Raw genomic sequence first — 139,666 nt, 5'->3', positions numbered from 1 at the left:
CTGGCAGGCGGGAGAGAAGAGGAGAGGAGTGCAGAGAAGAGAAGGAAGTTAAGAGAAGATTAGCAGTTGAGAGGTTAGTAAAGTAGGAAAATGAGGGGGGGACCCCCGCGGTTTTGGCTGGCCCCTGTGTTGGGGCTGCAGGGATTAAGCAGCCTGTTCTGCTGCTGGACCCACAGAATCCAGCCTCCTTCTTTCTGCTCCTTCTCTGGCTCCGATAAACATCCAACAAACACATTTAAGGCTGAAAGAACAACACGGAGGAGTTCTGAGGGCCAGGCCCTGAGGGGACTCCCTTCAGGATTAACCTAGCTGCTATCCTCTTCCCATCATTTCCCCTGGCATTCACTTGGCCTGTGCTGAAACCTATTCAGCCTTACTTAACTGTTGCATAACAATACAGCCTGCCTTTTGCTGCAGCACTGGAGCTATTGGTAAAACAAGGCACCCTTGGGCCCCCAGAACCTCTGAGCTCAGGGCCCAGTTTACTTGTGTTGTGAGGGACCTTTGGAGGCCAGCGCAGTTGTGGGAGCGACTGAACATTTAGGGCACACGTCATAGAAGAGGCAGGAATGAATGAGAGGCATAAGACTTGTGTAGCTTGAATAAAATGTTTGGTAATTATGTGAACAAGCTTATTATATTTTGTGCCAAGAGTTACTTGAGGTCAATATACTGTGCTCATATTTCACCACGTAAAAGTCAACAGCCAGTTAGTCCAGTAAAATAGGAGTTAACCAGTAACTTAGTTCATGTTAATTATGGTTCAGTAAACGTTAGTTATAGTTAATGAAGGTCTATAGTTAGCATAGGTCAGTGAACTAGTTTAGCTGAGTAAAATGTTAGTTTGTTCGGAGAAATGTTAGTTGTCTTAGTTTAGTGAATTTTTGTTACCTTAGTTTTACTTAGCACAGATCAGTAAACATTACCAAGCTTGGTTTAGTAAAATTTCAGTTAGCTTAACTTCAGCAAAATGTTAATTAGCTATATAGCTTAGCTCATATTAGTTAGCATGTTTCATTGCATTTTACAAAGACTGATTAGGCAGTTAAATGTTTTTAGTTAAGTTCAGTTTGTTTGTTTGCTAGGTGGATAGTTGTCATTAAATTCAGTTAAATATTTTAGTGAAGCTAGAAGCTAAGCTAAACCAAAATGTTACTTCAGTCAGTTGTGTTAGCTTAGTGGTAAGCTAAGGAGATAGGTTCAGTGAAATGTTTTTTGTGACCAACTTGTATTCATTTTAGATAAAGTATATGGTACATCATCATGTATCAGCACATTGCATGAATTCACACCATTATAATTAACAGTGAGACACAAAATCATTGCAAATCTGAAACCTCCCATTATATCCCTGCAGGTCCTTCTCTGTAATATATCACTTTAAAACATTACAATAAAGGAAGACAATGTATATTTAAATACATTAATAAATGCATACTTCAATAGAAAAGCAAAGAAAAAACACTAGTACACACAGTGATATAACAGTAACATCATAGATACTGCAGCATGCAATTCCCCAACTCTGTTTTCAGTCATAACAATTTGTGCCACATTTACTCTAGCATCTGAAAACTCTATTTTCACGATATCTATTAAGGTGAGAGTGTGTGATGACTTGTTTGAAAGAGATTCTAACCAGATCATCATTCAAAAGCATGAATTCAAGAGAACAAGTGATGGCCATCAACCTCCTCTCAGCAACATTTGCAACTGCCATAACCGGGCCAGCATTCATTAGAATCATGATAAAGCTTTAATAGGCAAATTTTAAAGCTGCTAATCAACAGATTTAAAGAACCAGGGAAGCTTTTGTTCTCTTTTTTTAGTTTTTCTGCAAAGTGAGGCTTAGCTAGCTACCCAATGGTTTTAGCTGCATATCCAGCACATATTGATCTTCTTAACCCTCTGAGCCCTATAAGCTGTTTCTTAACCATTGTGTCTCATCTGGAATTTTTGTCTTTCAAAGTTTGTAAAATATCCACCCTGTGGTGCACAGTCAAGCTCTAAACATCTGTTTTTGGCTGCAGTAATGGCATTTGAATTTTAAAAAGTTATGGGACTATAAAGAAAGAAAAACAATTGGAAATTAAAACTCAAAGATTTTTATGTGTGACACAGTAAACTATAATGACTCAGGGTTTTTGCACAAGCTTGTTCTCCCATCTCTTGGGGACAAAAAAAATGGACAGATAATTATTCTCTTAGAATAACTCTTCAAAAAAATATTCACATATTTATGATAAAAGTCCTTGTGCTTAGCTTTATTCAAGCCATTATGCAAAGCAGTGAATATCTGCAGTAAAACAGAGGGCCACATCACAGATAAGATCCAAACGTTTATTAAAAAATGATTTAAAAAAGGCAGAGTATCAGAGAATATCAGAGTTACCAGTGTAGATTGAATCTTTAAAGACATTGGAAAGTCACCCAATTTCCAGACTTACTAAAGAAGCCTCACCAACAAGGCATGGATAGCGCCATTAGAATGGCAAAATGGAGGGCTTCCAGAGGAAAAAGAAAGCATCTACAAGTTATGAATTAAGAGTTACATAACTTTTTTAACCTGTGTCTCTTCTTGTCGTATACAATGTTGGTCTCAGACGGTTAAGGATGAATTGATTGCATTGTGATAGTCAAGAGTCAGCGGTCACTGGGCCTCATCTGTTGCCTGTGAATGCAATATCTCATCAATGCTTCGAGGGAATTGTCTTATATCTTATCTTATCTTATCTTTTTGATTAGAATTAGAATTTGAACTTCATAAGCTAAAAGTCAAAGTCAAAGAGCATCACGTTCATCCCTTGCTTGTAAACCCAATATCTTATGACTGCTATGAGGGATTTTTTTCCAAACTATTTGCAAATATCCAGCCTGACTCAAGGATGAACTGATGCCATTTTCAAGGTGAAAGATCCAGGTCAAGGCCTCATGTTTATACCTTGCATACACATATCCGCTATGACTTAAAGATAAACTGTTTAGATATTTGAAGTACGGGGTCATATGCCCTCATGGTCATCCCCTGGCCTGTATGATTTCTATAACTCACACCATCACACAAATCACTATTACCCTTCCTCTTGACCCAAAAACTTTTTTAAAAGTGTGAGGATACACGCTAGAGTAGGAGTTTGGGCAACAAAGCATGAAGCAAAAATTCTATATACCTTTAATAGGACCACTTGACTGGGATTACAATGTAAAAAGATCTTTGTATAATTTCTCCTCTAAATTATGACTTATTTTATGGGGTTTTGACATTGTGACCATTTCTATTTGCAAACCAGTCAGAACAACACAAGGGATTATTAGGAGTGGGATTTGTTCTTAGTATGACTTGTGTGTTTTGGTGTGTGATGCTTTTCTAAGGTCAGAGTGGCTTTTATATTGACAGCCTGCTTTAACCTGAGTGTTGACAAAAATCTGAACTTTAATAAGCAAAGAAAGGACACAAACATTCAATGTAAACTTAAGGTCAAGACATAAGTGCCAGTAAAGACGTTGTGCATTTCCAGATATTACCTCCATTGTAAATTTCCAAGAACATTGTTTTTTTCCACCACAACTTACAATTCTCTCCCTCTCTCTCACTCTCTCTTGCTTTCTCTCTGTCTCTCTCTGCCTCTCTCTCTGCCCCCTTTGAACAGGTTAAGTACTTAATGAAGGCTAGAGGAGAGTGACAGGAGGTAATAGAGGCTAATAGTACTAATTGGTGATGATTGCAGTACTTCTAAAGTGATATATCTGTGTGAGTAAACAGGGGTCTGCTTCTCTTCAATGAGCTCAGCCAGAGTTTTCTCTCTTTCTCACAGCACAGCCTAGCAACAGCCCATCCATCCATTTTGCTGGGTTTTGACCAAATAACTCAGCTGGCTATCGCAACTCCACACTGGTCACTCATCCTTTTGTTTTCCCTCTTTTCTGCCTCTGCCAAAACATGCCAGATCTCCCAGTGTCAGGGAGAGAGGAAGGAAGGGAGAGAGGCTTTGCACGTGATTTCCAGAGATCTGAATAGACCCCATGCTGTCTTCTCATTTATTTGACCCACATTAAGTCATTTCTCCCGCTTTATGTCCATCTCCATTAGGGCTTTTGAGATCATCTGGCCGTTTTGAATGTGGCACTTACTGCTGTTGCCACTCACTGTTATTGTCACATTAAGAAGACTGTAGGCCCTTGTGTGTAAAAACATCACTGCCTAAACCATCATGTAAGCAACACTTAAGAGAAAATTTGACTTTTGGAGAATTGCAATCAATTTTAGGGTAAAGTCAGAGTTAATATTTGTGAAAAGTTTGAAAAAAACAATCTTAAGATTTTGCATTCAAAAGCACTGGATGAACATGAGGCCCTTTACCCTGACCTTTGACCCATGACCTAAGATCTTATCAGTCCGTTCTTGAGTCAGAGTGACATTTTAACAGAGTTTATCGAATTAAGTCTCTCTAATAATTCATGCAATATTGCATTCAGAAGAAAGGGATAAACATGAGGCCCAATGGCCTTTACCTTTGACCCTTGACTTTCAAAGTGTAATCAGAGAGTGGACAGTGTTAAAAGCTTGAAGAAAATTCCTCAAAGTTTTATAAACTTATCTACTGTTGACAGGACTTCCTTGGAGCGCTAGAGGTGAGCATGAGGTGCAATTATCTTGATATTTGACCTTTGCTTTTCAAAATGTTATCAATTAATATTCAAGTCAGAGTGGACATTGTAAAAGGCTGGAGGAAAATCCCTCAAAGTTTTCTAAACACATCATTGATAACAAAAGGCCCTGGCAGGATGGAAAGTAGCATGAGGCCCAATTAGATTGACCTCTGACCTTTGATTTTCAATATGTAATCAGTAAATATTTAAGTCAGAGTAGATGTTGTAAAACGCTGGAAGAGAATCTCTCAAAGTTTTCTAGACATATCATTGTTAAAAAGACTGCTCTGGGAGCTGGAGAAGAGCATGAGGCCCAATTATCTTGACCGCTCACCTTTGACTTTCAAAATGTCATCAGTTAATATTTAAGTCAGAATGGGCATTGTAAAGCTGAAAGAAAAACCCTCAAAGTTTTCCTAACATATCACTGAGGATGCAGGTGATGAGCATTAGGCCCAATTATCTTGACATCTGACCTTTGACTTTCAAAATGTAAACAGTAAATGTTTAAGTCAGAGTTCACATTGTAAAATGCTAGAGGAAAATCCCTCAAACGTATCATTAACATATCATTGTTAACAAGACTGCCCTGGAAAGCTGGAGAAGAGCATTGGGTGCAATTATCTTCACTGCTGACCAAAAACATTAAGCCAGCAGCCTTGGCTGTCACTGCTGCAGAGTAAAGAGTTTCTAGAATGTATTTAAGTGTTGGGCCCAACCTTTTCAGTTACCTTTAAGAGGACTAACTCAAAATTTTCTGTGATGATTTTTCAGCTGTCATGACCTAGAAAATGAGCCAGGGCGTGTACTTTTTCTGCCTTTTGAAAAGAATTTTAAATGTTCATACACTTTTAATATATGAACTTTCAAAATAATTTATGTTTGTTTGACAGCAGAGATAAACAGAAATTTTACATCCCCAGGTACTACAAGCCCTGACTCATTCTTGGTTTTGTTATTTTTATGACTTTTATTAGGGAATCAGACTATTACAAGCCCTATATTTAGTTATTTCGAAACCACATTCTTAATGAGAACAATTGATTCAGTGTCTCCTAAGAGTTAAGAATCAAGACGATCCTGAATATCAGCTGCATTAAATACACTTCTGTGTACACAGGAGAGGAATCGCCCAGCCCCGCAAAGCCTAGATAAACAAATCTCAGCAATGCTGTTTGCTCATCACGTGCACACTGCAGAGTTTCTGTGTCGTGAAAAGTCGGGATGGGCTCTTAAGGAAACAGACTCATAAGATTATCTCATGCCCACCCCAAACAGAAACCAGAGGGAGGCAGCAGAACAAGATAGAAGAGTAAAAGAGAAGAAAGCAAAACAGAGAAACCCATTAAGTTATATGTGTCGAATCCCCAGAGGCTGATGTCTTGTTTGAAGGGCCCTGAGGTTAAAGTCAAAGGTCTGAGGTCAGTCTCAGGGGTTATCAGTGAACGTTTGGGGTAAACTATCATTGCCTGGGTGGATGAACGCTTCTACAGTTAAATGGATTAACTCAGCAAAGGTATTCAGGGGTTAAAACCAGAGAGCAAGCCCACAGAAACACACACAAACCAAAGGAAAACACTGTACATTAGCGGATACACTGGGGATTTTATCGCTTGCTGCTCTGGGTGGGGTTGACTCTGGAGCTGGGGTGTGAGAGGAAGCAAAGGGGAGCAGAGGTGTTGTACCCTGTCATCCTGTTATCACCAGTCACAACTGCCTGTTGTTCACGAGAGCTGAAAGAGTTAACAGGAGGTGTTGTGTTTGTGTATTTAGACCAATGAAGCTCAACAAAGAGGAATATTAGACTATAACTTTAAAAAGGGTGGGGAAATAAGTTATTTTTGACTGACCTAAAGGCTACAGAGGCCCAACAATGGTCTCCTGACACACAAATACACCCATACATGAACAAATACACAAAACAATGCAAATGGTAAGGCTCTCGTTTAACACCTCCCTCTTTCCGCATGCTGGGAGATGTACTACAGTGCATTCTTAATGGTCTTCCAACTGTGACCTGAGCAGGAGGTGTGGGAGAAAAGGAGGAGGAAAAGTGGGGTTGAAAAGAGAGGGAGGAGGACAAAGTTGTCAAGAACAAAAAGCTTTGGCTCACATCTTTGTCCTCATTGGCCTAATTCCAAAACATGAGATGTTTTATTTCCTCATTTGTTTATTTGCTTGGATCTCATCATGAGTTGTCAAAATTTGAAGACCTAGAAATGTCTAGGTTGAGTAAATCTGACTGATTTGTTAAATCTGCGAGATGATAATGGTTGTTAGAGGACAGCATTCTGCAGAGCTGCAGTCACTACATATTACACAGCCGCTCAGCTTGGCCCTGGCGTCATCTTTGTTTTGGTTCTTGTCACACAGGAGATCCCACAGTCAATTCTGTGTATCTTAGGCTGATCTCAGTCATCTCCAGTGACCCGCAGAGGAGTCACATATAAAACACGGCAGTCATAATGCCCAGCTCTTGCTGCTGCTGTGATCAAGCATAAACAGAGTACGCCTGATTACTTCTATAGGACTTGGTGACAATGTGGGCATCAAAGAAGACGAGTGTGCCACTATGTGGCACATCAGAGCTGAAGGGTCCTAGGGGCACAGATCTGGGCACAGAGCAGGTCTTTCATATGAAAGCCCTTTGAACCCTGACTGACGTGGAAATCCCTTTGAAGTGCGGTTTGGTGAGGCCTAAACCCCAGCTTTGGTTTATCATGTTGAAATAGATCCTTTGTATTCCCACTCAGTGATCACATACGCTCACAGGTCTCACATATGGAGAAACACAGTGGCCATTTCCCCCCTGTGTGTTGTGCCATGTTTGATTTTCACTGATCAAAGTCAGACGTATAAAGGAGACGCATACATGAGGAATTGTAATGACATGTTTGGGCTTCAAGGTTAATTCTTAGCCTATTTCCCACCAGGTGCTTGATATGGATGTAAAACCAGGGGAGGGCCACAAATTGTGCAGCCCCAGTGCCCCACAGGCCATAATAACACAGTGCTCCATAAAAGTAGCAGATAAGCTCAGGGTACTTATTACAGCTGACAGCAATGATAAAGCCTACTGTGCAAGGCAGCGTTGTGCTCTGGCCACAGTGTGGGTTATAATAAATAAGCATGAACATTTGTGACAGGAGAAGACATAAAATAATGTCATTCCCAGTAATCAAAATCACAAATAAACATCGTTTTATTGCAACACACTTTCAAAATGTTAACTTCTTTGCAGGACTTCCGTGTAAACATTGATCCAGTTCTCCCTCTTCCACTCCCATTTTCCCAGGTGCATTGGGCAGGTCTTGGCCAAGTAAAAGCAGTTATGAGCCAACTGGGTTCAGCATTGTGTATCAGACAAAGCAGATTTGCTCTAAACCAAGGCTATCCTAAAAACAGGCCTACACCTATTGCATACAAGTTTGTGCAGCTGAATTGCTGGTTATGTCACCGGGTGATTTTTCTTTGTTCCACCTTTCAACAACAGTAATAACGTGGCACAACAAATCATAACAAACCACAACACCAGGCCCAATAATAATCATATAACATTATAAGTAGCAACACTAGAAGTAAATAAGACAGATACCAGCAATGATTTAATAAGGGAAAGTATTACAAATTAGAGTATTGCTTATGAAAAAATGTGAAAGTTTTCAGGAGGAAAACCTCAAAAACAGATCATTTTCCTTATAATGACTGTAAATATATATACTGTCATGCCAACCCCTAAACAGTTCATCTGACTCTGTATAAATTAGTAAATAGATCCTGTTTCCATGACCAGCCACTCAGCCCTGGGGGCCTTCCCCACTGTTTATCTGCATGGCCAGAGAAAGAAAGTCACTCAACCAGACTGTAGCAAACTTGACAGCAGGGCTACCACAGTCTCCTTTGTCCTTCAGCTAAGTGTTTCTCTGTTTTTTTGTCGGCCTGAAAATCTCGACACATCAAAGTGGCTAAACATTTGGGTCAACATTTGTTATCTGTCCCCTCCATGCTGCTGTTGATGTATTTTGTTCTCATTCGGTGCTGCTGGAACAGCACACATCCCTCAAATCCTTCAAACTCCGGTGTTTTTCTCTGGGATTCAGCAATGAAATAATGATGGCCCTTATCTGGAACAAACATGTTCACTTGTGGTTGAGTCAGGGCTTCAGTCTGAGCCAATATCCATTTCTTAATGTTCATGCACTTCCCTTCACTTCTTGTTCTGATCTCTCCCACCTCTGGGCCTACAACAATGTGAAGGAGGCAATGATTAATTACTTCTGAATGCTGCCCAAATCTTATTTTGAAAAAGGTAAATGGGAAGCAAATATGTGCTTACACTGGCTAAGCTCATAAGCTAACTTGCCAAAGTTTTAACTGTCAACACAATTCTCTCCCAACATGCAAGTCAGTAATTATGGCTGCTTTCAAACTTGCACAAAACACCTGAAAACTTAAAGTTTTCGGGGTGAGCTGCATGAGTGACCACAGGCAGCTGAATGTTTCACTTTATTTAAAAACAGCTTAAATTATGGGACCAGATTTTAAGTTAGTTAACTGCTTGTAAATGTTTCCTGGGGTCAGGAAGGGATTAATTTAGCCTTGCCTATCTTAGCCTCTTATCCAAAACACTAGAGTAAGAAAGTTCCAGTAGAGTGGTAGAGTTTAAGGTGCCTGTGATTTTCACCAGCATTCATTCTTTGGCCTGATGAGACCAAAATGGTGTTTTTTGGTCATCAGACAAGACACTCTGCAGACACTGTTTATCACCACAAACACCATCCCCACTGTGAAGCACGGTGGTGGCAGCATCACGCTGAGGGGATGCTTCTCAGCAGCTGGTCCTGGAAGGCTTGTAAAAGTAGAGAGTAAAATGAATGTGGCAAAATATAGAAAAATATTGGAGGGCACACTTATTCAGTCTGCAAGACAACTATGGCTTGGGAGGTTTATTTTCCAGCAAGACAATGCCCCGAAGCATACAGTGAAAGCTACACAGAAATGGTTTAAAGACAACGAGGTGAATGTTCTGGAGTGGTCGAGTCAAAGCCCAGACCTTAATCTAATAGAGGATTTTGTGGCTGGACTTGAAAAGGGGTGTTCTTGCATGAGCCCCGTGCAACCTGACAGAGCTTGAGCAGTTTTGCAAAGAAAAATGGAGTAATTGCAGTGTCCAGATGTGCAAGCCTGACTGAGACCTTATTTACACACAAATATAGACTCAGGGGGTCTTTAAGTTTTTGATGTCAACTGACAACAAGCGAACTATCTACCACCAGCTAGGCTTTGCCGAAGAAAAACGTACCACTGTGTATAAGCACAAAATGGTCTGTTACCTCTATTTTATATTTCTTACCTCCCAGAACAGATCTAGAAGTAGTTCATAAGAGTTGATAAAGTTAAGAGATATAGTACTCAAGTTTTGAATTTTTGTATGCCAAAATTCCAACCTCAAAAATCATTTGAACCAAACTGATGGGAAAATGGTACAAAACATAAGATTACTGGATGTATCCATACATGCCAAGAGACACATCATGATGAAGAATGGAATAAAAAGCAGCAAGGTTGGAAACATTTTACAGCTTATCTTTAAAAATGTCTAATTAAGTGACAAATATGTCTATCTTCTTTGACCTTTTTTAAGTATCTTCACTTTCACTTGTGTGTTTATTTTGCTGTCTCTGACAGTGTATATGTCCTCTTAAGTGTATACTTGTTTGTCTTTATAAGACCTAATACAGCCTCAACATTTTCCCACCAAAAAGGCCAACAGGTTTTTTTACAGCACATATTTTGCCGGGTTAGTCAGTGGGGTCAGTTGGAGGTCTCTTGTTTTGTGCATGCTGGATCACTGACATGAATTACTGGGACACTTTAATGGAACCAAATATGTCTGCCAAAGTGCCTGTTCATTGGCTTGGTTGTGGCCTTCATTGTCCATGACACAGCACAGTACATTGGGGTAAACATACACATCAGTGAGTGCTTATAAAGACCTTCTATATAAATGTGGGATAAACTAGATGTGGACATTTAAGGTGAGTAATTTCAACATGATTGGTTGTTAAAGACTTGGAGTCTGAAACTCTGAGGCTGTGATGTCAGAGGTCACCACCCAATACCTGCCCCCCTCTATGACCCTTGTTTCTGCATCAGCAACCCCTGACCTGTCACCCCCATGTTTCCCCCTGGTTGGTCCCATCTCCCAGGGCCCCGTCTTTAGGGAGAGACCCAGGAACGCAGTAAAAGAGGTTTAAAGATCCATCAAGAGTACTAAGGCAGATAAATAAGGCAGATAACATTTTAGTACTGCACTTGAAGGATTACATAAACACAAGATGACTTAGTGTATATTTCATCCCTGATATTGCTTCACACATACATCCAAAGCTCATAAAGCAACTGACCTCAGACCCAGTTTCATATCCTTATTGTTTTCACTTTTCATTCTCACACTCAGCAAGACAAAAGTCCCCATGATTCCTGTGATTGTTTACCCGAAGATAACACAGGAAAAGGAGAGGATGTAATCCTCTGAATCTGAACAGCTTTCAGATAAATACAGAAATCATTCACTTATGGTGTGACATTTTGGGAAATAACTTTCTCTTTTTTGTTGTGGATGTTTGGGGGACAAATCTGGCAATTCCCGTAAACTTATATTAGATGTACACTGTAATAGATTTCCCCACCTCCTGCTCTTTTTTTGGCCTTTGACATTAGCAGCCTAACAACCACAGCTGTGCCTGAATACTGACTCAACCTGTCTCCTAAATGACTCTTTAAACCTAGAAAAAGACTAGTAAGACATCTGACCTTTTCTGAAAAACATAGTAGTTGACTAATGACTGCTGATGACTGTTAAATGTTCTTTTTGCTTGTTGTATGACACAGCCTGATTAAGCAGGTTATACAAAAGGGTGTGTAATGTACACACACTGGTTAATGACACATAATCGTGTCTGCACAGAAATCAAAGCTTCATGTGCTCTCAGAGTTAAGTGTTTTCAGTACATACTTGCTTGTTTAAAGTAAAGGTATGTTACATTAAAGCACTAGCAGCCAAGTTTAGTATTTTAACTCCAGTGACCACTTTACTTCTCTATTTTATATCTTTAATTTAAAGCTCCTGTGAACAACTTTCTGTTTATTATAGCTTTGGCGTCCCCTGTGAACAGAGTGGTACCTATTATCCCTTTGCCATTTTTGTACTGTCCAAGTTCTAGCTTTCAGTCAATGACATGTAACTGTTCAGTAGTTTGGCTTTGACAAAACAGTTGTGCATACAGTGAATGATTCCACACCATGAACTAAAACAGCCGTTACATTTTATTTTACTATACAGGTCTGACTTTAGCTAACCTGGTTGGAGATCCATATTCTCATGCTGTCACCGCCAATAAGGAAAGATCACACAGTGCGATGAGAAGTATTTACCCCCTTGGGTGTTTTACCCTTTTATTACCTCTGCCAAGGAGGTTATGTGATTGCCAGGGTTTGTTAGTTTGTTAGTTTGTTTTTTAGCAACATAAATCATAAAGTTATGGATGATTTTTGATGAAATTTTCAGGAAATGTCAGAAATGGCATAAGGAAGAACTGATTAGATTTTGGAAGTGATCCAGATCACTGTCTGGATCCGGGATTTTTTTAAAGGATTCTTTACTATTGGGATAGATAGGGCTAATGGCGGAGGTCTGCACTCTCCGAGGGCTTTTCTGGTTCAGTTTATAAATCAGTCATGGTCAGTAGCTTTTATGAAAAAAAAAAACTCTTTAAAGTCAAAGTGAAAATAGATTTCTACAAAGTAATATGAATTTTAAAAAAGTAATGTAAAATAAGTGACTGCATGAATTATCACCCCCTTCAAGTCAGAATTTAGAAGATGCACCTTTGGCTGCAGTCACAGCACTGAGTCTGTGTGCTTCATTGCAAAACTGCTCAAGCTCTGTCTGGTTGCACAGGTGATTGGGCATGAACAGCCTTTTTCAGGTCCAGCCATAAATTCTCTATTAGATTGAGGTCTGGGCTTTGACTCAGCAAAACTTTCACGTAGTTGTCTTTAAGCCTTTTCTGTGCAGCTTTCACTGTATGCTTTGGGTCATTGTCTTGCTTGAAAATAAATCCTCTCCCAAGCCGCAGTTCTCTTGCAGACTGAAAAAGACCATCCTTAGGATTTTACTATATTTTGCCACCTCCATATTACCTGCTACCTTTACAAGCCTTCCAGAGCCAGCTGCTGAAGAGCGTCTCCTCAGCATGATGCTGCCACCACCAGGCTTCACAGTGGGAATGGTGTGTTTGTGGTAATATACAGTGTCCGCCTAACCTGACATGCCAGATGGCTGTGTTCCACACATGTGTTTCTCTGAGTTGCTTGGGGTGTTCTTTTGTCTTCATGGTATAATGGTAACCAGGAATACTGATTAAACAGGGACCGGACCTTTCAGTTACAGGTGTCTTTATACTACTATCACCTAAGACACATTTACTACACTCATTTCACTAATTGTGAGACTAGCACCAGTTGGCTGGACCTCTGTTGAATTAGGTCAGTCACTTTAAAGGGTGGTGAATATTATGCAGTCACTTATTTTGAATTATATATATATACATATATATATATATATATACATATATATATATATGTATATATATATATATAATATTGACCTTGATTGATTAATAAAATCAATAAAAGGGTAAAATATCCAAGAGGGTGAATACTTTTTATTGGAACTGAAGGTTTAGTCAGTCTTGTCTATTAAGGTCTTGTTTGCTTTAGTAGCTCATACAAATAAAACTGAATGAATTTCAGCTTGTTTCACTGCTAGACAAAGACTCCTCACAGGAGCTTTAAACAACATTCATTACTCTGTGGATTCAGCCCAAAATCCACCTCTCATCCTTTTTGCTGGGACATGACGTTTTACAAGAGGAGGTCAGAGTGCCTCTAATAATTCTCTACTTTGTACTTTGTCATTATGGTCTCCCCATGTCTTAAGTGTGTGTGGTGTGTGGGAGTGTAAAATTGTCTCAAATGTGTTTTATTGCGCCTGGTGGCGAGGGCAGTGGATGTGGTGGTCGACAGGCAGCAGTTACGCCTTTTCCTCCTGACTCCTTCACCGTTCCTTCCACAGCCGCTGTGGTCCAACCCGTTTCCGACCTATGCTGAGTACACACTGACACACACGCAGAATAAACACACACAATTAGGCAGGCATGACTGCACATGTACACTCCTTGCACATGCAAAAACACCATAACGCCCTGTTAATCTCTTTAAGATCCAGACCTGCATGAGTCAAGATCAACTCGTGAGCCGAGTTATTTTAAAATGACTATATTTACAAAATGCTGTTGAGACTTTTCCTTTAGACACACACTCAGATCAAGTGTGTATTGTATCTTGAAATAAATCACAGTTTCCGTGATATTTCAACAACTGTGTGTGTGATATAAACAGGATACCTGCAGAGGAAAAGAACAGGGTGGGAAAGACAGAGGCAGACTGAGATCGGAGGTAAGCTGTTGAAAAAAAAAAAGCTCCATGAACAAATAATTATCAAGAATGGAGGATCCCCATGTGGAGAAAGGGCAAATACACAGATCCAAATGAGAAAAGTACGACATACTGGACTGTATTAGCCATGAGCTGGCTGGAAGTTGAAACTAGTGATGATGATGAGATTAAATATTAGACATAAACACATCAGGGTTCAGAAACCTTCTCTTTGCTGCTGCTGCGTATTATTATTATTATGAAGCTTATCTCCTCAAAGTTGGTCTAATCCTTTATTGTGGCACGCTGTGTGGTTACATAACTTGGATCAGCATCAATAAGACAGAGAGGCAAAAGTTCTCACACACAGTGGACGACCACTTTAAGATGGTCCTGACGTCAACCTATAATGTGCACAGGTGCAATAAGGCAAGTTCAAACACGTAAGCTTCCTCTTTAGCTGCTTAAATGAGGAAGGCAAGTGGAGACCTTTGGTTTTTAGGGTGAACAGTGGCGTATTGTGCCCTGCGCCTGGTGATTTCTACACTCCGGTGGTGACCTTCTTTCTGCACAGAATGTTCCCCCCTCACCATGGCTGACTCACAAGGTACGGCTGATTGTTATGCAACCAGTGTGGAGGAGAGGGGCTACAAGAGGGCAGAGTGGGGTTTGTGATGGATGATCCATTTTTCTGCATAAAAGGTCTCACAAAGTGGATGACTTCTGCGTGAGAATGCATGGGACAAAACACAAGTCCTATTTGCACAAGGCTGGCCACAGGTCAATTATGCTGTAACCGTCAGCAGTGAGTGAAAGGTTTGAATGATGTGGAGGGGCCGAGAGAGAGGCAGAAACTGGCAAGTAAACGATATGAAGCCGAGAGGACGTCATATAGATTAGAGGGGCGTTTGTTTTGGTGGAATCAGGGTGTGTGAGTACGTCAGGCCTACAGAGCTACGTAGATGTCTCTACATGTACATCAGCTCAAATCACAGCCTCTGCAATCTCCATACAATATGTAATCAAAGGTTAAGCTCTGACAGCTTATTCTTAATTTCAAGGATGTACGTTTCTACCCCAATTAAATCTTAAACAAACAAAGGGAAGGGCCACAACAAGTGCTCAGATTACAGTGGAAAAAGAGGACAGAAAAGCCATGTTGGAGGAGAACGGTGTTTTTTCTTAATTTACGGTAAAAAAATTGCATTACACCTAATAAAGCCATTATCCTCTAAAATTTCCAAATAAGAAGTCTTAAATGAGTGTTTTGAGAGGATGTGTCTATTTCTCAACTAGAGAATGTAATTTTTGAAGAAATTGCTGCATGCTGAATGGCTGATGCCCATATAGCATTTGTTCAGGCAGGCCAGAGAGTCTAGTGCTGCCAGATAACTGAGATCAGCTTATCTCACACAAGCCCTCATCAGGTGACTGCCTGCTGATTCGCTCTAAACACACTACTGGCTAACTGCTCTAGCTCTATGCTCTGCAAGCTGCTTTTCGCAACCCTCCTCCACCCCAGCTCCTCCTCTCTGCTATATCTGACTTGATCATTGTAATTCTGTTGTCAGTGATGCCTGTTCTGCTCTGAGTTTATTGCTGCTTCTCTTCCTGCCTCAGGCTTTCCTCTGTGATCAAATGGCGAACGTCACTAAACACTCCATACAGTACATTTGTGTGGTCTGGATATGGGCGGAGCCAAGGAACGATTTACTGGGCTGAAGCCCTGGATGTCTTCTCAAATGCCTCAAATCTTTTATGTCACTCCTGTTATGATGCATGCAAGAAAAGAGCTGAATAATGATGAACAAATGGATACTGCTGATCTGTTGACCTGTAGACTCATAGTGCATCTCTAAGGCACTCAAACAGTGAGTCTTCCTTGCTCTATTTGCAGATGTTTTTTGTCCTATTACAAGCATTTCGTGCCTTAACTTTTGCTTTTTATGCCATACAATAAGCTGATTGTCTGTTAAATGTGTTTTATATTTGGTGTAATTAGCATTAGCGAGATTAGCAGTGGCTCTTGCTTCACAAGTTCTGTTCTTTTTTATTTTTAATTGTTTTTAAAAGGGCACCTAAGTATTTATTTCTACACTGAGTGTATTTTTCTTTGTTTACATGAATTTGTATGGAATATGCTGTCTGTGCAAATGTTTTAACACTGTATGAAAGCGTGGCTTTTCAAAAGTTCAGGCTTTAAAGGCTTTCAGTTCTATCAGTCAGATATGCTTGAGTATAAATTACACTTGATATGATTTGACCTTTTGCAAAGCAGTTTAGTAGAAGAAGAAGTAGTAGAAGACACTGGATTGGTTCCAGCTCAGCTTCATTTTGAATTAAACAAATAAAACATGAAAAGGGCGCAAAATAAATGATGAATCTCTAAAAGAATGAGTTAATAAGGCTATAAAGCAAACTAAAGATAAGACATGCATAACTTTTTTAATGCTGACTCCAAGTGGTTTAACAAGCAATGGAAAGCAAACTTCACACTAATAAAACAAATTAAAACAAGCCCAGAGAGAAGGACTGCAACACGGAAAAGTAACAAAAAAGTAATAATAACAGACTTTAAAGACTAGTGACTCTAAAATGTTCATGCTGATCTCAAACTGTCTGATCTACAGCGGCACACTGGTTCTCTGAGGGTAAAATGCAACAACACCATAAGATCAACACACACATCCATGTAGAAAAACAGGAGGGCCCCTCTAAGATAGTCCAGGACCCCAGCCAGCCAGGGGGAGTCTTGTCTAATCCTTCCCCACCCCAGACATCCCGTCTCTGGGATTGCACGCCACCCGATGCCCCCTCAGGTGGATCTAAATGAGATCTGGCAAAGCTGGGATCAGTGGAGTTTTCCACCCGAGGAGACTTTTTACATGGGGGATTTAGTCTAAAAACCCTGGGAGAAGGAATATAGTCACCGTTAAATTTTTCTGCTGCATCTCCTGTGACATCTTTAAAAGACATGGCTAGAGAAAAAGGTTTAATCTGTAATGCACTGTTCCCCATATGAGGGGTAATAAAGGGGAGAGCTTCCTGGGGCCCAGCCAAATGGGGGGCCCATGGAGGTCAGGAAAATCATGGTCCATTGTAAAGTTAAGCAGTGATAACTATATCTTATATTTGACTTGAATGAGAACAAATCTTAGCTAAGAAACAAAAATGAACTTTATCTATTTATGATATAGTATGATAAAGCATTTTTAAAATGTATACCCCTTTTCTTAAAGTAGAATTATAATGTATTATTTGCTAATGTTAATGTGGATGGGCATACTGAGGAAAACATTTGGAAAGTAATGTCAGACTCCATGGCTAAGCCTTGATGTGAACAACTGTCAGGGTGCCAGAGAATAAGAAAAAAGAACTGAAATAACTTTAAGGGGAAAATAATTAGATAATTGCAAAAGAAAAAAAACACAATTACATGTGGCAAAATGTGTCAAAAAATGACAAAAATAGGCAAAATAAAATGGTAAAAAGAGGTTACAGATAGGAAAAATGGGTTTAAGTGGCAGAAATGGTTTAAAAGAGGTGAAAAATAGGATGATAGAGGCAGAAATGGGTAAAGAAAGGCAAAAATGTGCACCACAATGGTGAAAAGGGTTTAAAAGTGGCAAAAAAATAACTAAAATTGGCAAAAATGGGTTAAAAAAGGCAAAAACTGGTAAAAAGCTGAAAAACTGGGTTGAGAAAGGCAAAATTGTGCATAAAATGGTGAAAAGTGGTTTAAAAGTGGCAAAAATGGGTTGAAAGAACAAAAAACAGGAGAATGGTGACAGAAATTGATTGAGAATGGCAAAAGATTTGCAAAACTTGCCAGAAAAATTGTGATCAGCATTTGAGTTTGAATAAATTCCAAAAGTTGTTAAATAAAAAGTGTCAAAATTTGTTTGAAAGAGGCAAAAATGGGTAAAAAGTGGAAAAATATGGCAAAAAAATGTGTGGAAGAAGAGATAAGAAGGGGTTTAACCTTGGCACAAATAAGTTATTGAAACATCAAAACCCAATAACAGATTCACTCACTTTTCAGCTTCAAAATGAGGGAACTGTTAGCAAAGATACTAGCACCAATGCTACTGACCAGACACACACATTGATATCACCAATAAATCCAAACTGGGAAGTGCCCATTCACTGGGTTTTTCAGAGGCCCAGCAAATTCTGTGAGCAGGCCTAACGGGGTAAATATGGGGATAAACATAATTCTACATTATGGTGATAGGCTCAGAGATTCCCTGCTGATGAATAAAAGCAAAGACCAGGGATGGAGAGGGTGTCACTCAGCTGGTGTGACTGATAGGAGAGACTGACAGCTGCTGTCATGCAAGGTGTCACCAGGTCCACCGCACTGCTACTCTCAAGGAAGGAGGGACGCAGGGAGAGGCGTAGCAGATCGGGCAAGCCAAGAGGGGTCAGGGGAGTCAGATGGATGACAGGTGATGAATGTAGAGATTTAAAGGAGGCATCGGGCAGGCCCTGACACCTTCACTGCAAACACCAGCCCTGACCTGTCCTGTTTCTGCTTTCAGACGCTGTGATGGACACAGAAACAGATAGGGTAAAAGTATAAAGTAACTTGTTTTATGTTTGTTTCCACCCCCCACTAAATGGCTTTAAACCAACAACCAAGAGAGATGAGTATTAAGAGGTAACTTCAAACAGAAACCAAGAGTTTATAAGAGTGCATTTTTCAGCATAGTTGTGATGTTCAGACAACACTTCCAACCACAAAATATGTGGCTATAAAACATCAGTCAGCACCTGACATATGTCTTAAATAAAGGCCAGGAGCCTGAATCAAACTGCTAGTACCTGATGATTAACCTGGCTGGCAGTGAGAAGTCCAATATCTCCCTACCCCTTTGTCTGTTTTTAAAGTTTCCAACATCGTGCTCTTCCTCTCAACACACTTCAATTATTTGACAGCTCAAGTCTGACAAAGTAAAGGCGGTAATTCCCATCACACTGATTTTAAAGCTGCGCACATAGAGAAGTGACTCAGCTGTGTTTCACTGCTTTAAGTGTGTCAACAGTCACAGTAGGTATGTCGGCTTGTGCTACAAAGCAAAGATGCTCTTGAGGAAATGCCTTTGTAGGATTTCTTTTTTTCTGTCTGTCTGACAGAGGAGTAGATAAAGTGATGGATATGTGCACTGCTGCAGGCAATCTGGCAAAGCAATAAAGAGCTGCAGTCATGAAAACATGATGGTTTTGAATCTTGTATCATCTTTGACATGTTTCTTTATATCAGCAAATCTGCATGTTTTATTTTTTTTATTTCTGAATCACTACTTTTTTTTCTGAAATGAAAAGCTCTAAAACAAACTGCAAGCTCAGATTAAATTCCCATCCTACCCCTTCCTTTATATGCACTTATAAAGCTTTGAGCAATTCCACTGGCAGCATTTATCTCACCTTTGATATGTTGCAGATGGTGTGTAAGATATATTTCTATGCAGCACCAAGTGCAGTGACAGGCCTGTGTCTAGATATACTGTTTTTGCACACCTTTCCTGTATTAAAAATGGACTGTGTAAATAAATTTGCTTTTAAAACACTGTTGCACTCACCAATGTCACTTTCCCTTCACTGAGAGTCAACACCAAGAAGGAGGAAGATGTTTATCAACTTTGTCAACAACCGCAGGGGAGGAGAAACTAATCTGACTCATCTTTTGGAGGGTACAACTCCCAGGTCTAGAACAGCTGCTAATGCCAGAACAGGATGAAGGTAACTGAGTAAATATTTCCCCACTTTAAACTGACTGATCTAATTCAACAGAGGTCTAGCCAGCTGGTGCTAGTAATCTGACAATACGTGAAATGGGGATCACCTGAGTGCAGTCAATGTGTCTCAAGTGATTGTAGTATAAAAACAGCAGTGGCTGTAAGGTTCAGTCACTAGTTGACCAGTAATCCTGGCTACCATTACACCATAAAGACAAAAGAACACCCCAAGCTACTCAGATAAAAGATTGTTGAAAAGTGTAAGTCAGGGGTTGAATAAGGCACATGTGTAAATCTGCCTAGATCAGGTCGTCTGCACAAACTGAGTGACTGTGCAAGAAGGAGACTAGTGAGAGAGGCCACCAAGACACCTATAGCCACTCTGAAGAGTTACAAGTTTCACTAGCTGAGGTGGGAGAGATTCTGCATCTCCAGTCAAAGCTTTATAGGAGAGTGGCAAAGAGGAAGCATGAAGAAAAACTCAAACCTGAAATTAGAGTTCGCCAAGAGGCAAGTGGAAGAAATTTCTTTGGTCTGATGAGACCAAAATGGTGCTTTTTGACCATTACCACTAACACACCATCCCCACTGTGAAGACAGTGGTGGCAGAATCATGCGGTGGGGATACTTCTCGGCAGCCAGCCCTTGAAGGCTTGTAAAAGCAGAGGATAAAATGAATGTGGAAAAACATAGGAAAATCCTAGAGGACAATATTCAGTCAACAAGAGAACTTGCTTGGGAAAATGTTTTTTACAGCAAAACACAAAAATGGTTAAAGACAAGTTCAATGTTCTGGAGGGGCTGAGCCAAAGCCCAGACCTCAATCCAATACAGAATTTGTGGCTGGACCTGAAAAGTGTTGTTCATGCCTGATCCCCAAGCAACCTGACAGAGCTTGAACAGTTTTGCAAAGAATGGAGTAAAATTACACTTTCCAGATTTGCAAGCCGGCTTGAGACTGACCCACACAGACTCAGTGCTGTGATAGCAGCCAAGCATTCATCTACTAAATACTGAATGAAGAGGGTGAATATTTATTTAGTCACTTATTTTAAATTACATATTTTGGATCAATTGATATTACTTTGTAGAAATCTGTTTTCAATTTGACATTCAAGTGTTTTTTGTTTTTGCTAATTTTTACGACTTTACGCCTTTAAGTTATAATCACAAGTAGGATTTTGCCAAGTCCTCATCAGAGATTACATTTAGTAGCAAAAATTTCACATTTTTTAGCATTTTTTCTGCAATTCAACAGATGATTGTGTCTAATTGAATCTAGATGGGGGCTTTAATTACTGCTGTTGATGAAATTAACCTGCATTTATTTGGGATAGTCATTAATAGACTGGACTTCAAAACTTGTGAAAGGCAGAGATAGAAAAGAAAACAAAAATGTACATTTATACTAGCAAATGTGTAACCTTACACAAATTAGGATTTAAAAAAGTATATCAGATTTCTATTTAAATCACTAATTAGAGGGTATGCGGATGGTCAAGTGGTTTAAGGTGTGCACCATGTATACGGGCAGCCCAGGTTTGAATCCAGCCTGTGGCACTTCACCACCACTCTCTTCCCTGTTTTTGAATCTATCCACTGTCCTCCTATATCCAACAAAGACATGAAAAGGCCCCAAAGAAATCACTAATTTGATATTGCTTTATAGGACAGCCCAACAATGGCAGCCCACAGCACTGTGGGGGAGAAGAGAGAGGATGGGACCCCTGTGAATAATCACTAATGAGTGCTATGTTGGCCCATGGCGCTGTGTAAACATATTCAAGTGTCTTTAGCTGTTAAAAACATGTGTAATAGCCTTAAAAAATGTTAGAAAGATGTAGTAAAACATATGTTTCACTGTTGTTTCAACATGTATTTCCACATCTATAGTCAGCACAAGCACCATGCCAATCCCTCCTGTAACTCATTCAGGTTCAGTTTCCTTCATCTTTTTACCAATCATCTTGGAGAATCTTCAGCCTTCTTTCTCTGGAGCACATTTTTCTTCACTGTCTGTCATGGACAGATATTGATGTTCCACTTTAGTCCTGAAGAGTTGTTCTGCTTTTTTTCCTTATTTCTGATTGAAATAATTTCATCACTAACTGCAAAAGGGCCTTTCATTTAGACCTGTTCCTGTTGCACAGCAATCAAGCTCATTGATCATCACGCCTGAAACTGTACATTTCTATGGTAGCTGTTCCAGATGTGTGTGAGAAAGAACAATGTGAACTCATTAAAGCACAGTATGTTTGTCCAAACTCATGAACCTCAAGACACAAACAGATTTCATTAATGAGTCACTAAATGGAGCTAAATCATTAAACTAATGAACTAAATAACTCTCCCTGTATTCCAAAGCAACCTCATTCAAGTTGCTATGAAAGACATCCAAAACATTACAAATAATGTGGGTCATCAATTTGAATTGGATCTTCTCCTAAAGTAAATGGGCTGCAATAATTTAGGCCACTCATTTGGTAGCAGAATATCCAAACAAAGCAATTAAACAGCAACAACAAACTCCCAATATCTCCAGGCTATGCGGAGATTTTAATAGCGACCGGTCTAAAATGACCTATGAGTGAATGAACCTCTTGCTCTCACGTGCTGCCGAAAATAGCTTATGTGAAAGCAGGGTCTGTTTGTGGAGCACTGTCACCGACCCTTTAGGCAGAGGAAGATGTGTTCGCCCTGACTGCGTTCTTAGTGACTGTAGCCTGCACAAAGATAAAGCATGTCAGATGCAATTGCCATAGACACACAGTGCCCATGACATCATTCTGTGCACAAGTGACCGCTAAGCAGTGTGAAGAGTGAAGAGAGCAAAGTGTGGAAGAGTACACAAACCCTGCACCCTATGCATGCTTTGAGCACACAGAGCAAAGCCAACATGGGCAATGATGTCAACCTTTTTCCCATAGTGGGACTATGGGAAAAAACTGGGGTGCAGCAAGCAGAGCCCCCTTTTCAACATCTTCAGGGCAGAATGGCACGTTAATGACTGTCACTTTGTAGACCACATCCTTCAAAATGAATTGAACAGATTCATCAGTTGGAGTGTGCAAAATGAGGAGAAAATGAAGTGTGCCACAAATAATTTAGATTCCAAATGATCCTGACAGAGGATTGTACTGACATTGTGATGCCAGTCAGTTTTGATAACAAAATGGAGAAAGGACTCTCCACTTTGGGGGAAACATTCAACAGCACCCAATTTTTTTATACAACACAATATCATACAACTAAAATCATAAATATCAGAAACTTAGGCCCTTAATCTGCAATACAAAATCCTGTTTTCAGACCCTTTACAAACCTCCAAAAATTCTCCAGATATGTTTGCAGAAGTTGCCCTCTGTTGGTGATTGTGAGTATTGCATAGACCCCCAAAAAGTGTGCTCTCGCAGCTGAAACTGCCTGATGATCCTAGTTAGACGTTTTGGCTTTACAACAGAACAGTTGCACTTATTTCATCAATGTATGGCAGTGTGTTAAATGGCTTGAAATGTGTCTGTTATATAACAAAATGTTGTGTTTCTTCATCAAAATGTGAACACTTTCTGTTTAGAAATGCAGCACATCACCGTGAACTCTAATGGTAACCAAGCAACACTAGGTCAACCTAATATGTTTACCAAGCACTGCTTTAAGAACTAGATTTAATTTAATTAGAGGTGGAAAAGTGCATGACAAGTAAAAGTAAAGTCAAAGAACTGGTTTTAAAATCTACTCAAGTAAATGTAAAAGGTTTCTAATTTAAGTGAAATGCAATCTTACTGGCAATAACAAGAGAATAGATCTCCAACCAGATTGTTCAGATAAAGTCACACCTCTATAATAAAGTAAAATACACAGCAAAATTGTCAGTGTTAATCAAACTCACAAAGCAAAGACTCAAGCTCCCAGCAAGGCAATGTATACTGATGATAACGCACTATGCATCCTTTAGGAACACCCAAAGTCACAGGTGTGTGGTCTAACCAAGTTGACAACTTCACTCAGGGTGCAAATGTGTCTCACAACAAAAACATAAACTATCACCAGAAACCTGAACAAATGAACCTGAACAGAGATCCCTGTACAACAGAAAACATCCAAACACATCTTAACACTGCCCAAGGGCATAACGGAGAACAGTGGGTTGTGATGTGGAATCACTCTGTGCTATGGTGTTGTCAACAGAGTTGGAAAAAGAACAGAAGTGTTGCACTCAAGTAAAAAAAGCAATTACTCTGATTAAAAACTTACTTGAGTAGAAGAAAAAATTCTAATTTCAAAATGAGGTCATAACAGTACAAGAACCAAAAACACAACTCAGTTAAAGTGATTCTGGGTAAATGCATTTAATTACTTTCCACTTATGCTATAACTTAATACTTTGAGACTTAATGCATGCTGTGTGTGTTACCAACATATAGCAACGCATTACACCTAAGACATGCTTTACTTTCTTATTTCTGGTACGGTCTTGCTGTGCTTTTGCTGATTTGAGCAAGAATACTAAAGACAATTCAAAAGGAAAACCTATCTGCATTTTGTGTTTGTTTATTTAGTTTGATAAGCAATGTGAATTAAAGACAAGTCCACAATCCGTTTATGATATCCATGTATTTAATGCGTTAAAATGTGTACTAAGTGTTTGGAATGCCATTTCAGTGTAGGACCTTGTATTTTTTAATGCAAACATTCGGGTCTGCACTGAAGCTGGCATTTACTTGAATCTTCATCTCCTTTAACCATTGCTTTGCATTACCAGTTTCCTCTAACAGTTACCCGTGGCGTGCATAGTCTGGCTGGTATAAGATAAAATAGGAATGATTACTGAAATCGACATGAAAAACCGCTTCATGTAAAAGTGCAGCACTGGTGCTGTCTTTTCACTACTACGCTCAATTATCACTTACATTCTGTCTCTGCACCACTGTATTCTTCCGCGGATTGTCATTCGCAATAGTTATTTTTCCGCACTTAGACTCTCGACGCGCGATTGGTCAACAGAAATTAGTTTTAAAGGGCATAAGTTAAATGATCATATCATTTATTAAAAATGCATTGCAGTTTCACACGGACGTCTGCTCGTGCTGGTGTGGAGCGGGTCTACTTTCTCTAAAAAATTAGTTCCACCCATTTCGCCATTTTATGTTCCATAGCTGCTTTGTTGTGAGGAGAAACCAGCTTGAACCCAAATGCGGCACTAAAGTATATACCAGTATTAGATAAATATCGAAAACGTGGTTAGCTTATTAATTATCATCCAGCTATAAACTACAAATGCAGGAACTTAGTTAAACGCTTCACAGGGTGCGGAAGATCAAAGATTAGGCAGGCTATTTAGCTCCCCTGGCAACGTGTTTGCTGGCCGCAGCCGACAAAGGCAAGTGCTCATCGCACATTTTCTCTGAAACTGTTATCAACCAGAAGACACATTGACGACCACGGTGCAAGACACGAAGACTGAGGAGATGGCGACCTCAGTGGGGAACGTGGCTGACAGCACAGGTTGGTTTATTTTATTTAGCTACCACTTGATACCAAATTGCACAGAAGACTGTGAAGACGACAGTCTCGTACCGCAAGGAGTACGTCTGCTAGCTAGTAAGCTAGGTAGAAATGAGTTGGGGGATGGCATAACGCCGACGTACATTAAAATTAAAGAGGATATTTTTATTCGCATTACAGAAGAAAATATATTAGCAGCGTAGACACTGGTAATAATTCAGTTGTTACATTATTTGTAATTGTAGGGCTGGTTGGTAACGTCATGTTAGCATAATTTATAGCCGTTGGCTTGTTAAAATGCCCCTGTATATGTACATATATATGTATATGTAGACAAAGACCGTTAAATGAGGCATACATTAACATTATAGTAACGTTTCATGGTGAACTATGCGCTGACTTCCAATAGTTTTGTCTTAAAGTCGTTTGCTGTATGGTCAATGTTAGCTTATGATATGGTTGGTTAGCATTTAGCCGGGGCGAAATCAAGATGTCGTATCGCACCAATCGCAGGGGGATCAGGCAAAAATGGCTTCCCTTGAGGAAAAAAAAGAAATTATCCTTTGGTTGTGATAACTGTCATTGTTACTTGTGATATGCATTATTACGAAGATGGTCCTACATGGCAGTACAGCAGTTCAAACTAACCGTTTAGACATCATTGCTTGGCGCAGTTGCTCAAGGTTAAGGCCTTACATTTTTCATACATTTGTTTGTGACATGTACCTTTGCTCAGTTTAATGCTTGGTAGTATTAAATTCTCTTTTTTTTTAATTTTACATGGCTGTTGATGAAATGTATTAGGACTGAGTACACTGAAAGGCACCAGCCTTCCCACATACAAGCATTATGATGCAATGCTCACGGATGGGTGGACTTGATCTGCCAGGATCCTCCTGTGTGCTCTGGTATTATGGCATCATTACAGCGGTGTGGATCTACTGTATGTCAATAAGAATGTATTTGCAATAGGACTCATACGCCCAACTGTATACACAAGAACATGGCTGCCTTCTAAAGCCAAATATGCCACACCCTAAATAAACTAACCTGAAATGATACTCTAGGTTCATTTGAATGTTTTTTCTATGAAAAATGTAACAATCAAATTCTGAACAAGAGAATTATTTCCATTGAGAATCAAAAAAATCTTTATAGAGTATTAAATTATAGCCACAAATGTAACTTGTGGTAATGCTTTCAAAGCACCCAACGCATGGTAGCTGTATTGTTGAGGTACTGATTCATCTTTACAAATGTGAGATTTGAAATAATTGCAGAAATATTGCCTGTCTCATCTCACCTCCTTTTTATCAGCATGTGCATTTTCCCCCCCAGGTCTATGTTGCATTTTTCATGTCTGTTACTGCATCAAGTCATCAAAAATGCCACATTTAAATGTTACATTGATTATTAATTGAAAAATTAAGAATACTCAAGATATACCTGTGTTTCAGAAACACTGAAACTTTATGTTGTAAGGCAGTAATGGCTGCCTAGTGCACTTACATTAAATCAAAACAATCTAACAATATAAATAATTTAAAAGTAATAATTAAAGAAATAACATTTTAAGCATAAATGAAGAAATCCCAACCCTTGTTTTCACTGCTACCTTTAAGTACCCCATTATTTTCTGTTGAGTTCATGTTGTAAGCCATTATTTGTCATCAACAGTGTTAGCCTCATTATTTTGTTTCTTAATTTTTAGTTTTCATTGTCTGTTTTATGTTCTTCCATCGCCTCTAACATGTTGTTTTCCCCCTTCTTGGGCTGTGTTGGTGCTCCAGAACCGACAAAACGTATGCTTTCCTTCCAAGGGTTGGCTGAGCTGGCGCATCGAGAGTATCAGTCAGGGGACTTTGAGGCAGCTGAGCGCCACTGCATGCAGCTTTGGAGGCAGGAGCCTGATAACACAGGCGTTTTGCTGCTCCTGTCCTCCATCCACTTCCAGTGCCGAAGACTCGACAGGTGAGGTGTGGGGGGCTGACAACGCACACTGAGCTTATGGCGTGGAGGTGGGGTCTTCTGTGACATTCAGCTGGTTTTGGCAGTCAAATGCAGCTTCCATGCTCTCCTGGGAATCCAGTTGCTCATTTGAATGTAATCACGGTCTTTCCCCTCATGATTCTAACAGTCTTTTGGTGGCGGTTAAACTCTTGCTTTACAGGTACCACAGTGATGGTTTTGGGTTTTGCAAGCTGCAGGTTTTAATATTTAATCTTTTTTACACTCTTCTGTGTTTCCTTATGGCACTGTGTACTCCAAAGCAAATTGCAGAAAGTGTGCTGCCATAACACTGTTAAAAAAGGCAGTTACAGCCATAAGAGAAAATATACAGGCCAAATGAAAACTTATCATATATTGGTCGGTAGCAACCAAATAATAGCATATTGGTGTGTGCCCCTAAATTGTTTATAAATGACAATCCTCATCTGTAACAAGTTACAACATGTGTACTGTATGACCATGTGATTATCAAAGTCAGATATATATTGCATAGTCTTGGCTATGGGTGCACTACACCCCAACCCCCCTTCTGTCTTCACAAATGGTTTGATTTGGAGTATACTGGCTGCCTGATACTTTGTGTAAGACAAAGATTGTATTAGATCTCAGTGTCATTAGAAAAACTTGGCTAGATGTCTCAAATATTTGCATATGCCTTGTAACAATGATCTTTTCCTGACTTGTTCCTCACTGCTGCCTTGCCTTAATGTATTAAGCCAACAATGCCACTCTTTCACAATTGTAACCATTCACACTCATCCTGGTCCTACAGGTCTGCTCACTTCAGCACCTTAGCCATCAAACAGAACCCAATGTTGGCTGAGGCCTACTCCAACCTGGGAAATGTGTATAAGGAGCGTGGGCAACTGCAGGAGGCCATTGAGCATTATCGTCATGCACTGAGACTGAAGCCAGATTTCATAGATGGATACATCAACTTGGCAGCAGCACTGGTAGCAGCAGGGGACATGGAGGGAGCAGTGCAGGCCTATGTATCTGCATTACAGTATAACCCTGTAAGTCACCTGACTTTTGATGAAAACCCAGAAAGTTACCGTAAAATCCGGTGTATATTATCTTTTATTTTGTTTTGTTTTGTTTTTTTTTTTTCATTCTAAGCTACCTGCAGCTTATACACTAGGTCAAGGTCAACTTTATTTAAAGAATGCTTTCAAAGAAATGTTTTGTACCAAAGTGCTGTACAGGACAAATGAAACAGAGTATATTTAAAATCACTAATTGGACATCATGGGATTGCAGGTGCGTTTAACACATAGACAAATTAATGGTGACATGCCCATAAGTATGCAAGTACATATGGGCATACCATGTGGCCTTGGTTTCACTGCTCATGTAGAATACTTGAAGAATAGTTAAAGACACACTATCCGCACTGGTGGGGGTTGGCGCAACTTTTTAACTGCTTTTCCCCCATCATCGTGTCATAACTGCATGCGTTTTAAGAAAACAGGAAATACACCGTTAATTAAATAAACCATTTGGAGTGTTGGTTTAACTGAGAACACTCTTCAGTAAGAACAACAGGTGACGGTCAGACGAGGGCAGAGTGATTTGTGAGTTGTGAATCCATCTCACCCCTGCAGGCTGAGATCTTAACTACGGTGTTATAAATTTTAGATGTGCAGACTCCATACCACAAGAAAACAGATGGTACTAAAAGAGCAACATGGCTGCACAGAAACTGCATGTTACCAAACAAAAATTACATAATCTCACATGTTGGTTTAAACTTTTATTCCCTTTGTGAGATTTCAAAACAGAGCAACTTGTATAGTGGGGTGACTTATATTCCGGATTTTACAGTACTTCATGCCAAGATGAAAAATACTGTAAATGACACACATTTTTGGATTTGAACCTTAAACTGTAGTTAAATATAACATTAAAATAAAAACTTGATTTGTTGTCTTTTTAGGATCTTTACTGTGTGCGCAGTGACTTGGGCAATTTGCTTAAAGCCCTTGGGCGTTTGGAAGAGGCCAAGGTATGTTACACCGGGTTGGCGTTTGTGTAGATGTCTTGTTTGTATTTTTTTTTTTTTTTTTTTTTTTTTTTTTTTCTTTTTTCCCCTTTTCTGAATTTTTGTTTTTAGTGCCCTTCTCCCAAAGGGTCATAGATGGTGTTCCTATTCCCCCTTTTGAGATTTTTCAGTCAATTCAAGTCCTTTCCTTCAACCCTCTGGGCCAAGTGAAGGTAGCTTTTTCTCTTTTTTCAGATTTGTAGTGAGCCTCTCAGCCCTAACTTATTAAAGCTCTTTGAAAGTATTGGACTCAATGTAGGTTTTCTGTATTTTTTTTAAATTTAAAGTACAAAAAAATCTCTATTAATTACTTTTTGACGGCTTCATGAATATACATTTTTTACATTTAGTTTGCTTATTACATTTTTCTCCATTATATATCAGTCTTAGTCCTAATGTCCTTTGTGTTACCTTGACCTTTTTACCAGAGGTCAGCCCTTCCCCTTTCAGGAAGAAAGGCTGGAGTTTATTCTGTGAAAAAAAATTTTTGTAGTCATTATTGGACCTTGACCCTTGCATTTTCATATAGTTGACTTTGGAGGGAAAATGCTGGCTCGGTCTTTGAGGAATATATGAACTGATGAGACACTAGTTAATATTTTCAGTGCAAAAGATAAGATGGTTTCTAACCTAACCACTGTACTCCAGTATTATTGATGAGTGCCCAATGAGAAGCTTTAGGTGTCAGTTTACTGTCAGTACAGTTACTGCTGGTGTGGGTGTTGTTTTTTTCCCCCTTGTAACTTTATAACTTTGCCCATTTTGGAGAGGGTTCCCTGGGTTGGGGTAATCTGGAGATGTGGAGTTGTCCCACTGGTTACAGGCCATCTTATTTTGTGCTTTGGGGGGTTAAGGAGTGGGGAGGAGCATCAGGGAGTCACAATCTCCCCTGCTCTGTCGCTCCACCCCCCGCGCGCTTGCTGAGGATTGGTGGAGTGTGCGCGCTCAGAGCTGTCTTCCTGACCTTTCAGTGATGAACAATTAGTGCCTAAACATAGCTAGACAAGACTTTCATAAACTTTTACCAAGTTAGTCTTTTTACTGCTGTAAATGATAAATACAATGCTAAGTGGTTATCTATTCTGATATCCACTGCCGTTTTTAATAACATGCTAAACTGTGAAGGGTCCAGATACTTCGTTAAGTGCCTTAAAGTGGTCCAAGCTGTGTCAGGCAGACAGCTCACATTCTGCACTCCACCGCCTGCGTCAGATGCTGGGTTAGAAAGACAGATGCACGCGCAGCAACAGCGATGACCTCTTTATTTCAGAGCTGTGGAGGCTTCTAGATACAAATAATTACACCACAGACTTCTCTCCCTATTTCATTGGCCAGGATTCAAGAAAGCAGGCCAGGATAAAGAAATCAAAGCTTTAAACTATTTCATGAAAATGTTAAAAAGAAAACAAAAGTAATGATTGATACTTCTTACCTTTTCTTGTAAAGATGTAATATTATTCCCAAAGAAATGGGATCAGTTCATTTGGGCAAGATCAAGCCAGTAACTGCCCTCCTGTAGTTTGATATGAAAACTGGATTAAAGGACATCTATATCTAGTTAATAAACTGAACAAATCAAAGCCTTTCTTCCCTCCCACTCACCCATAGAACTTTTTTTTCGTTTTCTCTAAAATGAAAAATTCATTGCATGAATGAAAACCAAGGCTATTTTTATGTATTTTGTGATTTGGAAGAGCCTGTATTATTTCCATAATAAGAAAAGAATGTATTGTTTGAGAACTCTTACTAACGATCTTGTTTTCTGATTTTGTCTCTTTTGGTTTTTCCACAACTGATATTGTTATTTAGAAGGTTTCAGGTGGGTGACACTATTCCTGCGTAGGTGCCTGGCGGAAAGGAACACTAGGGCAGCCTCAGTCCTCTCCTCTTCTTCCAGCCAGCTGCGGCCACCACTCTGACAAAGTCCAAAAATATGGTAACGGGTTTGTAACTGCCAACAAAAGAAAAACCACCTCACTTCATGCTTGAGCTCCTCTGTCTTGTGGCTTCCTTTTGAAGACCAACAGAAAAAAACGTAAATAAACAAATTACAGTAAGAATTTCTAAAAATGAAAAGCTATACTAATTACTCAGTTTTGTGTTATATTTTAAAAAAACTTGGATTTGGAAGCAATAATCGTGAAAATCAAGTAAGAACCCTCTAACTCTTACATGTTGTTTATTTTTCCTATTTTGTTTTGTTTTTCCTTCTTTATTTGGAGTTGCAGCGTTCTCATGATGATGCAGATAGTGCGCTGTGAGTCTGCAGTAGCGCATGGGCTGCGCAGCGATTTCTCCAAGCAACCAAAAAGGCGGAAAGCGCAAGCATGCGACACCCATTCCCCTCAATCCCTCTGGCCTGTTGGTTGCTGACCTCTCCCCACTCATGGCCAGCCTCGCTCCTAAATGCCCCCACAGCTCAGGCATAATTGGCTTAAAAATGTTTTTATAAGCAGAGGAAAGCCTTTTCATTGACTCGTGTTTTTATCTCAAAATTCCCCATATCACCACAGTCTAGCAGATGGTTCATCCATCAGCCCCCTACGTATTCCTCTTTCTCCTGAGATCCTCTGTGGGAGCTGAATGTGAGCCAGTCTGGTGTTGCAGGTGTTCTGCTAGGGGTTGTTGGTCTGCAGCTGTCTCATTTGGCCATTCAGCGGGCGCAGCAGCGAAAATATTGATCTTTGCCAGGAGCAAGGTCACGCAAACAGCATTACAATGCAATGTTGTGGTGGCAGCAGACACCGTCCACACGCTCGCGTTTGTTGCGCATGCATTACAGGGACCATCACTTGCACGAACAGTCAAGAATCCTAGGTTGTGTGATAGTATGCCCACAAAAATTATCTGTATCATTCATGCCTATGTTTGTTGCTTTTTGATAATTAGATACTAGATCTGTTGATGGGGATGCAACTTTAAATGTTAAAATATTTAGTGGGCAGCAGTGTGTGAAAAATGTGAGAACCACTGGATTAAGTAAATGTGGTCATAACTGAAGGATGAAGGCGTTGGTGTGGGTGTTGGTTGGATCCGCGCAGCGTAGGAAAAAGCAATGCAGCTTAGCGCGGCAGACAAGCGCACACGAGCCCATACTGCAGACTCACTTTTTGCCATAATGGAGAATAGTTACTAATTTTGCTTTCTCTGCCCTTTTTGTTTTTCTTACTTTTACTCTCAATCTTCTATTTACTTTTATTTTACAATCCCTGCCCTCCCCCCTTCTACATACTCTACCTCTCCCACTCTACCTCTTCTCTTCCTTTCCTGTGGTTTTACATTATAAACCCACTAAAGGCTTGTTACCTGAAAGCCATTGAGACTCAACCCAACTTTGCAGTGGCTTGGAGCAACCTGGGCTGTGTGTTTAATGCCCAGGGAGAGATATGGCTGGCCATACATCATTTCGAAAAGGTCAGTTGCATATGTATTTTTGAAGCAATTTTTGTAATCTACCACACCCTGTCCAGTTTTTTTCCTCGACGGTTCCCCTTTTTAAGCTTGTCTTTTATCTTTTTTTTTTTTTTTTTTACTTTTTAGGCAGTGACTCTGGACCCAAACTTCCTTGATGCATACATCAATTTAGGAAATGTTTTGAAGGAAGCTCGCATCTTTGACAGGTAAGCCCAGCCTCCAACATAGTTGACAGTATAATTGTCCCGTCACAATTGCATGTAACCTTGAACCTTTGAAACAACATCCTACCACACCTACAGTGGAATGTAGAACGAGTTACTTTGTCATCTCCATTATCTCATTGTCTCTGTGGATCTTGTAGCTGTATTTTAGTGTGACGTTCAGGCAGGGTAGATAGGCTGCACCCACAGTCACACAATTGAGTGTTTCTTTGTAACAGTGCAGTGTTGATGTACAACACTTAATGTAGTAAGAAATTAACTTCGGCATATCTTGTATCCACACCTTCTCTTGTTATTTTCAGAGCTGTGGCTGGATATCTGAGAGCCCTGAGTCTAAGCCCCAACCATGCAGTTGTCCATGGAAACCTGGCCTGTGTCTACTATGAACAAGGCCTTATTGACCTTGCTATTGACACCTACCGTCGCGCTATTGAGTTGCAGCCCCATTTCCCTGATGCCTACTGCAACTTGGCAAATGCCCTGAAAGAGAAAGGCAATGTAAGAATACACTTCATGTGCAGTTGCCTACTGTAAACAGCATCTGTGAATTCCATAAGCATTAATAATTATTTTGAATCAGAAATGATTGATGTTGCTGAAGTTCACCTTTTACAATCCTTCTGTCTGTTTCAGGTATCTGAAGCAGAAGAATGCTACAACACAGCCTTGCGTTTGTGTCCAACCCATGCAGACTCCCTTAACAACTTGGCCAATATCAAGCGTGAGCAGGGCAATATTGAGGAAGCAGTTCAGCTCTATAGAAAAGCTCTGGAGGTGAGTGAGGAGTCTTCCATATAAAAAAAGGCCTGTCAAACCAAACTTGGTGATTGCAGTCAACATGAGCAAAGATTTTTAAAACTGTTTACATAACCCTTGTTTTTCATTAGGTGTTCCCAGAGTTTGCAGCAGCTCATTCCAACCTGGCCAGTGTTCTTCAGCAGCAAGGCAAACTCCAGGAGGCCCTTATGCACTACAAGGAGGCCATCAGGTGTGTTCATTTTAAACCAAATCCTTAAATGCACCACTCTTTGTTGGTGTAATACTAAACCATTTACCTCATAAATTTCTTCTTTTTTAACAAGCTTTTTGTTGAAATTACATCACATACTTCTTTCACATACTTTTGTCAAGCTAAGTTTTTGTTTTTACATTCAGAATCAGTCCCACATTTGCTGATGCCTACTCAAACATGGGCAATACACTAAAGGAAATGCAAGATGTACAGGGAGCACTCCAGTGCTACACTCGTGCCATCCAGATCAACCCTGCCTTTGCTGATGCTCACAGCAATTTGGCCTCAATTCACAAGGTAGGGGTTATTCTTCACTGTAACCTGGGTAAAGTGTGTTAATTTCAGTAGAAATAATTGACTTAAATCAAAACTCTGTCACATTAAATTTTCTCAGTTCATTCATCTTTTGTTTCTCCAAATTCATAGGATTCTGGAAACATCCCAGAAGCCATTGCATCATACCGTACAGCCTTGAAACTCAAGCCTGACTTCCCTGATGCTTATTGCAACCTGGCCCATTGCCTACAGGTCCTTATACTCTCTCACCATATTTGTAACACTTGGTTAATTTTTTCTCCTGTTGAATCAGAGGTAATCTTCTCTAATATTGTTCCTGCTTCAGATTGTATGTGATTGGACAGACTATGATGAGCGGATGAAGAAACTTGTGAGCATTGTTGCAGACCAGCTGGACAAGAACCGTTTGCCTTCAGTGCATCCTCACCACAGCATGCTGTACCCACTCTCTCATGGCTTCCGCAAGGCTATTGCTGAACGCCATGGGAACCTTTGCCTGGATAAGGTACACGCAATGATCAAAGCAAGTACTGTTTAATTACTTTTTGGGGGGATGGAAGGTGGCTGGTGATGAAAGTGGCTGTCTGCAGGGATATGGGGAAGGTAAGGGATGGGCAAGTAACTGGGTATTTTTTACTTTATAGAAGGTGGTGGTGAGTGGGCTGCTTGCAGGGATTGAGTGTTTTGTGGTTGAATGAAAATAACTAGAATATTTTTTAAAAATTGGGGGCCAGTGTGAAATTGTTGATGTTAAAAGGTAAAAGGGCAGTTTTTCCCTCATGCTGTATTCTTACAATACTGTTTTCTCCACAGATTAATGCGCTGCACAAGCCTGCTTTTGAGCATCCCAAAGATCTGAAAGCCAGCAGTGGGCGTCTGCGCATTGGCTACGTCAGCTCTGACTTTGGCAACCACCCTACTTCCCACCTGATGCAGTCCATTCCTGGAATGCACAATCCAGAGAAATTTGAGGTAGGTCCAATTAATTTGCTTTATATATATATACAGTATACTACATGGAAAGTATTTAATGTATTACATATTAACATTTTTATTTTTTTTTTTCATTTCTCAAGGTGTTCTGCTATGCGCTTAGCCCTGATGATAGCACCAACTTCCGTGTGAAGGTAGTAGCTGAGGCTCATCACTTCACAGACCTCTCACAGGTAAAGGTTATGGCCTTGACTGTCTTTTAATTAATGTAGTCATTTATTGTCTGTAATCCATTAATGATAAGTTTTTGATTATTCTCGTTGTTTTTATGAGACAATAAAGTCACTGAAACACTCTTTTAGATTCCTTGCAATGGTAAGGCAGCTGACCGTATTCATCAGGATGGAGTCCACATTCTGGTCAACATGAACGGATACACTAAGGGAGCCCGAAATGAGCTTTTTGCCCTCCGACCCGCTCCTATTCAGGTGAGGGCATAAATTCAATAAAATCTATGCTTGCAAAGAAATTAGAACCCCTACAAGAAATCTGTGATCCTTTTACATGTTCATTTAAAAGAATCAGAGTGCACAAGAAGTTTGCTCTTCCTGTTCAACAGGCCATGTGGCTTGGTTACCCTGGAACCAGTGGGGCTCCCTTCATGGACTACATCATCACTGACAAAGAGACATCTCCTCTAGAAGTAGCCGAGCAGTATTCTGAGAAACTGGCCTACATGCCCAACACTTTCTTCATTGGAGACCATGCCAACATGTTCCCTCACCTAAAGGTTTCTTGTTCTAATATCGCTGTCTTTTATGATCTTGTTAAATGCAAACAAGAAGAGAAACCATACTGTTTTTATTAAGAAGTCTGTAACCATTCTTTTCTTTTCTGAACCTCAGAAAAAGGCAGTGATTGATTTCAAGTCAAATGGACACATCTTTGACAACCGCATTGTTCTTAATGGTATTGATCTGAAGGCCTTCTTGGACAGTCTGCCAGATGTGAAAGTGATAAAGGTGAGTCAAGAGGCTGTAGTTAAATTTTTTAATCAATGCATCATTTTGTCTCTTACTTGCAATCCATAGAACCTAATGTGTTAGGTGTGATTAGGACATTGCAGCTTAACATTGGACCACTAGGTGGCCGTGTTGGCTCCACTTCTTTTTTTTTTGGTTGTGCTGGAGAGTTAATCTTGGTTAACATCCTCTGATTTTGATGTGTTTGTTCATGGTAATATCATTTAAATTTACACATAAGACCTAGGCGGTCCAAAATGTATATTTCAATTACTTTGACAGAAAGTGTTTTGTGTTACCAGATGAAGTGTGACAACAACCAGGAAGCTACTGGGGACTCCAACGGAGCCCTGTCCATGCCTGTGATCCCAATGAACACAGCAGCTGAAGCAATCATTAACATGATCAACCAAGGCCAAATACAGGTCACAATCAATGGCTTCACTGTCAGCAATGGCCTGGCCACCACACAGGTATGTGTTAAAGAGACACTTTTCTCTATGTAAATGTAAATCACCACGCTATACCATGGACACTGAACATAAACAAATGTAGAAACCAGGCAACAGCAGAAAATGAAGTTGGCTTACTATGATTTCAGATCACAGATGTGGTTGTAGTCTCTGAGACTCTGTCCCTACAGGTATGAGGTTTTTATGAATGTAAGGTGAAAGCACAGAACTATTGGTGAGGGTAATCATGGCACTATGGATTGGCTGTAATTTTATCATTGGGAGTAGACTCAGCAATGTTGAGGGGTTTAAACAATCACAGATCTTGACACTCTTCAGAGTTGAAACATCAGGGCTTCTGAAATTTCCAAACATACATTTTGTCCTTGATCTTAGATCAACAACAAAGCAGCCACTGGAGAGGAGGTGCCACGGACTATTGTGGTGACAACGCGCTCCCAGTATGGTCTGCCGGAGGACTCCATTGTCTATTGTAACTTCAACCAACTCTACAAAATTGACCCCCCTACTCTTCAGATGTGGGCCAACGTAAGTGCAATTCGGTGGCTACAGCTCCTTTCAGTGTTCTTCCAACACCTCAGTTTAAAAATGTTTTCTATTCCAAATCTGTGCTAAGAGTCAATTTCATACCTCTCCCTGCAGATTCTGAAGCGTGTGCCCAACAGTGTGTTGTGGCTTCTTCGTTTCCCTGCTGTGGGTGAACCAAACATCCAGCAGTATGCTCAGAACATGGGTTTGCCTGGCTCTCGCATCATCTTCTCTCCTGTGGCCCCTAAGGAGGAGCATGTTAGGAGGGGCCAGCTGGCTGATGTGTGCCTGGACACCCCTCTATGCAACGGTCACACTACAGGCATGGACGTGCTCTGGGCTGGAACACCCATGGTCACCATGCCAGGTTAGGACAACCGGGTATAACAGGGATGAACTTTAAACCTTAGTTACACATTAGATTTTAATATATTTTACATTTGTATGCGATTTAAAAAGTAGTTAATGTGGGGCACATTTTCGATAAGAATGCTTTTGAATTTTAACATTTCTCCATAAAGGTGAGACCCTTGCCTCCCGCGTGGCCGCCTCGCAGCTTAGCTGTCTGGGCTGCCCTGAGCTGATAGCCCAGAGTCGCCAGGACTATGAGGACATTGCAGTCAAACTGGGCTCTGACATGGAATAGTAAGTCAAAAGCTCTAACAGCGCTTGAAAGACACCCATGTAGGCACTGAAGTCTGACCATTTTGTTTGTCTCTTTTAGCCTGAAGATGGTGAGGGCGCGTGTTTGGAAGCAGCGGATCTGCAGCCCTCTTTTCAACACCAAGCAGTACACAATGGACTTGGAGAGGCTCTATCTGCAGATGTGGGATCACCATAGCAATGGCAGCAAGCCAGAGCACCTGGTCCAAATCATAGAGGCCAGTGACAATGCCTGAACACAAAGCACGCAAAGTTATCCCCCCTTCTACCCAAACCACATCCAGTCATCCTCGTTTGTTTTTTTATTTTAAACCATTTTCTGCACCAGTCTGGAATGATCAGTTTTCTCACCAGCCCTCTCCCCAAATGATCATCTACATCACTCCCATTTAATGGAACTCTTTGTATGTGAAGGAGCCAACAGATGTACACATTTGTCCCACCACTCTCTCTAGTGCAGCATGCACTTGCATTTCATGAGCCTAAGATAGAGCTCAAGTCTTTCAGGCTGATCATCTGAGATTCTTGTTCTTCAACAGTATAATTGGGGAGCATGAGAGGATTGTGAATACCCTGCTTACCCCTTCACTTTTTGGATTGTGGGTTTCTTTGTTTTCTCTCATCAGTGTGCATATGAGACTTGCAGCAGCTTTTGGAGAGAATGCCCAGTCACTACTTGTTGATCTATTTATAAATGGATTAAGAGTGTTGTTTTAAAAGGACAATGTTGCACCTTGAAAATTGTATCTGACTTTGAGTTTCATCAGCTTTAACATGCAAATGTAAAACATAGGTTGCAACAGCTCTTTAGTTTGTCTTAAGCTGTCATTAAATTACTGCAATGATTAGATGTGCAAATTCTGAGGAAGATGGTCTAAATCCCCTTCACCAAATGCCAACTTTTATGGATTGTGTTGTCAATCAAGGAAAATGTACAGTATCTGTCGTCCTGTTCGATGTCACTCTAAGCTTGTAAAAATGATTGGACAGAGCTGGACAAAGAAGCTTCAGTTGTTGGAAAGGGCCTATATTTCAGTTTAGATGTCAGAGCTGTTCACGAAAATGAATCTTGTTTTTTAATCACCCTAACCGGGAACGGCGTAGGTAAGTATTTTCTATGCGTTTTTCTTTTTGTATTGTCCTTTAACTGTATGCTGTCAATGATGCCACAGGGCTCCAGATATTATAAATAATAAAGAGATGGCAAAACTCTGTACTGTCTGTTGCACTCACTTGATTTTGTCATGTGGAACAATAAAGATTTAACGCAAACAGCTTCTGTGTATTTGTTTCCAAAGTTAGCTTGGGATGACTGCTTTGATTGGCATATGTATTTAACGGAGCAAATGGCTTCAGTAGATTATGACTTATAGTGTGTTTGAGTTGGCTGATGCTGCAAATGTGGTATAATGCACAAGTGCTGCTAGTTGTGAAGGACCACAAAAGGTGTTTCTATTGATAGAGACAGCCAATTTATGAGAAAACCGGTGCAGAGTCTATGTGGGTATACAGAGTATGCCATTTTGTCTCTGTAGATTATACTTAAAAATAGAGAAAATACCTCAAAAAGTACTTGAGTTTAAGAAGCTTGTTTACACATCTGTTTGTTGCAGTATTCTGAAAACCTTAAGATGAATTGATCAGTTATGCTATGAGGATAATATGTATACCTAAAGCTCAGGGAAATTTGGCTTAATTCATGCATATTCAAACACAATGCCATGTTTCATTTGTCAAAAGACAGACCCCTTCCCAGTGGTGTGTAGAATGGGTTAAACAGCTTGTGAGAAGCACTGGTCTGGAGGAAATAAAACTAACCTGAGGTAGATTTAGCTCTACTCAGATAACTACGTAATAAGAAATTGCCACTTAATTCTGCTGTAAATTATTTAAGCCAGTTTGCAGGAAGAATTAATATTATTCACAGATCTGTCTGACTTTCAAGATGTTGGTGGAGCACTACTGAATCTTAAAAACTGATTTCTAACCTGTGGGGGGCAGCATTACACGTGTTAAGTGTGCAGCCTGCCGGTAATCATTAGGAGAAGAAGAAGAAGACTTCCGGTATCAAATTGGCAAAAAATTTGAATCCTTCTCCATTCAACCTCTGATATTACTTCGGTCTTTATTTTTACATAACAACAGAAGCGTATACGGCAATCATATTTCCAGTAAGAAATACTTTAGGTGATATACTTCGTACATTACTTGTAGTTGGCTTAATGAAAACCAAAGGAAAACACTGGAGCTTTTCTAGAAGTTAGCTTTAATAAGTTGAAACGGAACGTTAATGTTAGCTAGCAGGTTGCTAATGATGACGCTAATGGTTTCTCCGTTTATGTAGTAGCGCGTGTTACTATGTTCCTATTTTTGTGTAATCTGAAGGTGTCTTCAATTATATCTTCATTAACCTACCCTTATACTCTGGGTTAACTACTAACTATTTTCTTTTAAATCTTAATGAAACGCTAGCGCTGGACTTTAAATGTTAAAAGACTTCTATGTTGTTGTTTGCAAACCTTTTACAGAGCCGAGGGAACCATGAATGATGATACCTGCACATTATTTCAAAAAGTCGCAAAAAAGATGGGATGGGCCGAAGAAGGACTTGAAACTGCAGGAAAAAGGGTTTGTTGAAAATATACCTCTCCTCTCACATAACTGTCTATTCACTTTACAAGTGTTTTCTGCCATTTTATTTACTTATACACAGTACTGTATTTTTGACTAACAAATTAAAGATCAGTTTTCAAGCACAAGTTAATCAGAGGCGCAGAAAATATCCAATTTATCTGCAAACATAATTAATACATATTTATTGACATATTTTTCTTCCGTGATTTTTGATACAATGGTTATTTTTTAACTGAGAAAGTCATGTGCATATAAGTCATAAAAGGAAACCCTTCTTAGTTGCACCCATGTAGGGGTGTAACCATATGAAAATTTCACATCACAGCTATTGTGACCAAAATTATCACGGTTATCATTATAATCGCGGTATTGTTGAAATGTGCTCAAAATGTTCAAAAAATACTTATACACACACACTGAAATCATTAAAAAAAACAAGTCGTTGCAGCAAAGTATGTGCCCTGAGCCAAACTTTTTACAACATCAGCATTAACACTGTTGTACAGGTTTGGGATTTCAGTCTTGGAAAAGAAATTTCGTGATGGACCTTTCTGATGTGGGACAGCAACCTTCATCAGCCTCAGGAAGCCAGGCCTCTTAATGATTTGGAATGGCATCATGTCCTTTGCAATAAAATGTGAGAGGGCAGTGAGGTCTTTAGCCAATTTGGAAGTAGGTGCATAAGCAGCCTGCCTTTGAAAGGCTTGCTGACAGCGGTCATACACAGCAGAAACACTTCGCTCTGTTGCTGTAGCTACGTGTCGTGTGCAGAGACCTGCAGAAACTACTCACGGATTTCACCCAGTAATGCGTTTTTACAGGTGTAATGTTAGGTAACACTTAAAACTTCAGTTTCCTTTATTGACGAAATACACAAACGTTTGACAGACAAACCATGACATTTTCTACTATTCCGAAGTCCCCATATTATGCATTCATCTACAAGTTAACTTACCTTGCACACTCAATATAGTAGTGGGTGGTGTTCACGGAGTTTTGCCCCCTTTCGCTGAGACTTTTTTCCTGCATTTTCTGCAGACAGGCCGGCCATCTTCAATTAGTTTCCCCTCAGGATCCTTCAGAAAGTCCAAATATGTCAGACTTCAGACTTTGTCCTTTTATTGGAGGGAACAATCCCCAGAGCAGTGTCCGTATTTGTACCTTTTGCCATGTTATCAAACTGTGCATGCGCGCCTACGTCTGAGAGAGCACTGCTGCTTCTCCAGGAATCCAGCAGTATCACCGTGAGTTTTTCAAAGTACGGTAATCAAACACGGTTTTAACGATAATCAAAATTTGAAACGATGTTTTGAATTTTACCATTCTTCATATTGATACCGGTAATCGTTACATCCCTACACCTATGCTTTGTTTTAGAGTTCCTAGTTTTAATTTTTAGTAACCATCTGTTTATTTCATTTTTTCTAGCTCATGAACACGATTGGCAAGACTCGTCATTGCGCCACAAGCAGTCATCGACCTGCGGATCCATCAGCCTCCTATGTCAAGCTTTCCTTTACTGACAGTGATGATGATCCTGAGAAAGAGAACCAGTTTTTCACGGGCAACAATTACAGAACCAAGGCTTTAGTGGAGTCTAGTGATGATGACTTTGACCAATGTGAGTGGTATTTTAATCTATAAACAATTTATATTAAGAAATGCCTGAAAAATATTCTCTTTAATTTGTTTCATTTTTTTTTTTATTTTTCAGTTATTGTTGGAAAAGCTACACCAAAAGCTAAACCTAGCTCAAAAACACCATTAAGTGCTGCAAAGAAAGAAAGGTATAAATGAAAAAACTCGTTCTTCTTTCTCTTAAACCTGCCATTTGTCTTAATTTTGTTTTGTTACTTTTAGTTTAAAGGTTCTTGTAGTAAGCTCAGATGATGATGATGGAAGTTTTGAGACATGTAAGTAGCTTTTTTCTGCTTAGTGTAATTGTTTGAACAAATGAAACTGTGTTATAAATGCATACAGTTTAATTAAGAATGAAACTTTTGGTGTAAAATAATCCCTTGTTTTTATTTTGCACACTTAAGTTTTGCAACGAGTGAAAACGCCTAATGTTAAGCTGAAGAAAAAATCAGAAAGTGGGAGTGAAGACAGGTGAGTTTTTAATTTGTATCTAAAAGCATCATAATCATATTAAAAACACTCATTTTACTGTAAATATATTCTTACTTCTGTTCTTTCTGAAGTCTCAAAAACTTTATAGTGGATGACTTGTCATCAGATGATGACTTTCTTGAGACAAAACCATCTGTTAAAGGTAACTTTATATTTCTCTATCATTCTGACTGTTTGGGCCAGATGAAATGAACACAATACTATTCATGTGTAATGGTGATGGTTTGTGTCCCCTGCTGTGCAGTGCCTAAGAAGAGCAATGCTCCAACTTCTCAGCATCCACTGAGAAAACCACTGTCTCAGTGTGACTCCCCCGTCTTTGTTAGCGACAGCGATGATGATGACAATATAGTGATTAAAAGCACATGGAGGACTCGCCACTCAAAACCAAAGCCATCACAGAAGACTTCGAAGACTGGTGCTTTGCCTTGTGACGAAGAGGACACTTCCCCATCAATGCCTTTGCTCCCCGTCCCTTCCCCTTTTTTACTCCCCCCTCACAGAACTCCAACTTCACTTGCTTCTCCAAAACGCACATTTTCAGCGCCTGCAAAGCTGGAGGAGTCAGAAAGTTCTGAGGAAGAGTTTACATCTCTGCTTGACAGGCTGAAAAGGAAAAACAAGCTTGGTAGCTCGTTGTCGCCTAAGAACACAGATGGTAAGAGTTTTATTCTGTTTTTAGCATTTCAACTGCCTATAGCTGTTACCACATTATATACAGTATGTGGTGGATAACTTTTTGTTTTAATGAGTTTAGAAAGAAGTAAGGAGCTCCCTGTGCCAGTTCCAGCTGCAAAGGGGCTCACAACGCCAGCCTCAAAGTCCATAAGTGAACCCCCTCTTCACATGAAGACACCAGGAAAATCCACCATAGTGAAGCCCACAGTCAGTCAGACAGAGCCCAGATCTGGCCCCACCAGCAGGTACCACTAACCAACAGTTTTTATGCACTACTTTGTGTGTTGGAAAACTTTTCAAAAGCAATTATTTATTTTGTTGATTTCCTATAACATCAATTGCTTAGTTTTTATGGACATTGTTTCCTATTGTTCTGTTGCTTAAAGGCTGTTACTGTGCAAGACTCCTGGGTGCTTTCTGCAGTCCTTATCAAACCCTGATGTCAATTATGGGCGCAATTTTAAGCAGAACAAAGAAGAACTCACCAGCAGGCTCTTCAAGCTGTACAACACCACTGTGTTTGACATGAAGGTAGTTAACACCCACTTTTTAAAGTAATATTATTTTGAGAATGTTATCTTTTTGAATTATTACACTTTTAACATGTTTTTGTTTGCGCAAATATTTGCTTTTCCACATCACGATGTCTAGCTCCCTATCAATATGTCAGTTACTTGGAATAAGAAGATGCGGAAAACAGCAGGTTACTGTATCACAGGGCAAGAGAGAGGTGGAGGGAGCCGCTATGCCCGCATCGAGCTGTCAGAAAAAGTCTGTGATTCTGCAGGTGAAACTTAAGTAAACTTTCTAAAGCAGAACATAAGTACATTATAACAAGTTTCATGCCTTGTATAAGTTTCCCCTGTTTACACAAAGATTCTTATGTTTCACAAAGATCGTCTCAGGGATACTCTGATTCATGAAATGTGTCACTCTGCCACCTGGCTGATAAATGGTGTACGGGATGGGCATGGAAACTTCTGGAAGCTGTATGCCCGCAAGGCCACATTGATGCATCCTGAGCTGCCCATGGTTACTCGCTGCCACAGTTATGAAATCAAATACAAATTCCAGTACCAGTGCACCCGCTGCAAAAACATGTATGTGCTTTCAGATCTTTACTGTCCATTAACAGATAGCATTCCTTATTGTTGATCTTCTAATTGTGTTTAAAGCTTGACCTTTGAAAGTTCATTCTTTATTTCACAGGATCGGACGACATTCCAAGTCCCTGGACACACAAAGGTTTGTGTGCGCCCTCTGCACAGGACAACTGGTTTTGCTGACCCCATCCAAACCACGGGCCCCCACGCCTTTTGCCAACTTTGTCAAAGAGAATTATGGGACTGCGCGTCAGGAGCTAGCAGGACAGAGTCATGCGGAGGTGATGCGAAAACTAAGTGCAGACTTTGCCTCCAAGACAAAACTCAGTCAGAGCTGAGAACTAGAGGCTCACAATAACCTACCATCATGAACTGAGCTGCACAATGAAAGGAAACATTACCCTACTCCATAATACCTCAAAATGTGTTTTTTTTCTTTCTGTATTTGTCAGTGTGACTAGTGACTGGAAAGTCTGAGCCTCAGCAAATTCCTGTTCCTCTGTGTGTGTGTTTAGTTTGTTTTAGTGTTTGTGTCTGAGGCTTTGCTGAGGAATGAAAGCTGTAATCCTTGGTACCCTTTATACTTGAGAAATTTTCATAGGGAATTTGCTTGTAACAAGAGAAAATGTATGATGAGATCTGCATATTTTTTTTATGTTTTGAAAGTTGGATTTGCTTGTCAGAACTGAATAAATAAAACTTGTGTCATTGTACCTAGTCTCATCTGCTAACTGATCTACAAAAATTAAACACCAAACTTAGTTTAAGTTTTTACTTGTTGACATTTCTTTCCACATAGATGTGGGATGTGACACACTGTCATGGTCAATATAAAACTCTTGTATACATCGAGCCGTCAGAATGAAGCTGTATTCTAACTTCTTATGTACAAAGGTAGGTCTTTGAGCATGCTTTCTCATTTGAGATCAGATGAAACTGACAGGTTGCTTAGTAGCTGCCTTTATGGGCAAATGCAATGAATATTTTTTTCTTTCCAGGAAAACGACTTCATCTAAGGAAGTTTAAAAGGAGCTCCATGTTTTCAATAACCGCCAAAGCAAACCAGAAAAGCCAGGATCATCATCATCAAATGCTTTGTTAAGATGGTAAGAATGTTTCTTAGCTCTACCTTCAATGCTGTGTTGTTTCTTTTTACTTGGTCATTACATCCTTTGATTCCATATATAATCTTTTTTTTCTTTCAGATAGCTTAGATGAGCCTGTGAGTGTGTGTGTGTGTAAATGAATGGTACATGCATGTTCTTGCCAAGTGGTTGGAGTTACGTTTTAGTCTTAGTAGTAGCACAAAACATACATAACTGTTATGGGTTAGAAAGTTTAGGATCTTAGAATGTAGTAGAGGGTCTTGAAAAGGTCTTAAAAATTATTCAATTTGATATCAGATTTTTTGTATATACCCTGGGGCTAGATCACTGAGTTAATGTTCCAAGGCAGCAGCCTCTTGATGAAAAGCAATTGCATTTCTGAGGGCAGTTTGAACATTTACAGGTCTGCAACAAAGGGTGTGGGTGGGTATAGGTGAAATTCAGGGACAAAAATTTGCTTTAAAAATGTAGAAAGAATTAAGTCAACTTTTTTCAATCAAATTTTAAAAACGGGGGCTGTCCAGCTGTAAATGTAAAAATAAAACATATATTACAAAATCTTAAGCTTGGATAATGGATGTGAAAGTCATTTAGAAGATGATGCTTGTTGGTTGAAAGAGGTTACGTAGGCTCTAAAATGCTAAAGATTGTGCTGAAATGATGTAGATGATGCTGAAAATGACAAATGTAGTGCTGTGAATCATATAGATGATGCTTAAAATTGGGAATACATTGATGAGATAGATAAAGATGAGGCTGAGTATAAAAGGCAGTGCTGAAAATAATGGAGATGATGCTAAACTTGAAGGGTATCATGCTGAAAATGATAAAGATACTCTTGAAAATGAGGAAAATGGGTCTGGAAATTATGATTTTGATGCTGGACATGAAGATGGAGCTGAAAATGATGCTTAAATAAAACCAAGTGGAAAGTGATGAAAACAGAGTTGAAAATGATAAAGATAGTGCTGATCATGATGATTATCCTTTTTTCAACCATGACCACGATTTAAATGATACAGATGAGGCCAGACATGAAGATAGTACTGAAAATTAAAAAGATACTGAAAATGAGACTGAAAAAGAGGATGCATGATGAGGATTTTGAGTAAATTGCTAGAGATTACTGGAAACGATGGCGTTGAAGAAGCTGAAAATGTATATTAGTTTTAACAATATGTTAAACCCGATTATATGGAGTTCTGATAAAGCTGTTCAAAGTTGAACAGAAGTGAGACTTCTAAGAAAAAGACAAGACTTAATGCTTCTGGATGTTTAATTTGTAAAACACTTAAAAGCTCTGAATAGCTACTCTTGAAATAAAGTCACTGCATATCATACAAAACATTCAGGGGAGAAGTTCAGCAGACAGATAAATAATTGGTGCAACAAGAAAAATACCCGATATTCTCTGCATACAGCAAGAGATAAGATAGTGGTACATTTTAGGCAGGCGTGCAGGGCAGAGAGGTTAGGCAGCTTCCCTGATTGTGATGATCGACCCTTTAAAGAGGCACTGGCACGGATCTACAGGTAGCACTGAGTATAGACAGCTCTCCCAAACCATCAGATTTAACATTTTCTCTGGAAAACGTGCATACAAGAGCCATCACATGGAGCTAACAAGGATAAAATGAACTACAAATGACTGGAAAGTAATGCAAACATTTTATCAATTAAAGCAATGGAATGTAGTTTGTCACTGTACTGACGCAGGCACTGAGTATTTCAACAACAAATTACCAACATTTTAATCATAAATATTAATGTATTCTTTACAAGTATGCAGCACTACCAACTAGAAAGAGTATTCATACTGCTTTTTGTCAAATGTAATGTAGATTATCTTGAAAATCAATAGAGGTTAATACACTTTTGACAATTTCCTTTCATGGAATTGTGTTAGACCTGAATATAAAATGAAAACATGGCACAACACAATAAGAAGAAAGGAAAATCTCGTAGATCAATGAGCAGCATCATATGTACTGTAAAACCACCACCAGCCCCCTTGACATGAAATTCCTTTTCATCAATACAGACAGGTTTTTTTCATAATACGTAGGAACTCCTGCTGGTTCACTTCTCCATCTCCATCCCGGTCTGCCTCATCAATCATTTCCTTCAGAACCAAAAAATGAGATGGCATTACAAGAAGAAGCTGTTTTTGATAGCATTAAGAAGCTTTTTTTCTGAATGATGTGCTCTACCTGCAGCTCTTCATCTGTGAGGTTCTCTCCCAGCTCTTTGGCTACTCTCTTCAGATTCTTGAACGAGATCCTGCCCGTCTCGTCGTCATCGAATAGGCGGAAAGCTTTCAGGATCTCCTCTTTGGAGTCCTTCTCAGCCTGGAATCAGAAGGGTGGGAGAACTATTAAGACAGCAGTAAAAATCAAAGGATGAGCCCCGTGAAGAAATCCCCAATTGTGCCCTTAATATTGGCCCCCACAAGTCAACCACACAAACAAAGGGCCTGGAAAATGCCAGCAATTTCCAGCCAACCACCCATCCCACCTGTCATTCTCTGAGGTTCACATTTCTTTCTTTATCCAGATTGACTCACATAAGCCATGCTCACATTATGTGCATGTATACTTCTTTTTAAACATAGTATAGATTGTCTTTCCACTCTATTAATCATAATAATTGGATGATTATTGAATATGGTGGTGCAATAAAGTAGATCGCTTTACTACTGGCTTTACCAGTTTTGCCATTTGGCAGAAACTAGGTTGTTGTCAAAACCAGTGAAATATACACACTGGGCACTTAATTCGGTATACCTAATACACTACTTGTTAATGCAGATATCTTGAATAAATACCAGCCAAACAATGCATTTAAGCTTGTAGACATGGTCAGAATAATCAGCTGAGGCTCTCACTGAGCATCTGAATGAGGAGGAAAGATGATTTGAGCAACTTTGATCATGCAATGGTTGTTGGTGTCTGAAGGCCTTGTCTGAGTATTTAACAAACTGCTGATGTGCTTGGATTTTCACATAAAACCTCTCTAGTGTTTACAGAGAATGGTTGGAAAAATAGAAAATGCCCAGTGAGCAGCAGTTCTCTCGCCAAAATGCCTTGTTGATGACAGGGGTCAGAGGAGAATGAGCAGGCTGGTTCGAACTGATACAAAGGCAACAATAAATTCAATAACCTGCTCGGGATTAGGGGTAAACCACATGAAAGCCTTGATCCATCCTGCCTTGTACTGATGGTTCTGGCTGCTGCTGTGGTGGTGTATGGAAATTTTCACATCACACTTTTTATCCCTTAGTACCAAGTGAGCATCGTTTAAACACCACAGCCTTCCTGAGTATCATTAATGACTGTGTTCACCCTTTTATGACCAAAGTGTGCCCATCCTCTGATGGCTAATTCCAACAAGATAATGTGCCATACAACAAAGCTCAAATCATCTCAAAGTGGTTCCACAGTCACAACGGCTAAATCCAAAAGAGCAGCAGTTCCCAACCTTTTTTACTTAGGGCCCCCCTACCTGTATCTGTAATTTTTGAGAGAAAAACTCAAAATTTACAAGTTTAAGGAGTCGTAAATCTTCGAGAAAAACACTTGAAATTTTCCACTTCAAAAGTCAGAAACGTACAAGAACTAAATTTCTGAGAATCCAAAATTACCCATTGTTTGAAAGAAAATCTGACCCAATGAAGCTGTTTTCCATGCATAAGTTCTTCAGTTTCTCTCAGTTTTGACTTTGCAATGTCATGACTTTAAAAACCTTTTTTTTGTTTCTGATGACAATATTTATGATTTTTTTAACCTGGAAAATTTTTTGTTTTTTCTTGTAAATTTAAGCCATACTGAACTTAGAAATCCTATTTCGTTTCTTGAAAACCTACTACTTTATAATCTCAAAAATTTTGATTTGCAAAAATTTCTCAAAGTTAATCCCTTCTTGGGATGCCCTGACCCCAGGTTGGAAACCAATGCAATAGAGCACCTTTGGGATACACTAGAATGGAAAATCTGCACAGTTGACCTGCAGCTGACAAATCTGTAGCAAACTATGTGATGCTATCATGTCAGTGTGGACCAAAACTCCAAAGGTGTGCTCCATTGCCTTGTTGAATCTATACCTCAGAATTAAGACAGTTATGAAAGTCTAAACAGCTCTGATTTTTTTTTCCTGGAATCGAGGCTGTAGAGTCAAACTAGTTATTTGAAATACATTGATGTTAAAGTTGCAAGCTGAATGGAATAAAGTTTATTTTTCAAATTTGATCTTTACCATTTTCTGTGTCATGACAGTGAGGAAGTCAGCAAAGGATATTTTCCCTGTGCTGTCCTTATCCACTTCACCAATCATCTTCTTTATCTCCTCTTTCTTCGGTTCAAACCCCAGCGCTCTCATTGCAACCTGGAGCAGAGAAGGAAAAAGTAAAGAGTAAAACACATGCATACCTTAAATATCGGTCTCCCTTTTATTTCACACATGTTGATTTTGATCAGTGTTTAATCACTTTACCTTGAGCTCTTTGACATCAATGAATCCAGATCCATCAGTGTCAAACAGCTCAAAGGCCTCCCTGATCTCTTGCTTCTGCTCCTCGGTCAGCTCAGGTTTGGGGGTTGTCTTCTTGCGGGGTGGTGGTACAGGACCCTGAAGGGACGGTCTCTTTGCACTGGTCGCCTGGATGACGCACAGAAGGAGGAAATATAAGACTCCTTATAGCTGTAGGATTAAACAGCCACTGTCTTTATTATTACAACAGAATCTGTCAGGAAAATCCAGTCCTATTATTACAAAGAGCATCTTCCATGTTTAAAGAATCGTGTAAATACCACATATGGTTCAAGTGTTAAACAATCTGAGACTTCACTCACCATCAGTTGTATATTTGATTGACAAAAAACGTCAGATTTATGGGGCAATTCCTGTTTTCCTCTGGCGGTGATGCCTCCCTATCATTAAGGGAGGAGGAGAGAAAACGACCTGCACTTCACATCAGCTGCTCGCACAAACCATTAACGTACACAGACTTTATACAAGATAGTCTCTTATCCTTCCGCCTCGTTTATTTTAGCTCTGAAACCTCTGAAATGTGCGAAAAAAACGGACGTTTTTACCTAACAGTACATTCACAGGTTTGTCTTCTTAGCAGGTTGTGTCATGGAGTCTGCTAGTTTGATTTGTTCACCCAGTGTGCCCTTAGACAAGCCGGTGGTTCATAGACCGTTGAGAAAATGGAGGAGGTTCATATCGGCACACATGGGAGAACGAAACAAACGCACCAGTCGGGCAACTCGTTGATTGGATGCTGTGAATCATGGGACATAAGACACGATCATTAAAGAAGGAGCTGTCGTGACAGATAAAACCAAGACTCCTGACATAAAGACACGGAAATAGAAAACGCTCCAGATCAAGAAACCTTTGTTAAATTAACACAACAGATTAAAATGTTTTCTGCGATTGAAGCTCCTCTGTTCAGAGTAGCGCTGTACGCCCTCTAGTGCCATAAATGCGTCCTACAATACTTTAAATATAAATTGTATTATTATTATATTGAGTGTTTTTGGTTGCCATAAACATTGCATATCTGTGCAGTCAACAAACTGGCTCATATCAATGCTTCAATTGTCAAGCTAATTCAAAGTTCAAGTAAATTTGTCGTGCAGACAGGTGTTTCAGTGGTCCAAAGATATAAACAACAAATAATAGCAACACTAAAGTTCAGGGTACAACCATACACAATAAAATAACCAAATACAGATGAAGACGAAATTGTTAGCCCCCTATGAAAAATATCACTTTAAAAAAAGTATTTAACAAGTGATTTTTCACACATTTTTTTCCAAACATCCCAATTTTATCTTGGATGCCTAGATTACTTCACTTTTCACACAGAAAAATAAATATTTCACAAAAACTTCCAGAGTCAGAATTATTACCCAACTCCTATGCTAATAGTCAATTGTGTCTCCTTTGTTGCTGAATTACAGCCTGCAGTCATTTGTTGTAGTTTTCAACAAGTCCCAGACACATCTCATGAGGAATCCCCTCCATTCTCCTTCAGCAAGTCTCTCAAGCTCCTCCAGATTTGATGGTCCCCTGACATGAACTTTGGTTGTCAGTTCATCCCACAGATATTTACTGTTATTCAACTCAAGGCTTCATTCAAGGAGGGCTTTGTGCAGGTCAGTCAGTAACATTGACTTTGGTCTTCTTGAGGTAGTTCTTCACCAGGAGCCACTAATGTTTTGGGTTTTTGTTGTGTTGGAAGACAAAGCAACAACCCAGTTTTGCTGCTGACTGCTTCTTTCATAATCCTCACATATCCTTCTTTCATGATTCCCTTTTCACCAAAGTTCTCAATTCCAGACACACTGAAGTATCCCCAAAGCATAATACTCCACCATGTTTCCCTGTAGGGATGGTGTTCTTTGGGTTACTTGCCTCACGCTTCTTTTTTGAACATAAACACTATGGCCACAGAGCTCTAGTTTGGTCTCATCTGACCAAAGGACAGGCTTCCAGTATGAATAATCTTTCTCCAGGTTGTTCTTAGCATACTCTAGTATGGCTTGAATGTGTCTTTTCTGCAGAAGTTGAGTTTTTCTTAGTCTGTAAACTTTCAGTCCATGCCAATGCAAGGCGCTATTGTCTTCTTTGAGACTCTAAGTCCTGACTTGGCTAAGTCATCCACAAACATCTTGACAATTTTTCTGGGGTCATAATACACATCTCTCCAAAGTTTTTTTTTTTTCAACGGTTACTGAAATCTTTCTCTTCCTAACTCTGCCCGGCTTGCTCTGTACTGTGTTGCCCTCTGAGTTTCTTGATTACAGCCTACTTCACACTCCAGTCCTTAACACTTGGAAACAATGTGATAACTTTGTGTATCCCTCTCCAACATTGTGAGCATTAACAATTCTTTTTCTCAAGTCTAAACTGATTTAACTGTTTTTGCCATGATGTGTTTTTTTTTCCAGTGACAGCTCCAGTACTTGCTAATGTTTGTGTACTGTGTAAACTGGAAGATAACCCCCAGTTTAAACTGGATATAAGCTTAGAGTATTACAAAGTTAAAGCACGTCATTGCCATTGACGGGAGTAATAATAAATAATAATTTTGACCCTGGTAAGTTTTGATTTTTGTGAAATGATTTTGTTTCTGTGTGCAAAGTAAAACAATAAGCATCAAAAATAAAACTAGGGAGTTTCGAAAAGCTGTGTTAAAATTTATTTGCTCTGTTTAAAAGCAATTGTGAAATACTTTTTTTAAAGTGCAATTTTCGTAGGCTGGGGGTGGGGGGTAATTATTCTGCCCTCATCAAGGCCTATATTTTGACTACTTTTCTACAAAGTGTGTGTCGTGTTTCTGTTGCTTTTTCTTCTCACCATGGTAGCTTTTCCTTTAACACTATCTCCCTAATGCAGCAGAACACGTTACTTTCTTTTGACTTAAAAAAAACTATTGAATTTCATTACTTTTGAAATTTAAACAGATGAAATTCTTTTTTTCGTCCTCCAGATTTTATTTTTTGTTACATCATCTTCTTATTAGTTCTTCGACCTGTATAAAACGAAACAATCTGACAGTAAAGGAAAACTCTTGCTCCATAAAAATCCAAGTTTCAGTAGCATGACATCATAGCTTTGACTCCGGCTGTTTTCTTCTGGCCGACACAATTGGCTGGCACATTTAAGGAGGCGGCGTCTCTTCGCCAGGAGGCGGATGAAACCCCATTACCTTCACCAATTGGCTAAAACTATGGCGTTCTTTGACGTAGCTTTCACGTCATTGGCTGTCCCCTAGCGTCATCTTCCCGTTCAGCTTTGGCTTGGCCAATCACAGAACCTTTCTCGTCAGCTCACCGGTGGTTCGTACGCGGTTTAGTTTTACCAACTGACTACAGGTAAACAGTGCTGCATTTATTACTTCGTCGGCTAATGCTTTGACTTACTGATGCAAACGTTTTGTATAATTTACATTACATAGTTTATATCTTTGAGGAAGACGTTTTCACCAAAGTGCTTGTGTCTCTTTCTAATAGTTTGTCCAACCTGTTTGTCACTTTACACTCATTATGGCCACGCGAGTCCGCCCGGTGAGTTCATATGTTTCTGTGGTGCATTTAACGTGAAACTTTCATGCTGCCCAATTTTTCGAAGTGTTTTGGCAAATGAATGTGTTCCTGTCATACAGAGTAGTAAACGGTGTGCAGTCATCGGAGGGTCAGGTTTCCTGGGCAGACACCTGGTGGAGAAGCTTCTGGAGCGAGGTTGCTCTGTGTCCGTGTTTGACATACGTCAGAGCTACGAGCTGCCAGGGGTCTCCTTCCACCAGGGAGACCTCTGCGACAAACAGGTGAGACTTGTCTCTGGACCAGGGGCTCGAGAACAGGAGCGGTTTAGTAATGTGGAGACACAAGAGACCAACGAGAACATTCACCATGTAGCTCAAAGCAGTCACAGCTTGAGAATAAATATGTTGAGGCATCTTTCAGAAAACATTGAAAGCCAACAGTACTGGCTCATCATCTTTTAGAAGAGCACCATAAGTGAAACTTGCCACATATTTAACCTGTGTCTAGGACATGTGTCACTTGCAAAGAGAAACAAATGCATGCACAATTTGTGTGATACCCCTTCTTCTGCCACAAATAAAACATTTTAAATAACCACAATGCCATTTTACTATACAGCAATCCACCAAGTCATTGTTTTGATATGTCTATAGGGATCCACCTAGCTATAGTTTGCTTGATATGAAGACATTTAGGTTTTTCAGAGGCTTGGACCTTGCTATTGAGGCCAGGGCTCCTCCTCACTGACCTTTTTGGCAAATGGAAACCAATATAGCTTTTAATGCCCTCGTTGATACTTATTTTAATTCAAAATACACAGCTTGATATTGAAATTAATTTTGGATGTAATCCTGCTCACCTTTGCAGCATGGTAACACCACCTGCAACTGGCAGTCAGACTTTCATAACAAATTCTGAACACTCTTGAATTCTTTAAGACTTGGCCCAACATCTTTTCAAACCCACTTTGTAGTAGCTGTGTTCAATTTTCTATGATATGTTGTTCATACAAGTTTATTTTACAGTGTTCCTGCAGATCCCTGAAAAGTCCTGAATACTCTTAAAATGCACTTTTAAAAATTAAGGCCATAAAAGGTCTGTAAAGTCAGATTTTTATCAGAAAGAGGCCTTACATTTTAGAAGACACATAGACTAAGATGTGTGTGTGTAAGACAGGTGTTGCATGAATATTCTCCCTAATTCAGGAAATTCAGTGTTGGATGTTCAAAATTTCCTTGGAGAGTACTCCAGTCTTCTCTCTGATTTTCTCTGATTCACTGTGATTTAATAAACTCTGTGCTGTTGTAAAACCCTAGTCTAGATCTATAACATCTGGGCTGCCGAGTTACCCTCTAAAATCCTTGCAGCCCATCCTTATTTTGACAGGTCTTCTCTAACAAAAAGTATTATCCTGCATTTTAATAGTTAAATTGTCCAGAACTAGCCTAGCACACCTTCAAAAATGTGTTATAATAAATCAACATATTGATAGAATAGAGGAATTAAATGTGCCTAAAATCATCATATTTCAGCATTTATGAACAAAAAATAAATATTTTACCCTATATAAAATTTAAAATTTTGTAATCAAAAAATTCAGTCCTGATCTGGTGTACCAAGCAACTAATCTCTTCAATTATTGACCATTAACCGTGCAAAAAGTGGTATTAATTTTTCTCAGTTCAAATCTTAAAAATGTCTCCATGTCTTTATTTTGATTTTTTAAGCATGCAGGAACCCTGACTTTGCTGCATGTATTGAGTGGATACTGTACACAGTTTTCTTATTTTCATATTTCCTTATTTATTTTTTTTCCTTGAAGGGATACACTGGAATATTTTCTTCCCCTAAGTTATCCTTACGAAAATGGCAAAACATTTAGCACATCTTTCAATCTAGCATGCCAGTTCACTACCGCCCACCATGACCTCACTGGTAAACATAAACTAGAATCCTTACCTTTCCGATTATGTCAACAAAAAGGAAGAAGCATAATAAAGTAGAATTAATGAAAGAGTTGTATTAGATCATATGAGATGTAATCTTACAGCCTAAAACCACATAATCAAAATTTTTGATAAGGTAAAATACTGTAATGTTAACCAATTACAGACGGTGACATTAATGCCTTAATAAAGTATTATCAGTCATTGAAAGGACTTAATTTAAACTCTGTAGTAACAGTTATTTGAGCTGTGAAGGAAAATCGTCGAATGGTTATTTTTTTATAGACATGAAGTCGGATGGCTTGTCGTCTGCTCTCAAACATCTTAGACCTGCTTTTATGAAATATTATCAGCCTGGACCAGTGACTCTTCTGATGCATCCGCTTAGCTTTAAGCTGTCCATCACGTTCTGCCCCAGGCTCTGCTGCCAGCTTTGAAGGATGTGTCCTTGGTCTTCCACTGTGCCTCCCCAGCCCCTGCCAGTGATGACCGTGGGCTGTTTGAGAGGGTCAATATTCAGGGCACACGCATCGTCATTCAGGCCTGCATCGAGGCTGGAGTTCAGGTGAGGCAGTCAGGGGAAGAGGGACAGGGTTCTTTTGTTAATTTATGGCTACAATATCCCATTAAAATAGTTTATGTGCCCGACGTTGTCAGAAATTGGTCCTGACGAGTAGTGCCAGTGTGGTGTTTGAAGGGACTGACATTAAGAACGGGAGAGAGGATCTGCCATACGCCACGAAGCCCATCGACTATTACACAGAGACCAAGATTGAGCAAGAGAAGGTAGGAGTATGATGTATTCAAGTTTCTTCATTTTCAGTGTTACTTAGAAATAAGACCCCTTTTAATATCTCTGTTGAGCATTTATATTCACCTGGTACTTTCCTTAAACCTAAGTCAGCTTAACATTAAGCTTAGCTGTAATTCTGAGGTACCATGTGCCTTTGCCTGTGACATGCCGTGATGAGGGTTTGGGTTTTTTTTAAATGGAACCAGTCTCTAATTTAATGTCACCAGCATCAGCAGCACTAGTTGGCATGTCTTGTCTGGACTCCCTCTATCACTTGTCCTCCACACATCAGCCATGCCTTCAAGGGAGAAAAGAGAGAAAACAATGAGAGCTCTTTCTGTCAGAATTTCTGTCCTGTGATACCCAGACTAAAATATTTTCTTTTCCTCGTGTTTCAGCTGGTCCTTGAGGCCTGTGACAAAGAGAAAGGTTTCCTCACAGTTGCAATCCGGCCTCATGGCATCTTTGGCCCTCGGGACCCACAGCTGGTTCCTATCCTGGTGGACACAGCTCGCAGGGGGAAAATGAAGTTCATCATTGGGTGAGCCACAGGGGGTTACAGACTGATTTATTTCAGTGATGCCTATTTCACTTTTTACTGAAATAAATATTATAAATTACCCTTGTCTCAGCACTGCCCACTGCTAATTAATTAATAAAGACAAAGTCTGACTAAGACAACTGCAGAAAAGGGAAACTAACTGAAGTGCTTTAGAAAAATTAATGATTTGCTCCCCTAAGCTTTAAATTTTTATATTTTAAGTGGGTTCTTCACAGGAGATGATGGTCAGTGTGGCCCCTTTAAGGAGAGACTGGCATGAGCATGGAAGTGAGGATATTTGGCTGTGCACATACTAAAGCTGTAAAACAACATTGGGCTAGATGTATGCTGCATTAGCAGCTAGATTTACCGGCCCAGCCTAAGACAGGCTTGGCGTGGCCCTTAGCCCAAAGCCAGGTTGGGCCAGGTTCCCTGCCTGTCCCTTAGGGCTCAGGCTGGGTGGAGCTTGAGTATGGTCAGTGTCCTGTCAGTCATAGCAAAATTGTTAAACAATTTGTACACATAATAATTATTTTTACATTGGATTTTTAAATTTTGTCTGTTTTCTTTGCATTAACTTCAGAACAACTTCCCTCGGTGCAGACCCACTGCTTAAACTCTACACTCTAAGTGGCTTCTTAACTTAACATTACACCACTGTTTTCTTTGAACATATGATTTTATCATGAGAATGAAAAGCTGTTAAAAAGTGGCGCTGCTAGTGTGCTCCACTCCCTGACCACACTGAAATAGTGCAGTGAAGGGTGTATGAGGGAGCCAATGTGTAATTACACATGGGAAGAGGGAAAAAAAGCAAATATTTTAATTAATCATCTGCTCTGATGCAACTTGGTTTATTAATGGAGTGAAGAGCAGTGTAGACTGTAGTCAGACTGATGTCCTCCAAATAGCTGTGCATGTTCAGTGTATAGGGATGTCTGCACGCCTGCTCCTCACCCTCACTGCTCTATTATCATAAATAAACAGGCAAATTTGGTAATGCATGCTTTTGTGTTGCACTCATTAAGAACTCATCTGAGTAAATTTCTGTCTTCAAAACATCTCAGAATTGTAGCCACATTATTAAAAAGTACCGTTTTTGAATCAAACTGAGGCCCATAAATCCAGTTAATGGGACAAACCATTGGGGCTACTAGAGAATGGACTGAGGTAGGATGGGCTGCAATTTTGGGCTGCTCTAAGTTCTACGCAGCGTTGAAAAAATCACACGGTTTCATTTTTCTGCTACTTAGTAATGTTTTTATAGCACTACTTCGTCATACCATGTATGTGTTCCTGTGCCTGGAGCAGACTTCATTTAATTCAGTCCTTGTTTCCACTAGTGATGGGACCAATCTGGTAGATTTCACCTTTGTTGAGAATGTGGTTCATGGGCACATCCTAGCAGCTGAACGCCTCAGACCGGACTCCCCAATTTGTGGAAGGGTAAGTGAGAATGAAATCAAATTCAACACTGACTAAACGTTTTGGTGATATAAAGGTTCTGTCTGTTTAATTTTGTATGAACAGTGGTCTATATCAGTGTCACAAGTTTTGGTTTTGACCACTTAATTTCATGTTTGTATTATTTGAATCTTTTATCATTTGCAGCCCTACCACATTACAAATGACGAGCCAGTCAGATTCTGGGACTTCATGTCAGAGGTGTTGGTTGGTCTCGGATATGCTGCTCCCCGTTACCACCTCCCCTACTATCTTGTGTATGGAATAGCCCTGCTACTCTGGCTGCTCGCTCTGATCCTGCGACCTTTAGTGTCCTTCAAACCCACTTTTACACCCATGAGAGTGGCCCTGGCTGGAACCCACCACTACTATAGCTGTGACTGCGCCAAGCAAGATCTGGGCTACCAACCAGTAGTCAGTCTGAAGGAAGGGATCGCACGCACAGTGGAGAGCTACCCCCATCTCAGACAGGGGGCTTGACTGGAGGCAAAGACTGTGGGCATCAGTGCAGGATGATCATGTCAAACTGAATGGACAATTTGAAATGAGGGAACAAATGACTTTACTGAATCGCCACATTGTATTTTGTTTTTGTGCCTTTTCAACAGTTATGCACTTTTTTAACCAGCAGATGGCAGCATGCCATATTTCTTTACGTCAACACACTACAGTCCGTTAATGTAGAGGATGTTAAGCACTTGGTGAAAGTACTGAAATATTCTGATCTGACTCTGTGAAAACTACAAACATGTACAAATATTTCTCTACCATTCTTGTGTGTTTAATCTATGTGCTGCACACCTTAATGCAATCTGCAAAGAAAGGCTATTCTGCGCTTTTTTTTTAACATACCACCGGCAGATCTACTTCCATAAACTCATTGGTTTAAATCTCTTTTACTCATATGGGGTGCAGCATCCATGTTTCTTAATTTAATTGAGAAGCTTCCAGCGAGTGGAAGTAGCAGTCAAAGGCAGAATATTTTTCCCATGGTACAGAGCAGGGGTCATCAACCAAATTCGTACAAGGGCAAGATTTTGATTTGGCAGACGCTGTGGGGGCCAGTCTTTCAAATGAACCAAATTAAACAAGTATCTTGATCTAATTAACATATTGTGTTGGTATTTGAATTTCCTTCAATTTCTAGGCATAAACAATGGCATAAGGCCCTACCCTCCTATAGCACAGCAAGCCACAAGGAAGTGTTTGAAATTTAGCTCTGTCCTGATTGGTGAGACACATATGCAGGAAATGGCTACTTTCTTTTAAATCTCAGGCAGAGAGAACTGCACCCCCCTAGAAGCCTGAAATGGCAGGTTAACAAAAACAAAACAAAAAACAGGACTTGGCTGATAAGTATGTGTTTATCAGTATCATAACTACTAATAATGGCTGTCAGGGGGGAAGGGGGTTCTGTAGAAATGGGTCAAACATCAGTCATTCCTGATTGAACTGTGTCAATATTGATCATTTTTGGGGTTGATATAATAGCTGTATGGACATAAAGCCAAAGATGCCCTTAAATTATAGGCTGAATTTAATCATCTTATTTATAGCCCATGGGCCACTGGTTGATGATCACTGGTAGAGTACAATTTTGGCAAGTCTGGCCACTAGACTATGCTTACTGTACATGGGAACTGTTTTTGGTGGCTAAAACTGACCCGTCCTATTCTGACCACTTACTGTATATTCATGTAGACAACATGTTTCTGTCTCATTCTGTTTTGGAAGAGTAAAGCCAAAATACCCTCATATCATCGACAAAGCTGTTGATCGTCACGTTACATCTGCTCTTTTTTTTTTTCATCAAATAACTGATTAAAATAACACTCGTGGACACTTGGACATTAATCATGAGAAAAATTTGCTGAACATGCATTTAAACTTTGTGTGGCCCATGTCCCAGATGTAAACATGAAGGAGGGTTTTATTTTCCTTCCTATACTGCAGCCATTCAGCAGAGTGTGCTGTAAATGTTTATTTCTTCACTCCCAGGTGGCTTTTTTTTTTTTTTTTTTTTTTTTGACGAACAATCAATTCATCTGTTGTTTATCATAAAGTAATGGTTTACTTGTAATTCGTTCCTTAGTAACTAGGCCATACATTTCCATGAATTATTTAGTGGGGAAAAACTGGCATTGATGGGAGAGATCAAATGAGACACAAAAGAGGAACCAAGTACTTAAACATTAGTTAAATTATCAATAACATTGTAAGAAACAAATGAACAAATGAGAGGTTAACCAAGACGTGACTCTTAGGTAATGAGGAAAACCTGTAATGGTTGCTAAGGAACCAATGAGGAATGAATAAACAGCCAACTACTCAAAGCATGGTATGCATTTGTACTAGTTTGTCAAACCACTAAAATACTATTCAAGGCATGTCATTCAGATACAGAATGGGATGGGCAGTACACCAAAGAATCACATTACGTCTGTTTCCACTTTTCCATTTGTCATTCTGTCATTGTTTCTTTCTACATCTCCCTCTCCCTTTAACCTCATCACAGTTTCAGCAGATGGCTGTTCAACACAAGTCTGGTTCTGCTTAAGGTTTCTGCGTCTTAAAGACAGTTTTTCCTCACATCTGGGACTTTAGTTCAAGGAAGCCCAGTTCTATGCTCATGGTGGTTTATTGTTTAGTCCTTTCAGCCTGTATAATAATAAAAATAATAACAGAAATAAAAATTTGATAAAATGGAGAATTTAATTTTTTTTCATCAAGGGACAGTTTGAATTAACATTGATCATTCATACATGGAAAGAAAAAAACTAAGGGAGTTGCTATATTCCATTTGTAGTCATCATAAATAAACACCCACACTGCAAAGACTGGAGGTGGAAAACGGTGGAAAACGGATATGACTATTGTACTCAGGTTTCTCTGGTTGAAATTTACTTAAGAAAAAGCAAAGTACTGATCTTTAAATCTACTCAAGTAAAAGTAAAAAGTATTCAATTTAAAGTTTACTTTAAGTACTGTGAAGCTTCTGAGGAGTTTTAAAAAAAAAATATGATCTTCCCTTATTAGAACAACAAGAGAACAGATCTCAAACCAGGTTGTTCAGGTTAAGTCAAACCTCTATAATAAAGTAAAATACACAGCAAATTAAAACTCAGAGAGTTATTTTACACTTTAGAAATGTCTATATTCCACATTACACATAGTTTAAATACATTTTTGAAAGTGTTAAATATTTTACAATATGACACGGCTGTAGTAACTCTTAAAAATCTGTGGTAGGGTAATGCATACTGATAAAGAATATGCTCTATGCAACCTTAACCTCCAATTTCCACATAAAGCGACCACGCCACAATCTGCTGGCAAATCATACTGCGGAGCAAATCGTTCCCTCTCTAATCTATCAGAGCATTTCCACAGCCGGCGCGCCAGACCGGCAGCGGCGCCTTCCTGGAGCGCCACTTCGCTCCACTTTGTTCAAGATACGCTGCAGGTCTATTTTCAGTGCCAGCCGCTGCCAAAATCACGTCAATACCCATCGATCAGAAAGCACCAAAAAGGAAGTCACAAGTGTAGAATTTCCGGTTCTTTTAAAATACAACACAGCGCACAGACTCTGGGTCACAAATCATCACTTGAAACATTACGTCTCATCCTGCAGTGAGAGCAAAGGGTCCCCGAGAGGTCAGTGGGTCACAGAGCTATAACAGCACCACTGACAAGGAAAAGTTAACTTTTGAGGACATTCAGTCAAAGAATTTTACATAAAACCACAGATCCTTCAAGCAAATTAACCTTTTAACTTCCTAATGTACTCACCCAATGGCGGAAGCAATAATATCATGGATTTGTACCCAAAAAGGATGATAAATTAACACCAAAAGGTAAAATCGTCTGCTGTTGACATACTATTCCTGCGTAAACTCGCGGTTCCCTCATGATTTCTGCCCGCTGATCAGGGCTGCGCGCCGCGGCACAGCACTTTTGACTCGCTTCCAGTGGGGAAGGTCGCTCTCCTTCTGTCAGACCAAACCCACGGCGCTCCGGTGCACGGCGCAGTCGTCCTATCTGGAAATTGCAGGTAAGGAGCACCCAAAGTCACAGGTAGAAGGTCAAACCCAGTGGATAACTTCACTCATGGTGCAAATGTGTCTCATATCACAAACAACAACAATATACCAGACACATGAGCAACACTGTACAACAGGAAACATCTAAACACATCTAAAACACATCTAAACACTGCCCAAGGGCATGATGGGGACCTCTCCCACACATCCCCCAAGATTTGAAATCGCAGTTGGCAGAGTTCAGATCAGATGACCCTTTACACTCTCAATTAACTTCAATTACACTTTTGGGGGTCAAAATCAACTTCAAAATGTTTAACGCTGAGATATCAACATCCCAGTTTTTGCTGTTTTGGGATGTGATGTGGATTCATTCTCTCTATGTGCTACCGTGTAGTCAACAGAGGTGGAAAAAGCACAACAGTATAGAACTCAAGTAAAAGTGCAGTTAGTCCAGCTAAAACTTACTTAAGTAGAAGTAAAAGTACTGGTTACAGAATGCACTCAAAAGTTACCAAAAAATACTACTCTACTACATAATACTACATAATACTACAGTACTTTGAGAAAATGTAATCAGCCACTTTTCACCCCTACTGACAGCACAAAGTACATAAACTGCATTGATATGTGTTAACAGCCATCTAATATATAAGATAAAAACATCTTTAAATCAATCAGTTCCAGGTGCTGAGGCCAAACAATAGATAACAGGACCACTGAACCTTACATGATCTAAGATAAAATGTACAAGAGCTTCATCATAAAGAGACAAGATACAAAAGAAGCATTTAAAAATGCAGTGGCTACATTATAAAGAGACCAAGATTCAGGTAAGGACACCTAGTTTTTGTGCTATGCATGTTTAATGTATAAATTAGCAGCTACAGAGGTTTGTCATTTCTAGGTGACACATTTTTGTCATTCCATGTCTTGGTGTGGTGACGCCAAGGTGGGGGTTAAGTTCAGATACTTAACATTCTCGTTTTAATTCTGCGCCAGCAGCACCCTAATGATTCAGAGCTAGAGTCAGAGCCAATGGGCAAGGCCGTCTGACTGGTTTCTCATGCAGGGGAAGAGAGAGGGATTGGAGCAGATAATAGTCCTCAGAGTTTACACTTCTGCTCAACAGAGTGAAACTTTGGTTTCAGACTTGTTAATTTCCTCTTCCTCCTCTCCCCCAACCTTTCTAATGCATGTTGTGAAATCTTTCACACCCTTTTTTGATTTGTAAAGGCTTTGTGAATGCATGTATAGAATGTGTGGGATTGTGTAAAGACACTAGCCACTTTAGGCTTTTCAAAAAATGCTTTTGATCATTGTTTGTTGGGAGTAAAACCCTTTTTTTGTCTTTAACTTTATTAATTAAAAGACTGCCATTTGCCTTTTTTGCCTTCCACAGTGTAAATACTTTCAAAGATTACTCTAGGCTGATTGTACATTTTAACCAGACTTTTAAAAATTATTTTGATCCTCAAGGAATTATGTACTTCAGATGTTCCCATATAAAGGCCTAGTAAAGATCATCAGTTTCCTGTTTATTTTTCCTGTTGTTGGTTTAAAACAAGAGATCATCCATGAAAGTGAAGTGTTAGTGTTTTAAATATATTTTCTTTTCTTATACTTTATAATTTCTTGCTCATGTGATGTTTTAACTGTTGTTTCTGTTTGTTAGCTGTGCTCAGTTGTGTATTTGCTCTTGTTTTAATGATGTGTGTGCTTGCTCCCTGGGTTTTCTTTCTCAGTGATCATGACAGCAGTGTTCCCACAGGAGTCCATGCTGCGAGTCACTTCATTACACTTTGCTCTCTTCTTCTCCCTCCTCCCTCTGCCTTGCTCCTTCTCAGGATTGACTGCCACCTGTTCAACAGGTATGTGATTGCTGAACAAATCATCGATTTACATGTAGTAAACAAAAATCTTAAATACCTCTACCATACACGAACGTACGCACATAGAAAAATACACTGGGCTCCACCCCACATGCACTCTCAACGACTGGCTGGGCTAGTTAGAGCTCACGCCCGTACCTGCTCTCTGCCTCAGACACCTGTCAGACAGAGAAGGACTTTCCCTCTGCTCACGCCAGCCACACAAAGAAGGACACTATCACAGACTCTCAGCTGAGCCTGGGCGCACATTGTTCTGCTGGACTAAGGAGGAAGCAGGTATGTACTCAGGCAGGATTGAACAAGTTATCTGCTTAGATTTCGTATTTAGAGCTTCTAAAATAAGGAGGTGTAAGATGAGAATTTTATCAATAATGCTCCATAAAGTGTTTACAGAGTTAACTTGTGATTATCTGTGTTTGCCCTCTCATTTCTCTGTGTTTCCATAACATGAGAGTTGTCTGTCCTGCTCCATGCTTGCTTTAACTGTTATTGCTCTTCATCAATCATTTATCTTGTGTGGGCAGGAGGTAAACCTTGGATAAATATGCCTTCTGAGCCCTCTGTGTTTGCTCTTTCACTAATATGGAGGACACATTCTTCAAGAGAAATTACGGCAATGTTTTAGAGAAAGTGAACTGGGAGTTTTAGCAGTTAAATTTGCATTTTGAGTTTGGCAGTACTCCACAGTTTTTGCATAAGCCATGGTCCACGCCTACATTCAGAAGAAGGAGCACTTGACCTGGTTTTATTATTGTTAAATTAAGTGGATTTGCCTTTGAGTCGTTTGATTTTCACTGTTAATAACTTCAGGGTATGCTGATCTGAATATTTGAGAAAAAAAACACTATGTCCATTCATATGTCTCATAGTTTCTGACAAAACACAAATGGTTGTATACGTGGATGTCCATTCATATTTAGGCAACAGCAGTATTTTTTGGAAAGTGGTAGGACAGGATCATCTACATGTCTAAAGAATGAGACTAAGGAATTCTTTACAAGGCACATGCTCCTCATTGGGAAGGAACCTGGCGTAGGAAGGCCCATTTTAAAACTGACAGTGTTTTTATAAATTGCAGAAAACTGCTTCCTTACCACAATGTCTGCCTCTGTGTTGTTTCAGTGTTTTTTTTTGTCTTTTCAGGTGGACTGTAAAGAAAACAGAGCAAAGACAGGAGAGAAACTTCTAGAAGAAGCATGTCGAAAGGTAAGCATACTGACTGATCAGACTTGAATGTGGGATGACGTGTTTCCCTTCAATGAAAGCAGAGGGCATTTAAGGGCGTGTCCCTACACCAGACTGATGAGTCTGTAAATTCTGATCCTGTGACACTGTCCCTATTTTAATGCAAAATACAACTGGTTGATTATGTGGTGTCCATCAGCCCAAACGGGGCTGAGCATTATGGGTGCAATCAAGCAGATGGTGATTAAAGATATCATTAAAACACAGCCTGCAGTGTGTATTAAATCCCAGATGTTGTGTGAACGAATGTGCTTGTGTCTCAGAGGGAGACAAAGCAGATGTGATTCGTAGCACCAAAGTGCGCACCAAACTGAAGGGGGATTGCAGCTGGCTGCAGCGCCGTGGTGAACCTGAGGAAGAAAAAACAGAGGAGAAACCATGGTAAGACATGCTTTCATTCCTATATTAACTGATTGATTCAGCCACTTGAATGGATGAAAATGGGTTTCTGTGTTTGCATACAGGCTAGCAGAAGTAAGGGCCGGCCGTGCCAATGGAGTTCCTACTGAGACAAGTCCAGTTTCATCACCAACAAAACCCACCCCACCACCTACAAACTCCGAGCCCCAAAAGTAAACACATGTTTCTAATGTCACAGTTATTTATTAGTGCTTGGAAATCTGCCAGTCTACATGATCATGCTGATAACGAGTCTCTGTTTTGCCCTCAGAGCACCAACATCAGGATACATGTTCAGGTAAGACTGGCAAATTTCATCACTTAATGTGAAGCTATATGAGGCATTTTTGTATTTGGACCATAGCAGTGTTTATTTTGTCAACTAAAACTATGACTAAAAATGTTCGTCGACAGCCTTTTTTCCATGACAAAAACTAGAATAACAGAAATAGATCTGTGATGATTAAAACTGACAAAAACTAAGTTTAGTTTTCATCAAGATGACTAAAACTAGACTAAAATGTAATGCAGTTTTCGTTGGACATTCAAAAGCTGTGATATTTCTCTACTGTGGGTAAATCTGTCTAAAAACAATGCATCTATAGCCATTCTGCCTCTCAGCTGTAGAAAGCAGGGATCCCAGGTTTAGCAGAGTGCATAGAACACACTATCATGACTTGGTACCAGATTTAGGCAAGAAAATAAGTGCTTGGACTAAAAGTAAATACTAAAATGTCAGGACTTTTTATGGACTTAAACTAGACTAAAATGTTTTGAGGTTTTGTTGACTAAAACTAGACTAAAACTAAAAAGGATAGAAATGACTAAAATGTGTCTAAAACTAAAATGCATTTGACTTAAAGACTAAAAGTAAGATAAAAAAACATTTAAAAATAGCTGCCAAAATTAACACTGGACCATAGGTAACAGTCAGAAATGTGCAGATGTATTGGCCAATATTGGCTCTTTTGACAAATATCAGTCATTGGCAAATAATTCGGAAGTGTACTGGTTAGAGATTTTTATCCATCATATTGTATCAATTTAATGCATACATTAAGCACACCTAACTGCTGGTCTAGAGAAGACATTTTTATCAGGCAGAAGATATGACCTGTTGGACAAACTCTGATCTGTTTTGGTCAAGCATGAAAGAAAACAATGGCAACGTGGGAGTGTTACACCAAAAGATGTGCAACATCAGAATCAGTTTTTGGCACTGATATTGGCATCAGCCCTGATTTTACAATCATTACATCTCTAGTGACAATAGGGAATAACATGTATTTTAACACTTTTTGTTGTTTCTTTCAGAGGTGTTTTCACTAAAGTAGACAAGCCCGATCCACCCAAAAAGCCATTATTGGTTAACGGCCCAAGGTAAGAGCTTCTCTCACTTAAATACCAGAATCCGAATCAGCTTTATTTGCCAAGTATATGCAACAAGGACTTTCACTCTGGTTAGCTTTGCTGTCAGTGTACAGGAATTAAACATTAAATACAAACACTAAATATAACTGAACAAGTCGGAAAATTAGTATATAATATGTACAAGCTCCTGTAGGTATTTTTTCTGGTATATACAAATCTTTGCGTATTGATAGTATAGTTGCAAGATGTGCAAAGGGTGCAAGGATGCTGACTAGACATGATCAGAATTATTAATCATGAAAGGATGTGGACAGATAGGAGTATTTAAGGTAGTTGACTGGTGTAATGTGCCTATGAGGTGAGCCTTTTACCTCAGCGAGCTCTCTTTCAGTATTTGAAATACAGTAAAGCAGGAGGAGACAACGCAGGACATTTCAGATGAAGCAGGACTAAGGTGCTTTTTAAATTAAAGCTACTTTCTGCCATGCTGTGACTGATGAATAATCATCAGAGTAACTAAGTGACTGTTGAGTTTATACCTCATTACTTCTGATTGACTTCTTTTGTTTCCATATTAATGCTGTCTTTTTCTTACTACAGCGGGACAACACAATTCACCAAAAAACCTTCAGAGACCTACAAGAAAATGTGAGCACCCACGGACCTGATTTGCATTAAATGGCTGGTAAAACAATGCAATTTTAATGCCATGTCTTTTCCTGCCTCTGTTTCTTTAGAGCCCCCTACACTGTGAAGCCCTCTTTGGAAAAGCAGGAGAACACGCTTAGCCCCGAGGAGCAGGAGAAACGGTAAGACTCTCCTTACAAGGAGAACACCATCCAATCTGAACTCATGTACCCAAAAAAGAGATAACATTCACATCATTATGATTCATTTTTTGCAGGACGGAGGCAGCCAGCAATGTTCTGAGGAAATCTGCTGCCCGGCAACGCTCCTATGTGCTTTCTGCAGCAAAGAAATATGAGTATGTGTGTCTTATGTTGCTCTATTAATGCTTATCTTAATACTTTCTGAAATTCTTCAATCATAAAAGAAGGTAGTTACATGTTTTGAAACTCACTGAAAAGTTGTTCTTTCCTTTTCTTATGTTTGTACCGAGTGAGTGAACATGGAAATTTTCATTAAAGTAATGTGTTAAAAATCACAGGTCTAAAGCAGAGGACTCCCCACCTGTCAACAACACTGTGGCTTTTGTTGCTAAAAGGTAAAAAAAAAAATCTCTAGTTTCTCTGAGACTAAAGCAAAAAGAAAAGCCAGAGAGTGAACTTGTATGATCAGATGTTCTCCATGCTTGCCTACAAATGTTCAGGGTGGAGATTACAGATGATGATGAGAGTGCTGCAACTCCAGCACCTGCCAGCTCTACACCTCGCTCCCCTGTCGCCCCCACAACATCTGTCGCCACCGCTCCTCAGCCTAAACCACGGAAAACGTAAGTCCTGCACAATCAGTAGAACTACATGTAGTTATAAAAAGTTAAATCATGAATTAGTTCAACTAAAACTGGTCTTTAAGAAACGTTCCTACCTCTACATTTTGTGTTCATGTATCGTGCAGTGGTTCTCAACCTGGGGGGTTTCAAATGGTATATTTTACCCTTTAAAAAAATGAATAAATTAAGTTAAATGTAATTTCAAAAATGGTCATTGTGCAAGACTTACATTCTAATCAAAGTAATGTTGAAAAAATTCTTAAAATTTCAGTCTGCCATGACTATTCCTGAAAGTGCATGGCTGTGTTCAACTTTGCCCAGACCACCTTCAGGTACAGTGGGGGTCCCTGGTCTCTAGCATCTTAGATTGGGGGTCTATGGGCTGAAAAGATTGAGAACCCCTGGTATAAAGTGATGGTGTCCAATTCTTATTAGAATGGAGGGTAGGATGAAATGCTAGGGCTACATGGCCCTTCAAGGGGCACAGATGACCTAGCATTTAGGTTGTGCCCAATATATGCAGGTTCCCTGGGTTCAGTTCTGCACGTCAATTCCCACTGTTTCTTCCCTGTTACTGACTCCATCCTCTCTTCTCCTCTGTCAATAAAGGCATAGAAAGACCAAAAAAACAAAACAGCATGGCCCTTCAAGTGAAGATTATCTGGACATGCACGCCAAATGTCTAAAGGAAATCTTCCAGAACTTTGCAAATCATGGGTGTTTTGAAAATTCCTACAGCCTTTATGGATTTGTTATTGTCGCAAAACTCAAGAGTGCATTTTAACGTTTTGAAAGCATGACTTTTTGATTTTTGGCTTAGAATTCTCTTCAAACTTTGCATCAAAACTTGCCTTTGTGTTCAAAATGTCTGCTTGTTCTCAAATCTTTAGTTGCTTGCTAACATTTCCGGGCCTGAAACCATTGTACCATAATTAAGGCTGCTTCTACTTGTTTTTGGCAGTGTTAATTTTGTCGACTAAAACTATGTCTAAAAAATGTTCATTGACTACCGTTTTTCCAAGCGAAAGACTAGCTAAAAATTGGTTTTGATTGACTAAAACTGATGAAATTAAGTTTAGTTTGCTTCAACATGACAAAAATTAGACTAAAATGTAATTTAGTTCTCGTCGGACATTCAAAATCCATGATATTTCTCCACTGTGGGACAGTCTGTCAAAACACAACATTCACAACAGAGAGCAGAAATTAAAGCAGGGAAGACAAAGTTTCAAGCATGCACAGAGAAAGCTTTGTAGGTGTGCAGAGAAAGTTTTTAGTATGAATTAATGAAGTTTCGAGCATGCACAGAGAACGTTTCAAGCGTACAGAGCTTCATATGTGTACAAAGAAAGTTTTGAGCATGCACAGAGAGAGTTTTGTACATGTACAAAGAAAGTTTCAAGGGTACACAGAGAAATTTTCGTACGTGTACAGAGAGGGTTTCAGCATGCACTGGGAAAAGTTTTGTACGAGTACAGAGAAAGGTTCAAGCATCCAGAGTTTGATACAGAGAAAGTTTCAAGCATGCACAGAGTTTTGTACATGCACAAAGAAATTTCTGAGCATGACAAGAGAAAATTTTCAGCATGAATTGAGTGAGTTTTGCACTTGCACAGAGAATGTTTCTAGCAACCACTGAGTTTCTTATGTGTACAGAGAAAGTTCCGATCATGCACAGAAAAAGTCTCAAGCATGAATTGAGTGAGTTTTATACGTGCACAGAGAACATTTCTAGTATATGCAGAGTTTTGAGCATACACAGAGAGAGTTCCTGAAGTGTACAGCGAAAGTGTAAGGCATGCAGAGTAAGTTTTAAGCATGCACAGAGAAAGTTTCGAGCATGCACAGGGAATGTTTTGTATGTGTGCAAAGAAAGATTCTTACATGCACAGAGAAATTTGGAGCATTCACGAAGAAAGTTTTGTATGTCTACAGAGAAAGTTTTTTGCATGCACACGAAGCATGGGCAGATAACATTGTGAGTAAAAATCAGAGTGGCGGTTTGTCAAACAAGCAGAAACAACCTGAATGAGGGGAGAATAGTTTGAACAGGAGTGCAGGAAATTTAAGCAAGCACCTAGAAATTTTAAGCCAAGCAGAAAAGTTTGAAAAAAAAATGTATGAGTCGTGCTCTCAAAATGTTTGAACGGGCTCTCGAGTTTTGCAACAGTGATGACTCCATAAGCATTATAATGCAATATAATGTTGTTTCAATGCATTATGGTCCTTTTGATCAGGACAAGCATGTCAAAATATTGCTTGTATTGCAAATTTACAGTGTTGTTGTCATGCTGTTGATAACTATCAAAGACTTATCAGGAAGTTGAAGGGCCGTCCCATTTCTTAGGGGACAATTTCACCACTACTCTTTGTTTTCAAGGGCCAGGAAAAATCCGAAAAACAAGAGGTTGGCCTTGGCTGTAGGGGCAAGAGGGGAATTCGGACTGAGAATTGCTGTTTCACCTTATGTTCTTGCATGCACCCAGCTGCATCATGGCCATAATTAGAAATATACTTACCCATAGAACGCATGTTATTGGAGGACATAAATTGAGGGCACACCAGAGGAGCTCAGGCTGTGTTTAACTAGCTGATGTGTGGAATTAAACAAGCAAAAATAGAGACTCTAAAGGAGGTTGCCATGTTTATTCTGAGATCAGATTTAACATAATATTAACGTCAATAATCATTAATTACATCAGATCAAAATTAATACTGGTCCAATAGTTACTAGGTGAAAGGCAGCATATTGTCACCTAACACAACAGAGTCTTGCATACTTTCATCAATGAATCAATTTCCTCATAGTGCCATTTTTTACATTTTCATTGGTTATCTTTGTGTCCTACAGAGCTGACACCAGTGTTAAAACACCTGTTGATGTGGCCATTATAAAGCCGCTGGCACCAAAGGTGGAGGAGAAAGTCGCCACTCCAGAGCCGGCCAAAGAAGATCCCGCTCCAGTGTCTGTGGATGTGCCAGTGAGACCAAAGGTGGAGGAGATAGTGGCTGCCCTAGAGCATGCTAAAGAGGACCCCACTCCGGTGTCTGTTGATTTGCCAGTGAGACCAAAGGTGGGAGAAATAGTGGCCAACCTGGAGCATGCTGAAGAAGACCCCACTCCACTGTCCGTTGATTTACCAGTGGGGCCAAAGGTGGGAGAAATAGTGGCCAACCTGGAGCATGCTGAAGAAGAACCCGCTCCAGTGTCCGTTAATTTGCCAGTTGGGCCAAAGGTGGAAGGATTGGTGGCCCCCCTCGAGCATGCTGAAGAGGACCCCACTCCAGCGTCTGTTGATTTGCCAGTGGGGCCAAAGGTGGGAGAGATGGTCGCTGCCCTAGAGCTTGTTAAGGAAGACCCCACTCCAGTGTCTGTTAAAAAGCTGGACGTAGCAGAGGTAGAAAAAGATGTCCCTGTCCCGGCACCCACCAATGAGGACCCCGCTCCAGTTTCTGTCCCAGAAAAGGACCCATTTGAAGGCATGAAGCCAGGGTGCACCAAGGTGGCCACACCTCTCCCTGTACTTCTCCCTCAGTTTATTCAAGCTGTCAGCACAGAGTCAGAAACAGGAGATACAAAACCTACAAGCCAAGATGAAACTTCTCTGGTTGACCTCACCCCAACACCAGAATCACCTACGCCATTGTCTCCTCCAGCTGTCCCACTTTCACCTATTCCGTTGTCTCCTACGCCTGCTCCAGCTGTCCCGCTTTCCCCGGTCAAAGTGTCTGCTGTAACAGAGATCACAGTGAAGTCAGAGCCTGAACCAGAACCTGAGCCAGAACCATCTCCAAAACCAGGGTAAGAATTTGGCAAAGCCTTTTGATACATTTTATGGCATAGTTCTAACTCTGGAAAGTTGAGTGCTGAAATAAGTATGGGTCTGAGAATCTTGGTACTCACACTTGAAGTGCAGTAATGTTCTTTTTATGCTTGAATATATATATTTAACAACTATGGCAGAAAATGTCTCAGCAGTGTTGGTGTAATAGTCATAAACCCTTGTGCCTTTTTATGAAAAGAAACTGCCAAACATATACAGTATGTTGGAGAAATAGCTCCAGTACAACACAAACTCTGCTGCAAAACACCTACTGCACATTTTTTATCAGTGATGACGAAGCTATTATTTAACATACAGTAAAAAAAAAAAAAAAAGAAAAAAAAATCACCTATGATGCAACAAGCAGGGAGAGGAGGGGCTTATGGCACTGCTGGGCAGAGAGCAGGAGACACAGGTGTGTAAATGCTCATCTGTGCTTTAGGTTTGATAAGAAAAGGGAAAGCCTTCTGTCCATACTCCGTGCTCATTTCATCCATATTAAAGTGCATTTCCTGGAAGCTTATGGATGTGGACTAAAAGGTTGCAATACCAAAGGAATGTGGGGAAGTTATGAACTTTGTAACCAACATAACAAGTCAGAGCAGCAAAATAACAAAATGCTTTAAAATTTCAACTTAAGGCCCATCCTTATTGAAAGGACAGTCCTTTTCACTCATCACGTTGCCACATGGTTTCACAAATAAAGGCAGGTCACAAGAGGCCCCCATGCATTCAGTGTCTAAACTGGCTTAAGAGATGGAAATGAATGTTGAACTTAGGAAAACAAAATATTTGTTCTGTCAGACATTCTGGTATGTTTACAGCCACCACAGGCCTCTTTATTGGTTATATGAACAATGCAGCAGCATGGCATACATGGTCTGTTATTCAAAGATGGATCTAATTAGTGATTTCTAATTGAATTTTCTGTTGTCTTTATTTTGTGCTCAGTTAAAAACTCTTCTGGATTAAATGATGTTATAATCTTTCCTATCTTTGTCATGCATGACCTTCATTTGAAAATATTTATAGGTGTGCCTCGTATTGGCGCCTATCCCAAATTCTACAATCCATAGTAGTTTCAGAGACTGAAGTGGTTATAGCCAGGGCTTTTGTTGGAGGTTTACTATTTTGCATTAAAGCTCAAGTGAGAAGGTTTTTCAGATTGTAAAGAGACTGATTTAAGATAACATTTATGCCTCTAAAGTGACCCACACAAGCGAGTTCTTTAATATGCCTGCAAACAGCTAATAACAGCAAAAACAACCTATTGGGGGGTTTTCAATGCCAATTTATTGTGAATTATACTTTAGATGTTTGAGAAAATCGGGATGAGAAGACACAACCTGCACATGTATGAGACCTAAAGAGCAAAGATATAAATGATCTCACTCTGTGTACAGGGGGCACCAAAGTCAACAAAATCCTGTACATTGGTTAACAATTTAGGCATAAATTTTCATATCTGCTGACATTCTTAACCCATATTTAGACTGTAAATATCATCCTATAAAGGCGAGCCTATTCATGAATAAGTCTGAGGAATTTTAGGGAAAAAACAACAATTCTACATCTGCTGAAGTCTTTTTCTATGTTCATCTTCATTCCTTAGAGTTTTGAAGCTTGCTCCAAGGGCAAAGTTTGTATCTTGGTATGTTTTAAGGACCAACATTTTATATCTGATCTAAACTTGTATATCAGTACTGACAGTTGGTATAAAATGAGTTTGGAAATATAGGCATATCACATATTGTCAAAAATCCAATATTTTCCATCCCTATTGTCTATACAGGACCTTTAAAAAGTATTTACCCCTTTGATGTTTTATCTTTTTGTTGATTTTATAAATCAATCATGGTCTATATAATTTGGCTTTTTACTATATATGTATTTTTATTAAGTTTTTCAAAACAAAGTATCAAGCAATTACACATACCCACTGACAATTAGCAAGCAGCGAATATAAAACAGGCAGTAAAAAAAGGGATAACAATAACTTAGAAAAAAAGAAAAAGGAGGGGATAAAGAGAGAATAAACAGAACATAGAGGACGACTGGCAAGAGGCTGTTGACTGTAACAAAACTGTCTCCTCCTGTAACAGATTGAGAGAAATTCAATACAAAATCCTCCATCGGTTACATATAACACCATTCATCCGCAACAAGATGAATCCAAGTTTATCTCCTTTGTATTTGAATTGTGAAAGAGAAACGGGGGGACTATATCCACTTTTTCTGGCACTGTTAATACATTTCATAGTTTTGGAACTGCATAACTAAATTTTCAAAACTAAAATTTAAAAAATCCTGGGCTCTTCTTGCTTGGTCTTCCCTCTAAAGATCGGTCACTTCCCTTTCTTAAATTCAAACTACTGGACAAACGACTGCTTTTGGCATCAAAATGTATTTTTTTGAAATGGATTAAAGATAGACCTTCTACTACAATGTGGTACAGAGAGATCTTTTCTGTACTTCCTCATGAGAGGATAGGTGCTTCTCTTAGTGGTAACGAACAGCTGTTTTTGATTATGTGGAAACCCCTTTTGGACTGTCTCCCTAGTGAGACTCTGGATCTGATCTCAAAAGGATCTTTGCACTTTGAACTGAAAACACTCAGGTTCCTCACAGTCAGACTAAGTCCACTTAAAAACTAAATGCTGCTGGCAGAGGGATGAACTGATCTCAACATACTAAAGAGATGGGGAAGAGCTGTGTTGTGTTGTTACTGTTGTTTTTTTTCCACTTTCTTTCTGTTACAGTTCCTTTTTTTTTTTAAATAATTTGGCTTTTTTTGACAAAACAATCTCTGAAAATATGCAAAAACATGTTTTCCACAAAATAATGTCAAACAAAAATATGATTACTCAAATGTTCAGCCCCTTTAAAGTGACTGACCTAATTCAACAGAGGTCCAGCCAATTGATGCTAGTAGTTTCACAATTAGTGAAATGGAGATCACCTGGGTTCAGTGAATCTGTCTCAAGTGATTGTAGAATAAAGACACCTGTGCTTGGAAGGTCCAGTCTCTGGTTAATCAGTATTCATGGTTACCATTACACCGTGGAGATAAAAGAACACTCCAAGCAACTCAGAGCAAAGGTGATTGGAAAGTTAAGTCAGGAGATGGATACAAAACAATTCCAAGGCACTGAACATCGCTCTGAGTTCAGTTAAAACCATCATCAAGATATGGAAGGAATATGACAATGGTAATAATCTGCCTCTATCAGGCCGTCCTCACAAACTGAGTGACCGTGCAAGAAGGAGACTAGTGAGAGAGGTCACCAAAACACCCATAACACCCATAACTCTAAGGGAGTTACAAGCTTCAGCAGATGAGATGGGAGAGACTCTGCATACAACAACTGTTGCACAGGCTCTTCACCAGTCAAAGTTTTATGGGAGCTTGGCAGAGAGAAAACCCATATCAAATCATGACTAGAGTTTGCTAAAAAGCATGTGGGAGACTCCATGGTCAAGTGGAAGAAAATTCTTTGGTCTGATGAGACCTAAACAGTGTTTTTGGGCCATCAGATAAGATAGTATGTTTGGCGGACATCGAACACTGCACATCACCACAAACACACCATCCCTATTGTGAAGTATAGGGGTGGCAGCATCATGCTGAAGAGATGCTTCTCAGCAGGAAGGCTTGTAAAGGTAGAGGGTAAAATGAATGTGGCCAAAGGTTCTAAATACTGAATCGAAGAAGTGAATATTTATGCATCACTTATTTTACATTATGTATTTGGTTTTCATATTGACATTAAAGTTTTTTTTTCAACATTTTTTCAAATTATATTGACCATGATCTATTTGTAAAATCAATAAAAGGGCAAAACATCCAAGAGGGAGAACTGCAGCATCTTTAAATGATTGATCTACTAACTGAGCTAAACCAGAGCCCCAGAACTCCTTTTAAGTCCTTTAACATTATACTTTATGCTTCTTATGCAAAGCCAGAGTAACTATAAACCATAGTTTGACTCTTGAAATGATGGGGTAATGACCCTCAAACATGAAAATAATGTCAAACCAAATATTTTCTTTAAAGATAGGATATCATAATACTTAGTTGAAGCTTTGGGTGTGATTTTAAGTGTTTTTCTTTCTTTAAGTGTAAGGTTTGTTTGCTCATTATCTCCACATGTGTGATTGAAAGCTGCCCAGGAATGCTATGTGTTTGTTCTCCATCTCTTTCCACAGCTCCAGTGTTGACACTCTCAGCGCCTTGTCCAACACCCTGATTTCTTTCAATACAACTTCAAGCAGGTACTGGAAAAAATAAAACAGACAAAGACAAACACAGCTAAAGTAAATGTGGAAAAAATGAAAGATTATTGTCCGATTGCCTTCAGCCTCAAAAACAGGCCATCTGATAATTAAAGTTGCTTTTCTCTCAAGTGTAAGGAATGATGAGCCAGAGCTGGCAGAGGAAAAAGGAGGCTCAGCGGACAGTCACACCTCAGAGGACGGGTATGAGACCAACAACTTCCTCACTCCTGTCAGATCAGGGTTGGCAGGAGAAATGATGATGGCGAACTGCCACAGTATTCCCTTCAAAATAATCACAAAATTAGCCACATTTTCATGTTTACGTTCTTGAAACTTTGTCACACAAGGCTGTCCCAAATTACACTTGAATAATGCAATATTTTGAGTGGAATAAAGAGGAGTATGGGTTGATGCCAAAGCAGTACACTGATCTTTTTTTCTTCTTCCTGTCTGCAGTGATGAAGAGGAGCCAACTCCAGAAATGAGCAACTGTATTCCAATAACAGATGATCTCCTGCCACTAACAGACAGGTTTGTTCTACACAACAGAGCTCCCCTCACATTAGTAAATCTATGCATTTTACCCACAAGGTGGCACTGCTGGACTTCTTATAATCTCCTCTCCTCTACCTCAATTGGCCTGTTCTTGTTCTGAAATCTCCTCTGAATCCTAAATCCCTTTTTGTTCAACACACTTCTTCCTCCCTCCTCCACAGTCCCGAGGAGGGAGCCGAGCCCATTCCCCTCAGCCCGGGACGCTGGAGTCAGGATCTCCTTAGTGGACTGGACAGGTATAAGAAGAGCTCTTTCCCACCCAAGCCCCAAATACACAGTTACGCAAAGAATTAGCCTTTCATCAGTGGAAAATCAATAACTCCCTTGTCAGTAGCAAGCTGAGGCTTTACCTTAACTCACCTCGCCAGGGTTGGTTTTGCATTTTCAAGGGAACTTGCTCACAGCCTCTTCTGCATTTGACTTTTGTGTTTGATGTTTGCAGAGAGTCAAACCCAACAAAACCTTATGGCACCGTGGATCTCCTGGCTGATGATGTCATTGTATCGCACACAGAAGTACGCAGGTGAGGAAGACATGCACCTGCGTTACTCTCTTTTTGTTTCAGTCATTTTTGTCTCCACAGATGCAGGGCCAAGCTCCCCTGAGGTATAAGATTTTTAATAAATCCCATCCTGCTTCAGGTTTGATCCATAAATCAGGACTCTCCCTCTTGTTGGATTCTATTTTAACCTCAAAGTCACACTTTCCTGAATCTACCAAGTAATACTTTGAAACAGAAAGCCACATCTTATCTGCGTTACAACTGGAAATTGAAGAGAATGTTCTGTACTGATTAGTATTGCGGCTTTGTTTTTGTCTCTGCCAGCCTCAGCACGCAGCCAGAGGAGGAGAAACCGACAGATGAGACAGCCAAAGAAACACAAAGGTAGAGCGAGATGACAGGCTGCTCTTAAACAATTATCTATCTACGCAGAGCTGCTCCTGCTTAGAAATGCCTTCTATACAGATATGCCTTGTAATGATTTATACTAACTCTGCCTGCAACTGCGCTGTTTCTCTCTGCTCGCCAGCTCCACGGAGACCGTCACTGTAACCACCAAAACTGTGATCATTACTGACAAAAGGTATCAGAACGCACTCACACAGAACCAGCCTGTTCTGTTCCCTATTCAGATGGCTTTTATGCCCGTTAAATAGTTCAGTGGGTTTCAGGCTTTTCTAATGGACTGGTGGTTTAAATAGTTTATGAGAAGAACCACACTAACCTTTATTTGCCCTCTTTTTTTCTCCCAATTGTGCCATTCATCTGTATCTCCCTCTGTACCTTTTTCTTTTATTTCTGCCTCTTTGCAGTGAAGAGGATGGTGCAGATCCCTGGAGCTCGCATGTAAAAACAACTACAGTCACTACATCAAGGTATTTTATCTACTGCAGTGTCACATGTGGGTCTTGCTTTAGAAAACTGTACTTAAATATGAATATACTATGTATTATATATTATGTTTATATGTGTTTAAAGCTCCTGTGCGGGCCTTTTAAAAGGTCACAAAACACACTGAAACCGATAATGATGCCTTTAGTGTGAGCTACAAAAGAAAACATAACCACCAGTAAGATGATCGAATGTGCCTTTGTTGTTATTTTTAATGCTTTAACCTGCTGCTATAGGGTAAGTGTCAAATAAGACAATTTAAAGGTGCATTAAGTCACATTTTTACACCGAAATGTCTACATTCAAAAATCACCACTGCTATGTTATATATCATGGGGCTCTGGCAAAAACCTTGTATCTCCAATTTGCCATGATTTTCATTTTTTCCTAAATCAGTGCTATTGGTCACCCTTTACAACTGTTAGTGGGTTTTAACTTGTTTTAAAGCAATGAAATATGCTGACTATGACTGTTCAATGTTTTTTCATTCATTGAAAAGTGGTTATTTGGGAGATACGAGGTTTTGTCGTTAAGTTCAGTAGGCCTGCTTACATCAACTTAAATATTTCAAAAGCTAGAGAGATTTTTTATCTTTGTAGTTGTAATGAGACATATCTGCCACAATAGCTGCCATGGCACAGCCATCAGACAGACATGATTTGTTTGTTATTGCTGTGGAAATGTGGGATGTCTGCCATCATCTGCGGATCATATCACCAGACTCCCCCATCCCCACCCCTGACCCCTGTAGTTTTTTGGCCCCATGAGAAATTTCCAGGTCAAGTAGAGACTGAATGCTCTGCTCAGCTAAACCCAGCTCCACTCTATACTGTTATTTTGAATTAAGAGTCAGTTTAATGAAGACTGAACTCCAAGTAGTATTTACGAAACCTCTCATCACAAAAGTCTAGAGCTAAACCCACTGGTAGGTCAACAAATGAGTTTTTAGAGTTTCTTCCCTACATATTAAATGCTACATTTATATCTGCAGTACATGTCAAAGCCACATGAAGGCGCTCAACCCTATCACGCTTGCCCTCTCACCATAATAGAAAAACAAACCAAGACTCTACCAAAAGAGCTAAAGTCACAGTTGTGGATGCTTGGCTAATAACAGAAAAATTCAGTGTTCTGGACGAGACAGCTACTGAAGGCCTCAGGGGCCAAGCATGAAAAAAAAAAAGCCTGTGTGACAGAGCTGAAGTGCTTGCTTCCAGGCAAGTAAAACAGAAAGCACCAGGTTAAGAACAGAGTAAATCCGACATTAAAGTTAGTCAAGCTAGCACCAGCTATTTTGTATTCATTTGTTTAATTTTATTTAACCAGGAAAACCCCATTGAGATCAATGATCTGATTTAAAAGAGTGTCCTGCTATCAGCTCAACCATTCAGCCAAGGGTGACACAGAAGGCAGGCTTGATAGGCACTAATATAAAAAAAATTAAGTTGTCACACTTTTGTCAAACAAATATCATACTGGCTGTTATGGTGGGGGGCATGGTGGCGCAGTGGTTAGCGCTGTTGCCTCACAGCAAGAAGGTCACTGGTTCACTTCCCAAACAGGGCCTTTCTGTGCGGAGTTTGCATGTTCTCCCCATGCACACGTGGGTTCTCTCCAGGTGCTCCAGCTTCCTCCCACCACCAAAACATGCTCATTAGGTTAATTGATCACTCTAAATTGGCCATAGGTGTGAATGTGAGCATGCCCAGTTGTCTGTCTCTTTATGTCAGCCCTGCGATTGACTGGCGACCAGTCCAGGGTGTACCCCGCCTCTCGCCCAATAACAGCTGGGATAGGCTCCAGCCCACCCCCGACCCAGAATGGAATAAGGGGTATAGAAAATGGATGGATGGATGGATGGGCTGTTACGGCCTCTTAAATAAACTAATGAAATAACAAAAAATTAAGGCTTGAACAGCAATCTCAACCAGTAACATATAAATAACAGACATTGAAAATTCAACAAAAGAAGTCCAAGCTTTATTGATTATCAGTGCAGTCAGTTAATAAATTAAATCAATGAAACAAAAGGGGCCGTAGGCACCAGCAAAAAAACCAAAAAAACAAAACAAGGGTGGTGGATGTGGCTAAACTGTGATGGGCCACTGGACAAGCCACCACCTAAATAAGGCGCCCTAACCTAAAATAAACTACCTACTTAAGTATGAAAAGCAATCTAAACATGCTTGAAGGACAACTTAAAGGGAAAAAAAGACGCTTAGAAATAATAATCGATTAAACCAAACAAGAAGGAAAGAGAAAATAAGCAAGCCTCCTCACATGTTGTCCAGGAGTTTGTGCCAGGCCATATGCTCCTCTCCCCGCTTCTCTAAATACTCCACTCTGAGTGCTGATCACACTCAGGTGTGCTGCTGCCCACAGGTAGAGGGAGGCTAGAGAGCCAGGGAGAGAGAGGATATGCAGTTATCCAGGCCACACATAACATTGGCTTGTTTTAAAAAATATATGATGGTGTAGAAGCAGCATTAAAGTGGTTGTAAATGTCTATTTATGCATACTTAACCTACCTGATTAAATGTAAACCAGGCAAATTTTGAAAACGTGGGTCACCAGAGAACAAAGTTTTGTAAACACAGTACTAAGCAGTAAGATACCTTTTTCATTTCATGGATGATTTTCATATAATAAGGGAGAAAAAATATTTAAAGTTGCACTCCTGATTAATACTGTGAGCTGACCACAAAGCATTCCGGGATCACTTGCAGCATTAACCTGTAAGGTAACTTTTAACCGCTTTTCTACTTCATTAAGAGAAATTCATCCATGAAACAAAAATGATGGTTTAGTGAATATATAAATAATTCAACACACGAGTCAATTTAGAATAACAAGTAAGGAACAGGAGTAGGTAGAGCGTAGCAGTGTGTCTCTGTTGTGATTTGTTTATTTAATTGAGAAGACCCTTGCAGCAGCTTTGTTTTTAAACTTTGCATTGAAAACACTACAGAAACAGCTTCATTCCTTTTTACACACTGTATGATTTTTGGTTTGACTGTTAGAGAAAGCAGGATGAGAATTTTTGTGAAATAAAAAGTGTGCAGAACAAAAGCAAAAAGATGAGCGGAACCACTTTCAAAAGGCTTCAAAATGACTTCAACCCAAAAGGTCTCCATTCTTACTGCTGCTGAGTGTAGAAAAATCTTGTTCAGGTAAAATGCTAAATGCAGTGTATTGTTAAGGACTTTATTGTGGTTGAAAAATCCAACAACATGCTTGATGATTGGAGGCAGCCATGTAAATGATGTGAACTGTAATCAGGTTTATTTCAGGTGAACACAACATGGAGCTCATTGATTTTTTTTTACCATTCAGCTGCAGAATATTCTTTCCATTTGTCAAAGACATCCAGATTCTGACTTTGATTGAGTTTGGCCCTGGGTTCCTCTGTGTTTCTGTTTACCATTCCAACTGCATTAAATCTTTCCATTATGAGTCAATGTGATCAGAATTCCTCTGACACAAGATGGGCCATGCTGACAATTGAGAGTGAAATCAGTGTGAAATTGTTTTTCAGCTCGGCTGATCCGTTTGATCCATATCCGATAGGGACCACATCCCCTAACAGGTAATCATATTGGTTTGGAGCTGTGACTGTTTTCCAGCCAGACAGATAGCATCTCAGCATGCATAATGCAGCACTCTCTGATTATGAGCCACTTTTCTCCATTGCAGCTCCTCTGACCTGCTCCAGCCTCTCTCAGATACTTCCATCAACAGGTACTGGAATGATAGTGATATATTTCCCATTTTCTCATATCATAACCTCTGTTTGTAGAAAAATATAATCATGTAACTTTGTGATATCATAGTAATTACAAGTGCTTCACTTGGCAGTTGGTGCCATAATTGCATTCATAATCAGCAGCTATTATTTCAGAGATCTACTGAGCTCTGCACCAACCTCTTATTCAGACTGGTTTCATTACTTTTTTCAGGGTGTCAGCCACCTTCACTGAGAGCAAAGATCCAAGTCCACGCACACTGTAAGTCACTTGTTGATCATCAACCATTTATAAAAGCAATTATTCCATCAGCCATCAATTATCTATTCTTACTTTAAGGTTTTATCAAATGTTTATAAAATAAAATATCAGAATTGCAGTATATAAAACTACAACTACTGCCAGGCAGTTATACATCTCCATGAAACATGATACATTTCAGACAGTGAAAGTACAGGGGTGGGTCAAAAGGAGGGGCTGAAGTGGGATCAGTAGATATCTTAAATGAATAGATGACGCCCAATGACCTTGATTTTGACCTCTGAAATGTAATCAGTCCATCCTAAAGTCAAAATGAACTAGAAAAGCACTCGGAGAGCGCAGACCTCCGCCATTAGCCCTATCTCCCAATAGTAAAGAATCCTTCAAAAAATTCCTGGATCCAGACGGTGATCCAGATCACTCCCAAAATCTAATCAGTTCTTCCTAATGCCATTTCTGACATTTCCTGAAAATTTCATCAAAATCTGTTCAGAACTTTTTGAGTTATGTTGCTAACAAACTAACAAACAAACTAACTAACAAACCCTGCTGATCACATAACCTCCTTGGTGGAGGTAACAATTGTGCAAAATCTGAAGGAAATCCCTCTAAACTGCCTTGAGTTATGGTGTTCACCAGAAGGAGATGAATATGAGACCTAGTAACCCTGACCCTTAAATCCCTGAGACTAGCGTTGTTGTGTATGACAAGAAGAGACACATTATTCAAAGTTAATTAACTTTGAACCATAAACTGTAGCCACTTGTTTTTTTCTTCCAAAAGCCCTTAGTTTGCCATTCTAATGATGCCTTTGTAGCTCCTATGGAACGTTTTCTAGTGAGCCTTGAATTTGGGCGGCTTACCTGAGTCTTTAAAGATTAAATCCACTCTGATATTGAACGTCTTTTTATCCATTTAAAATCCATTGTTCAATCATCCCTGCCACTAGCAGCTAATGCTGTCGCTCATATTGTCTGTTTCCCACAATGCATTGTGACTGGGCTGTGACAACCAATGGCAAGCTGTTCCATCATCACGTCTTGCTTTGACAAACAGCACGTGTGCAAACACCTGAATGACTCATAATGGAGAGAAAGAGACACAGAGAGGCTATGATGTGTCCCTCTGTGTCACTGCAGACAGGAGCTCCTTTATATAATGACTCAAATTCCCCAAGTGCGAGGGCTTTTTTGTAAAAATGTGAATATTTTGAACAGTTTTTGGTTGGATTTGGTTAAAAAATATCATAGGGCTCAGAGGGTTAACCACCAAATTCTAACTAGTTTATCCACAAATCAGAGTGGAACTTTGTGCAAAGTTTGAAGAAATTTTAAAATTATAATGAAAAAAAACAAGGAAAGGCTAAAAACTGTTATATTGAACAGCTTAAATCACTCACTCTTTGAAATGTGTTCTTCAGCCGAAATAACTGTTATCAGAATAGTAATTTACAGTTGGCTGATTGAAATCATAGAAAAACATTTTATGCTACATTAAAGGTCATGTTTTGCACAAAATACACTTTTTCAGACTTTTCTAGCAAAAATCTGTGCCCCTGGCCTGTCCATAATCCCCCTAGGAATCAGAAAAATACCCCCTCCTCCCACCTTTCAGAAAATGTGTGCTAAAACAAGCCATTCTCAGATTTTCCCCTCATGATGTCATGTGGGGAGTTAGCACCTCCCCCCAGGTTTGGTAGGCCCTCCTGGCTTGGAAAAAAGTCCACCTTTTTCTCCTGATCAGCTGAGAGGAGAATCAGGAGAGCCACATCCGTTAAGCCACGTCCATTTCCTGAGAGGAGTGTGGTCAGGGGCGGAGTCAGGAAGCTCATTAACATTTAAAGCTACAGACACAGAAATAGCTTGTTTTGAGCAGGGCTGAAACAGAGGGTTTTTTAGGCAAGCAAAAATCCAACACTGGAGTGTCTATTCAGAAATAGAACTTCACAGGCATGTTTTCGGGACCTCTGAGACCAATATAAACTTGTCTTTAAAGGGTAAATTATGTGACCTTTAAAGAAATGAAAGGGGATATTGAGAAACAAAGATCATGTGATTCAAAGGTCCTCAGAAGGTTCCTAGTGAGATATTTTCTGAATCCTTACATTTAAAATGAGTGTTTCCTCTTTCTGTGTTTGTTACAGTACCAGCAGTAATGCTTTGGAATCCCTTGCAGATGAAGTCATCCCTAATAACACGGAGGCTACAAGGTATTAAACTGACTCTAGTGCATAAGTGTGTCATGAATATGTGAGTGAGAGTTGTGGAGAAAAGACTGCGGCCTACTGAAAGTAATCTCACTGGCTGCACACATTACTGTCTGATCTGTCTTAACTTTTACATCGTCTCTCTTCTCCGGCTCTTCAGCACCAGCACTCGGCGGTCATGGACACGCACGTGGGAAAGCAGCACGACTCGGCAGACTTACACAGAAAAGAGGTGATGACACACTTTGATTCACTCGTACACTTTCACACAGTGCACTCCACTATGTTTCACTCATTTACACGCCCCCATCCATGTGCATTACCAACTAAAAGCCTTTCAATGTATGTCCCCTTTCAGCGAGGAGGCTAAACCGGAGGGCCAAGCCGAGGATCAAAACATGATGGTCATGTTTGAGCGAAAGTAAGTCATCCTTTTATTAAAAGCCCTGTGTGTATATCTGCTCCTTTTATCCCCATAACCTCCTTCCCTTTCACTATGGTCGAGGCTTTTGCTGCATCAACTCAGTGAGCCAGAAAACATTGTGCACTGGTGCTTATGAAAATAGGTCAGATATATATTTGTTACAACTTTAACCCACAACTGGGGTAAGCAGATCCCCTCCAAGCCCTTTTTCTTTAAAAAGACAGAGAATTCGTCTTCCTCTCATGTCATGGTCTGTTTGTGCTCAAGGTCCAAGGAAAATGACTCCCCATGGGACCGATGGACATCACCCACAGTCTATACTATCCCAGGACAAGATGAAGAAGAGGAAGAGGAGGAGGAAAGGTATCTCTACAGGCTAGGTTCATTGAATGCACATCAAACAGCACTATTTTCCTCTATTTTAAATAGATGTGATTATAGAACCTTAAAATTCAGTGCCTGTCATGCATTTAATTGAAAACAAGCTAAATCCTAGTTCCTCACGGCTCAGTCTGAGGATAATAAACTTCTTCTAAACTTGTATTTTTACTTTAAATTTGTCCTGCCTGACTTATTATAATGCAGGGATGTCCTCTGTTTTGCAGCCCTGAGGACACACAGACACAGACAGTGACAACAATCACCACTATCAGGTTGGGAAAACATTTGAATTTGACATCTTTTCATTAAAACCTGGAAGAGGAGAGTGAATTTAGAGCAGGGTGGGAATGTAGGTTAATGTTTACAATTGCAAAACATGGGAGGAGGGTTGAGAATGAGGCAATGCTGCCACACAATAGAAGACAGAGCACACCTGGTCAATAAATCCCAACTCCTCTGGTGCTGCGAGTCAGAAAGATCAGCTTCATACTCTTATAAAAACTGCAAAAATCTTGTTCACTGGATAGCATCCAGCTTATTGACTGCCACAGTAAAAAGTCTAATACTGCTCGCTTTGCCTTCCAGGGAGATGCACAGCGAGCCAGAGCCGGCTATGGATCGGTAAGTTTATGATCTTGTTAACGTCAGAGAGCATAATGCAAGAATAACTCCTCCAGAGTGTTATTTTCTACTATTTGCTCTGTTGGTTTTCTTACTTTAGTGGAGAAACTCTCCTCTAACTGGAGCTTTCGTATTACATGCCTGTGAAGATTTTTTAGCAAGGGCAGGGAGGTGCGCTGAAATTTAATTGGGCTCCTGATTTATAGTAGAATAAATATTGAATGTTGTGAAATGTGATATAAATATATGCACTCTAAGCTTGTTTAACACCCTCACACTTTTGCCTTTTAGTTTGTGATATGTATATCTTGCACTGCAATGAAACATTAGGGATATTGGATTTTTGTCAATACACCATATGCCGATATTTCCACACTCATTAAAGCTGATACTGATAAATGCAGATGAGCACAAAATTATTAACCACCCCATGACAATTAAAGTTTTCCCCAAGTGTTTCACAAGTGCTGTTGAACAGAGCAAGTATTTTAACACAGCTTCTCCAAACATCCCAGCTTTATTTTAGATGCTTACATTATTTAACTTGCACGCAGAAACAAAATTATTTCAGAAAAAAAAAAAAAAAACAAAACCCACCAGGGTCAATTTTACTACCCCCCTTTAGAACTGACCTTTTTGTTGAGCCATAGACCAAACCACTGTTTTGCAGTGATGTGCTTTAACTTTGTAATGCTTGAAGCTTGTAAAATCAAGTCTTCAAGCCTGGCAGAGGTAGGAAGAGAAAGATTTCAAAGACTCTGGAAAGAAAACTAGTGAGAGATGTGTCTAAAGCAAGGTTATAAAAGTTTTGGATTTTTCATTAGTTATTATTTTTATTTCATTTTTACTTTCTGTGTTCAATTTTCAGTTTAGTTTTTATGAGCTTTGACTGCTGGTTTGTTAGTTCAGTTCTTATTTTGTGAAAAGGCTTCCTTTTAGTTTAGTTTTAGTTTTTTGTGCAATGTTGTTGGGGCTGAATGAGCATCATACATTTTTTAAAAATATATGAAAACAGGCCAATCTTTACTTATCATTTTATTTACTTATTGATGATGTTTAAATACAACTCCAAAAATAAAACTACCACTATGTAAAGTCTAAACCAATCAGATCAGGCCATTTTACACTCCCCAGACTTGGGTGAAGGTGCCAGTCAGTATGGTTGTGTCAAAGACTAAAACTTAGGATATTTTGTCTTCATTTTTGTTTTATTTTAGTTAGTTTTTTAAGCGCACAATACAGTTTTAGTTAGTTTTTGTTTTTTTGGTAAAAGTTAGTTTTTATTCATTTGAAGTTAACTAAAATGATTTTTGAATTTTAGTATTAGTTATTTAGTTAGTTTTAGTTAACTATAACAACCTTGGTCTAAAGACCCAAGAACAACTGCCAAAACACTAGTGAATGACTTAGGTGAGTCAGGGATTGTAGTCTCAAAGAAGACAATTACAAGATCCCTGCACAGGAAAGGACTGAGAGGTTACAGAAAAACTCAGATTCAGCAGAAGAGACACCTTCAAGCCAGACTGAAGTATGCTAAGGACAACCTGGAGAAAGATAATGCATACTGGAAGCATGTCCTTTGGTCAGATAAGTCCAAACTTGAGCTCTTTGGCCATAAAGATGTTGCTTATGTTTCGATGAAGAAGGGAGGGGCATATAATCCAGATAAGATAGGTATGTGAAGATTTCGAAAGAAAACCTCAAGCAGTCAGCAGCAAAACTGGGTCTGGATAGTCGCTTTGTCTTCCAACATGACAACAACCCAAAACATACATCGGTCCTGGTGAAGAACTACCTAAAGAAAACCAAAGTAAGTGTTACGGAGTGGCCTGCACAATGCCTTGAGTTGAATCCCATTGAATATCTGTGGGGTGAACTGAAGACCAAGGTCCATGCCAGAAGACCATCAAATCTGGAGGAGTTTGAGAGATTTGCCAAAGAAGAACAGGCTGGGATTTCTCAGGTGAAAGTTGGAGACTTTTTGAAAACTACAACAAACAACTGTAGGCTGTTATTCAGCCTCCACGTAGTTTTTGGGAAATGATTTTGCTTCTGTGTGAAGAGTAAAATAATGTAAGCCTACAAAATAAAACTAGGATATTTGGAAAAGCCGTGATAAAATTCCTCACTCTATTTAACAGCACTTGGGAATTTTCTTGGGGGGGGGGGGTAATAACGTCCTTATCTGCACACCTTATTGTTGCTTGCTTAGTAGCTATATAACCAGAAATTTAAGAGTCATGTTTAGAAAAAACAATAAGGAAAAGGGATATTTTGCATTTTTACTGAAAATTAAAATGAAAGAATTGAATGAATCTAAGACTTTATTCAGTCATGTGTCTTAATAAAAATCAGAAAACTGTTAACATGATGATAAAATTATATCATGAACCCAGCATCGTGATGTGAATCATATTATGAGTACGTGTAGTGCAACATTGTCGTCTTTGTAAGGACATGAGATTTAGACCAAGCCCTGTGGGAAAACAGCTGCATCCTCTTTAACACTGCAGCTTGTACTTAAAGTTACCTGAAACTCCTGCTCAGACAGACTCCCGGCTAAACTCTATTACCCAAATCAGACGACACGATCAGCTCTCCCATTGTCTTTCAATCTGCCCTCATTTTCCCCCCACTAATTATCAGCCTCCAGATGTCAGATTAATGATGTGTATTAGAGATGTCCTTTTGTCAAAATTGCAGCCTGCTAAGCGCCACGGCATTAACAAGCGATGGCAGAAAATGATTATCTCTTGAGTAACATTTGACAGATATAGAGCCTTCTGTGTAACACTGCTGTCGTCAGTGAGTGAAAGATGAGACTAACACTGCTGCTGCACTCTGTCTCCAGCTATGACACCTATTCCAGGACTGTGAGGACTGTGAGAGAAGAAGAGCAGCGTGTCCAAACACCAGAGCCCGAAACAAAAAAGTGAGTGATGTGACACATCATATATTGAAATGAGACTGACAGCTGAAAGCCATTATGAATATGCATATAAACTTGTTCTTTCTGCCTCTGCTGCAGGGGGTTTGTGTATGTAAAGGAGTACGTCAATGCAACAGAGACCTCCCTGTATAATGCCAGAGACACAGCCGATGGGTAGGACCACTAAATTCATTTCACAATCAAACAATATAGATAAAAAAATGCTTTCCTTGTTGAAATATTTGTTGTTTGTTTTCCCAGTGTGTCCGATTATTTCACATCAAGATCTGCAAATTACTCATACAGCAGCCCCTCCAGGTAAGCAACACAGCTTCCTTCAACCTCTATCAAACTATATGCACAGACTAGGGGTGTCTCCCTCTAAGGATTTATGCAGTTGAATCTGATTGGTCACATTTTGTCTGTAGCCTCCAAATTGTTAAATATCTATTTTTTAGTTCACTGGTCCAGATTCTCATTTGCACATAGATCAGTTAATTAAACTAGAGGGGCTGTTTGACCACAGGAACTTTCCCCCAGGAACCTTGTAAGTAACTCCGTGCTTTTCGACTGCAGGAACCAAGTTCCAAACTTAGATCTCTGAGGTTAAAAAAGTTAACTATTAAAGAGTCCCCAGAGGTCCAGGAACTGGGGGGGGGGGGGTTTGCAGTGCTTAACATTTCTGATTGGTAACTACTGTAGGACATTGACTCTGCCAGTGGCTTTAACATCGAAATCATTAGAATACGAATGGTTGCCACAAGTTTCTCTTTAGCCCAGTAAGTTTTTGAGCTGTAGATGCCTTTCAGAGGAGAGACATCTTCTACGAACTAAACCAAGTCCATTTGGTCTAATTTGATCAAGCTTTGGATAACCTGGATAAATGAGCACCCCCACAGACATTTGATAAGATTATAAATAAATATGATCGGTTATTGAGACTGTCTGTCCCCCAACTCAGACTCTTCATTACAACACATCCAATAAAGGAGAAGGCTGGGGTGGAGGAGGTTAATGTTGCTCATGTTGCAAACTTGATATTAGTTGCTTTATTGTATGGGTATAATTGTTTTTATGTCACTCAAATTTGAAAAACATTCATAAAACACAAAAAGGACGATTTTTGTAAACCATTTTTAAAAATTACACTTGAAAGTTTGTAAAATGTCCATAAAATCTTTGCTGCTGCAAAAAATGAACATATTAAACTGGTATTTTGGCACCTTTCAAGTTAAAGCAATATTGCAACATGCCATATTGTGATTTAATCTCATTTGCAATTAATTTTCCAGCCCTAGTACCCAAATTAGTTGACCATCATACCTTCATCTGCATAGATTTTCCAGAATGCCTTTTGGACCTTTAGACTCTAGACCCTTTGCACCATGAATGAAGTTACTGACTCAGTTAGACAAGTCTCACCTGGGGGAGAAACTATTATATAATGGATGAGCATGATGGAACATTATGCCCACCTGCAGTGGGCATGTTTAATTTCACAAGACACACCTTACCTAAAAAATTTAGATTGTTTATATGTGGAGCAAGTGCTCCGTGCTCAAATTTGTGTATATCCCAAAATACTGTCTTTACTAGTTATGATGAAGATGAGCTATGACCAACTGGTGCTCTTTGCCTTGTACCTCCACTTTACTAAACCACCCCTAAAGATGTGCTGAGTAATTGGAGACAATGGGCAAATCTGTGTAAAAACACTCCCATATAGCTAAAAGGGAGTGATTCTTGTTTCATAAGCAAGTGTTTGACCATAAGATTGGCAGTGGAATGAGGCGCTCTCTTCCTTCTCTTTCATTAAAGCTGCATTTGTTTCCTTTCCACTGACAGTTTGACTCTTGTCAATACACAATTTCAGATCCTTTCAGATCTCAGATAACAAAACAAACAAATAAAATCCTGCAACTTGCAGTAGTTTGCTTTCATTACTTTCTGTGGTTACAGTTACGAAGCGGGTTAAAAAGATTCAAACACTTGAAAAGATGCATCCTTTCAAGGTTTTGCTTTATTTAAGATTCGGTTTCAAAGCAGTTTGCCACTAACACTTTACTCCTCCACACACATTTTAACTCCTCCAAGCACCTACATGCAACTACTTCAACTTCATTCAGCACTCACATTTTAAATGACACTTCAACTCCATTTGCTGTTTCAATGATGATATTTTAAGTACTTTAATTTCACCTGCATAAAGTTTTGTGTTAAAAATGCCACTCTGTAAGTTTGCTGCAGCTTACATATAGATATTTTCTTCAGAAGACTCCATTAATTTGCATAGTGGGTCAAACATTTTTATATATTTGACGTCATGGGCGACAAATACCCCTAAGGCTGCCCTTCTAATTAAAACTAGTTACAACACAACTCCTTTAACCTGCTCTAGAGCAGCTACCAGCCTGACCCTTTCCCCTACGCCTTATTATCTCCAATTTTAATGAAACCAGTGCAAGCAGCAGGGCAGAAATTCCAGCAAGCCTCCTCATTATGAGGCTAAGTGGGGACATCAAAGGATTATTTACACTTATTAAGTCTCCCATGCACAGCAAAGGAAGGATCACAGGTTATTTTTGCAGACACAAGCTGCTGTTGCATGAGAGCAAGCTTGAGTCAGTGGCCAAACTAACTTGTCTCCATTGCTGTCCCCCTCAAGCGGCTCTCTGTCATCCACCTGTAACTACTGTGGAAAGCAGGTCGGCAACGATGCCAGGATCTCCATCGAGCACCTCAACGTCAACTGCCACCCTGCCTGCTTCAAGGTAACACACCATCTGTCTGCTCAGCTCTGTGCAAAATACTCTCTGGTATTTATCTCAGAGACTAGCATTTGGAAAACAAGCTTTTGTTTCTTTTAAGAGGAGGTCTGACATTTCAGTAACTGTTTAATACAAGGCCCCTGAGGATTTAAAAAAGAAACATTTTATCTAGTTCGCACAAGTTACATATTATCTTGGGTGAAGGATATAATTATTTCCTGGAGTTATCTTGTGTACATGATAACTTGTGATGGCTCTTTCTGTCCATCAGTCTACATAGCTGGGCTGAGGGGCCCGTGAGAGGACATGTGGTAGGGTAGGTAGCATCTACATTGTTTCTACTTGAAGGCTTGCATTTACAGACTGGAGCCTGGGTCTGTTGAAGGTGGTGCTGCTGTGACGACTAAGGGCCATGTGGTGGTTTATGTAACATGAGTAGTGCACAGGGGCAGAGCTGATATCAGTTAGGAGTGTTTATCCTTTAATTAGGACACAAAGATCTGGTGTTTATTTCAAATTCAGTTATTATCCACTCAACTTAATGTTTGCAAATTCATTTTGTTGGAATTTCGGAGCTCTACAGTTCATGTCAGTTTGGTAAACATGGCATGAGTTGATGGGTAACTTTGCGTAGCATAAAAACTGCTTACAGGAAAAGAGCAGGCCTGGCTCTGGATATCAACAACCTACCTATCATTACCTCTAAAATACAGAGGCCCCGGGTGGTCATACAACCATCTATTTATTTAATTCTGCTGTCTTACTGACTCAGATTCGGACTTGTTTACGTTGTCTTAGAATAACATTTAAGTTGACTTTTTATTATGGAGAAATCAACTTTTTTTAAATCCATATAAGCAGTGAAATACATTTTCATGTTATCTTGTTGAATGCAATCAAATAAAATATATGAATGTATGAGTTACCAGATTAAAGCACAATGAAGTTCACTAGTTCACTCATCTTCCAAATTTGATTTCACACTGTTACCCCCTATAAATTACTTTATTCTTAAAGTGACAAATAGTAACGTTTTAGTCAGAGTAGTTTTAGTGCAAAACACACACCAGGTCTAAAGGCAGAGTTGTTGATGCATTTACATGTTTGTATTGGCAAAGGCCATCTATAACTACTTTAAGTGATGTAAAGTACTATTCACAGGGGACTAGTATTACCTGTGGACCTTAGATGATTTGTGAATTACCCCTATGTCAGTGTTTGGTGCCGTGCATTTGCACAGGATAAGCAAAGTATGTAATTTACTGACATTTCTGATGGAGAGCATAACAGTGGTTCATGCCTACAGCAGTGAAAATGCTCAGTAAATTTTAATTCTAAAATTCATACCAAAAAAAAGCAATGTTGTGCACATCACATTCACATGGGATCAGAATTACCTGTGGACCTATGAGTGCTCTGTAATATGGTAGTTAATTTAATTCTTTCTCCTAAAATTAGAGACATGGATGATTCACACAGGGTTAAAAACACAGACCTACTGTGCATTAAATTACGAATTACCAGAGGTCCCTAGGTAATACTAGTCCCATGCGGATAGGGCATAAGACATGTATTTTGAATGTACTGTAAATAAGGGACCAAAAAAATAGCATCAGAATAGATTATGGTAGCCCCGGAGACAGTATTAATTTGGCAGCTATTTTTAATTTTGTCTTAATTTTAGTCTTTAAATGAAATGTATTTAAATTTTAGTCACATTTTAGTCATTTCTATCCTTTATAGTTTTGGTCTAGTTTCAGTTGATGAAAACTCAAAACATTTTAGTCTAGTCTTGGTCCATAAAAGTCCTCACATTTTAGTTGTTTCTTTTAGTCCAAGCATTTATTCTGTTGCCTTAATCTGGTACCAAATCAGGGTAGTGTGTTCTATGCACCCTGCCAAACCTGGGGTTCCTGCTTTCTACAGCTGAGGGGCAAAAGAGATACAGATTTGTTGTTTTTAAATAATGTGGTAATATGGCATTTAAAAGCTAAAATGTATGATTTTTGGCAGAATAATACTTGTCGCACTAAACTTGTGCAGTTACTTTTGTATGTTGAAGTTACACATGGCCTCGGGACATGTTAGAACATTGTGATGTGGTGAGTTTGAGTTAGATGCTCTTTTAAGAGGTGATAGTGTGCTGTTGGCTATCAATATGTTTTATTTGATCCTGTAATTCTCTGGCTTTGTTACTTGAAAAGAGATGCTTCAATATATTTTATTCACTCACTATGAGTCCTTTTAAATGAGGAAGGGCCTCATATTTCCTTGGCTTGGGGGCATCAAACTTAGTAAAACCACTTCCAAATCTATGAATATATCATAGATAAGAAGGTTAAAATCTCTTAAGCATGTTTTTACCAAAGATCTGATTCTGGTCATCTTATTAGAAAATGTCAAAGACCCAAGTTCTGGTTGAGCTCAGTTGTTAGAGAGACATATGCAGAGGCTACAGTCCTCATCGTACTGGTTTGAATCACAGTTCTGGCTCTGTTTGGTGTTTGTCTCCCTGGGCTCTCACATCTCTTTTCAGCTATCAAATCAAATAAAGGCAAAAAGCCAAAAATGATTATTAAAGGAATCTCATAGACTTCAAGACTGTGGAACCAGATTTACTGATATGCTAACATTTTTTCAGTGCAGCACTCTATGACAGCTTGTTGTTATATTATATGGGCTTCAGACGTTAAGTGATTTAAATTTCTTTACAGATTGAGCAAAGGGTATTAAAGATGTCAAGTCAGGGGGTTTTACACTGGCAGGCGGATCCAGCCAGTAACGATGAAACCCCCAATTTTGTCTTAATGCCAAGCTAAGCTAAGCTAAATTAACAATTTGCTAGGTGTGGCTTCATATTTAACACACTATATTGGCATCATTTTTCATCTTACCTTAGGCAAAACACCCAAAGAGTATTTTTCCTAAATTTCCTCTTTTCTATCACTTTAAATCCAAAATATATTATTAACTGTTTAATATTGTCCCTTCTGTTATCTAGCTAGTTATTCTTTCAGAGCTGTGCAGTTTTGTTTGATGTGTCATGGTGCAGTGAGGAATATTTCACCTTCACTGCATGTACGGGTTAATGACGTTTTCTTACATTAATCTCCTCGTGTTTCAGTGTGGCGTCTGTGGTAAGCCAATGGGAGACCTACTCTACAGCATGTTTCTACACGATGGGAAAGTCCACTGCGAGAGCTGCTACTCCAAAGCCCTTGACTGATTATCAAAGCTCCTCAGCAGCCTCTTATCCTCGTCACCTTCCCTTCACGTTCATTTACATATAAAGTGAGAACTGGTCAGGCATATAGTTCAGGCTGCTTTTGGTTTCAACTTAACGATAGTGAACATTATGATTAGATAGATAATACCATCTCTTACATTAGGTAAATTTCTAATTTCTCACACATTATACAAGCTTGAGTTCTTTTTCCTGTTGGTGTAAGCTGTATCTGCCTCAGTAAACTATGAAGGATGTTTGATATAGCAGACTAAAACTGGATAGTGGGGTACTATAGTATAATTACGCAGCGTTAGTTGTGCAAGAAAAACAACTTTGTTACAAAATGTTTACTCCTTTTTTCTCTTCTTCATACAAAACAGTGTGTTAACATGTATTATGCTTTGTTATGAAAATAAAATGATTAATATAATCCTGGTATAAATATTTGATACAAGGCAGCATGCTGGTAGAAACACTTGGCTATAGCTGCGCATTTCCATCAAACGGACTGGTCTGGTACAGTACACCCTGATCTGTTCATGTGTTTCTACAGCTGTGCCCATCCAGACTGGCTCCAAGGGAAGAAAACCCTGTCTGTTTTAGAGAACTGGATCAGTGATAAGGATCGCTCTTTCAGCTCCAAATAGGCTCTTCATTTGGTACCATTATGGCTTTTTATGTCTATTAAACAACAAAAACTGGAAAAAAAAAAGGGAAACTGGCCCGTTATTCACATAGATATCAGACTCCAGCTTGGTAACAAACAGCACATTGCTACAGCTCAAAACTTTTCCTAAATTGAGATGTCAACTTAACCATCACCCTAAGACAGTGTTACTCAACCCTGCGCAAAGAGCCAAATTTTGGAAAAAATACCTTTGCAAGAGCCACAGCCCGCACTGGGGGTATAAATATTGTAGGTAAGATCAAACAGAGGGGTGCCAGAGAGGTAGGAGAGAACAGGTTAGTTATTTTTGTACCTTTCCTAAAATTTAATGCAACTAATTGTGTGTTGTACTTATCTGATCAGAACTAGACTGCTTGGTGGAAATGCAGCGACAAAGTCTTGAGCAGTAACACATTTTAAACACCATAATAAAAAAGTTATTGCACATGAACATGATCAGAATCATGTAACATAAAACAGTTATGGGCAATGTTATAAAGTGTCACATGAACAGGTCCTGAGCACATTACAAATGCATAAAGATTGTCCACAGGGAGTTGTCCTTATCTTTACATTTTTCTGTCTCCTCTCCGCCTGAAATGACATTTTCCTTGCATAGACACTTAAAAAGCTGTGTACTTATATGGCACTCTAGCTCATAACCATTAGTGACTTACAGATTAACTGTAAAGAAGCTAATGTAGCTCAATGGCCACTGTCTTGATGGTCTTCACACGCAGTTAGGCAGAGCTCCCTCTCCGAGGACAAATCTTTGGCTCTGCCCCAGTCCAATGAAAAGCTGCCTCCCATGAGAATGTGCCTTAGTGGAACAACTGCTCAGCATGCAGTTAATGTTAACAATGCAAAGCAGAACACGAGCAACGATGGCCCGTCTGTCGCAGCAATAAAACAACTTGAAAATATAACTCTACAATATTATTTTCCCATTACTGAGCCTGGTATAAAGGACGAACCTATCATGTCATCTGAATATAATGTCAAAATCTGTTAGAGTGTAACTAAACTGCTGGTGGGGGTAAAAGGGGTTTGGCTCAGGTGCAGAAATATGAGTCACTTCTGCTTCATCCCCCTCATTTAAACAGAGGGGGATGCAAAATATGGGGCACCCCTGTAATCCTGGATGTGCTCCATCATCTGTTTGTTTCTCGGCCTGTGTCAGTGTTTTCCTCTGGCTCTGCTCACAGCAATGTTTTGGATGTGCTTCCACAGGAGTGAAGGGTCTGACTCGTTATGTCTTATCAGTGACTCCAGCCCCTCCGCTTGGTCCAGGCTCTGCCAGTAATCCTGCGGCCATATTTGCAACCATCTGCAGAGAGACATCGAAACAGATTAGGTGCATGATAGAGGACGTTTTAATTAGACCATTAAAATGCGCTGATTCCTCTAACCTCAGGACATTGTTATGCAAACTGAAATACAGAAAGTAAAGGGATCTGGCATTCTCACCCATCATCTGCAGGTAAGTCTTGGACATCTCCATACCCTGGGCTGGGCAGGGGGCACCCCATGTGAGAGTTGTTGGCCATTTTTGGCTGAGGAGGCGTGTTCTTCATAGGTGCTCTTCTATATGCTCGTTCTGCTGTCAGTCTTGCATTCTCCTGATCACACACGTAACATTCAAATCCATTCAAGTAGTTAGGTTTACTCATGTCGTTAACCCCCCACTCACGGGTCTCCAGAACCTCCAGCAAACGAGCGTTTGTTATACTTTTGATGTTCTTAAACTCTAAATATTTTGTGTATTCATCATCATTCTCATCAAGGTGTTTAAGAAAGTCAGCTAGAGCTTTGGGAGAGGGGAACTTATCTATAATGACAACTGAGTGATCGTTGGGCATCCAGTCTGCCACAAGAGCTGAGCCTCGATAGACGGGCACACAGCCCTGATGGAGGGGCCGCCACAACTTCTCTGTCATGTAATCTGGACACAGGCCATTCTCCAGAGCCAGGTGAAACTTGTAGCGGGCAACAAAAGTCATGAAGCCACGGTCTTCACCAGTAGCTGTGGCCGTGTCCTCCAGATGTTCAGGCAAAGCTTTGTTGTTCAGACATTTCCCGTAAGAGTCCACCTACAGAGAGTAACAAAAAGGTGATGTAGACAAAGGATGGGGCATATTTAGGAACTTTGAGCCTAGAATTATGAAAAACTAGCCCAATTCTGCTGGTCTAATCTATAAATAAAACTTATGTTAGACAACTCTAAATGAACTGTTGCATTTCCTCTTTAACTGGGCTTCACAACCGTCACATGAAAGGCTATATTAACATTCCTTTAAGAGGTTTTGCGATATAAAAAGAACAATATTTTACTTTATACATCATTTTTCTCAACCTCCAGAATACAATACACTCATTTAGGTATTGTATTTGCTGGAAATGACTGCCTAAGAAAACATGTTCCTATCCAATGTTAACAACAGAATACTAATGTTTTCACTTAGGAAGACTTCAGAAATCAATATTTTGAGGAGTAAGAGTTTAAAGTGGTCTCTCAAAAATAAAAACACCACTTTACTCCATTTCCTTTAAATTTGCGTCTCTACATGGAGGAAAGCCTTTCTAGTCCAGTGTCTGATTAATTTCAACACAAATACACCACATTCAGCCAAACAGTGCTTATGCTGTCAGTTATCAAACAGAGCAGGGCTGCTTGATTTCTGGACCTACACTGACATCATCCTATTGAATATTTTGTACTTCAAAATCTGGGTTTTTCAGTATTTGATTAATGAACTACCTTTTCCTCGACCTTCCTGCATTTGCTTATTGTTGTTATGAGCTAGAGTGCCATATAAGTACACAACTTTTTAAGCACCTATGCAAAGAAAATGGCATTTCTGGAGTAGAGGAGACATATAGCGAACTTATAGCGAACGGTACAGAGATTGCCATGATAAGTGCAATTGGTATTGACTTATCAAATTCTGAAACACTACTGACTCAGCAGTAGAAGTTATTTGGGACCAAGTATCCCGCCCAACAACACATTGATATGTGGTTGCAGAAGCTGGACCTTTCAGTTAGGAGATGATCAAATCTACCATTGAGCCACAGCCACCGCATAGATATAATGGAGTATTATGTGATCAAAAATAAATAAGGTAGTCTAAATCATATTTTTTGAGATAAGAAAAAGAAGCAAAACAATCTTCTATTTGTGACCAAAAGACAGAGGATGGGATCAATATAGAAAATTCCAAACAAACCTCCTTTAAGCATTACTTTTTAACTACTTTTACAACAAGTTTTTAACTACATATGAAACAGCTAAAAGTTTTTAATAGTCTCTTTACGGTAATACAATGACTAAATCTGCTGCTGCAGGGTAGCTGCATAATGCTGAGACTGTTTTTTTTTTTTTTTTTAACATTTTCAATGATAAAGATTCCTAATGAGTGATAGATATGATTTTTAAAAGAAAACAGGATGCTTTTTCTTTTGAAAAACACTTCCTTCACACGTACAGGACACAATCTACAGAGATAAAAGGTACCCATATCGTTAGAAACCAAAGGTTCCTCTTAGGAGCTTTAATGCTAAAACATGTAGGTTGTGCAACTTAATTCCTCCAAGCTTAAAAAACTGGAAAGGTGTGGATCAATGAATATAAGATTTGTAAATGTATTCTTAAAGAACATATTTGTATTGTACCTGAATGTACTTCATAAGCTCCTGGACATATCTATTTCTGTCTGATGGCACATCGCAGTGAGACTGCATGTAGAGCACAGGAGCCAGACCCTCCCTCCTCAGACGATTTTTCTCCTCCAGACTGACAGCCACAGGCTCTAGCAGGTAGTCCAGAGAGGGCAGCCACTGCAGGGTCAATGGATAGTCTGACTCCCTGCGAAACGTGGCCGTGTAGTTGAACAGCCTGATTCCCGGGCCATGGGAGAGGAAGTAGTTATTCATGGGTGACTCTTCATGGAACAGAGCCCAGGTCTGGTGGCGGAGACGGGGCAGTGGGGCCTCATATGCCCTGAAGTCCGTTCCATAAAAGATGATGGATGCTGTCCGTTTGTACTGCTGGACCTTGTCAAGATCAAACACAAGACTACTTTTAGAACAACTCTGCATAATAATTTATATGAATGTGGACATGCAGCTTCCATCCAAGCCAAGGTTAAATATCCTTCATACCTTGCGGTTGCTGGTGACCAGGCAAGAAGATGTGGCACAGTCGATGCGTTCAGTATCTCCAGGAAAATGTGGGAACAATCCGCTGCTCCACCAGAGGAGAATGGGCAACTCTTTGTTGCTGCGGCGGTCAGCGTTGCCAGGTCCTGTGTATGAGCGGATGGAGGCAAACTCCATCTCTGATAGAGCGCTCTGGGGCTGAAAGGCTGCTCGGTCCACTGCATCCAAGGCCTCGAGGGGAAGCTGCTCATCTGGAAAGGAAGCAAAGGAGACCCAGACCCAGCAGAGGACACCGAACAGCCCCAAACACAGACAGGGCACCAGCCTGCCCCTGCCTGCCATCTGCAAGGAGGAAAAGACAAAATAACATACAGATGCATTCCTAGTAAGTCAGCATCAAAAAGGACTAACACTTCTCTTTCTTTATATTGCTGACGTTGTTCTCAAGACCTGTAAATAAAGTATTATCCTTCTTTGTGCATAATTCTCTTATAAACAAACTCCGTTTAGCAAACAAGTAGCGGACTCTTTTATTTCAGTCTTACGTGTCAGTAGTTTCCTAGCATGCAACACTATCGGCACATTTAAACAGTTTCCTACCATTATCCCCTCAGAAAACACATGAAGAGGTAGTTTTCTTGATTCTTCAGATCAAATAGTCCTGGCTTCCTACGAGCTCATTTTAGAGAGCTGTGTTTACTGAATGATGTAAAAAGCCAGCGGCGTCGGAGTAATAATAACGGCTGTTTTCTTCTTCTACGCTTCCTAATTTCTTCTTCTTTGAGCTCACTAGCAACCCAAGCTGTACACTGCCATCTACAGGCACGGATTAAACACTACTTCGTCAAACGTGTGAACCCATTGAAATATGTCATTTGTGTCCAAATTCTGCTTTTTGTTGCAGAAAAATACAAAAAAAGTTAGTAAAAACGCAGCCAAGAAAACAGCAAAAAAATAAAAATAAAAAATAAATAAATAAATAAATAAAAAATAATAAATAAATAAATAAATGAAAATAAAAAAAAATAAAAAATCTGTTTAGAGTGAAAAAGTAAATATTTAAAGTTACTTATTTAAAAAGATTATTGTCAATTGGTAAATACATTTTTAGGCCTGGTCTAAGTTCTAAGTAAGTTGGTCTAAGCTATTTTATGTACAGTGCTTAACAAATTTATTAGACCACCTGTCATAAAAACTAGAAAACATAAATATTATAAATATATACATAAAAAATGTTTAAAGGGTTAGGGTTATATTTTAGCATTAAAAATATCATTTGGGTTAAAGAGCTTCTACATATTGGTGTAATAACCATTGCAGAAACATAATCAATGATTTTGGTAATTACCAATGCTGTTAATTTAGGGTAGCTGTGGCATAAACGTTACTTTGGGAGGTGGTCTAATAAATTTGTTAAGCACTAATATATGTTATAGTTATACTGCAAATGACTTTATACTTTTAGAATTAAATGTAGAAGTAAAAGTAATAACAATGTTGGAATATTGTAATCTAAACTTCCGAGTTGTGTAATAGTGGATAAATAAATAGAGCCACATACTGTAGTTATTATTCTTACTACCAGAAGGCCAAATTGTTACAACTTGTGAAATACTCTCTGTAAGTTTCTGGTTATTTTATTTTTTTAACCTGCATATCTAGGTTATCATACAAATGCATTTAATGACACAACATTTTTAAAGACAGTTAGAGCTAATAATATCTCTAATTTTTCCTAACATAATAGTCATCAAAAATGATTATAGACGTTTCTGTTTTCTGTGTTTTCATGGCAGATTGTTTCACACTTTCCTCTTTTTTTCACAATTTATAAATATTTGAAATTCACAGAATTTTTTTTCCAGTTTTCTGCATATATAAATGAGGCTTACTATAAATCACCAGGTGACAAGACCAACGTAGCACAACTCTGCTGCAACGACATCTTAATTGAGGAAATAATCTGCAAAGTCTATTTAAATGTTGTGAATTAAAAACAAAAACATTCTCAAAAACATTGTTAAATATTTTCTTTTTATGCTGATTAGGTTAAGAAAATAACGATAGGCCTAAAGGGCAGCAAAATGTGCCATGTAATTAAATCAAAGAAAAACAAAACTAGGCTATTTCTTTATTTAAAAAATAAGGGGATATTTTAAAATGTTGTGAGTTTAATTTCGTCATTTTCCTTTATAATGTACAAGTGATTTAGGTAAGTTTGCAAGAGGGGTTCCCCACTAACTTATGTGGTCCAATGCCAAACTTTGAACCCCTGGTCCAGGCCAGTATCTGCTTTACCAGGTTCGGAATCTTAAAACACCAGCACACCTTTGTATTTCTCATGATGAGTAAGCACCTCCAAGAGCACAGAAGTAAATAAGTAGCTTACTGTAACTACACTTTGTTGACATAATTTGCTGGGCGGACTTTAGGACCTCGTTCTGCTGGGTGGTGTGCACGTGCAGACCCTTTGTCGGACGCGCACGTCACGACACTCAATCTCAGTCAGATGTAGGGGAGCAAGGCAGACCACGGCAAATAAACTGTAAGGAACAGGGTAAGTATTTAAATAGTTTTATTCCACATTTACGAGATACACCCACCAATGAAAATATGACCACTTCGAAACATTTTCTATCTTTTAAAGCTTGCAATGGTTTTAATCAGAACTGTTTAGAGTCACCTATGCACCGAGGCTAACGGTTAGCATGACCAGGATGGAATGTCAACAAGCCGTCACACTAGCCGGCTAGCTTGCTAGTTGGCTGGGAGGCTTGCTAAGCCGCTAGTTTTACTGTGTTACTGTCCGTTGCTCTCGAGATTTTTTAAGAGGTCTGTCTGAACCTGTTTCGGTTCCTGGTTAATTTCTGCCTCACAGCTCTTTTCAAACAGTTTCATATATACCGTCAACGAGGCAGCTGAAGTAATGTTTTTAGCCTCAAGCCACAGTTGACAACAAGCTGGTGCATGTTTGTGGTCTGCGCAGGTGCAGTGGTCGTTTCCAGAGCGGCTCATGACTCGCCTCTATTATTGTGGTGACTACTGCACTTTGTTTGTTATATCTGGTGTAACACCAGTGTTTGCATTATGCTGTATTTTGATGGCGTTCGCTCAGTAAAACACATATAATGACGTATTATGGTGCTCTGCAGTAAACAAACGGCTGTTGTCAGCAAACTCAGAGTTTCATCCAGAGACCTTTGGCAGACATCTCGGTCCTTTGTGTCCCAGGAACTAGTCAACCATTAAACCTCTCTCATCAAGTGTCATAAAGGTTCATATGAGGATGGACACAAATGTTGCTGGGACTCTCAATAAGCATTTAAATCCACCCTACAAAGTGGTTTGGGTACAAGATGTTTTTTTGTCTCAGTACTCTGGTTTCCTGTTGCCCAATGGTGATTTGCATTTCCCCAATGATTGTGCAGTGAGCATTTGTGTGTCTCTTCCTCTTTTTAGGTTAAATAGACCCTGGTCTGCCACCTGGTAAGGAGGCCTTGCTGGGTGGGTGGAAATATGATGAGCGGGAAGAGCCTTCTGCTTAAGGTGATCCTGCTGGGGGATGGTGGTGTTGGAAAGTCCTCCCTTATGAACCGGTACGTCACAGACCGCTTTGACTCGCAGTCTTTCCATACCATTGGTGTGGAGTTCCTGAACCGGGATCTGGAGGTAGACGGGCGCCTGGTCACTCTTCAGATCTGGGACACAGCCGGTCAGGAGCGCTTCAAGTCCCTACGTACGCCCTTCTACCGAGGCGCTGACTGCTGCCTACTCACATTTGCTGTGAACGACCTGCAGAGCTTCCAAAACCTGGGCTGCTGGAAGAAGGAGTTCATGTTTTACTCGGATGTTAAAGACCCTGAGCGGTTCCCTTTTGTGGTACTTGGCAATAAAGTCGACATGGAGCAGAGGGAGGTGGGGTCGGATGAGGCACGGGCGTGGTGTGAAGAGAACGGATGCTACCCTTACTTTGAGACCAGTGCTAAGGATGACACTAATGTCACAGCTGCATTTGAGGCAGCTGTACGGGAGGTTCTGGCTGCTGAGGACAATATTGACCATGCACTTCTGAGCAGTACTATTGATCTTCACGGCAACCGCAAAACTACTCGTACATCTTGCTGCTGATTTGTCAGGTGTAACTCTGCCTTCTCTTAATCTCTCTGGCGTAATCTTGCACATGGCAGTTTTCAGGGCCAGTCAGATATTATTTATGGTACACATTCTGTAGGTACAAGGTAAAGATAATGTGGATGAAGATACGGCTGCTCCAAGGAGGGCTGTGTCAAGGATACAGCTGATATCTACTTTGTTGAATAATCGCTCTTACCACGGTACAGGCACACTGTAACAGGCACACTCATCCTTTGTACTCCATCTGCTTTCAGTAGTGTTGCACAAAACCTTTTTTACACAGCTTCAGCTTTGTCTGCTTTTGCAGGAGTTCTATCAAATCATATTTTAGAGCATTTATGTGATTGAAATGTATTAAATTTTATAGAACACACCTTAACAAATAGCACACTTTACATTCTGGCACAGCAGATTACACTCGGTTTCCTTAACTGTCTGAATGAAGAGATTTTTCCAGGTTTTAAAGCCACTTTGTGTACAGTATCACATTTTCAAGTTATCTGATATATGACCAGAAGTGGAGAGTTAATGTATTTTCTGGTCCCAGAGGGTGTCTGTGAGTGACAGCGTTACCAATCCTGGCAGATTGGAGGCTTTAGGAACTCCTGGCATCAGTAAGATGACCAGTATGCTTACGGTACGAACTAGTCATATGATTTAAAGGGAGAGGGCATTGTTTGTTTGGGATAGAAAAGGGAAAAAGCTCTAATTTTGCTGCTCTGACTATATGCATTGGTACAAACTATTGGGATGACTGTAGTTTATTATTCTCACTGCAGTGTGGCAGAAGATGTCAGGTGTGCAATTTAGGCATTATAGGATCAATTTAATTTCAAATAATTTGTCTGTTGCTCTGTTTTCTAAGGAGTTTTTCTAAAGTAAAAAAATACTGATTTTGAAATTCTTGTTGAAAAGGTGATTTTCATTTTTATGTGAAGCACACATTTTATCATTCATCTTGCTTTATTTTCTCTGACAGAGTGTAACATTGATTGTTAGAACAAGGGCTGATTTAAGTCTGTTTTCCATTTTAAGAAGGGTTTTTAATGCTTTGAATTAACAGTAATTTTCTTAATTGTCATGCATGTCCTGTCATCATGTCTGCCTTGTTGATTGTGTAGCAGGCCTTAACATTCCAGCCCTTTTACTTTTCTTACATGCGTCTTGTGCTGTCAGTCTGCTCACTCTTGGTCTCAGCTGAATATGAAATAGTCTGAGTACAAAGATTAGGCTGCTAGGACTACTAATGCGTGCATCACCTCTCCTCTCTGCTTACACAGTATTGAACAAAACATACAACTGAGTATTCTTAAAACGTAACAATGTTTGCTTGTTTCAGCATGATGGTACTTTTCTTGTTTCAGTGTTTTTTTTCATTTAACATCACAATATATTACTGTTATCAGCCAGGGGGAATTGTTGTTTGCCAGAGTGGTTTGAGAACAATTCCTGAAATTCAATGATTCAAACTGAGGCAAAAATATTAAAAAAACATTCATGTTGGTTATTGGCTAGCTGCTGGACTTGTATTTGTGATAGTATTTATTCAAACATCAATGCCTGTTTCAAAAATAAGTTCATTCAAATTCTGAATGCACAATTTTGCTAACTGTGGGCTGTGTTCTCACACCCTTAATATGGTGGAGTTAGTTTTTTCTCTTAGCTAGAGCTCATATTATTTTTGAGGGGTCTTGCTGCAGACAGTACATCTCAGACAACCACTCCCACAGACCGTTCACCTGAGGCATCATATATTAGAAAGGAAGTGCTGTTATTTGACGGTACGATGTATTTCCAGTTGTTAGATTGTTTTTTAAATTCAACTTTATTCATTAACAAATCCTGGCAGTTAAACTCATGAAATAACCATATTGCAAAGATTACAGATTAATTTAATATGGGATTTAGTATGGGGTGGCATGCTTTATCTTAGCAGGCTCTAGCTTTAGCTAAAGCCAACATAGCTATTTTAGCTACATAATTAACATAACTACATAAGTCAATGTAGTTAGTCAAGTTAGCTTTAGCAGTGTAAGCTTTAGCAACTGTAGCTAAAGCTTACGTAGATAACGTACCTGAATACCTTACATAGCTGCTTTGTGAGCTTAGCTTTAGCTAGCTAGCTACATCGTGTTCGACCAAATTAGCTTAAGCAACATGAGCGTTAGCAAATATAGCTAAAGCTAACTTAACTACATGGCTAAAGTAGCTGCTCTGTGTGCTTAACTTTAGCTGCATTAGCTAAATAGCTTAGACAGCTATGTAGCTACATAGCGTATGCAGTTTAAAGAGCTAAGTAAGCTACTCTTGCTGCATTATGCTGTCATGGAGAATGAGCTTTTTTCCTGTAAGTAGGCTGTTTACTCGGCTTTTATAAATATTTTGAAATCCAGTTTTTGCAGAGCAGTTATTAACTTAACCTTTGGTAATCTGACTTTTTTTTTTTTTAAGTTTAAGCGTGTATTTCCGTTCTGAGATGTATGGCGTCTCAGATGAATGGTCTGCAGCCAGACTTTTCTTGGGCTGCTTTTGGAGCTTAGCTTTAGCTATGTAGGTAGGTTAGCTATGTATCTATGTTATCTTTAGCTAAATTAGCTTAAGCAACATGAGCTTTAACAAACATAGCTTAAGCCAACTTTGCTTGTAGATAACAAACATAGCTTACATAGTTGCTTTGTAAGGTTAGCTTTAGCTACCTTATCTACAGAGCTTACGTTTCTACAGAGCTACATAAGCCATGCGTACTTCATTAGAATGTTTTCATGGAGGATGTACTTTTTCCTGTCAGCAGACTGTGTACTCTGCTTAATGAAACGTTTTGTAATTCAGTTTTTACACGTCAGGTTTTCAACTCCTAACACTTAGCTTAAACTGAAGTTTTATCAGATTTTATTTCATAAGATTTAGCATATATTTCTGATCTTAAATATATACAGTGTCTCAGGTGAACGGTCCAGAAGAGTGGCCATCAGAGATGTAAGGTCTGTAGCCAGTCTTGTACTTTGCCTTTAAAATCTAAGTCACTATTTACACAGACAAATGGAAAGATAACAGGAGCATCACTGTGAAAGGTACTGAAATCAGATACAGTCATATTTACTTTTAACTTGATTCTTTGGTTTAATTTAGGCTTCCATTAAATAGGTCCGATTACTGTCAAGGTTTACTCTGTGGTTTGAGTAATGGAATCCGTACAACTGTGAACATGTGAAGCATTTTTACGAAATCAAGCAGGGGATCAACATTAATTTAATCTTAAAATGAGGGCTGTTAGTTTGTCAGTGTTAATCATATTCTTTTTTTCTTTTTTTTTTTTTTTGCACCATTTCAGTTTTATCTTGTTCAGATAATGTAGCTCACCAGACTGTTTACCTTGAACCTAACTTACCTGTGATGAATCTTAGGATACTGGTAGCATAACCTTGCAGTATGTTGCTTACATGATGCAGTCTTATGATCACTGCAACCCAGTTTATTGTCAGTATTTTTTTTTTAATGTTGCTGTAATATTTATGAATGTAAAAACATTTCTTTGGGCTATCCATAATAATGGCTTCTGTACATTGCAAAGGGCATTGCTTTTATAATGATGTTTCACTCTCAGTGCTCAAACTCATGAGTGTGATTAAAGCTGTGTGAAAGTTAGACTGTTCATCCTGATTATACGTTGATTTAATGGACAAATCCTCTTTTTTGCACTACGGAGGATAAGACTGGGTGTGCCAACATGCTGGCAAAGTGGTAAATACTCTCCAGTGCTTGGCTACAAATAAAACATGCAACAAACCAAACAGCGACTCTCATCTTGTCTGTGGTGCTCACACTTTGAGAACTCATGAAAGTGTGTGGCTTTATATTGACTTTAATTGTTGGCGTAGCAATTGACAACTAAAGCTCTAAAACTATTTTTAAAACTAAAATAGGTCACTCAAACTCATCAGCTCTCCAACTGTCTACAGTTATTTTCACAATCAGGAAAAGTTTTCAGTGTTTGCATTGGAGAAATGAAGCATGACTAATCCTGAGCAAGATCCCAAAAATGCAAAACTCTTGAATTTCATCACATAAAAGACCTTCAGCGTCTTTGAATGAACAAGTATGTGTGGGAGCCCAAGAGACAGTGAACACTGTTTATTTCTTCTTCATTAAAAATGATACTGAGCATGCACTGCACACTGTGAAATTAGAACTAGGCAGGAAAAAAAAAATCACACTTTTGTTCTTTGAACCTGCCTCTAAAGCTACATATTTGAAATCTAAATTTTGAAATTTAAGAGAAAAAACAGAAAGGAAAAATTTTATAGCCAATATGTAAATGCAGAACACCATATGAAATATGATGGATATACTGACATGTAATGGCTTGCTACAAAAAAGCATTTTTCAACCTGCGCTGTACCATTTCATAACTAAAAATATAACACACTAACCATTAGTTAAATAATAGTGTCCTAAATTAGGGTCAAAATGTATCTACTAAGATTTACCAACATATTAAATCAATTTTACAAAGCTGGACAATTCTGACGACCTATCCAGTCATGATGGCCTTTGCAGCAAAGAGCTCCTGCAGTAACACTGGAGGCTCTGTCAGGAGGTGTCAGACATGTTTGCAGGGTATGGAGAGCACAGTGTCCCTCCTCTGTCTCTCTGCAGCCTCCCATACAGGTCATAGCCTCTCCTTTCCTCTTTCGCCCTTTTCCTCAGCTTCCTCAGGTACACCTGGTTCAAAGCCAAGTGCAGGGAACAGTGCACCTGTGGACACCGGAGGAGAGAATACAAAACACCTTACAAAATACCTTGGCCCCTGGATGTGGCAGGAAGCCAAGGCTGGAGCGCCAGTTAAGCACCGACACCGTTAGTTTCTGTACCTTCACAGACTACAAACCAATGTTTTCAGAGGCACTGTGACCAAATATTTTACAGAATCTTTTTATTATCAAACTTTACCAACACAAAAATAATCACCAAATCTACCTATCGCAGCTTGATAAAGCTTCAACCAAATAGAAGAATCTAATTATAACATTGCTAAGGGCTTCAGTTAGTAACACCCAAAGTGAAAAATAGTAAATCAGCTAAATAAAAGAGGTGTTATACAATAACTACAACAAAATTCCTATAGAATGAGAGAAAAACAAAGCAGTCATCTCTCTTTAAAAGTACCTCAACCATGCATAAAAAGCAGGGGACACATCTTACAATGTGTTTTAGGCTACATATAAGGCCACTTGGTAAGTTAGCACCTAGTGCTTTTGCAATCTCAAAATTATGAGAAACAATTTCAGACCTTCTTCGATCAGACTTCACTAATATCTCCCTTTTTGGAAAGAAACTTCAAAATCTATCAAAATTCCCTCCGTCCCCTCACTGAATCTTTCCTTTCATTATCCAGAGAGAGGTAGAGGTCTTGTAGAAGCATTTGGATGGTGTTGTGTGTGGTTGCTGTCCCAGAAGACCCTCATTGAGGCTTTGGCTGGGTCTAACCCCCTCTTTGTCCTGAGGACCCTCTCCCTTGACATGTAATATAACCCTTGGCAGAGACTCGTTGTGCAGGTGGCCCCCACAGCTGGCTCCCTATTGGCTAGCTTTTCAAAAACAGGCCTGACTCCATTGTTTTGGCTTTTTCTCCAGTCCGTGAGAAAAGTCCTGAGGTCAGCGTGAGACTGCAAATGCATGCTTGTCTGCCACCATGACAACCAGATGTGAGGGGTGGTAGCTATGGTAACCTAAAATCCCTATTCCCTAGAACAGCTGCATTTAAGCTACATGTGTTGCAGTAACATAGATGGTTATTTCCTAAAATGTTAATGAATTAGCTTAGTGTTATTTGGAGGTTAACTTAAGCGAAAGGGAATTTCGGACTCTAATGTGGACAAATAAAAAGAGCAATAACTTACAAATATTTTGGTCATGAGGGTATGAAAATAATAAGTAAGACTTGCTGCATGTAAAATCAGCAGACAAACCTCAGATACATAAAATACAGTAAAAGAAAACACTAAAACTGTTCCCATAAGAAAAGTAAAAATACAAAGACAAGATTTTTAAGAGTCCATGTCAACAGGTGGCTCTGTAGTGATGATTTAGAAAGAGAGATTTGTTGTTGTCCTTATAGATCCCCATGTTGGTGGTGAAGTAGACACAGAGCAGACAAGAAGCAGGCGAGCCTAACACCGTGCACTTATCCCCTTTCTCCCCAGATACCGCAGAACAGCAAAGTTATAGGTGGTTGACACAGTGTAGGTGAGCTATGGAGAGACATAGAGAGACAGAGTCAGAACAGAAGTGAAAAGAAGAAAAATGACACCACAGATAGGAAAAAATATGATGAAGCGCTTATGACATTAATTTGATAGCAGATATCATCCATATAACAGCTTCTGTAATGGAGCATGCAAAGTATAATGGGTGTGCCATTTGGCTGGCTGGAAAACCACCAGACATTACAGCATTATTATGATGTTTGTGTCAGCTGAGAATGAGGAACAGAGAGCAATAGTACAAAAGTCATCAGTCATGGAGGCCTGGGATGCCTCAGCGCCTACACTTTGAGCGTCACTAAGTCACATGAGCCATAAAACCATTGTTGGTGCAGTCAAATTGGCCCCAGCTGAAGCATAATCACTCACCAGAGCTAGGAGAGTGATGCCTGCGCCGGCGAAGGCAGCAATGTAGAGGTCATAAGTCATTTGATACTGATGGGAAGAGATTTGCATTAATAGAGACAACATGTGTGTTTTTTGTTTTTTTTTTCAGGCACAAACATGACAGCCAAGTATGAAGTAGTTTCTTACCTCTCTGGTCTTGCAAATAGTGGACAGAGTAATTCCACAAGCTTTCCCTGGTACTGCATTCCATGGCAGGAGACCTGATGAAAATCACATCTCCATTTAATTTAATCTCTTACATCCACAGAAAACTAACTTGGATTGGTCTGCTCATTTTGTCCCCACTGTCTGTAAATCCCATTAGATAACCAGAAACAAGGAACCTGCTGGTAAATTCCTAATATTGTATGTCATAGCATCAGTATTTTAGCATGGTACTGTGAGCATATTAGCATATCAGCATTTTGTACTTCTTTTGTTCGACCAGTCTTATTTACTTTTGAACTAAAACAGCCATCAGTCACTACAGCTACATTTTTTTTCACATTCCAATTGAATTTATTCTGATTCGAGATTTACAATTCTCTGTTTACATGGACGCCAAAAGATGCAACCGATTCAGATATAATTCCTCCTCGCCTTTTGTTGTAGATAAACCGCCAGCACTTGTTCGTTTGTTTAAACTCCTGCTCGAGCATAGTTGATTGTTCTACTATTTCGTGTCTGTACCTTATACTATCTGATCAACAATCCTGAGTTCTTAAAGTTTCAAGTAAAAAAAAGGTTATCTCAGCAACAGATCAGTTTTGTTTTCCTCCCGCCATGTTTCTGTCTGTTCCATCTGTGGGACAGACATGCACAGTAAGACAAAAATCACCCCAGACAAGGAGAGATGATCAGATTGAGTGTTTTCATGGACGCTGATCCAAATGACTATCGGCATAAACCACCCCTCTCGATCGGAATGAAATTTCTTTCCGAATGAGTTGAATCTGAGGATTTTATTCCAAATGAAGTGTTTATATGAAGCAATTTTACTCAGCTCAGGCACTTATTTCGATTGCAAGTGGTCCATGTAAACATAGATAGTGACAGAGTAGGAGTGCTTCATAAGCAGCTCCTCATGTCCTTTTTGGAAAATAGGAAAACTGCAGAAAAGAGCTAAGAGTGAATCCTCGACACATGTGACACAAGCAAGTGTAAGTGGCAAAACAATTTATAAACATTCCTATTGCAGAATTGTAACCATTCATGAGCGGTCTGTGTAAACAAAAAAATTGATTTACTTTTGAAACGGGCTGTATTTTTTATTGTGTTGAAATGGACAAAAAACAAGGAGGGAGGGAGATTTATGAGGTGCTTAGAGTGTCCTAGAGGGAGATTTCTTGATTTTTCACTCTTTTCTCATTCATAAAACTTGCTAGCTCGTTTTTTTCAAAGGGGAGGTGTATTTATATCATTTGTGGTTTGCAAGTTATGCTCTGACTTGTGCTAACACAGAGGCAACATCTACTTTTCACCATCAAATGCTCATTTATACACAGCACCAGGGTGGGAAATTAGCACCCACCACCAGCCAAATGCAGGCACTTTTGATCAGTGTCGGCTGAATTTACTGAAATTACTAGCCAGTTGGGCAGGTAAATAAAAGTAGCCTAATACAGAGTGAAAAAAGCCTAAAGTGAACCACTTTTTCAGAGTTTTTCCTACTGACTTTATGAGCAAAGTCAAGCAGACCTGCATGCTCAGTGACCAAAAACCTCCTCCTCACTGTGTCAGAGATGCTGTCAAATGTTTACAGGCCATTATATGCTGGGATGAAAGTAGTTCTCCAACGCAACAGGTGCATCTGCTAAAGGTGTGTTTGAACTGATGTATTGCTTGTTGCAAGTTAAAGAAAGCCTTAGTTTGGGCGAGAGACTGCAGAAATTGTCCACAAAATTCTAGATTTTAGCGAGTGAAGAGACAGTCATAATGCAGAAATTTACAGTAATCCTATATGAATACAGGATAAATTGGTCAAAAAATGAGGTTAAAAATGAGCGACAGTTTGGATCATTTATGTACCAACTCATTCTCATCAAATAGCCCATAACTTGAACACTGATTATTATATTATACCTCATTAAATAATGCTGCTTTTTAAAATAAATTATCTGGTAAAACATGGTAGATTTTTGGATTCAGAAGCCACAGTGGTAGGTAGACAAATTCCAACCCTTAAAAGCACCATACTTCAGTGTTTCCTGTGTTCAAATAGAAAGATAATTATCATTTTTTTAACAATGGGAAATTCACAGTGCTGAGAATTAAATATTTAATGGATAAAGTATGTGAGCATATGATGCAAAGTGATATCAGACACTTGGTGTAACTTGTTCTTTAACATAATACAGTGCGCATAAAAAAGCTTAGATCTGTGTCTTACTGATAACATGAAATGTTTTGTTTTCAATCATGTATGACTTAATTTTCTATTTAGCTTATCCTAATTAAAACCTGACTTTAAAATCAGGGAATTTTCTTCCCTTTTAAACACATATTTAAAGGAGAGAACAGTCTTCAAGTTGGGTTACATTTTATGAAATATTGGAGATTGACAAACTTCCAATAATGACCACAGATCACTGTTTTGGTGGTGGTGGTGGTGGTGGTGGTGGTGGTGGTGGTGGGGGGGGGGGGGTACACAAAGGAAAGGCTGTTTTAAAGACCACTGAAGACTTTTATGTTGATATGACTAAATGTCTTTTACCATATTGCCTTGCATCCACACAGAGCTGGTTGATACTGGCTGGGGTCTCAGTCAGAACATCAATAGTGTGACAGGTGGCATCCATGTTGTAAAAAAAGTGCACAGGCAGGGCTGAGAAGGCGAACACCAACAGCCACAGCACAGCTAGCACATATGTCATCACTATAAACTGTAAGAAGGGGGAGCAGAAGAAACATTTGAGCACATCATCATTATAAACTAAGACACATAAGTAATTTAGGAGAGTGTTTTTATGAGCAGCAATTCACTAAGTGACCACTTCTACTTTTTTCCCCTGATTAGCTTTACTTATTATCTCACTCTCTGTTCTCCTCCTCATCTTCCAACCACTCAGCTTGTTCCCCATCCGCTCAAACATGCACAGTATGCTTATCTTTGCATGTCCCCAGAGGTTTTTAGCAGCTTTAAGATTTTCGGCTCAGCACCCACCAGGGAGTGATATGTGTATTAATCCCATCCAATCTCTCCAATCCCCTTTACTTGTCCCACTCTGGGCCCTCTCACCGAGGAGCTGAGGCAGCGGCCACACATGGTGCTCCTGAACTCTCCAAAGGTTTGCTTGGCAGCGCTCGTGGTGTAGAAGCCCTCAGCCAACAGGATGATGCAGTAGACGAAGAAAAAGGTGGCCAAACCATAGATGACATACTGGAAATACTGAATGCTAAAGCACAAAACAGGGAAAATTCAGGGTTATGAAGAACCAAAATCCTCTGAAAAATAAGCTAAAGCTCAAGAGCGTCCACGGCAAGGTTAAAAAGATGTCACTCTTATGATATAAACACTCAATTTAATTCTCACATGTAGGCAAGCGTGATGTAGTCCTGAAGGTTGCGGGCAAAGTAAGTCTCGATGAGTCTCTCTGTCTCTGTGAGTGCCTGGTGAGTACAACCGCAGAACAGGGCAATGCCAGAGAAACACAGCAGCGTGGCGACCAGGGAGCAGTATGGCACCCCACCCAAACAGCGCATACAGCAGTCATAGCAACCTGTTTGAGGACACAGAACCATGAAAGTCAAAGCACACAAAGAGCTGATGTATTACGACAGACACCTCAGCAGAGGTGCTCTGTTTTTAGTAAATAATGAGAAGCAGAAAGGGTAAGTTGCTTTCTTATTACAAAGGAAATCTGTCATCATATTTTTCACTATAAATATGCATGGACATGTGATACCAGGAGTAAAAAGGTTATTTAACTGTATATATACAACTCTGGATTGGAAACTATATAGACAGCTTTGAAGAAAACGCAAAAGCACTCTCTTTTTCATTTTGCTTCTGAATTGTGTTTGGTGCTCGGAAATAGGGTATGACTAAAGCATATTTTCATTATTCAAAAATATAAATGTTTTTCTTGGCCCACAAAGAGTGATACATTCCGAGAACAGCTTCTCAGAGCTCAAGCGGGAGTTTTCAAAAGCCTTGTTTAGTCCAAAAGAAGTTGTCCAAAACCGAAAAAGATTGAGCAAAAATAATATGAAAGACATCAGGCAGCTAATCCTCACACTGGAGAAGCTCGAATCAGCCAAATAATTCCCAAAACTATTAGATAACTCAGTATTACTCAAGATTATTTATCCCAATCTATTTACCAACAAATTGGTCTAAAGTAAACCTAGTTACTTATTATGTTGGATTTTTTGCAGGACTCACTGCCATAGTTTTGTTAAGCAGTTTGAATGAAGTGCACTGTGAGTGGCACATTATCTGAGATATCTGGAGCATCATTTTTATGTATGAATTATGAAATGTCACATGAAATTCCAGTGAATTAGCAAAAGAAATCAGCAGAGTAGAACTACTGCACACATTTTTACTAGAGCTGCACAACAAATCAAAACTTTATAATTGCTGCAATATGATAAAGTAGCAAAATTCTGAATTTATGTCAATACATAAATTGTTGTGCAAACCGCTTCTTCACTCAGCATGTTCACATTTTGAAAGGCTTCCATTCTGTCTTCATGCAGCAAGAGAAACTAAAGCTAGCTAAAAGCTACCCTCAAAGTAACTGTTAGATTTTAGTGTTTAAAAATGCTCATTTTCAATCATAGTAATGACAAAATTGTTGCAAACAGCTATTGCTAAAGCTAGTAATTATTCTATGAATTTATGGCTGTGTCCAAAATCACTCCCTATTCACTATATAGTGAATAGGGAGTTGGGTGTGTGTTGTACAGACACAGCCAATATATTACACTTATATCATTGTCAGAAAAACAATCCATCAATCAATATTCGTAATGAGCCAAGTCATAACCTATATTATCTGAAGACACTACAAGAGGACAAGTCTAGGGTAAAGATGAGTACCGAAAACCAGTACAAAAATGGCACCGGTACCAACACATCCAATACCTAATGAATTACAACACAGATATCGATACTTCATTTTGATACCCTGCCACACAAATGACACCCCCTCCCACCCAGTAAGGCAAGAAACACATTATGATATTTGTGTGATTTATAGGGTTGTTCCAATTCCGATATACATCCGATACTGCTAAAATTGCAGGTATTGGTATCAGCGAGTTCACAGTTTATGCACCAATCCAAAACCGTTTGGTTTAGCTTTATATTTTGCTTTGTTTAGCCACGCTAACTGTTAGCGCTATAAACGGAAATCAATTCTTCTTTGCTGCTGGAAACCACGTCATGCATGGGCTACCGTTTTAGAGCGGCGAAGAAGAAACAAATGACCCAGCAGCAAAGAATGGTGGCTGCGTGACAGTTTTTCTCTGAATGTGATCGTTAAAATGCATTCCAGGAGGGCACTGTTGTACACGACAAGAAGTGACACGGTTTATCAGAAGTTAAATAACTTTTGAACCATAAATCGTTGCCTCTTACCTGTTTGTCCTCTTGAAGCTAGCCATTGTGCTTTCCCATTGACACTACTGATGCCTTTGAATCCCTTGTGGCAGCATTTTCATCAAGCCTGGAGCTTGTGTGACTTTTGGGGACTTTAATTGTTAGATCTACACCAGTAAACATGAAATTGAATGTCTTTGTTAATCTATTTTAATCGAATTACGATCTTTGATTACTGCGAGCCTGAATGCTAACGTGAATGCTAACTACCATATTATGTACTCTTTGTGAGGGTCTGTCAGTCAGTTACAGGCTATTCCATAATCACATCATGATGCCCAGATAGAGCATATATAGAGAGAGATAGAGCAAGCCTGTGTTGCAGCCCCTTGTATTATAGTTATTTTAATATTTAGCAGTAAAACTCAATAATCAGCAGAAAAACAACAGTAGGGTCACTGAGATGCTGTACATTATGGTTCTATTTGCTGAGTCAAATATAGGTCTAAAATAATTTGCTAGTCTGCACTCAGTCCAGAAAGTTCACACTGGTAGTGGATCAGTACTCGGTATCGGTCAATTCCCAACACCTTGGTATCGGAATCATATCAGGAAGGAAAAGTGGTATCGGAACATCCCTAGTGATTTGTGTGTTAAGATACACTGGTTTCCTTATCTCATGTTCGACTGGCATCTTATGCAGATGTTTCTGCAAATTATTTATGATACCCAGACAGCTTTTATTCTCTCTGCTTACTTTCAACACGGCACCGGCACCGTTAGAAAAGTGTTGATTTAGCACTGGTATCAGAAAAACCCAAACAATACCCAGCCCTAGTCTAGGCTGTACTTCTTAAAAAACTCCCGACTCATGTTGACCTGCCATAATGAAGCTGTGTATGGGCTGTGAAGGGAAAAGGGACATGAAAAAGAAAGATATCTGACATAAAGAAAAAGGGGAGATAAAGAAATAAAAGGGGGATGCAGAAAGAGAAAAAGGAGATGCAGAGAGGAATAAAAAGGGAGATGCAGAAATAGATAATTGAGATGCAGCAAGAGAGAAGAGGGAGATGAAGAAATACAGAACAAAGACATGCAGAAAAGGAAAAAATGGAAATGCAAAAACAGGAGAGGGAGATGCAGAGAGAGAGACAAAGGGGACAGGCAGAAAGGGAGAAGAAGGAGGTGCATAAACAGAGAAGATGGAGATGTAGAGGAAAAGAAAAGGGATGCAAAAAGAGAAAAATGAGATGCTGAAAAAGGAGGTGCAGAAAGTAAGAAGAGGGAGATGTAGAAATAGGGAAGTAGAAGATGCTGAAAGACAGAAGAGGAAGACTAGTTGTAGAATTAGGTTGCACATTGCATTTTGTCCTCATTTAGAATGGGCTTCAGAGACTAAAAGTCTAGTTTAATAAATTGTGATTGCTTGATTTAACTTTGATTTCCCATATTCAAGCCAATAGTGATTAACTGCATTTTTTAAAAATAAATTCTTGTGTTTTCATATGTGAGTATCTTGCAAAGAGAAAAGCATCCACAATAACACTTCATCCAATATACCTCAGGCCTATTTTTTTAAACAGCTACAAAAAGAAAAGTTCTCAGGATGCTTCTTTGTCACCTTAGATTCTGCTGCAGCTGCAAACACGTTTACTCCCTCAGTAAAGCAGTGCATTTTTAAAAAAAGATGGTCATTTGCTGCTTGAATGGATGCCAAGGGCCAAGGGCATGGGGATGTGTCTGCCCTGACCCCTGCTCGCACCCTGCCTCCATTCAGCACCCAGCATGCAGGGTGTGAGAAAAAGGGGGAGGATGGAGAGAAGAGAGAGTGAAAGAAAAAGAGAGAGGCTGCTTTTGTGACCGCAGAGACAACGGTCTTTGTCCCACAGCAACATGGGGGGACAAGGGCCACCAGTGTCAGCAAACAAAGACCAGAGGTACCTCTTCTCCTTACTCAAACACACACACACACACACACACTAACTTGGAGACTTCCTTGTGGGGAGACTCAGGAATGAGAAAGTGACAGTGTCTGTGCTGGAAGAGGATGGAGAGGCAAATCTAGAAACAAACGGTTCAACTGTGTGAATGTGTGCCATTACACACTTTCATACATGCGTCCACACACACTTAAACACAATGGAAGTAGACAGACTGTGGTTGGTACCATTACAGTAAACACAGATGGCAGGAGGGGCAAATAGATGGTTCTTTAATTAAACACATTTACATGGCTGTGTATCTAGGAGGGAGACGGACAAACTGTGCTCACAATCCTATTCACACACCATAACTAACTCCTCAGAGGTTAGGAAATTTGAACTGATAAAGCATGAAATTAATCGACATACGTCTTATAAGCAAACTAATTATTAGAAGTGGTACAATGTAGCAATTTATGGTGCAAATAGTGAAAATAAGCTTATATTTTACCCGACGTTTAGCACAGAAAGAACAACCTTTTTTAATTCGCGCGCCTTTAGACACACCTGGTACCATTTAGCTAATTAATGACATCACCAGACTAAGCTAACAGCTGCGGAAACCAAGCTGCCCGCAGTTTCCTCGCTTTAAAACTACATATAGGCCTCACTCTGGTGAAAAAAAGCAAAGCTGAGGCCAAGTTCGACTCTTTAAAAATTGAGAAAGATTGCGACAGAAAGCAAATGCGACAAGGCTGCTCTGAAAGCAGTCCTGCCATCTGAAGCATGAAATAAATCTCATAATATCAGTGGAGCATCAGCCGGTGAGTAGCCGACCTCTAAAGTGACAAAAAACGTATTAAGTTCTGATGCCCTCTTACAGTCCCATTCAGATCAGCGCGCTATCACATGAAATAAAATGCAGATTCGATTAAATAAAGTATCCTAATAAAAAGTAAATATTCTTTTGACTGGAGTTTCTTACCCATGTCTGGAAGGATGAGTTCAGGACCCGTTGGTAGCTTGCTGCTGCTGCTGCCTGCTCTGCAGCTGGTCTGATGATGATATGCACAACTTGTCTTCGGCCCCCGTATATCAATCTCAACTCGCTTTCTGTTCCGACAACAATGCATAGAGCCGCTGCTGGCTGCAAGTGCAATCTTAAAGAAACAATGTCGCTTTTCAATGAACTTCAAGGCGGAGAATAATGAAGAGGTCAAGGTTCTTCACGCTTGCAGAAATTTCTTTAGTTCATTGTTGACGCACATTTGCATTATCAGAGAGCAACTTGTTTTGCAAATAGAGAAGATTTTTTTGTGAATATTTTCTTGTTTGAGTTGACCATCAAACTGCTGAGCATGCAGTTCTTGGTTCAGCAAGGCCTTTTTCTATTTTTAATGACAACTCCATGATATAACAAAAGGAAACAATGCAGGAGATCGTTGGTAACAATGAATGCAGTTAGTCTATGGTCTGTGAAGGTAAAATATATCAGCCCAGCCAACATGCTTACCACTCAGGAATCTGTTGCTTCATCAGTTTAACTGCAGTGATTACAAAAAATGCCATCAAAATTCTGGGGCTGTATTCACAGTTTCCCAAGTCTAAAGAGTTGCTCCTGGTGACAAAATTCTTAGAATCCTGAGTTTTTCTAAGAATTTTACTTTAGAGCTAAGACTAGATCAAAGATGAGTTTAGTCAGCAACACTGTAACATTTAACCATTTCATTGCAAAATGGCTATACAGCAGGGGTCATCAAGTACATTTGCACAAGGGCCAGACTTTCAAATAAAGAAAAATCAAATCAATATTTTGGTCTGATTAACATATTATTTTATCAGTGTTTGTATTTTCTTTCAAAACCCAGGATCCCTATTATCTATGTGGCAGACCACAAGGAGACAGGCCTGCCCACAGAGTTGTCTGAGCCCCTGAAAATCCCAGAGAATGGTCCCTCCCCAGCTGTGATTTATCACCAATATGAACTCATGTTTGACACTTTTCACTACTTCACTGCTTCATTCTGTCATTTCTGCAACATTGTTTGCCACTCTTAATCCATTTTGGCCACTTTTAAACCAATTTTTGCCACTCTTTTCCATTTTATCGCTCTTTAACCAATTTTTGCAGCTTTCTCTGCCAATTATTGCCCCTGTGTGCCACTCTTTAAATGCTTTTTGCCATTGGCTATTTTTGCACTATTTTGCTACTTTTAACCCATTTTTTTGCCATTCAAAGTTCAAAACATTCTTTAATGGCATGAATGGTTGACACCTTTGTTGCCAAAGCAGAGTACATCAAAAACAAATACTAATAATGACAATCACAATAATAATACTGATAAAAATAAAACACTAAAAAACACAAAGTTATTGACTCTTACAAAACTTATTAATATCTCTGATGTGGTGACATTCAGAACCAAAACATGCAGCTTGGCTCAGCTTTGGGGGGCCTGATATGGCCCTCGGGCCACCAGTTGATGATCAGTGGTACAGTTTCACTTTGCGGAGGAGGCTGTGCTCAAAAGATGCTCCCTGGGTTAGTCCAACTGCATGCTTTCCAGGGAGTGCATGGCTAGAAACCCCATATGGATCGATACATTTATGACTATGCGAATTGAATAAAGTTAAATTATTTCAAAAGCAATTTGTCCATAGTAGCATGACTCTGAATATGAGCAACAAGCATTATGCTATAAAGGAGGAGGCTGGGGTGGAGGAGACTAAGCAGTAGCAGCGTAGTTCATGAGCATTAATGCAAGTAGGGATTATTGAGAAGTATGTCATATTTGAATACACCACTGTGTCGAGAGAAAGAGCTGTAATTGGCTGTGGGAGCAAAGAGGCGAATATGAGGATCAGCTGGCTGTCAGCTGATCACTGCTGGGCGTATGACTACCGTGTCCTGCATGAACTAACACTAGGCTTCCTTTATTCATAAAACATCTTAAGAGGACTCAAAAGGTGAAAAATTGCCAGGAGCAGCGAGGAGAGTTTTTAAAGAGGCTCGGGAGTTTCTCAAAGAGAGGAGATAAAAGCATCATAGTGAAAGGTGTTAACACAAACTACTGCAGCTCTGCGACAGCCCCACATTAATATTACCTACATTAGATGCTAAAAGTAGCTTCTTGGTAAATTAACATGAAGATAGAGATGCATCAAGAAAGAATTTGCACAAAAAGGGTGTGGGCGGGCAAATTGGAGTCTTGACTGAGAATGTTCTTTTTGGATCATAATGGGCTGGGAAGACAAAAACTATTAATGCATTTCAGTCTATCTTAGACTTTCCTCAGACAACATGAGGCTGCGTAGCAAGCCTTCAAAATGTTTTTTTACTCTACAGGTGCAGCCAATCACTGATTAGTACTCTCTTCATACACTATCAGCATGTGAAGAGACTACTGCACAGTGGTATGTGTTTTAAAACACTTTGTCCACTTAAAGTGTCTTTTTTCCCATGTTTGGATCAACTAATCACATCTTTCAAAAGAGTTCTCACCTAGCAACAGATTAAACCTCACCCCCTTACTAAGATAAAAGCTTCCATCCTTTCCTTGTTTAGAGTTGATCTAAGAATGTGCCTGAATCACTTTTTAAGCTAGAACTCCTTCATTGAATTTTTCAAGCTAAGATGGGAGCAGTCTGAGAGGATTCTCAGAATGTCTGGTCCTTGATTTTTATATGCCATGTTTAGCAGATGGCTGTTCATTAATGAGTTTGGGTCTGCTTGAGTATTATGCCTGTTAAAAGATTTTTGCTGTGTCCTCATGCATTGTTATCATATTACTACTGTGAATCTTTATGTACTATTTAGGTCACTGACCAGTTATCTTCCTGGAAGTACCTGAGCTTCCTTGTCTTGTAGGTTCCTCTGGATCATTGGTGTGGATTACCTGCTGCTGTGGACCCACCTGACTCCATTTAAAAATGTAAGAGGAAATCTAATCTGCCAAAAAACAGAGAGAAAAGAGTAAATGACACCCTTCAACATCTGCAGAATTCAAGCAGTTCAAGAACATGGACAAAAACCTGATGAATATAATAAACTAACAGCATCTTAAGACACCAAGAACCCAGATGTCGTAAGATACCTAGCAAACCATGACATCTAGAATGCAGGCAACATAAGACACCTTGCTAACTAAGACACCTTAGAGCATAGACATCACAGGTGCCATAAAAACAATAGGAACCCAGGCAACACAAAAACCCAACTACACGGTTTGAGACAGAGAGGACTAAGATGTAAGAAGTAGCGAGCAGTTAGGAGACATAACTGCTTTAGCCATTGGCTGTTCAAAATGAGTCTGCTTCTGCAGAGGTTTCTGCTTCTAAAAGGAGGATTTTCATTGCCACTGTGATTTTCCTAATGTTACTTAGTGCTGTGATCATGATGGATTACTGTTTTTTTATCATTATTTAACATCAATGACTACCCACCCTCTTTCTAAAGTGTGCTGAGCTGCAATATATTATCAATTATGTTTTAGAGATTGATTACTAGATCGATTTAAGGGGTGCTACCAGGGAATTTGGGCCCCATGGAAAAATACAATTAATTTAAGTTTTTTGACAAAATATTTATTTTTATTTTTTTATTCAAGTATTTCTAAGGTCCTTGTCAGCCGCTGGCCCTGCAATCTTACAAACTTTTCTCTCTCATCACTGTAGCTGATTGCAAGCTTAGGATGAATTATTTCTTTGGGTCATGGCATCCAACTTTTGGGGTGCTTTAGAAATTGTTATGTTAAAAAAATGTAAGTGTTATATACCCAGTTTACAGGATTTAGAGTTAGAAATTATATTCACTCATGTTACTATAATTACTTTTGAGGTGTTTGTACTTTTTTGAGTTTTCACTTTATAGATTAAATTTCAATGGGGCTTTTTGTATGGGTGGATTCGATAGCATAATTGGTGATTGGGTCAGTGCCATAAAGGCTCTGACTATGGGACAGAATATCAGCCTTGCAAAAGAAAATGTGTATGTGTATGCTCTCTGTTTCAAATTCTCCAACCTCTTAAAAAGTGCAGACCCCTAAAAACCACAAAAATGTTCACAGACATTATGGCTTATGCTCAGTATTTGCCTTTTGCTTGCTGCTAGCTAACAAAAATGCTGTCTTGTTCATTTTTAACTTATATTACAACCTTACCCCAAAATATGTTAGAATACATGTTGGTTTCAAGTATTAGCCTATTAAAAATTGTTAGATACACATTTGAAACAAAGGCACACAACAGTCTTAATGATTGAATTTCCTGTCCTAGTCGGGGTAGGTGAGATCTTGAGTGTTACACAGGGCTGTCCAAACTATGGCCTGTTTGCCAAATGAGTCCCATGGTCCATTTTTAATTGACTGCCAAAGATCCTAATAATAAAAATATGAAATATGATATGAAATATGTCCTACATTAGGACATGAAGCATGTGCTTGACTGTATTGTACTAAACACACTGACAATCAAAAAGGGATTTCCTTATTCATAACACCGTGATGAAAAAAGACAAAATGATAATGACAGAAAATAGTGGCAGGCTACTTATTTGCTCCTCTGCTCCATTTCAATGTCTGATTTACCAAGCATTGCACTAATCATCTCAGAGAACATCAGTCCTATAAAGTTTGTCGGCTTGGTGCTCTTGTTTGTGTCTGAATGTGGAAATGAGCCGTTAGTGTCACGTTGGTTAAGTTTCAGTTCCTTTAGTACACTGAAGGTGAGGTATAACAAAGTGGCCCACTCATTTTTATATTTTTCTGTATGTGTGGACCCCCTTCATGTTAGGGAAATGAATACTGTGATGGATTTTTAGAATCCATGGCAAGAAAACTAACACAAGCAGAGGTGGAAAGAGTATTTGACTATTGTACTCAAGTAAAGTATGGTTACTCTGGTTAAAGTTTACTTCAGTTAGAGGGCTGGTCTATAAATTTACTCATGAAAAAGTATAAAGTATTTTTTTGCAGAGTAGCAAGTAATTTAAAGGCAAGGCATTTAAAAAAAAGATTAAATTGCAATATGTACAACTACAGTTTTCAAGTTACAGAAAGTGCAATATTTCTTTAACTTGAAAGGTGTCAGAATAGCAGTTTAATATTTTTTGCAGCAGATAGGTTATGCTCTACACATAATACACTTTTTAAGTGGGACTTTCTTTTATAAGATAGTTTGCAAAAAATCCAAGGGTCTTTAATTTTGCACATTTTTCTTATTACAAATGAGAATAATATAATATAATCTTTCCCCTCAATACAAAAATTCATACTGAATTTTCAATATAAGTCAAGATAATAGTGATTAGATATTTTTACAAAATCATTCAGCCCTATTTGTTACTAACATTCATACTGATGTTAACATAACACTTGTTTGGTGGAGCTTTTTTCAAGTTGTCATGATTATTGCTTTCAAGGATGTAAGTTTAACAAATCTGTCAGTTAACTACTGTGATTTCAGGAGAAAAAAATAAGTAGCTAATATTGAATCTTGCATCATCTTATTTTTTCCTAACATATAGACCCAGCCTACAGGAAAGAACAGTTTGTTTAACTTATTGTGTTTGCTCTAATATAGAATGATTTATTAACTATGCTGAAAATAAGATGAGGAACTTGAAAAAAAATTGCATAGTGAATTGCAATCGCAATATAGTAAATAGTAAATTCTGATCTTTCCTTATCAGCAGTAACAACAAGCCTCAGCTTTAAACCACAACAAGAGAATAGATCTTCAGTCAGGCTGCAATGAGAAAGCAGTCTCAAACTGAACCATAAGTAAACACAGTTTTGATAATGTTGGCTCCGCTTTTAAAGCTGTAATTTGATATTTCTCAGCATTATTATAGCATGTTGATTTGATAATAAAACCGGCTGTAATCATGCAGGATTATGTTGTTTGTAATACTTTGATGTTTATTTTAAGAACAATCCACTGTGTATTTTGGGTCACCACCATCTGTGTCTTTGTCCATGTCAGTTCATTCAACTCTTTTACCCACTATCAAATGTTCAGCCTGTGAAAAAAAATGAAATGGAAATGAGATAGATGTACTTTGAGCTGAGCAGAGCAGCATGCAGCAGGGGAGCGTCACTGATCTCAGTCGACCTGACTGTGGAGTGAGAAACTGTCCTCTGATTCATCTCCACCCTCTGGCCAAACACCAGAAAAAAAGGAGCTGTGGTTGGCTTCATGTGCATCCAGCAGATGGCAGGCTTTCTCCTGACACTGCTTTCCACATTGGCAGACGTTAGGATTTTTACCCTACAACACCACCTACTTCTGGAGAGGCAAAACACTAAGAATGATGTCCCACTAGTCTGTAAAATCATACAGATTGCTAGCCAGGTCAAAATGCTGCTTTTAAAACTACAGCAGGTCTGCTTTAATATTAATTTGTGCATGTTTTAATCTAATGGGACCTGTTGTTCCTTCTTTAATTTGTAATGTTATTATGGAGCTTTTTATTCCCTCTCAGCTAATGTACTTTGCCTTACAGTACAACCCTATTAGATTATTCACTTTTTGAGCTGCTAGCTTCAAAATCCTCCAGAGAAACATGTCTCATGTTGTACAAGCCTTGTTCTACACTAACCAGATTGTTGTACATGGTGTTTTACAGGCTCTGGCTCCTGGCTCTCCTTCCTTGAACACAGGTGTATCTTAAAAGGGTCGCTCAATTATTACTTCATGACACCATTAAAGGGGAAAAATCTTTTGTGAGACTTTAGCCTGGACTCCTTATGTAAATGAGTGTTAACAGATTTGTAAACACATTTTACCTTGACTCATTCATACTTTATGCATTACTTAACCTGGTTTGATATCTCAGTTCTTCCCCTGCATGCGTATAAATGTATCGCTAACACATGAGAGCGACTGCCTTTTGTAAAGATTTCTTTGAACACAGTGTGATTTCCCTCCGAACATCTGTCATCGAAAAGCAACAAGCCTGTTGGGTTACTTTGTGCAGTACAGTAGTGTCTTTTTTTCCACCCTGCCTTTTGGATGCCATCCAGCATCGTGGGTGAGAAGCAGGGCTATCGGATAACAGGTGTGAAGCGGTGACTTGAGACGGCGGTGTTCCTTCCCTCCACCGCCTCTCACCTGTCCACAGCCGCTCTCCTCCACCTCCTGTGGTTTGTCTCAGAGCTGCTTCTTAAGAGACTTTCATCACCTCCCCACTGGAGGAACATTAAACCCTTTTGTGTGTCTAAATACTTCAGACTCCCCATCACTTAGAGTGGGAAATCTGAGTAAGGACCAATCAACTCAGCAGCCATTACCTCAGCCTTATTCTCACTGCAGGGGTCAAGGAGAATAATCCCTAAAGATGATAACATTATTCTTGTAATTTGCTTTAATACAGCTCAATCACATGTAAAAACTACTCTCATCTTCAGACCATATTGTATGCATTTCAGGTTGTTTAAATGTTCTTAGATCGACTTTATTTCAACTGTGTTTTGCAGAATTACTCTTGACAAATGTTGAGAACACTGTATCAGAATAATTCAACAGATATGATTATTAAAATGCAAGAAGCCTTTCACAAATACTCCTCTGTTTAAATCAGGGGCTGATTTCATCCTTGAAACTGTGTGAGTGAGGATTATACACTTTGTTCGCTTCATCTTGTTAGTCTTCAGAGTAATATTTGTTTTTGAGCCTGAGTGGAATCTCATTCTCTTCCACGTGTGTCCTCTTCTTCTCCCTCAGACTTCCTCTCCTCTGTTTTAGATACAATACAGCTGACACCACCAGCAAACATGTGGACGCCAGCATCATACACAGGCCAACTAACAGAGTCAGCCGCCCTGATCTGGTGTCCTCGACCTCGCAGATGGGGGCCTTTGAGGGGGCTTGACCAAAATCAGATGTTCCTGTCCAGGTTGGCGCCTTGTCCAAGTGGCAGGTCTCCATGCTCTCGCTGACCATCAGATTAACCCACACGGTGGTGTAAAGAGGAGCTGGTTTTCCTCCATCTCTGACCACAACAAACAAGTGATGCATTCCCAGATCTTTTTGTGAAAGCTGCTGTATTACGGTGATGTTCCCTGACCTTGAATCGACCTGGAATGGACTGTGATTTTGTACCGTTTCTGGCGCCACAACAGTATACGTCATCTCTGAATTAAGCCCAGAGTCCTCGTCGATGGCGTAGATTTTTGTAATCATGGTGCCTGCGTTGGTTGCTGGAGACACTGCAAGGCATGAGAAGTTGCTGCTGGGAAGGATCACTTTTGGCTGGTTGTCATTGATGTCCTCCACAAAGATTGTCACCCTGGCAGTTGACGTCAGAGTCACTGGGTGCCCGTGATCACTGGCCAGAAGGTAGAGTTCATAGCGGTCCTGTGTCTCACGGTCCAAGTTAGTAGTGGAGCGTAGCGTTCCCTGAGTGTTATCCACAACAAAAGGTCCGCTGCTGTTAACAACATGCAATTCTGTGTTACCGTTCTCCCCTTCATCTGGGTCAGTCACCCCCACACCTCCCACCTGGGTGAACGGCGGAACATTCTCAGGGATAAAAAAGATGAAGTGAGGGGTTAAAAACACGGGTGCATTGTCATTCTGGTCCAGAACATGAATGGATACCGTGGCAACCGACTCTAAGGGAGGAGAGCCGCTATCTCGTGCAAACACAGTCAATGTGTGTTCACCTTGCTGCTCCCTATCCAGAGAGGCAGACACAAACAGTTGACCTGTCACCGAGTCAATGTTAAAGATGGTGGGTGTGTGTTTGTCCAACCTGTAGGTCACCCTCCCGTTGTGTCCGCTGTCTGCATCTGAAGCAGAGACCTGTAGCAGTGGCATACCCAGCTGGTTATTTTCCTCCACCTGCAGCTCGTACTGAGACTGGAGGAACTGTGGAGCGTTATCATTGACATCTGCCACCATCACCCTGATCACACGCCTGGAGGCAGCCATCACAGATCCTTCGGCTGATCTCCCGTGCGCTACCAGAGAAATCTGATGTTCTCTTTTCATCTCATAGTCTAAGGGCTTTGATGTGGAAAGCAGATATTTACCATTCTGCGGGTTCAAAGTGAAAGGCGCCTCACTCTCAATGGAGAGAGATGAGCCTTTAAAGCTGCTGTCACCCTCCAGCTCTAAAACAGCTAAGACAGTGGGGGGCTGGTTCTCTTGTAACACCAGAGTCTGGTTTTGATGCTCCGCTATGAACCCGATCTTGATCGTCAGCTCTTGGTGCGCCTTGGGGAGCACGGATATGGTTACCTGAGTGTCTGCTGGGGGGCAATGACGGCTGCTCGCTAACACTTTCAGCAGCAGCTCCTCTGGGTTGTCACTTTGGAGGTCTTGTGTTAGTCTGATGTACCCAGTGAGGCTGTCGAGGCTAAAGAGCTTCTTGGCCCGCTCGGAGACTTTGGGACTGAGAGAGTACATGATAGCAGCATTCGGACCTGAATCTGGGTCTGTGGCTCTGACCTGAGCAACCAGCGTGTTCTTCGGGGCGTCTCCAGGGATGGAGACACTGCGGGGGCTGTCAGAGCTAAAGCTTGGACAGTTGTCATTAACATCTGTCACTATGACTATTAAAGTTGCTGTAGCACTTAAAGGATCCGAGCCACAGTCGGATGCCACCAGAACCATCTGATACAGGTCCCTAGTTTCTCTATCCAGAGCTGCTTGAACAACCAGCATGACGACAGACCCATCTTCCTCGATTTTTAAACTAAAAACTCCATCAGACTCCTCCAGGTGGTAATGCAGCTCACTGTTATATCCAGCATCTCTGTCCTTAGCCTGCATGTCCAGTAAGAAGCTGGTCCCCACTCTGACATCTTCAGACACCTTCAGGTATATTTCACCATTTTCAAACTGAGGTGCATTGTCATTGATGTCCTCTATGATCACAGGGAACTGTATAAGGTCTCCTGAGGGCCCCACCACAGCATTGTGTAAAATAATGCATTCCTCAGCCTTTGTCTCCTCAGGGCAGAGGGCCTCGCGATCCATCTTTTGCTCAGTGGTGTAGAAATTCCCTGTGTTTTTGTCCATCCACAGATACTCCTGGGTCAGGAGCTGGTATGGCGGTGGAAAGTGTTTACTAAGCGACCCAGCCAGAACGCCAGGCTCCTGTTCCTCCGGGACAGAAAACCAGACTGAAGAATCACATGTGATCTGGTGGAGATGGAGCACAACCAGCAGATTCTGACAGGAGAAGACAAACAGAGTAAGCACTTTTTAAAGCACTGTTTTGATTTTGGTTATGATTTGACAGCCTTTTTGCAGTGCTTAAGACTGACAAAGCCTTGAGGTTTTCCCTGGTGGTGATAAGGTTTAAACTTCATGCCTCACTGAGCTCTTAGTAAAAGCAGGCAGCAGCACAATGAAGGTAATATGAGGCCCTTCGCTTATCTTCAACCAATTACTCTCATGCGAATACACAAACAACAAAAAATAAAAAGCAAATAACAAAGCATGTACGTGGCATAACAAAGGAAACTGTAATTTGCATATATTTTTGCATTTTTATAAATAATTGACAGTGATACATTTTCTTCTAATCTTTAATGCTCTGAATAAATTTTCATTTAACTCCAAATCTCCTCAGTCCTGCTTCAAATGCAGTGTGTTTACATCTTTGAAGACTACACAAAAATGTGACATTTATACTAAACCAGAAACACTGAGACAGCAATTAGACAATCCCTGCATTGCTTTTGACCTACTGACCTGCAGCAGCCCAGCCCAGTTCATATTATCAGGAGTCCCATGGCCCATCGCCCTCGCATGTTACCCAAGATCCCCAGCAGCAAGTGAACACCGAGGACACAGACAGCAACCTAAACCTGCCCAGCTGAGGCAGAATTCATTACATGCCCCTCCTACAGCGCTTACCTTGCGTGTCAGAGTGATACAGGAGAAGTCAGAGAAACAACAAGTTTACCTGCATGAGTGGAACACATGTTTTTGTGGCAACTCATGCGGTCCTAAGGATAAAAAACTATGAGTAAGCATGTGGTTTATGCACATACTTTTCCTCTTAGCTATAATAGGATTAATGTGCAAATACCAAATGTGCTTGCACACCTGTTTCTATTGGCACACCTGCTGTCTGTTGTTTGTTTTACTACTTCATAATCTTTTTAAACTGCGTCTGATTCACTGTTCACCTGCAGATTTATCTTCTGGTACTGTTTTCTTTTCTGCTTATTTCTAGAAGCCTCTAAAACCCTAAGGATCTAGGTTCTATAAATAGCACAGATGTAAACGATGCCTATTATTGAACATCTACAACAACTATCATAAATTATCCTCTCTAGCTGTTGTAATTCTACCCAAAACCTCGATACGTTATACTTCTGATCATGTATAGTCATCATTCTTGCACTATTTGCATATTTTTCAACCATACTATCAATGCACACAGACTTGTATACAGTAAAGAAAGGCTATTAATTTAAAAGTTTGTGTAGAAGTTTGTAAATTTACTAATACAACTGATTATTTTGTTTAAATTGTTGCATTCAAAACCTTGTAAAATATGATCAGGCTAACGATTAAACTAGCAGTGAATTTTCTAAAAACGCCCCCATCTAAATTAGCTTTGATATTGAAGCAGGATTCATTGATTGCAACATGAAAAATACACAATCTGATAACAAGCTCTATGTGACTTTTGCATCATAAATATTAATGGTTTTTCAAGTGATTTTGTGCAATTAAGAATATTACACTTGGGAATATATTTTAGTCAAGAGGACTACTTTTACTTGGGTTTAACATGTGAGACCATTACTCTGAATGAGAGATGTACCACATTGGAACAACTTTTCCCCAAGGAATTTGACTGAAACTGCACCAGCGCGACCCCTGTCGATAGAACAGAGTACTGCATCCATACAGCAAAATGAAATATTAAGAGTCTATGGTTGAAACAACAATTTTCTTCTAGAACACGTTTTAATCAAAGACACTGACATTCAATAAGTTACTAAATGTAAATTTTGCATCTGATAGGGGATTTTATGGATTTGAAATAAACAATTTAAGCATAATTCGACTTTTAATTCCCTGAGTGGCAAAGCTCTTCAGAAGCACATTCACGGGGACATCACCACAGTATATTATTCTTTAATAAAGTTTCATTTAAACTCAGAGTGACTCGAGGTCCTCTTTAAAAACTTAACGTACCAAGCTCCCTTACCAGAAACAAGAAACATTCTTGTGAATACTTAAGGAGTAATTTTAAGAGTCGGCACACGCTCCCCCCTTTATAAGTTTGAAAACATGGGCGAAGCAGAAAAGTCCCGACCTGAGTTACGTAACAGCTCATTTCCGGCCGTCTCATTTACGTGATGGTTTTCCAACTAACTTTCCACCCACAGTTTTTTCTATTCAATTCAGCAGACTCTGTGGTCTCCCTGCGACGTGATTGGCTGCTCCTGTCTGCTAGCTTAGCGGGTGTGGAGGGCTTCATTTAAAAAACTACACTCGTGTTCGTGTGCGTCAAACTATTGAGAAGTTTCTCAGACTCACAGCAGCCTGTTGGTGTTTTTTACTTCACAGCTTCAGCATGTCTTCAGACTTAAACACAGGTGAGTCCAACTTCATTATTTCTTTAAATGCAAAGTGATGTAGCCAATAGGCTCATAAATACCAACAGTAGCCAACTTTTATGTCAAAGAGGCTTTAACCTGTAATGTTTACTTCCATGAAAACGACAGTTAGTAGTTTGAGAGGCTTTCTTCCCTCAATTCACACGTTTTAATTCTCACATTCTTAATGTTTTTGTATATTTTGCACCGATATAGTGCACCTGCATTTTATTATTTACACAATTTTCCCTCCATTTTATTAATACTGCTGTAACTATAACAAATTCCTGCCTCTTCCTCCTATCATTTGCCCCGTATTTCCCTAAAGCAACTGTTAATGCTGCATCCTATTAATGTAAGCCAGATAAAATAGTTGATGGTGTGTAAAGTGGGGTCTGTTCCTCCCATACCACATCTGTTATTTTAAGACAGTGTTTATATTCTAAAAACGGATCAAAATGTTGTTTTATTTCAGCCTACAGCACAGAACTTGGGCTTAAAATGCAATATTTGTTTATCACAGTTGTTTCACAGGCTGTTAGAAGTTTTATATGCCTTATGGGCTGTTAGTTTTACATCCACACATCAAGCTATCAGATACAACCCACTGACATAAACGCTAACTAAAGGCTTTGGCTTTTATTTAATTTTTCACCCAGATGATATTTTTCATTCAGAGAGCAACATGATCTTTGAGTTGTTAATTATTTGTTTGCTTTATGTCAGAAATAAACATGCTACTCTAAGTCAGGATTTAAAAATGTTATAATCCTCTGCCTCTCTGCTTTCTGAAATATCTTGAGACCATCTTAACATTTCCTCTCAGTGAAGTAATGGGATTTCTCTCCAACTGCTGTCACATTTTCCACAGACTTGGAGCTGGAGTTGGACGAGTTGCTGCAGGAGTTCCAGGATGTGGTGGAGGAGCTGAAGGCCCCGTCCCACAGTAGAGCTCATGTGTACCAGCGGGTCCTGCACGAGGCGAAAAGCCGCACAGGGTTGGCGGAAGACAGCGGGGTGGATGACTCAGACTACAGTAAGTGACTTAATGGTCACCATGAAACATTGTTACTGTTATCAAGATAATGTTATTGCACAAAATTGAGGGAGGGAAACATTACTTATGGAGTCCCCCTGGGTGCTGTTTGAGCTCCTTTATCAGCCCAAACAACTGTGGCTCGACACTTTTAATTTGCATGAAATTAACAGTACAAGAGGACACATCCCTGTACTCTGTTTTCCTCACAACAATACAGTAGCTGTGTACTGGAATGAACCGCAATGTGGATAGCCCATCTTCTGTAATTGTCTGATTTTCTATTTTTGTTGTTGCTGAATTGTTGACGGTTATGAGATAAAAGAGGCTTTTCTGCTCCCATGCGTCGTCATTATTGAAAGCATTTTTCCTCCCAAATGTTTCAACAAGCAAACCGTTTTCAAAATCTGACACTCGGGAGCAGCTTACAGTGAACACGTGTTTACCTTCGTTTTACTTTATGTTACTTATTATTCACACCCCTGCATTGTGTTAAATGTGTTGTCACTGTTGTCATTGATCATTTGCATGGCTTCAGTGCTCGCCTCTTCTTCTATTATCCTCTCATCCCCCTTCCTACCCTCCCTGTCTCTCCCCTAGGCAGTGAAGCTTCTTTGGGAAACAGTCTGAACACCAGCGAGGAGGAGCTTCACACAGCAGGCATCATGCTGGCACCAAAAGGTACTTCAGGCTCCCATCAGCCACATCTCCATCCAGATAGCCCCTTGTTCTTCCAGTGATCACTATCATGTTGTCTCTGATCACTATCACAGCCAAACAAAACTCTCCACATTAGCCTGGGAGCTCTTTTTGTTTTTACACAACAAAGCCCCTGCCGCTGTGACTGTGACGTCTCAGCTCCCCCCAAAAGTCTCCTGCAGGGGTTATATGTGCTATAATGTTGCGGTAAAAGTGCCTCAGGTGTGTGCAAATGAATGAAAGTGGTTGTGTGTTTTGTTGCATGTAGAGATGCTTACTACTTTTATAATCCCAAAGGATGAAAAACAAGCGGGTGACCATGAGGTGGCATTCACTCTGTCAGTGTTTACACAGAATACCTTAAGATGTTGACAACAAAGATCTGCCTGGATCCATCAAGCTGTCAAGGATTTTTTAAGCACTTAGGATCAGCTTTTATCACAGTTTGAAGAAAAGAGCTGAGAATGTGTCTGCAGCTCCGAAAGTAGTTTGCTTCATATGTAATGCCGGGACTTAAATTGGTTTTCAGCATTTGGTCCAAAGGAAATACCATGGCACCGAGCCTTGTTTCTCCACAAAAAATGTTCCATTGCTGTTTTTCCTTTTTCTATAATACAGTTTCTCAAATTCCATTTCTCTCTGTCATCTGCCGCAGCCAAGCTAGGTGACACAAGGGAGCTCGAGAGTTTTATCAACATATTGGACCAGGAACTTGCAGGTAAGTCTTTAAGAGAATTACAGCTCATATCACTCAATCTTCCCATTATTCCTTTTCCACTTAAGCTGACAAGCTAGCAGGCTGCAGTGTGTAGTGATGGAGGAGGTGTATGTTGTGTAATGAAACAGTGTGTTGTTGTAGCTACTTTGTTTTTACTCTGCACTACACCCCCCACCACTACTTCCATGTTTATCTCTGAGCACCTCTTGTGTGTAAATGCCATGTCTGGGGACTCAGGTGGGCTATCTACACGGCCTTTGGTGATAAAAGCGTACTTGACTACATGAGCATCATGATCCTGCTATCAGCACTAAAGCAGTTGTATGAACCACACATGCATGGGCCTGTGCACGTACACAAGCCACACATAAACCATAAATCCACTGCTATCATCAGAGGTCCTGACATACAGAGAATTAATGCTACAAATTAATCATAACCCCTCTGTTTCTTTACAAGGCTGGTGAGTGTATGCATGTGTTGTTTACCTTATCCTGGCTCTTGAGCTTAATAAGTTTTCTCATTTCTTCTGCAGAGATGTGAACAGAGGGGGAAAGTAAGCCATACATATGACGGGGGGAAAAGGCTGAGGGCAACATGGTCGAGCAGGCAGGCAGATCTACACCAGAGCAGATCTGAGGGGTGAAAACAGTCCCTTGACTGCTGCAAGGGGGAAAAGGTTACCAACAGAAATTTAAAGGGCACTCCAAAAAAAAATGCAAGAATACCCTCAGACTCCTTGTCCGGCTTGCAAGGCAACGTCCCTACAGCATCGGATCCAAGATGTGCGACTGACTCCCTCAACTAGCAAAGCCTCCATCTGTCTGGGAAAAGAAAGAAAATGCCGCCTGGAGTGTAGAAAGCATGCTCATGCCACATTTGAAATTCCCACAAGGACTATGCCAGCAAAGGGCCCAAAATCCTTGAGTGCCATGTTTTTTTATGGAGGCAGATCTTTGTTTTTTTTTCAAACTGCAAATGGCACTTTAGTTTCTAACTTATTGCAAGTCTAAAGTTTTTAAATTGGCTTGTAAGTTGAGGTCTCTGGTGTACAGTGTTTTTTAAAATTCCTTTTTTTTTATATATATATAAATGGTTGTACAGATAACAGCAAATATAAATAAAGCAAACTTTTGTACCATTTTCACGTCTTTTGTTGCAGATTCAGCGCAGAGAAACTGATGCCCTAGCAGCCACATCTGATTCTACACACTCGCACACAAAGTTAAAAGCCTTTCACTTTTCTAAAACACACTCCTGACAGTACTGACAACAAATTATCCTCAAGTGCCTGCACCCTCACTGTGCCCTAAAATGACTGCTGCTACTGTCACAGCGCATGTCTCAGGAGCCCTTTGCCCATTCTTCTTTGTTTGTACTTCTGCTTCCTGTATGTCTGTTCTGATCACACTTTGAGTTTCACATCCACTCCTGAACCAGAGAAAGCCACAAATTTAGCTCAGACAGCATGTGAAGACAGCTAAAAGAGGATGTGCGTAAGGCCTTTACGTGAGAAACAATGATTATTATGTTTTGCTGTGATTTTTTATTCTGCTTTAACGGATTACAATCCAAGCTTTGAAGAGAGGGAAGGAAACTCCCCTGCTTTGTTTGAGTCTCTTAAAACAGATCATCTTAGCAGTTATAAGCTGTGACTTTCCATCATGATTGTGGTTATATTCTCACTTCAGTATAGGCCTACCTAGATTTATCCATTTATATGCGTGTCCCCTTTTTTTCCAGAGCTGAACAGCTTGAAAACAGACAAGGCTGGGGTGAATGTTGTGGTTATAATGTGATTTTTCACTTGTGACTTGTTAGTCTACATTGAGTGACATCAGCTGCATAATCCAGCTGAAGTATGCAAAATTATTTCAGCATGTTGAAGAGCTGTCAGATTTGAGTTATGAATGAGGTTAAGTAAGACCTCGAAGGAAGAGTCTAGAGTTTATGAAATATTTAGCTTCACAGTTTGTTGTGATCACACACAAGACTTTGGTTTCAGAGTGATGTAAGCCGAGGAAAAGTTTTGCCCTCTTTGAAACAGACGCGTCAGGGACCAGCAGTTTATTGAACTGACATTGTTTTCTCCTAAAAAATCCCCAGACAGCTGTTTGATACGACCCGTCACCTGTACCAGCTGCCCTTGTGATGTATTATAGTCAGACTGCTTGGGTGGAGCTGCTTTTTGACATCCAGTCTTTGGCAGCAGCCAAAGAAAGGAAGGGCGGACATTCAGCGCGGTTCTTTGTCTGTTTACGTCTCATTAAAAGACACTTTGTCCGGAAAGTTCACTGTTCTGAACATGACCAAATATTTGACCCTGCTGACTGGGACGAGAGCAGCCGCTGGTCCGAGGAGAGAAGGCGGATGTTCTAAGAGCGAATGAGCTTAAAATTTGACATTACTGCAAAGCAAATAGGAATAGTGGCAGCAGAAAGAGACCAAAGGGGAAACTGAGAGTGTTCAAACAATGGGGGAAATCCACGGGGGGGGTGTAGAGTAACCTGCTCCTCCTGTGTTGTCTGTTCCACTTAGAGAAAGGCGAGGATGACTGATTGAGGCCACAGCTGTTTGGGATCGTAACAAACAAAGTCGGCGTCAACATGATGGAACTTCCTTCAGGAACGAAGGGCACATCCTGTTTTCTGAGACTGAAGGCAAAGAATTGCAGCAATGCAGGAAATGTGACGGTGTGGCAGAGATGAAACACAGAGGCATGTGATTAGAAATCTTCCCTTTTTGTCACAATATGTTCCAGATCCCGTCTGGTACTTGACACTGCTACCATATTCACCTGCTCTAATCCAAGCTGTCATTTCATCGTACATGAGAAAGCCACCAGCTGCTGATTAAGCTATATGATTTTTATTAGATAGCTCTTCAGTTGGGATCTTGGTGTAATTTATCAGTTTGTCTTCTGGGAACACCTCCTCATTGTTTAGCTAATTACTATGTGACCGGTATTTGATTGGCATCGCACCAAAGCAGGAGGCCAATATGTGAGCCGGTCGCCTTGTTTAGATAACAGACAGAGTAAATGATGAATGAACTGGCTTCATTAGCTGCTAAATTAGAATGAATAGATGTTATGATGAGACTGTGAACAGTCTTGAATGATGAAGACATAATAAATTTGTTGGACCCCTTTTGGCCATCACCTATAGACTCCAGCATTGTAGTAATAAATGTCACATGAACTTAAAATCTCTCCACACAATGCTGGTTTGTTTAAAGCCAGTTAGAAAGCTAATGAAGATGTAATTGAGTATAGCAGGAAGGAGACACTTGTTATTATCAGACAATGAGTAAATGAAGCAGAGATATGGCCTGTGCAGCGAGGCTATCATGGCCGAGATGAGCTGCAGCATGCAGAGCACGCAGCCCTCTGCTGTCTGCCTGATGAGAGACCAGAGAGACGCCTTTCCCCTGAGAGCTCCCCAAATGGTCCAGGCTAACAACGCTCTCCCAAGGAATGAGCTGGCTCAATCACCCAACAGACACAAACGGAACTGTGTGAGTCTTACATAACTGAAGCCGGTCCCTGAGCCCAGATCAAGGACTCAGACCACTGCTTTGTTATTCTTGCAGAACTCGCCAAAGGCAGAGTGAGGAGCTTGGACCATAAAAGGTGTTAGTGGTGTACTATGAAATAAAATCTCTCCTTTGACAAAACTTCACAGTTCTGCAAGTCTTCCCTTTTAGCCACAAAAACTTTGCTTATAAATTGTTGAATAGCTTTTTTGGCTATTCAGAAGTTAGCAATGCTAGTGGCTCAACTGGATTGGACTTGGCGATTCTGATATGTTGATTGATAGTTTGATAGTTTTGTAGTATCTCAGCAACTACATACCTGTGTACCATGTTCTGCTTTGTTTTTGGTTTGAAGGGCGTTGTATCTGCTATGAGGCTATTTGATCACTAACTAGTGACATAACCACTAGATCATTCAACAGTCTTTCCACACTTGAATATATCAGGCTACGTAGTCAGCCATACAAGTAATTCAGGTTAGTGAGTGAATTAAATGTATTAAAAACTTCACAATAATGTATCACAGTTTTGAATGGTGCTTTTGCTGTATAACACAGTATTGATAATTTTTCTTTTATTTATTCATTTTTGGGTTGTCATGGCTTTATTCAGATGAAACAGCGAAAAGAGTTTTAAACTGAGGGACAGAGCACAACTACATGCTCGGCTATAACCATTGGGCTACTAGTGGCCCAACTGACAGGATTTAAGCAAATTATTTATCCAAGTACTTGATTAAAGCGAAGTGCTTTAGGCCCACTAAGTACTTGATTTAATTTTAAAAAAGCGTACAGCGCATTCATAAAGTATTCAGACCCCTTCATATGTTGTGGCCTGATGCTCCAAAATAATTTTCATTCTTATTAATCTACACTCAGTACTTCATCATGACAAAGTGAAAACAGAATTTTAGAAACTTTGCAAATATTTTCAAAAAACAGAAATGTCAGATTGACGTACATGTTCAGATTTACAAAACACTTGAAATGTAGCTCAAATTCCCCCCATTTCTCTTCATCTTTGTTGAGATTTTTCTACACTTCAATTGGAGTCCACCTGTGGCAATTTAAATTGATTGGACATGATTCTGAAAGCTCTAATCTCTCTATAGAAGGTTTTACAGATGACAATGCATATCAGAGCAAAAACCAAGCCATGAGGTCAAGAACTGCCTGCAGAGCTCAGAGACAGGATTGTTGTAGGGTACAGATCTGGAGGCTACAAAAACATTCTGTTGCACTGAAATTTCTCAAGAGTACAGTGGCCTCTATAATTCTCAAATGGAAGATGTCTGGCACAGCCAGGACTTTTCCAAGAGCTCCAAATCATGTCCACTCAACCTAATTTATCACAGCTTGTCAAGGTGTAGAAACATCTCAGCAAAGATCAAGAGAAAATTGGAAGGATTTGAGTTAAATTTCAAGTGTTTTTACAAAGGGTCTGAATACATTTACAAACATTTCTAAAATTTTGCTTTTGTCACTGGGGGGCTGAATGTAGATTAATCAGATTTTTTATGACTGTAGCATCAGGCTGCACCATAAGAAAAATCTTAGAAGTTTAGAGGGTCTG

General features: G+C 39.7%; 10 protein-coding genes across 17 annotated transcripts; 6 read left to right on the top strand and 4 right to left on the bottom strand.

Annotated features, from left to right (window-relative positions):
* Positions 1-25,042: 25,042 nt before the first annotated feature.
* ogt.1 (O-linked N-acetylglucosamine (GlcNAc) transferase, tandem duplicate 1) lies at positions 25,043-39,225 on the top strand. 5 transcript variants are annotated; one of them, XM_041798101.1, is made up of 22 exons: positions 25,043-25,394; positions 27,215-27,365; positions 28,177-28,420; positions 29,341-29,409; positions 32,743-32,859; positions 32,986-33,065; positions 33,386-33,581; positions 33,717-33,857; positions 33,971-34,071; positions 34,239-34,392; positions 34,522-34,623; positions 34,718-34,897; positions 35,206-35,364; positions 35,469-35,558; positions 35,688-35,813; positions 35,945-36,115; positions 36,231-36,347; positions 36,650-36,820; positions 37,196-37,348; positions 37,463-37,715; positions 37,870-37,993; positions 38,073-39,225. In XM_041798101.1, exons 1-22 carry the CDS (start codon positions 25,358-25,360, stop codon positions 38,245-38,247), a joined length of 3,111 nt encoding a protein of 1,036 aa, XP_041654035.1. In that variant the 5' UTR covers positions 25,043-25,357; the 3' UTR covers positions 38,248-39,225. The 5 variants fall into 5 exon arrangements, with proteins under 5 accessions (XP_041654035.1, XP_041654034.1, XP_041654033.1 ...); XM_041798100.1 differs by having other exon boundaries at positions 34,718-34,915; XM_041798099.1 differs by having other exon boundaries at positions 27,185-27,365.
* Positions 39,226-40,065: 840 nt separating this feature from the next.
* On the top strand, positions 40,066-45,269 carry gcna (germ cell nuclear acidic peptidase). Of its 2 annotated transcripts, none has more exons than XM_041797046.1 (13): positions 40,066-40,182; positions 40,540-40,639; positions 42,074-42,266; positions 42,360-42,432; positions 42,506-42,558; positions 42,688-42,754; positions 42,847-42,917; positions 43,020-43,433; positions 43,533-43,698; positions 43,840-43,984; positions 44,105-44,240; positions 44,349-44,553; positions 44,663-45,269. In XM_041797046.1, the coding sequence occupies exons 2-13, from the start codon at positions 40,553-40,555 to the stop codon at positions 44,892-44,894; spliced, it is 1,842 nt and encodes a 613-aa protein (XP_041652980.1). In that variant the 5' UTR covers positions 40,066-40,182; positions 40,540-40,552; the 3' UTR covers positions 44,895-45,269. The 2 variants fall into 2 exon arrangements, with proteins under 2 accessions (XP_041652980.1, XP_041652981.1); XM_041797047.1 differs by having other exon boundaries at positions 40,082-40,198.
* A 1,700-nt stretch (positions 45,270-46,969) lies between these two features.
* On the bottom strand, positions 46,970-50,815 carry cetn2 (centrin, EF-hand protein, 2). 2 transcript variants are annotated; one of them, XM_041797666.1, is made up of 6 exons: positions 50,753-50,815; positions 50,510-50,587; positions 50,151-50,315; positions 49,914-50,042; positions 47,873-48,010; positions 46,970-47,784 (listed from the first exon to the last, which is right to left on the bottom strand). In XM_041797666.1, the coding sequence occupies exons 2-6, from the start codon at positions 50,510-50,512 to the stop codon at positions 47,695-47,697; spliced, it is 525 nt and encodes a 174-aa protein (XP_041653600.1). In that variant the 5' UTR covers positions 50,513-50,587; positions 50,753-50,815; the 3' UTR covers positions 46,970-47,694. The 2 variants fall into 2 exon arrangements, with proteins under 2 accessions (XP_041653600.1, XP_041653599.1); XM_041797665.1 differs by having other exon boundaries at positions 50,510-50,795.
* A 2,660-nt stretch (positions 50,816-53,475) lies between these two features.
* Positions 53,476-60,308, top strand: nsdhl (NAD(P) dependent steroid dehydrogenase-like). The gene is made up of 8 exons (XM_041796969.1): positions 53,476-53,545; positions 53,684-53,737; positions 53,836-53,997; positions 56,081-56,227; positions 56,320-56,448; positions 56,854-56,996; positions 58,340-58,442; positions 58,608-60,308. Exons 2-8 carry the CDS (start codon positions 53,717-53,719, stop codon positions 58,938-58,940), a joined length of 1,038 nt encoding a protein of 345 aa, XP_041652903.1. The 5' UTR covers positions 53,476-53,545; positions 53,684-53,716; the 3' UTR covers positions 58,941-60,308.
* Positions 60,309-64,251: 3,943 nt separating this feature from the next.
* On the top strand, positions 64,252-95,896 carry znf185 (zinc finger protein 185 with LIM domain). The gene is made up of 35 exons (XM_041797721.1): positions 64,252-64,371; positions 64,547-64,668; positions 65,536-65,598; positions 65,901-66,018; positions 66,102-66,209; positions 66,308-66,334; positions 67,351-67,416; positions 68,008-68,055; positions 68,145-68,216; positions 68,312-68,392; positions 68,576-68,632; positions 68,738-68,860; positions 71,712-72,662; positions 76,891-76,956; positions 77,089-77,160; positions 77,416-77,490; positions 77,676-77,750; positions 77,957-78,037; positions 78,341-78,400; positions 78,546-78,599; positions 78,829-78,891; positions 82,443-82,493; positions 82,601-82,645; positions 82,864-82,911; positions 85,055-85,120; positions 85,278-85,349; positions 85,476-85,538; positions 85,809-85,904; positions 86,147-86,194; positions 86,508-86,543; positions 89,395-89,475; positions 89,572-89,646; positions 89,734-89,790; positions 92,138-92,243; positions 95,365-95,896. Exons 3-35 carry the CDS (start codon positions 65,589-65,591, stop codon positions 95,464-95,466), a joined length of 3,153 nt encoding a protein of 1,050 aa, XP_041653655.1. The 5' UTR covers positions 64,252-64,371; positions 64,547-64,668; positions 65,536-65,588; the 3' UTR covers positions 95,467-95,896.
* A 132-nt stretch (positions 95,897-96,028) lies between these two features.
* fut11 (fucosyltransferase 11 (alpha (1,3) fucosyltransferase)) lies at positions 96,029-101,039 on the bottom strand. Its single transcript, XM_041797722.1, has 5 exons — positions 100,892-101,039; positions 100,295-100,633; positions 99,806-100,186; positions 97,601-98,223; positions 96,029-97,460 (listed from the first exon to the last, which is right to left on the bottom strand). The coding sequence occupies exons 1-5, from the start codon at positions 100,892-100,894 to the stop codon at positions 97,310-97,312; spliced, it is 1,497 nt and encodes a 498-aa protein (XP_041653656.1). The 5' UTR covers positions 100,895-101,039; the 3' UTR covers positions 96,029-97,309.
* A 1,740-nt stretch (positions 101,040-102,779) lies between these two features.
* rab9b (RAB9B, member RAS oncogene family) lies at positions 102,780-108,860 on the top strand. Its single transcript, XM_041797283.1, has 2 exons — positions 102,780-102,848; positions 103,751-108,860. Exon 2 carries the CDS (start codon positions 103,808-103,810, stop codon positions 104,417-104,419), a length of 612 nt encoding a protein of 203 aa, XP_041653217.1. The 5' UTR covers positions 102,780-102,848; positions 103,751-103,807; the 3' UTR covers positions 104,420-108,860.
* Positions 108,542-119,683, bottom strand: plp1a (proteolipid protein 1a). Of its 2 annotated transcripts, none has more exons than XM_041797280.1 (7): positions 119,528-119,683; positions 114,608-114,794; positions 114,314-114,470; positions 113,789-113,957; positions 111,223-111,296; positions 111,058-111,123; positions 108,542-109,180 (listed from the first exon to the last, which is right to left on the bottom strand). In XM_041797280.1, the coding sequence occupies exons 1-7, from the start codon at positions 119,673-119,675 to the stop codon at positions 109,016-109,018; spliced, it is 966 nt and encodes a 321-aa protein (XP_041653214.1). In that variant the 5' UTR covers positions 119,676-119,683; the 3' UTR covers positions 108,542-109,015. The 2 variants fall into 2 exon arrangements, with proteins under 2 accessions (XP_041653214.1, XP_041653215.1); XM_041797281.1 differs by lacking the exon at positions 108,542-109,180 and adding an exon at positions 109,342-110,676.
* A 7,499-nt stretch (positions 119,684-127,182) lies between these two features.
* Positions 127,183-130,462, bottom strand: pcdh20 (protocadherin 20). Its single transcript, XM_041798180.1, is given in 3 exon segments — positions 127,183-129,717; positions 130,243-130,407; positions 130,457-130,462. Coding segments are annotated over 3 exon segments (2,706 nt in total).
* Positions 130,463-131,915: 1,453 nt separating this feature from the next.
* On the top strand, positions 131,916-135,703 carry si:dkey-27i16.2 (regulator of cell cycle RGCC-like). The gene is made up of 5 exons (XM_041797048.1): positions 131,916-132,107; positions 132,979-133,143; positions 133,744-133,824; positions 134,498-134,560; positions 135,096-135,703. Exons 1-5 carry the CDS (start codon positions 132,086-132,088, stop codon positions 135,101-135,103), a joined length of 339 nt encoding a protein of 112 aa, XP_041652982.1. The 5' UTR covers positions 131,916-132,085; the 3' UTR covers positions 135,104-135,703.
* The last annotated feature ends 3,963 nt before the right edge of the window (positions 135,704-139,666 follow it).

The sequence above is a fragment of the Cheilinus undulatus genome, linkage group 10 (assembly GCF_018320785.1).
Source record: "Cheilinus undulatus linkage group 10, ASM1832078v1, whole genome shotgun sequence".
NCBI lineage: Eukaryota > Metazoa > Chordata > Actinopteri > Labriformes > Labridae > Cheilinus > Cheilinus undulatus.
This window is presented reverse-complemented; position numbering and strand designations above follow the sequence as displayed.

Bases quoted from the DNA above. Each gene is read 5' to 3' on its own strand.
- ogt.1 (XM_041798098.1), top strand. From the start codon at position 25,358: ATGGCGACCTCAGTGGGGAACGTGGCTGACAGCACAG. The intron at 33,582-33,716 runs GTAAGAATACAC...TGTCTGTTTCAG, and splicing joins CCCTGAAAGAGAAAGGCAAT to GTATCTGAAGCAGAAGAATG. The intron at 36,348-36,649 runs GTGAGTCAAGAG...TTGTGTTACCAG, and splicing joins CAGATGTGAAAGTGATAAAG to ATGAAGTGTGACAACAACCA.
- gcna (XM_041797046.1), top strand. From the start codon at position 40,553: ATGAATGATGATACCTGCACATTATTTCAAAAAGTCGCAAAAAAGATG. The intron at 42,755-42,846 runs GTGAGTTTTTAA...TTCTTTCTGAAG, and splicing joins GAAAGTGGGAGTGAAGACAG to TCTCAAAAACTTTATAGTGG. The intron at 43,699-43,839 runs GTACCACTAACC...TGTTGCTTAAAG, and splicing joins AGATCTGGCCCCACCAGCAG to GCTGTTACTGTGCAAGACTC.
- cetn2 (XM_041797666.1), bottom strand. The intron at 50,043-50,150 runs GTAAAGTGATTA...TCTCTGCTCCAG, and splicing joins TTGATGTCAAAGAGCTCAAG to GTTGCAATGAGAGCGCTGGG. The intron at 48,011-49,913 runs GTAAAGATCAAA...TTCTGATTCCAG, and splicing joins CTGTCATGACACAGAAAATG to GCTGAGAAGGACTCCAAAGA.
- nsdhl (XM_041796969.1), top strand. From the start codon at position 53,717: ATGGCCACGCGAGTCCGCCCG. The intron at 53,738-53,835 runs GTGAGTTCATAT...CCTGTCATACAG, and splicing joins TGGCCACGCGAGTCCGCCCG to AGTAGTAAACGGTGTGCAGT. The intron at 56,997-58,339 runs GTGAGCCACAGG...TGTTTCCACTAG, and splicing joins AAAATGAAGTTCATCATTGG to TGATGGGACCAATCTGGTAG.
- znf185 (XM_041797721.1), top strand. The intron at 67,417-68,007 runs GTAAGAGCTTCT...TTCTTACTACAG, and splicing joins TTATTGGTTAACGGCCCAAG to CGGGACAACACAATTCACCA. The intron at 77,491-77,675 runs GTTTGTTCTACA...CCTCCTCCACAG, and splicing joins CTCCTGCCACTAACAGACAG to TCCCGAGGAGGGAGCCGAGC.
- fut11 (XM_041797722.1), bottom strand. The intron at 100,187-100,294 runs GTATGAAGGATA...GATCTTGACAAG, and splicing joins TGGTCACCAGCAACCGCAAG to GTCCAGCAGTACAAACGGAC. The intron at 98,224-99,805 runs GTACAATACAAA...TACTCTCTGTAG, and splicing joins AGCTTATGAAGTACATTCAG to GTGGACTCTTACGGGAAATG.
- rab9b (XM_041797283.1), top strand. From the start codon at position 103,808: ATGATGAGCGGGAAGAGCCTTCTGCTTAAGGTGATCCTGCTGGGGGAT.
- plp1a (XM_041797280.1), bottom strand. From the start codon at position 119,675: ATGCATTGTTGTCGGAACAGAAAGCGAGTTGAGATTGATATACGGGGG. The intron at 113,958-114,313 runs GTGAGAGGGCCC...CCCTTCTTACAG, and splicing joins GCCGCTGCCTCAGCTCCTCG to TTTATAGTGATGACATATGT. The intron at 111,124-111,222 runs GTAAGAAACTAC...TCTTCCCATCAG, and splicing joins CTATTTGCAAGACCAGAGAG to TATCAAATGACTTATGACCT.
- si:dkey-27i16.2 (XM_041797048.1), top strand. From the start codon at position 132,086: ATGTCTTCAGACTTAAACACAG. The intron at 132,108-132,978 runs GTGAGTCCAACT...CATTTTCCACAG, and splicing joins GTCTTCAGACTTAAACACAG to ACTTGGAGCTGGAGTTGGAC. The intron at 133,144-133,743 runs GTAAGTGACTTA...TCTCTCCCCTAG, and splicing joins GGTGGATGACTCAGACTACA to GCAGTGAAGCTTCTTTGGGA.